Source organism: Lucilia sericata, unplaced genomic scaffold, assembly GCF_015586225.1.
Source record: "Lucilia sericata isolate MDLA Ls3-8-SP2 unplaced genomic scaffold, ASM1558622v1 Contig000692F_arrow, whole genome shotgun sequence".
Taxonomy (NCBI): domain Eukaryota; kingdom Metazoa; phylum Arthropoda; class Insecta; order Diptera; family Calliphoridae; genus Lucilia; species Lucilia sericata.
In genome coordinates this window covers 895-145,073 of record NW_023994695.1, presented here as the reverse complement: position 1 = coordinate 145,073, position 144,179 = coordinate 895, and the positions used below count along the sequence as shown (strand labels likewise).

At 32.4% G+C, this 144,179-nt stretch overlaps 4 protein-coding genes across 4 annotated transcripts in view; 2 read left to right on the top strand and 2 right to left on the bottom strand.

Annotated features, from left to right (window-relative positions):
- Positions 1–6,991, bottom strand: part of LOC119607407 (pyruvate carboxylase, mitochondrial) — an 88,864-nt gene extending 81,873 nt beyond the window's left edge. The window contains exon 1 of the mRNA XM_037961294.1: positions 6,973–6,991. The gene's annotated coding sequence lies outside the window, so the exon portion shown is untranslated. The remainder of the gene's footprint in view (positions 1–6,972) is intronic.
- Positions 6,039–7,322, top strand: LOC119607416 (superoxide dismutase [Mn], mitochondrial). The gene is made up of 4 exons (XM_037961308.1): positions 6,039–6,190; positions 6,250–6,339; positions 6,477–6,940; positions 7,014–7,322. Exons 2-4 carry the CDS (start codon positions 6,302–6,304, stop codon positions 7,157–7,159), a joined length of 648 nt encoding a protein of 215 aa, XP_037817236.1. The 5' UTR covers positions 6,039–6,190; positions 6,250–6,301; the 3' UTR covers positions 7,160–7,322.
- Positions 7,323–48,552: 41,230 nt separating this feature from the next.
- LOC119607421 (kinesin-like protein unc-104) lies at positions 48,553–108,118 on the top strand. Its single transcript, XM_037961313.1, is given in 34 exon segments — positions 48,553–48,568; positions 52,683–52,859; positions 56,980–57,145; positions 59,866–59,915; positions 59,917–59,949; positions 60,017–60,122; positions 60,125–60,234; positions 60,236–60,256; positions 60,320–60,451; positions 60,453–60,596; positions 60,598–60,759; positions 63,897–64,060; positions 64,135–64,274; positions 71,760–71,924; positions 71,996–72,334; positions 72,337–72,656; positions 72,815–72,926; positions 72,986–73,343; positions 76,925–77,347; positions 82,681–82,936; positions 83,011–83,164; positions 83,529–83,706; positions 83,770–83,857; positions 83,930–84,226; positions 84,295–84,654; positions 84,720–84,909; positions 86,751–86,945; positions 86,948–87,142; positions 88,640–88,751; positions 89,211–89,216; positions 89,537–89,726; positions 91,484–91,620; positions 107,735–107,836; positions 107,904–108,118. Coding segments are annotated over 32 exon segments (5,439 nt in total). The 5' UTR covers positions 48,553–48,568; positions 52,683–52,859; positions 56,980–57,042; the 3' UTR covers positions 108,001–108,118.
- A 14,374-nt stretch (positions 108,119–122,492) lies between these two features.
- LOC119607420 (dynactin subunit 2) lies at positions 122,493–124,196 on the bottom strand. The gene is made up of 3 exons (XM_037961312.1): positions 123,970–124,196; positions 122,921–123,845; positions 122,493–122,779 (listed from the first exon to the last, which is right to left on the bottom strand). The coding sequence occupies exons 1-3, from the start codon at positions 124,003–124,005 to the stop codon at positions 122,592–122,594; spliced, it is 1,149 nt and encodes a 382-aa protein (XP_037817240.1). The 5' UTR covers positions 124,006–124,196; the 3' UTR covers positions 122,493–122,591.
- Positions 124,197–144,179: the final 19,983 nt, after the last annotated feature.

Here is a 144,179-nt window from a genome sequence, read left to right as displayed (position 1 = left end):
TGCAACATCAAATGCTAAATACATGCACGTTTTATTTAATTTAAAAAAATGAACTGCAAACAAATATTATTATTTTTATAAAAGAAACAATTAAAAACTATACATATATATTGCATTTGTTCTGTACATTCATTATTCATCATACATACAATAAATATGGATGAGCTACAAATCATTTGCAAAATTTATAACCATCACATACACAAGTTTGCCATTACGCAATTCTGCAAACGTATTAAACTGCCGATCGTTACATTTACATTGTATTCGACAAAAGTACTTAAAATTACTTATACTGCCTGTCGAATTAAACAATAACAAAAACAAAAACAAAAAATTAATTTATTTTAGTTAAAGAAAAATCTTAATTTAGTTGTAGTTGTAAAAACATAACTAAGAATTCAAAGTGCACGTGATAAATCAAGTTGCACTGCAGTCAAATAATTAGACAGACAGACGGAAAGTTATAATAATTTTGCAAATATGTTGTACACTCATGTCATTCGTATTCAAAATCTACTTTATATTCTCATGTGTCAATATGTAGATAATAGAGTGGCAAGATAATCGGACTTAAACAAGGTCGGCACTAGATTACTCTATGTTAGCTTTAGTGGTTTTTAAAGAAAATGTATAAAACTTCCGATTACTGCATTAATAACTCCATTACAGATATATATAAAACTTCGCAAAATTCGCATTAAGACATTGAACAATTTGTCATGGGTATTGAGAAGAAGCGGAATTAACGTTAGTTTTTCCTTCGTATAGAGGATGAGTAGAGCTAGATCTATCTATCTATCTATCTATCTATCTATCTATCTATCTATCTATCTATCTACCTATCTATCTATCTATCTATCTATCTATCTACTATCTATCTATCTATCTATCTAGCTCTATCTATCTATCTATCTATCTATCTATCTATCTATCTATCTATCTATCTATCTTCTATCTACTACTATCTATCTATCTATCTATCTATCTATCTATCTATCTATCTATCTATCTATCTATCTATCTATCTATCTATCTATCTATCTATCTATCTATCTATCTATCTATCTATCTATCTATCTATCTATCTATCTATCTATCTATCTATCTATCTATCTATCTATCTATCTATCTATCTATCTATCTATCTATCTATCTATCTATCTATCTATCTATCTATCTATCTATCTATCTATCTATCTATCTATCTATCTATCTATCTATCTATCTATCTATCTATCTATCTATCTATCTATCTATCTATCTATCTATCTATCTATCTATCTATCTATCTATCTATCTATCTATCTATCTATCTATCTATCTATCTATCTATCTATCTATCTATCTATCTATCTATCTATCTATCTATCTATCTATCTATCTATCTATCTATCTACTATCTATCTATCTATCTATCTATCTATCTATCTATCTATCTATCTATCTATCTATCTATCTATCTATCTATCTATCTATCTATCTATCTATCTATCTATCTATCTATCTATCTATCTATCTATCTATCTATCTATCTATCTATCTATCTATCTATCTATCTATCTATCTATCTATCTATCTATCTATCTATCTATCTATCTACTATCTATCTATCTATCTATCTACTATCTATCTATCTATCTATCTATCTATCTATCTATCTATCTATCTATCTATCTATCTATCTATCTATCTATCTATCTATCTTCTATCTATCTATCTATCTATCTATCTATTATCTATCTATCTATCTATCTATCTATCTATCTATCTATCTATCTATCTATCTATCTATCTATCTATCTATCTATCTATCTATCTATCTATCTTCTATCTACTATCTATCTATCTATCTATCTATCTATCTATCTATCTATCTATCTATCTATCTATCTATCTATCTATCTATCTATCTATCTATCTACTATCTACCTAGCTTCTATCTATCTTCTAACCTATCTATCTATCTATGCTATCTATCTATCTATCTATCTATCATCTATCTATCTTATCTATCTATCTATCTATCTATCTATCTATCTATCTATCTATCTATCTATCTATCTATCTATCTATCTATCTATCTATCTAAATATCTTATCATATCTATCTTATCTATCATCTATCTAGCTATCTATCTATTACTATCCTTATCATCTATCTATTATCTATCTATCTATCTATCTATCTATCATCTATCTATCTATCTATCTATCTATCTATCTATCTATCTATGACTGCTAGGCGATAGTCTTCCCTCTGCACACAGGATAACTAGAGCTTGCGATTGTCTTTCCTAAGTTGAGCTAGCGAATCGATATAGATTATTTTGCTCAGCGTAGGAAAAGTTTCTCTTTTGAAATGGAGTTTGCGAAAGACTTTAGAAATTTCTATCTAGAAAGGATGGGTAGAGATGGCATTATTCGACTTGCACTAATATTCGCCTCTACACTGTATAGAGGAAAATATATAGCGTACTAATATACTTCAAACATCTTCACATTATTATGTCCTTCATTAATTTTATTCCATCAATAACCACCTGAGAAGAGCACTATAAAATACAATCTTATTAAAACACATCAACTGCGTGAGTGTTATGGCAATTATCATTTGATATTTCATTTTTTTCAAAAGGAATTTTTGTCATTTACTATGTTTGTAAAACGATCGTATAAGGTGGCCAATATTTATTTACACGATTGTAACGCGACGCTTGATGAAGCTTCATATCATTCCATTTAATTTTGTTCCACAGTTAGATTGAGCGTGCGTGCATTTTGTCATTGACATTAAACGTTGTATGATTAGGCTCGTGTTTATTATTGACCATTCACATTAACTATTCCTTTTGGACGATCAACGACGATCAATGGCGTTTTGTTTTTATGTGTTTTATTTTATACAATATTAATTCTTAACTCTGGCTTATTTGATCAATGCCAGTGATTTACGATCTTGCAAATAAACACACATTGTTGTATTTGTTGTTGCTGTTGTGAATGTGATGTGCATTTGAAATATGATTTTCTTCTCTTTGATGAATTTTTCTTTAACAGTAAACGGAAAATATTTGTGAGCAATTAGTTTAATTATGCGTTTTAAATTAGGATTTTTTTTGTAGTTGACAACTGGTTTCCAATTATTTTAATAAATTGGAGAATAGATTGTTTAGTTTGAATGGGTGATTGGTCAAAGTTGAAATGTAATATATGTAATTTGATAAGAAGAACTTTTTAAATGTGACATTTATAAACTGTCATCGGAGATATTTAAATCTTGCGAACAGCGACTTTTAAATGCTAAGGTTAGGAAGACGAAGTGATAAAAATAATCTTTCTCTATTAGGAGAAATGACTGAGGCTGAAGCTACTCTTTCTTAATATAGAAGAAAGCATAACGTACCGCCACGTATCTTCTAAAGAGTTTTTCTTCTGAAGAAGATACTAAAGACTAGGCTAGACTAGACTATAGACTAAACTACAGACTAGACTATAGATTAGACTATAGACTAGACTATAGACTAGACTATAGACTAGACTATAGACTAGACTATTGACTAGACTATAGACTAGACTATAGACTAGACTATAGACTAGACTATAGACTAGACTATAGATTATACTATAGATTAGACTATAGACTAGACTATAGATTAGACTATAGGTTAGACTATAGATTAGACTATAGACTAGACTATAGACTAGACTATAGACTAGACTATAGACTAGACTATAGACTAGACTATAGACTAGACTATAGACTATACTATAGACTAGACTATAGACTAGACTATAGACTAGACTATAGACTAGACTATAGTCTAGACTATAGTCTAGACTATAGACTAGACTATAGACTAGACTGTAGACTAGACTATAGACTAGACTATAGACTAGACTATGGACTAAACTACAGATTAGACTATAGACTAGACTATAGACTAGACTATAGACTAGACTATAGACTAGACTATAGACTAGACTGTAGACTAGACTATAGACTAGAATATAGACTAGACTATAGACTAGACTATAGACTAGACTATAGACTAGACTGTAGACTAGACTATAGACTAGACTATAGACTAGACTATAGACTAGACTATAGACTAGACTATAGACTAGACTATAGACTAGACTATAGACTAGACTATAGACTAGACTCTAGACTAGACTATAGACTAGACTATAGACTAGACTATAGACTAGACTATAGACTAGACTATAGACTAGACTCTAGACTAGACTATAGACTAGACTATAGACTAGACTATAGACTAGACTATAGACTACACTCTAGACTAGACTATAGACTAGACTATAGACTAGACTATAGACTAGACTATAGACTAGACTATAGACTAGACTATAGACTAGACTATAGACTAGACTATAGACTAGACTATAGACTAGACTATAGACTAGACTATAGACTAGACTATAGACTAGACTATAGACTATAGACTAGACTATGACTAGACTATAGACTAGACTATAGACTATAGACTATAGACTAGACTATAGACTAGACTATAGACTAGACTATAGACTAGACTATAGACTAGACTATAGACTAAACTATAGACTAGACTATAGACTAGACTACTAAGATAGACTATAGACTAGACTATAGATTAGACTATAGACTAGACTATAGACTAGACTATAGACTAGACTATAGACTAGACTATAGACTAGACTATAGACTAGACTATAGACTAGACTATAGACTAGACTATAGACTAGACTATAGACTGACTATAGACTAGACTATAGACTAGACTATAGACTAGACTATAGACTAGACTATAGACTAGACTATAGACCAGACTATAGACTAGACTATAGACTAGACTATAGACTAGACTATAGACTAGACTATAGACTATAGACTAGACTATAGACTATACTATAGACTAGACTATAGAGTAGACTATAGACTAGACTATAGACTAGACTATAGACTAGACTATAGACTAGACTATAGACTAGACTATAGACTAGACCATAGACTAGACTATAGACTAGACTATAAACTAGACTATAAACTAGACTATAGACTAGACTATAGACTAGACTATAGACTGGACTATAGACTAGACTATAGACTAGACTATAGACTAGACTATAGACTAGACTATAGACTAGACTATAGATTAGACTATAGACTAGACTATAGACTAGACTATAGACTAGACTATAGACTAGACTATAGATTAGACTAAAGACTAGACTATAGACTAGACTATAGACTAGACTATAGACAAGACTATAGACTAGACTATAGACTAGACTATAGACTAGACTATAGACTAGACTATAGACTAGACTATAGACTAGACTATAGACTAGACTATAGACTAGACTATAGACTAAACTATAGACTAGACCATAAACTAGACTATAGACTAGACGATATAGACTAGACTATAGACTAGACTATAGACTAGACTATAAACTAGACTATAGACTAGACTATAGACTAGACTATAGACTAGACTATAGATTAGACTATAGATTAGACTATAGACTAGACTATAGACTAGACTATAGATTAGACTATAGACTAGACTATAGACTAGACTATAGACTAGACTATAGACTAGACTATAGACTAGACTATAGACTAGACTATAGACTAGACCATAGAATATAAATTTTCAATAAAATTACGATTACGCATTAAAAAACGTAATAATTTCTAAAAGTCCACTTTTCCAAAGTCTCTTCTATAAGGAAACTCAATCACGTCTATATTAAAAGTAAATGGTATCTATATAGAGACTAAATTTTTCTCTTTATAGAGATTAATTTGATTTTCTTTATAAAAAAGATTTGCAGTAAAAACATGCGCATTTTCATTATTTAACAAAACTCTTTTAAAAAATTTAATAAATAAATAAGTTTTTCACAAAACACAAAAGTTTATTTTAAAACTTGATTAATTTAAATTTTTGTTAAAAAAAATCTAAATTGTCATCAAAATTTTATATATTTATAAACATTGTGAACTTCCATACTCCCTTCCCCGTTTCTTACTGTTAATTTTAAATATCAACTGGATATGGCAACCTTAAATAAATGACTACCGTGTAAAAACGCCATTTAGCTACAATTGTTTTTGTTTTTATTTTGACATTTTCTTTTGAGCTCCGGCACAAACGATTTTTGCATTTCGCACCGAAAAGGTAAGTGAAAAAGAAAGAAATTTGCAATCAATTGCGTTTAACGATTTAATTGATTTTAGATTTTTGCAAGAAATTGTTGAAGATTAACGGTATTAACTAAACAACATCATAATGTTTGCTCTCAGCCGTAATGTCAGCAATGTAGCCAAGTAAGTAAACGAAACAAAGGGAATCAAATTAAATTAGTACAATAAATATACTAAATAAGATGTGATTACATAAATTATATAAAGCAGCCCTAAAGCAACATATGTATGTATAAAAATCTATTCCATGACTTTTCTAGAACTGCCGTACGCGGTAAACATACATTACCCTCATTGCCCTATGACTATGCTGCCTTGGAACCCATTGTCTGCCGTGAGATTATGGAATTGCATCACACCAAACATCACCAGACCTATGTTAACAATTTAAATGCTGCCGAAGAACAATTGGCCGAAGCTCAAAGCAAAAATGATGTCACCAAAATTGTTAGCTTAGCACCTGCTTTGCGTTTCAATGGTGGCGGCCATATTAATCACTCAATTTTCTGGCAAAATCTTACACCCGAAAAAACCCAACCCTCTGCTGAGTTAAAGAAGGCCATTGAGGAACAATTTAAGGGTTTCGATCAATTCAAAAAAGAAATGACTGCCTTAACTGTGGCTGTCCAGGGTTCCGGCTGGGGTTGGTTGGGTTATAATAAGAAAACCCAAAAGTTGCAAATTGTTGCCATGCCCAACCAAGATCCCTTGGAGGCTAGCACTGGTATTAACTAAAAAAAAAATGCAAAAACTTACCCGTTTTTCTTTTATACACTGCTTTCCTTTCTTTGTTTCAGGTTTAATTCCCCTCTTTGGCATTGATGTTTGGGAACATGCCTATTACTTGCAATACAAAAATTTGCGTCCCTCTTACGTAGAAGCCGTTTGGGATATTGCCAATTGGAATGATATCTCTAAACGTTTCGCCGATGCTCGCAAGTAAATTCTAACAGCGCAGGCGTTGTTTACGTGTTTTGAAACAAAGCAACAATCCAAACACTCTTTATAACAACATCTTATTGTTAATTAATATATTCTTTAAATAATTAAGTATGTAATCACTAGATCTTTGTAAAAGATTTTAAATAAAACTTAATACGAGTAGATTTTTAATGTTTTTTTCTATTTCACTGCACTTTTTTACGCGCCCGTTTGTAGAGTTCTTTTCTAATTGTTTTTTTAGGAGTTTTTAAGCAAAGCAACAATCGAAACACACTTTATAACAACATTTTATTGTTAACTAATATATTATTTAAATAATTGAGATATTTAAAATTAAACTTAAAACGCGCAGATTTTTTAATGCTTTTTCTACTCCAAGGCACTTTTTTTTACGCGCCCGTTTGTAGAGTTCTTTTCTACTAGTTTCTTTTAAGAGTTTTTTAAACAAAGCAACAATCTAAACACACTTTATAACAACATCTTATTGTTTACTTATATATTATTTAAATAAATAATCAAAAGATTTTAAATAAAACTTATTACCAGTAGACTTTTCTATTGGACTGGACTTTTTACGCGTCCCTCTGTAGAGTTTTCTGTTTTTTACGAGTTTTTAAGCAAAGCAACAATCTAAACACACTTTATAACAACATCTTATTGTTAATTATTATATTATTTAGATAATTAAGATTTCTTGGTAAAAGATTAAAAATAAAACTTAATACGCGTCGATTTTTAGTAATTTTATCTATTGCAAGCACTTTTTAAGCGTCCCTCTGTAGAGTTCCTTTTTTACGAGTTTTTAAGCAAAGCAACAATCTAAACACACTTTATAACAACATCTTATTGTTAATTAATATATTCTTTAGATAATTAAGATATATTGGTAAAAGATTCAAAATAAAACTTAATACGCGTCGAATTTTAATAATTTTATCTATTGCACTGCACTTTTTACGCGCCCGTTTGAAGAGTTTCTTTTCTAACTGTTTTTTTTTTCGTGACAAGTGCTGTTAATTTAGCGTTTATAGGATTATATTTAGCGATGTAAAAAACAGTTAAATGGGGAAATAGGGAGTTTTAAGCGTTTTCTTTTTATATTGGAGAAAATTGAAAGTGATTAAATAAAGTGACTAATGTTTGATATATAGCGGAAAAAATATCGTCTGTTGAACCCTTGTCTATGGAGAGACCCTAACGTCATTTATATAGAGACTATACTGTTGTCTATAGTGAGATTATAGGATCGTCTATGTAAGACAAACGTTGTCTATTAGAGAGATCTAGATTTAGTTAGTTAGTTAGTTAGTTAGTTAGTTAGTTAGTTAGTTAGTTAGTTAGTAGTAGTTAGTTAGTTAGTTAGTTAGTTAGTTAGTTAGTTAGTTAGTTAGTTAGTTAGTTAGTTAGTTAGTTAGAGTTAGTAGTTAGTTAGGTAGTTAGTTAGTAGTTAGTTAGTTAGTTAGTTAGTTAGTTTAGTTAGTTAGTTAGTTAGTTAGTTAGTTAGTTAGTTAGAGTTAGTTAGTTAGTTAGTAGTAGTTAGTAGTTAGTTAGTTAGTTAGTTAGTTAGTTAAGGTAGTTAGTTAGTTAGTTAGTTAGTTAGTTAGTTAGTTAGTTAGTTAGGTAGTTAGTAGTTAGTTAGTTAGTTAGTTAGTTAGTTAGTTAGTTAGTTAGTTAGTAGTTAGTTAGTAGTAGTTAGTTAGGTAGTTAGTTAGTTAGTTAGTTAGTAGTTAGTTAGTTAGTTAGTTAGTTAGTTAGTTAGTTAGTTAGTTAGTTGTTAGTTAGTTAGTTAGTTAGTTAGTAGTTAGTTAGTTAGTTAGTAGTTAGTTAGTAGTTAGTTAGTTAGTTAGTAGTTAGGTTAGTTAGTTTAGTTAGTTAGTTAGTTAGTTAGTTAGTTAGTTAGTTAGTTTAGTTAGTTAGTTAGTTAGTTAGTTAGTAGTTAGTTAGTTAGTTAGTTAGGTAGTTAGTTAGTTAGTTAGTTAGTTAGTTAGTTAGTTAGTTAGTAGTTAGTTAGTTAGTTAGTTAGTTAGTTAGTTAGTTAGTTAGTTAGTTAGTTAGTTAGTTAGTTAGTTAGTTCTAGGTTAGTTAGTTAGTTTAGTTAGTTAGTTAGTTAGTTAGTTAGTTTAGTAGTTAGTTAGTTAGTTAGTTAGTTAGTTTAGTTAGTTAGTTAGTTAGTTAGTAGTCGTAGTTAGTTAGTTTAGTTAGTTAGTTAGTTAGTTAGTTAGTTAGTTAGTTAGTTAGTTAGTTAGTTAGTTAGTAGTTAGTTAGTAGTTAGTTAGTTAGTTAGTTAGTTAGTTAGTTAGTTAGTTAGTTAGTTAGTTAGTAGTTAGTTAGTTAGTTAGTTAGTAGTTAGTTAGTTAGTTAGTTAGTTAGTTAGTAGTTAGTTAGTTAGTTAGTTAGTTAGTTAGTTAGTAGTTAGTTAGTTAGTTAGTTAGTTAGTTAGTTAGTTAGTTAGTTAGTTAGTTAGTTAGTTAGTTAGTTAGTAGTAGTTAGTTAGTTAGTTAGTTAGTTAGTTAGTTAGTTAGTTAGTTAGTTAGTTAGTTAGTTAGTTAGTTAGTTAGTTAGTTAGTTAGTAGTTAGTTAGTTAGTTAGTTAGTTAGTTAGTTAGTTAGTTAGTTAGTTAGTTAGTTAGTTAGTTAGTTAGTTAGTTAGTTAGTTAGTTAGTTAGTTAGTTAGTTAGTTAGTTAGTTAGTTAGTTAGTTAGTTAGTAGTTAGTTAGTTAGTTAGTTAGTTAGTTAGTTAGTTAGTTAGTTAGTTAGTTAGTTAGTTAGTTAGTTAGTTAGTTAGTTAGTTAGTTAGTTAGTTAGTTAGTTAGTTAGTTAGTTAGTTAGTTAGTAGTTAGTTAGTTAGTTAGTTAGTTAGTTAGTTAGTTAGTTAGTTAGTTAGTTAGTTAGTTAGTTAGTTAGTTAGTTAGTTAGTTAGTTAGTTAGTTAGTTAGTTAGTTAGTTAGTTAGTTAGTTAGTTAGTTAGTTAGTTAGTTAGTAGTAGTTAGTTAGTTAGTAGTTAGTTAGTTAGTTAGTTAGTTAGTTAGTTAGTTAGTTAGTTAGTTAGTTAGTTAGTTAGTAGTTAGTTAGTTAGTTAGTTAGTTAGTTAGTAGTTAGTAGTTAGTTAGTTAGTTAGTTAGTTAGTTAGTTAGTTAGTTAGTTAGTAGTTAGTTAGTAGTTAGTTAGTAGTTAGTTAGTTAGTAGTTAGTTAGTTAGTTAGTTAGTTAGTTAGTTAGTTAGTTAGTTAGTTAGTTAGTTAGTTAGTTAGTTAGTTAGTTAGTTAGTTAGTTAGTTAGTTAGTTAGTTAGTTAGTTAGTTAGTTAGTTAGTTAGTTAGTTAGTTAGTTAGTTAGTTAGTTAGTTAGTTAGTTAGTTAGTTAGTTAGTTAGTTAGTTAGTAGTTAGTTAGTTAGTTAGTTAGTTAGTTAGTTAGTTAGTAGTTAGTTAGTTAGTTGTTAGTTAGTTAGTTCGTTAGTTAGTAGTTAGTTAGTTAGTTAGTTAGTTAGTTAGTTAGTAGTTAGTTAGTTAGTTAGTTAGTTAGTTAGTTAGTTAGTTAGTTAGTTAGTTAGTAGTTAGTTAGTTAGTTAGTAGTTAGTTAGTTAGTTAGTTAGTTAGTAGTTAGTTAGTTAGTTAGTTAGTTAGTTAGTTAGTTAGTTAGTTAGTTAGTTAGTTAGTTAGTTAGTTAGTTAGTTAGTTAGTTAGTTAGTTAGTTAGTTAGTTAGTTAGTTAGTTAGTTAGTTAGTTAGTTAGTTAGTTAGTTAGTAGTTAGTTAGTTAGTTAGTAGTTAGTTAGTTAGTTAGTTAGTTAGTTAGTTAGTTAGTAGTAGTTAGTTAGTAGTTAGTTAGTTAGTTAGTTAGTTAGTTAGTTAGTTAGTTAGTAGTTAGTTAGTTAGTTAGTTAGTTAGTTAGTTAGTTAGTTAGTTAGTTAGTTAGTTAGTTAGTAGTTAGTTAGTAGTAGTTAGTTAGTAGTTAGTAGTAGTTAGTTAGTTAGTTAGTAGTTAGTAGTTAGTTAGTTAGTTAGTTAGTTAGTTAGTTAGTTAGTTAGTTAGTTAGTTAGTTAGTTAGTAGTTAGTTAGTAGTAGTTAGTTCGTAGTTAGTTAGTTAGTCGTAGTTAGTTAGTTAGTTAGTTAGTTAGTTAGTTAGTTGTTTAGTAGTTAGTTAGTTAGTTAGTTAGTTAGTTTGCATAATTTCTTTCCACTGGCATCTCTACATACTACCTGCTATCGCAGCACATACACCATCTGGCAACATTTTATGTCTCTCTGGGCAATCGTCAAAAAAAGAGCATAAAGAATAACAAAAACAAAATCAAAACAAAACAAAAATAACAAATAACAGCTGTTTAGCACCGACGCTGTTTGGTTTTTTTTTTCCAACAATTTTCACACAAAACGGGGGAAATTTCCAAAAAGGAATAACAAATATTTTCTAATTCTCAATAACAAGGACTTGCGCATTTTCACAAAAGAATGGATTATAGTGGAAGTTTTAAAACACTAACCAACAAACGCACTTGTTACTAACAAATCCTCTTGGATTAAGTGGAAAAAAAGTGTACGTAATGGAAGTCATGGTTACAAATAAAGAAAATGCGCAAATTACATGAGTTTTCATGAATTCCACAAGAAAGAAAAGCTGAACTCAAAACGAAAGGATACGAATTCCAATTAGACAATGCGTTGGCAGAACTACGTTGCTCGTCTGTGAAAACGGTTTACGGTCACAACATACACGGTTCTTAAACGAATAAAAATTAAATCTAAACGAATTAAATAATTTTTTATTCCAAAACGAATTAACAAGAAAAGAAACCCCATTGAAAAAAAGCAAATAAATCAATAGTTAAAATAACAGAGTAAAGAAAAGAAAGTGTTTTTGAAGAAAAGGTTTAGTGAAACTTGTAAGAATTTAAAGAAAAAACCTCTTACAACTATCTTTTAAAAGTGTTCCAAATATTTCTCAAGAAAAACAGTTTGTTTGTTAAACACAAAGGATTTTTGCAGCTAAAGTTAACAATAAGTTAAACTTATTAATCTATATCGATTTCCTGCTACAAGGTAAGTTTAAATTAAAATAAAAAGTACAATTATTAAAAGTGAAAAAAAATTTTCCTATTCATTGTTGAAAAATCAATTTTCCTTTAGGCCAACAGATGTAATCCACATTCCACTGCAAGTGGTTTGTATTTTCTCTTGTTATTTAATGTGATACATAGTTCCCTACTAGGGGATGTGTTGTCTGTCTTTATTTTTCAAAGGACTATATTTCTCTTCTATATGGAATTTGTTTTTATATTCTAAACATATTCCAAAAGATTTTTACCATAATGTCTTTGTTTTTCATATTTTTCATTTTATTTTTTCTTTTAATTTATTGTAATTTACTTTTTAACAAACAACAAACTTCGTCATTTTCTAAACTTACTAATGATGTTTATATTCAGTTTTAGCTAATATATGATAGTGTATTATTTATTATCATTATTAACATCTGAGTCGCCATCATCATCATCATCGTTATAAAAAGATGACTAATAAACAGAAATATGAACTAAATTTTTGATTTTCGTTGTTTGCAGTTTGTTTTGCCATTTTGTATCATTGAACTTGAAATTAAATAATCTTTTGAAAAAGTTACATTTTTGTAAATGAAGTAATAACTATATATTACTTTTTCACCATTCATAGGTAAACAAAGGGGGTAAATATGAAGACTGTATATATTGAGATTACAGTCTAGAAAAGTGTAATGTTTTGTCTATATAAACTCTTTAGTTGAGTCCATTTTGAGAATATAGCTCTGTCTAAATAATGAATATAATATAGCCAATATAGGAATTTTAAAAAACATTTTATAGACACTTGTTTTCATTTTTATAGATACTATAGACACATATATTTATATAGAAGTCTCGTCTATAGAGAAATATTGTGTAGGGACTATAGTATCCTCAACATAAAGACTAGCAATCTTGTCTCAAAGAGTATTTAATCTCGTCTATATAAATACAATAGTCTCATCATTGTCTGGTCTATATGAAGACTATAGTGTCGTTGATATAGAGGCTATGATATATACCACAGTCTCGTCAATATAGAAGTACTATAAAAACTAGTCATTCGTCTAAATAGACACAGTTTCATCTAAATATGCGATACTATAGGTCGACTCTGAAATTTTCTCTGTAGGCTTGTCTATATATTGACTAACGTTTTATTTATATAGAGACTACAGCTTTCCCTACTTAGATACTATAATTCTAGATATGTTCCTGTTTCAGTTATCTTCTAGTTCGTTCTAGTTTCTGTTCTAGTTCTGTTCTAGTTCTGTTCTAGTTCTGGTTTCTAGTTCTGTTCTAGTTTCTGTTCTAGTTCTGTTCTAGTTCTGTTCTAGTTCTGTCTAGTTCTGTTCTAGTTCTGTTCTAGTTCTTTCTAGTTCTGTTCTAGTTCTGTTCTAGTTCTGTTCTAGTTCTGTTCTAGTTCTGTTCTAGTTCTGTTCTAGTTCTGTTCTAGTCTGTTCTAGTTCTGTTCTAGTCTGTTCTAGTTCTGTTCTAGTTCGTTCTAGTTTCTGTTCTAGTTCTGTTCTAGTTCTGTTCTAGTTCTGTTCTAGTTCTGTTCTAGTTCTGTTCTAGTTCTGTTCTAGTTGTTCTAGTTGTTCTAGTTCTGTTCTAGTTCTGTTCTAGTTCTGTCTAGTGTTCTAGTTCTTTCTGTTCTAGTTCTGTTCTGTTCTTTCTGTTCTAGTTCTGTTCTAGTTCTGTTCTAGTTCTGTTCTAGTTCTGTTCTAGTTCTGTTCTAGTTCTGTTCTAGTTCTGTTCTAGTTCTGTTCTAGTTCTGTTCTAGTTCTGTTCTAGTTCTGTTCTAGTTCTGTTCTAGTTCTGTTCTAGTTTTTCTAGTTCTGTTCTAGTTCTGTTCTAGTTCTGTTCTAGTTCTGTTCTAGTTCTGTTCTAGTTCTGTTCTAGTTCTGTTCTAGTTCTGTTCTAGTTCTGTTCTAGTTCTGTTCTAGTTCTGTTCTAGTTCTGTTCTAGTTCTGTTCTAGTTCTGTTCTGTTCTAGTTTGTTCTGTTCTAGTTCTGTTCTAGTTCTGTTCTAGTTCTGTTCTAGATCTGCTCTAGTTCTGTTCTAGTTATATTCTAGTTCTGTTCTAGTTCTGTTTCGTTCTGTTCTAGTTCTGTTCTAGTTCTGTTCTAGTTCTGTTCTAGTTCTGTTCTAGTTCTGTTCTAGTTCTGTTCTAGTTCTGTTCTAGTTCTGTTCTAGTTCTGTTCTAGTTCTGTTCTAGTTCTGTTCTAGTTCTGTTCTAGTTCTGTTCTAGTTCTGTTCTAGTTCTGTTCTAGTTCTGTTCTAGTTCTGTTCTAGTTCTGTTCTTCTGTAGTTCTGTTCTAGTTCTGTTCTAGTTCTGTTCTAGTTCTGTTCTAGTTCTGTTCTGTTCTAGTTCTGTTCTAGTTCTGTTCTAGTTCTGTTCTAGTTCTGTTCTAGTTCTGTTCTAGTTCTGTTCTAGTTCTGTTCTAGTTCGTTCTAGTCTGTTCTAGTTCTGTTCTAGTTCTGTTCTAGTTCTGTTCTAGTTCTGTTCTAGTTCTAGTTCTGTTCTAGTTCTGTTCTAGTTCTGTTCTAGTTCTGTTCTAGTTCTGTTCTAGTTCTGTTCTAGTTCTGTTCTAGTTCTGTTCTAGTTCTAGTTCTGTTCTAGTTCTGTTCTAGTTCTGTTCTAGTTCTGTTCTAGTTCTAGTTCTGTTCTAGTTCTGTTCTAGTTCTGTTCTGTTCTATTGTTCTAGTTCTGTTCTAGTTCTGTTTTAGTTCTGTTCTAGTTCTGTTCTAGTTCTGTTCTAGTTCTTTCTAGTTCTGTTCTAGATCTGCTCTAGTTCTGTTCTAGTTATATTCTAGTTCTGTTCTAGTTCTGTTCTAGTTCTGTTCTAGTTCTGTTCTAGTTCTGTTCTAGTTCTGTTCTAGTTCTGTTCTAGTTCTGTTCTAGTTCTGTTCTAGTTCTGTTCTAGTTCTGTTCTAGTTCTGTTCTAGTTCTGTTCTAGTGTTCTAGTTCTGTTCTAGTTCTGTTCTAGTTCTGTTCTAGTTCTGTTCTAGTTCTGTTCTAGTTCTGTTCTAGTTCTGTTCTAGTTGTTCTAGTTCTGTTCTAATTCTGTTCTAGTTCTGTTCTAGTTCTGTTCTAGTTCTGTTCTAGTTCTGTTCTAGTTCTGTTCTATTCTTCTAGTTCTGTTCTAGTTCTGTTCTAGTTCTGTTCTAGTTCTGTTCTAGTTCTGTTCTAGTTCTGTTCTAGTTCTGTTCTAGTTCTGTTCTAGTTCTGTTCTAGTTCTGTTCTAGTTCTGTTCTAGTTCTGTTCTAGTTCTGTTTCTAGTTCTGTTCTAGTTCTGTTCTAGTTCTGTTCTAGTTCTGTTCTAGTTCTGTTCTAGTTCTGTTCTAGTTCTGTTCTAGTTCTGTTCTAGTTCTGTTCTAGTTCTGTTCTAGTTCTGTTCTAGTTCTGTTCTAGTTCTGTTCTAGTTCTGTTCTAGTTCTGTTCTAGTTCTGTTCTAGTTCTGTTCTAGTGTTCTGTTCTAGTTCTGTTCTAGTTCTGTTCTAGTTCTGTTCTAGTTCTGTTCTAGTTCTGTTCTAGTTCTGTTCTAGTTCTGTTCTAGTTCTGTTCTAGTTCTGTCTAGTTCTGTTCTAGTTCTGTTCTAGTTCGTTCTAGTTCTGTTCTAGTTCTGTTCTAGTTCTGTTCTAGTTCTGTTCTAGTTCTGTTCTAGTTCTGTTCTAGTTCTGTTATAGTTCTGTTCTAGTTCTGTTCTAGTTCTGTTCTAGTTCTGTTCTAGTTCTGTTCTAGTTCTGTTCTAGTTCTGTTCTAGTTCTGTTCTAGTTCTGTTCTAGTTCTGTTCTAGTTCTGTTCTAGTTCTGTTCTAGTTCTGTTCTAGTTCTGTTCTAGTTCTGTTCTAGTTCTGTTCTAGTTCTGTTCTAGTTCTGTTCTAGTTCTGTTCTAGTTCTGTTCTAGTTCTGTTCTAGTTCTGTTCTAGTTCTGTTCTAGTTCTGTTCTAGTTCTGTTCTAGTTCTGTTCTAGTTCTGTTCTAGTTCTGTTCTAGTTCTGTAGTTCTGTTTAGTTCTGTTCTAGTTCTGTTCTAGTTCTGTTCTAGTTCTGTTCTAGTTCTGTTGTAGTTCTAGTTCTAGTTCTGTTCTAGTTCTGTAGTTCTGTTCTAGTTCTGTTCTAGTTCTGTTCTAGTTCTGTTCTAGTTCTGTTCTAGTTCTGTTCTAGTTCTGTTCTAGTTCTGTTCTAGTTCTGTTCTAGTTCTGTTCTAGTTCTGTTCTAGTTCTGTTCTAGTTCTGTTCTAGTTCTGTTCTAGTTCTGTTCTAGTTCTGTTCTAGTTCTGTTCTAGTTCTGTTCTAGTTCTGTTCTAGTTCTGTTCTAGTTCTGTTCTAGTTCTGTTCTAGTTCTGTTCTAGTTCTGTTCTAGTTCTGTTCTAGTTCTGTTCTAGTTCTAGTTCTGTTCTATTTTCGATCTAATTCTATTCTAATTCTGTTAATACCCTAAACTTTCCATAAAACCCTCGTCTTTAATTTGATCAACGTGACAGGATTATAACACAAAATGCTTATGTGTGTGCTCAGCAACTTTTGGAAGTTTAAAGTGCCTTCAAATTAAATAAAAAATAAATAATTTCAAAAACAAATTTACTAAAAAGTTTGAGAAATTTTAACACTTTAAAATTAAAGAAATTAAAGTACAAACTTAAGATTTTCTTGTTAAACTGCTGGGTATTGTATACACTAACATATGTGTTTCCTCAAACATAAACACACAATCTCTCTTTCCGCAACATCCCTTCAAACATTAATAAGTTTAATTACAACATTTTGTACAAGATTTGTTTTTATGTAGGTAGTTGTAGTTGTTCTCAATGATAAATAAGATTAAACATTAATTCATGATTTCATACGAATGAGAATCGTAATGAAATCATCTCGACTAAGCAATAAATTCACATAAAACAAATATAATGAAAATAATCCTTAAACATTGTTTTGCGTAAGTGTGTTTGTGTGTCTGCATGTGTTTTCGCATACATAAACAAACTGAAATCGTATACTTGTGCAAATATAAAGGAAAACTTGTATGCACCCACATATTCCTCTATTTCCTAGTTGTTTTATAGGGCGACAATGGTTCCCTGGTTTGAGTGATATGTATGAAGGATGATCTAAATGAGTGAGTTGCCACATTTGTATACCCAAGTAATTTAAAGGGAAGACAATAAATAGCTTGAAACCGTTACTTTTGTACAGTATAATAGAGGTAATTTTTTTCACACTAATTCAAGGCTTTCCCCCAACCTGCAGGGTTCCAGCTTTCTCGCACACAGCCACTTGCAAATTTAGAAACTTAAGGAAAATGAGCAAAAACATGGGGGAACAAAATACAACAAAAAAATAAAACTATTTAAAGTTGTTCTCTTCTTAATCAGAACACAAAATAAATTTATTGGTTCATAACAATGTATACACTGTAAGAAATAGTTCCCTAAAATTTACTATATTACAATTCAAACAATAGGAATTTTTGTTGCATTTAGGGTACTATAACTCAAACATGATGGATTGCGTGGGTATAAATTTACTATTTAAAAGGGACATGTTATTGCGACCATAGAATAAAAAGGACAAAGTGTCCTTTTACATATTGTGATTTTATTATTTCATATTGTGATATTAAGAAGCAACCACCTCTGATTTGCAGTCTATTTACCACTGATTTCTATTCTTTCAGTTCAGTTCTAGTTCAGTTCTAGTCAGTTCTAGTTCAGTTCTAGTTCAGTTCTAGTTCAGTTCTAGTTCAGTTCTAGTTCAGTTCTAGTTCAGTTTTAGTTTCAGTTCTAGTCAGTTCTAGTTCAGTTCTAGTTCAGTTCTAGTTCAGTTCTAGTTCAGTTCTAGTTCAGTTCTAGTTCAGTTCTAGTTCTAGTCAGTTCTAGTTCAGTTCTAGTTCAGTTCTAGTTCAGTTCTAGTTCAGTTCCAGTTCAGTTCTAGTTCAGTTCTAGTCTAGTCAGTTCTAGTTCAGTTCTAGTTCAGTTCTAGTTCAGTTCTAGTAGTTCTAGTTCAGTTCTAGTTCAGTTCTAGTTCAGTTCTAGTTCAGTTCTAGTTCAGTTCTAGTTCAGTTTAGTTCAGTTCTAGTCAGTTCTAGTTCAGTTCTAGTCAGTTCTAGTTCAGTCTAGTTCAGTTCTAGTTCAGTTCTGTTCAGTTCTAGTTCAGTTTAGTTCAGTTCTAGTTCAGTTACTAGTTCAGTTCTAGTTCAGTTCTAGTTCAGTTCTAGTTCAGTTTTAGTTCAGTTCTAGTTCAGTTCTAGTTCAGTTCTAGTTCAGTTCTAGTTTCAGTTCTAGTTCAGTTCTAGTTCAGTTCTAGTCGTTCTGTCAGTTCTAGTTCAGTTCTAGCTTTCAGTTCTAGTTCAGTTCTAGTTCAGTATCTAGTTCAGTTCTAGTTCAGCTTCTAGTTCAGTTCTAGTTCAGTTCTAGTCAGTTCTAGTTCAGTTTAGTCAGTTCTAGTTCAGTTCTAGTTCAGTTCTAGTTCAGTTCTAGTTCAGTTCTAGTTCAGTTCTAGTTCAGTTCTAGTTCAGTTCTAGTTCAGTTCTAGTTCAGTTCTAGTTCAGTTCTAGTTCAGTTCTAGTTCAGTTCTAGTTCAGTTCTAGTTCAGTTCTAGTTCAGTTCTAGTTCAGTTCTAGTTCAGTTCTAGTTCAGTTCTAGTTCAGTTCTAGTTCAGTTCTAGTTCAGTTCTAGTTCAGTTCTAGTTCAGTTCTAGTTCAGTTCTAGTTCAGTTCTAGTTCAGTTCTAGTTCAGTTCTAGTTCAGTTCTAGTTCAGTTCTAGTTCAGTTCTAGTTCAGTTCTAGTTCAGTTCTAGTTCAGTTCTAGTTCAGTTCTAGTTCAGTTCTAGTTCAGTTCTAGTTCAGTTCTAGTTCAGTTCTAGTTCAGTTCTAGTTCAGTTCTAGTTCAGTTCTAGTTCAGTTCTAGTTCAGTTCTAGTTCAGTTCTAGTTCAGTTCTAGTTCAGTTCTAGTTCAGTTCTAGTTCAGTTCTAGTTCAGTTCTAGTTCAGTTCTAGTTCAGTTCTAGTTCAGTTCTAGTTCAGTTCTAGTAGTTCAGTTGTAGTTCAGTTGCAGTTCAGTTCTAGTTTAGTTCTAGTTCAGTTCTAGTTCAGTTCTAGTTCAGTTCTAGTTCAGTTCTAGTTCAGTTCTAGTTCAGCTCTAGTTCAGTTCTAGTTCAGTTCTAGTTCAGTTCTAGTTCACAATAAAATCTTAATTTCGAAAGAAATTTTAAGATTTTTTCAGACTTATTTAAACTTAAATTTTAATTTAAAATACTCTTGAATGGAAATGAATAATGTTCCTTTTTCCTTTCAAATGTCAATTTAGAAACAAATTGAAAAAACCCCACAAATTATCAGCCTCCCCTTTTTATTCCAAACACAAGTTACCACTGCAAGTGGCAGTCAGTGTGTAATTAAAGAGTGTGTGTCTATATGAGACTTTTTATATTTATTGCTACTCGTGCCACATTATAAAAGTGCGTGTTGTATGCGAATGAGTCATCATGCAATTTAAAGCAACAATAAAAACAACAACGACATAAACTACAAGTTTCAGTTGTATGTATATAACTGTAACTGGCAAAAACATATATTAAGAAGAAGAAAAATTGATTCGGTTACCGACAACAACGATAACAACCGTTCATGCAGAATAAAATATACAAAATTATCCAACAATAACAACACGAAAGGAATAAATAGAATAAAACCGAACGAATGGAATAAACGACGGCTACTCGCTCTCTCTATTTTCGCAAAGGAATCGAAATATATAAAAAACAATAACAACACAAGAAAACCCCCAAAAGACAAGAGACTCCAACGTCATTTTATTACATTACGAATATGTATGAGTACTGAGCACAACTACCAAGGCAAATAACGAGCAACAGGGATGGACAAGTAGCTAAAGTTTTCCACTATTTTTTGACATCCCAAGGGATAGTTCTAAACTTCCTTGGTCGAATATAACCACGATAACAAGTGAAATTTGAAAAATTAAGGCTTTGATATGATTGATCTTAAAACATTTATATTTTTAACACAAATCATAACACAACAACTACTATTATTAATTTTCAAAATTTCAATTTCCCACACCTGAGAAGCAATATGTATTTGTATGAACGAGTCTGAACTAAAAGAAATATGGAATACCTACATTTATCCCTACAATATCCTTCGTCAAGTAAACTTTAAAGGATTTGTTTTTTTTTTAAAACTTGTTCCCTATGGAAACATATTTTTTAGAATTGCAAAAAGAAATTTATGGAAAGTTTTTAAATAATTTTTGCAAAAGCTTTAACGAAGCAAAATGGAGTAAAATTAATGCAGAATTGTTTAATAAATTGGGATTTTAAATTAGAAAAAAAAAACAGAAAATATGGGATGCAGTATCTTAGATGTTGAAACGAATTTCAAAATTTTTGATAATACTAAGGAAGACCATATGGATTTAATGTCGGAGGCTTCGTTTGGACAGGCTTTCAGTTCTAGTACAGTTGTAGTTCAGTTTTAGTTCAGTTCTAGTTCAGTTCTAGTTCAGTTCTAGTTCAGTTCTAGTCAGTTCTAGTTCAGTTTTAGTTCAGTTCTAGTTCAGTTCTAGTTCAGTTCTAGTTCAGTTCTAGTTCAGTTCTAATTCAGTTCTAGTTCAGTTCTAGTTCAGTTCTAGTTCAGTTCTAGTTCAGTTCTAGTTCAGTTCTAGTTCAGTTCTAGTTCAGTTCTAGTTCAGTTCTAGTTCAGTTCTAGTTCAGTTCTAGTTCAGTTCTAGTTCAGTTCTAGTTCAGTTCTAGTTCAGTTCTAGTTCAGTTCTAGTTCAGTTTCTAGTTCAGTTCTAGTTCAGTTCTAGTTCAGTCTAGTTCAGTTCTAGTTCAGTTCTAGTTCAGTTCTAGTTCAGTTCCAGTTCAGTTCTAGTTCAGTTCTAGTTCAGTTCTAGTTCAGTTCTAGTTCAGTTCTAGTTCAGTTCTAGTTCAGTTCTAGTTCAGTTCTAGTTCAGTTCTAGTTCAGTTCTAGTTCAGTTCTAGTTCAGTTCTAGTTCAGTTCTAGTTCAGTTCTAGTTCAGTTCTAGTTCAGTTCTAGTTCAGTTCTAGTTCAGTTTCTAGTTCAGTTCTAGTTCCAGTTCTAGTTCAGTTCTAGTTCAGTTCTAGTTCAGTTCTAGTTCAGTTCTAGTTCAGTTCTAGTTCAGTTCTAGTTCAGTTCTAGTTCAGTTCTAGTTCAGTTCTAGTTCAGTTCTAGTTCAGTTCTAGTCAGTTCTAGTTCAGTTCTAGTCAGTTCTAGTTCAGTTCTAGTTCAGTTTCTAGTTCAGTTCTAGTTCAGTTCTTAGTTCTAGTTCAGTTCTAGTTCAGTTCTAGTTCAGTTCTAGTACAGTTCTAGTTCAGTTCTAGTTCAGTTTCTAGTTCAGTTCTAGTTCAGTTCTAATTTCAGTTTTAGTTCAGTTCTAGTTCAGTTCTAGTTCAGTCTAGTTCAGTTCTAGTTCAGTTCTAGTTCTAGTTCAGTTCTAGTTCAGTTCTAGTTTCTAGTTCAGTTCTAGTTCAGTTCTAGTTCAGTTCTAGTTCAGTTCTAGTTCAGTCTAGTTCAGCTCTAGTTCAGCTCTAGTTCAGTTCTAGTTCAGTTCTAGTTCAGTTCTAGTTCAGTTCTAGTTCAGTTCTAGTTCAGTTCTAGTTCAGTTCTAGTTCAGTTCTAGTTTAGTTCTAGTTCATTTCTAGTTCAGTTCTAGTTCAGTTCTAGTTCAGTTCTAGTTTAGTTCTACACCCTTTCATTCCAGGTTGATTTTGTCGACCTTAAATGCTACAATATTTTTATAGGAATTCCCTTTTCTTAGAGTAATTTAATTCTTTCATTTTCCTATGGTAATAACATCTATTTATAGTTTTTCCAAGTGATTTAATATGTCTATCACTTAAAGCTCATTCGAAAAAAAAACTAATCAATCTTTGCTTCCCTCCCATCTTTCGAGGAAAAGAAAAAAACCCGAACCTGAAACTTGTAAAAAAAATATTTGCAGAATGTGGCAAGAAAGTAAATAAAACAAAACAAAACCATATGCAACTCATATGTTTTAGAGTGGACTCCTATTTGAATTACGAATAGAAACACCATCGACAATAGCAGCAACAAAGTAATAAAACGGATGACTGGCGCTTTGCCTACACGGCATCCACTAAATACAGTGAATACCAGTGTCGCCACTTGTCTCCGTCAACTACCACAACATTTGAAACAAGAACATAAAAATAAACCTACGCTGCTCCCTCTTTAGTTTAGTTGGAGCAGTCAGTACTAGTAGTTAACCCTCTTTGAAAAGCTTACGTTAGCTTTTTGTTGTTATAATTGTTGTTTATATATAATTTGCTACCCCTGGTTAGAGTAGCGTTCTATTTGATTTTTATGCCGTCAAATGAAAAAAGAGAGAGAGAATCCTATTTGCTGGAGAGCCAACGAGGGAAAAAGAACGAAGGATTGACTATAAATAAAGGGAAGAAGGATTGTTGTAGACTTCAATGAAATGGCAAAATCCATACAGTAGCTAAATGTAAAGGGAATGAGGAAAATAGTTTTTCTAGGGACCTAGGGGAAAATATAAATATGGGGAATGGGAATGGGTATATGTATGATGATTCATACTTTTGTTATATTAGTGTTTGGTTGATGTATATAATTTGTTTCTTCTGCCAAATAGGAAATTCTGTGCCTGCCATTTTTAAAAAACATTTGAGCCAAGAAGTAGAAATAAAAATAAAAGAAATTATTATTATTATTATTATTGTCATAAGTATGAGGGTCTAGTTTAAAACAAAAATCAAATATAAAAAAATAAATTAAAATATATGTATAAAGGATAATGAAAGGAAGAGAAACATGCAGTGATGTCCAGCATTAAAGAGATTTGTTGGAAAGGATTTAATACTCCAAGTTCTAGTTCAGTTCTAGTTTAGTTCTAGTTCAGTTCTAGTTTAGTTCTAGTTTAGTTCCAGTTCAGTTCTAGTTCAGTTCTAGTTCAGTTCTAGTTCAGTTCTAGTTCAGTTCTAGTTCAGTTCTAGTTCAGTTCTAGTTCAGTTCTAGTTCAGTTCTAGTTCAGTTCTAGTTCAGTTCTAGTTCAGTTCTAGTTCAGTTCTAGTTCAGTTCTAGTTCAGTTCTAGTTCAGTTCTAGTTCAGTTCTAGTTCAGTTCTAGTTCAGTTCTAGTCAGTTCTAGTTCAGTTCTAGTTCAGTTCTAGTTCAGTTCTAGTTCAGTTCTAGTTCAGTTCTAGTTCAGTTCTAGTTCAGTTCTAGTTCAGTTCTAGTTCAGTTCTAGTTCAGTTCTAGTTCAGTTCTAGTTCAGTTCTAGTTCAGTTCTAGTTCAGTTCTAGTTCAGTTCTAGTTCAGTTCTAGTTCAGTTCTAGTTCAGTTCTAGTTCAGTTCTAGTTCAGTTCTAGTTCAGTTCTAGTTCAGTTCTAGTTCAGTTCTAGTTCAGTTCTAGTTCAGTTCTAGTTCAGTTCTAGTTCAGTTCTAGTTCAGTTCTAGTTCAGTTCTAGTTCAGTTCTAGTTCAGTTCTAGTTCAGTTCTAGTTCAGTTCTAGTTCAGTTCTAGTTCAGTTCTAGTTCAGTTCTAGTTCAGTTCTAGTTCAGTTCTAGTTCAGTTCTAGTTCAGTTCTAGTTTCAGTTCTAGTTCAGTTCTAGTTCAGTTCTAGTTCAGTTCTAGTTCAGTTCTAGTTCAGTTTAAGTTCAGTTCTAAGTTCAGTTCTAGTTCAGTTCTAGTTCTGTTCAGTTCTAGTTCAGTTCTAGTTCAGTTCTAGTTCTAGTTCAGTTCTAATTCAGTTCTAGTTCAGTTCTAGTTCTGTTCAGTTCTAGTTCAGTTCTAGTTCAGTTCTAGTTCAGTTCTAGTTCAAGTTCTAGTTCAGTTCTAGTTCAGTTCTAGTTCAGTTCTAGTTCAGTTCTAGTTCAGTTCTAGTTCAGTTCTAGTTCAGTTCTAGTCAGTTCTAGTTCAGTTCTAGTTTCAGTTCTAGTTCAGTTCTAGTTCAGTTCTAGTTCTGTTCTAGTTCTGTTCTAGTTCTGTTCTAGTTCTGTTCTAGTTCTGTTCTAGTTATGTTCTAGTTCTGTTCTAGTTATGTTCTAGTTCTGTTCTAGTTCTGTTCTAGATCTGTTCTAGTTCTGTTCTAGTTCTGTTTAAGTTTTGTTCTAGTTTTGTTCTAGTTCTGTTCTAGTTCTATTCTAGTTCAGTTCTAGTTCAGTTCTAGTTCAGTTCTAGTTCAGTTCTAGTTCAGTTCTAGTTCAGTTCTAGTTCAGTTCTAGTTCAGTTCAGTTCTAGTTCAGTTCTAGTTCAGTTCTGGTTCAGTTCTAGTTCAGTTCTAGTTCAGTTCTAGTTCAGTTCTAGTTCAGTTCTAGTTCAGTTTTAGTTCCGTTCTAGTTCAGTTCTAGTTCAGTTCTAGTTCAGTTCAGTTCTAGTTCAGTTCTAGTTCTGTTCTAGTTCTGTTCTGTTCTAGTTCTGTTCTAGTTCTGTTATAGTTCGTATTTAGAGAAAATCTGTCACGTTGCTGTCAGTTTTCCTCTTGATTTCGGGTGCCTAATTTTGGCCACATCTGCTTTAATATACTTATGTCTATTTAGGTCTAGTATTTTGATTTATTTTAGTGCTTTCGAATAAAATATTATGTACACCTGAATAAGAACTCAAATAAAATACAAGTTACTTGCAGAGATTGTGAACAGAGGCGTAGATTGTAAAATGGAAATTTTATTATATAATTGTATAATAAATGAAGATTCACTGTACGGGGTGGGATACTGATGAAAAAAGAGATGAATGGGTTAGCATTCTAGTCCTTTCAGTTGACTGATTATTAAGTTGCAACGATAATTAAAAAGAGGATAGACCTAATGAAAAGCTCATAATTCGACGAAGCTTTAAAGTAGGATATACTCAGAAAATCCATCTTTACCTATGTCTCCTTGATATGATGGACTTGGTATTCCAAATTTATTCTATTAATATCCCCCAGACGTAACCATCGATAGGCGCAACGTAGTAAATGAATTCCTCAGCTACTGTCTAGTGAAGAATTCCACTTAAATGGTGTCTTTTTTGACAAGTTTAGATGAACAATAATGAATTTCACAACTGATGCAAAGAGTAAGTGCTTTGTCTTCCATAATATGACTGATTTATCCAATATGTACCATCCCTATATATTTACTTTTATTTTATAAATTATATTTACTTCATTTGTTTTTTCAACTCGCAAGTATTTTTCAAAGCATACAAGTTTGCTCCGTTTTGTTATTACTGCGAGTTGTAATAGTTGTAATGATTTCTGAGAATATACATACATATATATCTTTTATTACGCTCATATTTGGTGCCAAGAAGTCGTAAAAAAAAATAATTCGTCTCCGCCCCTTCAGCAATCCCTTGGCTAAAACCACAAAAACGTGGAGGAAATAAAATGGGGTGTCATAAAGTTGCAGCAATTATTTTGCTGATGTTTGTTTGCCTTATTACCACCAAACTGTATCCAAGAGCTAGTGAAGGTATCTAGATACAATATCGATATTTGTAACTAGCATAAGCCAACACTGACTAACTATGCATTGCTCGCACCCAACTCGTTTGCTCATTATTGCAAAAGGCACGAGTATAATTTTTCTTTTTGCCATTCAAATCCTTATAATTATGAGATACTTTGCTTGCTGCTGTTGTTTTTTATTTAACACAAATTTTTGTATCCATATTCATTTGTGTATGAGTATCTAGATATATACTTAGTATCTATTTGTTTGTTTATTTGTCCCTCAGTCTGTCTGTCTGTCTGTCTGTCTGTCTTTCAGGCTGTTTGTTGCTTGTTGTGTCAGTAGAAATAATGAAAAAGTTATGCCTCAGAGAAATGCATGCATATTTGCATTAAAGCTTTTGTTTTTCTCTATGCGAACCATATTACGACAACCCATATTTGTTATTTCTGTATAAATAACTACATATTTTTCTTTTCCAATTTGTTGCTTTTAACAATGTTATTTCAGTTTTTATTTGCTGTAGTACACAACTTTGTAAAATTTTTTGCTGAAGTGCTTTTATGCTTTTGGGGGAATTCTTCTTCATTTGCCAGTAGTTTCATAGATTTCAGAGGTTTCTTTTTTTTGCGAATACTAGGGAAAATAATGATAGGTTGGTATTAGTTTATGGTTTCATTATTTATTATTTTTAAATTAAAATAATAAAACGTTTAATAGAATAAACTAGAACTTAACTGGAAATGAACTAGAACAGAACTTGAACTGAACTAAAACATAACTAGAACAGTACTAGAATAGAACTAGAACAGAACTAAAACATAACTAGAACAGTACTAGAATAGAACTAGAACAGAACTAGAACAGAACTAGAACAGAACTAGAACAGAACTAGAACAGAACTAGAACAGAACTAGAACAGAACTAGAACAGAACTAGAACAGAACTAGAACAGAACTAGAACTAGAACAGAACTAGAACAGAACTAGAACAGAACTATAACAGAACTAGAACAGAACTAGAACAGAACTAGAACAGAACTAAAACAGAACTAAAACAGAACTAGAACAGAACTAGAACAGAACTAGAAACAGAACTAGAACAGAACTAGAACAGAACTAGAACCGAACTAGAACCGAACTAGAACCGAACTAGAACAGAACTAGAACAGAACTAGAACAGAACTAGAACAGAACTAGAACAGAACTAGAACAGAACTAGAACAGAACTAGAACAGAACTAGAACAGAACTAGAACCGAACTAGAACAGAACTAGAACAGAACTAGAACAGAATTAGAACTAGAGCAGACTAGACAGAACTAGAACAGAACTAGAACAGAACTAGAACAGAACTAGAACAGAACTAGAACAGAACTAGAACAGAACTAGAACAGAACTAGAAAAGAACTAAAAAGAACTAGAACAGAACTAGAACAGAACTAGAACAGAACTAGAACAGAACTAGAACAGAACTAGAACAGAACTAGAACAGAACTAGACAGAACAGAATATAACAGAATAGAACTAGAACAGAACTAGAACAGAACTAGAACAGAACTAGAATAGAACTATACTAGAACAGAACTAGAACAGAACTAGAACAGAACTAGAACAGAACTAGAACAGAACTAGAACAGAACTAGAACCGACTAGAACTAGAACAGAACTAGAACAGAACTAGAACAGAACTAGAACAGAACTAGACAGAACTAGAACAGAACTAGAACAGAACTAGAACAGAACTAGACACTAGAACTAGAACATGAAACTAGAACTAGAACTAGAACAGAACTAGAACATAACTAGAACCGAACTAGACAGAACTAGAACAGAACTAGAACAGAACTAGAATAGAACTAGAACATGAACTAGAACTAGAACTAGAACAGAAACTAGAAACTGACTAGAACCTGAATCTAGAACCAGAACTAGAAACAGAACTGAACATGAACTAGAGACAGAATCTAGAAACAGAACTAGAAACAGAACTAGAACAGAACTAGAACAGAACTATAACAGAACTAGAACAGACCTAGAATCCGAACTAGAACAGAAACTAGAACAGAACTAGAACAGAACTAGAACAGAACTAGAACAGACTAGACAGAACTAGAACAGAACTAGAACAGAACTAGAACAGAACTAGAACAGAACTAGAACAGAACTAGAAACAGAACTAGAACAGAACTAGAACAGAACTAGAACAGAACTAGAACAGAACTAGAACAGAACTAGAACAGAACTAGAACAGAACTAGAACAGAACTAGAACAGAACTAGAACCAGAACTAGAACAGAACTAGAACAGAACTAGAACAGAACTAGAACAGAACTAGAACAGAACTAGAACAGAACTAGAACAGAACTAGAACAGAACTAGAACAGAACTAGAACAGAACTAGAACAGAACTAGAACAGAACTAGAACAGAACTAGAACAGAACTAGAACAGAACTAGAACAGAACTAGATCAGAGCTATATCAGAACTAGAACAGAACTAGAACAGAACTAGAATAGAACTAGAACTGAACTAGAACAGAACTTGAACAGAACTAGAACAGAACTAGAACAGAACTAGAACAGAACTAGAACAGAACTAGAACAGAACTAGAACAGAACTAGAACAGAACTAGAACAGAACTAGAAACTGAACTAGAACTGAACTAGAACTGAAACTAGAACAGAACTAGAACAGAACTAGAACAGAACTAGAACAGAACTAGAACAGAACTAGAACAGAACTAGAACAGAACTAGAACAGAACTAGAACAGAACTAGAACAGAACTAGAACAGAACTAGATCAGAGCTATATCAGAGCTATATCAGAACTAGAACAGAACTAGAACAGAAATAGAATAGAACTAGAACTGAACTAGAACAGAACTTGAACAGAACTAGAACAGAACTAGAACAGAACTAGAACTGAACTAGAACAGAACTAGAACAGAACTAGAACTGAACTAGAACTGAACTAGAACTGAACTAGAACTGAACTAGAACTGAACTAGAACTGAACTAGAACTGAACTAGAACTGAACTAGAACAGAACTACTTAATATTTTAAAAGTTTACTACATCTTTGAAGTTTCCTTCCTTTGTCTATTTGTGATTAACATTTCCCATGCTAAACATTTCTTTTCAAATGGTTTTCTATATGAATTTAAAAAAAGTTTTCGCTTTTGTTTGCATTGTTGACAAAAGCGTCAATAGCAGTAACTTTACTAAATTTTTAAATTGAAGAAGAAAACCATTAAATAAATTACATTAGAAGGGAATAAAATTTCAAGTGAAGAAGTTCCTTAGCTCTTGCAGTTGCTTGGTCATGATGAAATTACTTTCATATAAGTAAGTATAAACGTTATTGTTTTGAGTACATGTGTTGATGATATTACATGTTCTCATGATTCGAATAGATGACCAATAGGTTTTTAATATTTAGAGCATATTGAAGTTCTTTAAATTTCATTAAAACTATTTAGAAATTCTCTACTTTTTAACCACAACAATAATCCTTATTTTAAACCAAAACTAAATACCATTCAATACTCCTTCTATTGCCAATTGAATAGTTTTCTCTATTTTTGGGATAAATTGGAAAACATATTATATATATAGGAAACCAGGAACCACAAAGGAACACTTAAAAGTGTTCAATAATGTTCTGTTGTGTGGGTGGGAGTCTTTTGTGCAATATGTACATAGTTTTTCGAGTTTAATAAATAAATAATTTACAATGAAAACCACAAAAAACATGTGTGTAACATTAGTGTGTTGCCAATAAACCTAGACAGGCTCATTAAAATGGCGAATTAAGTGCACTTGTTACACATTTGCAGTTTAAATATTTAATGATGAAAATAATTTCAATACATTGTAAAATTTTACAAATTAAATTGTAAATTAAATTCTTCTATTCAGTTTCTTAATATTTCCTAGAAAATCGCTTTATTACAGTAACAGTTAACCGATGTCTATTACCCACAGATAAATCTAAAATCCCTTCTTTTCTCACCCCTTTTCTTCTATCACACATCCCTTGAGCAATTTTTCCATTTAAAACTAAATTATAAATGTCATAATCAACTCAATTCCAGTAAATTATTTTTACAAGTTTCTCGTTTTATCACAAAAATAGAAAAAAAAATAAATTTGTTTTACGTATTTGGTAACAATTTCATTTAAATTTAAAGTAAATTTGTTAAAATCCATTTATCTAAATAAACAGCGACACAAAATTGAAATTAAATGAAGCTTAAATAAATTGCAATGAACGTCAACTTCATTATCATCATTGTCATAATCATTATTATTGTCGTTTTGTTCTCCTCATAGTCAACGTAGTCAATTGTAATATGTAAAAAGCAAATTGTATGAGTATTAACAGTTTTTATAAAGTGATAAAATAGGGTGTTTTAATGGCAGGTTGATTTCTAAGGATTGCTTCACTTCAAAACTGGATCCTTTAAAACTGAACACTAGAGTCATTAACAATCTTAAGTTTTCGCATAACCTCAAGATGACTCCGCTTCTCCATTCTAGTTCTGTTCTAGTTCTGTTCTAGTTGTGTTCTAGTTGTGTTCTAGTTGTGTTCTAGTTGTGTTCTAGTTGTGTTCAAGTTGTGTTCTAGTTGTGTTCTAGTTGTGTTCTAGTTGTGTTCTAGTTGTGTTCTAGTTGTGTTCTAGTTGTGTTCAAGTTGTGTTCTAGTTGTGTTCTAGTTGTGTTCTAGTTCTGTTCTAGTTCTGTTCTAGTTCTGTTCTAGTTCTGTTCTAGTTCTGTTCTAGTTCTGTTCTAGTTCTGTTCTAGTTCTGTTCTAGTTCTATTCTAGTTCTGTTCTAGTTCTGTTCTAGTTCTGTTCTAGTTCTGTTCTAGTTCTGTTCTAGTTCTGTTCTAGTTCTGTTCTAGTTCTGTTCTAATTCTGTTCTAGTTCTGTTCTAATTCTGTTCTAGTTCTGTTCTAGTTCTGTTCTAGTTCTGTTCTAGTTCTGTTCTAGTTCTGTTCTAGTTCTGTTCTAGTTCTGCTCTAGTTCTGTTCTAGTTCTGTTCTAGTTCTGTTCTAGTTCTGTTCTAGTTCTGTTCTAGTTCTGTTCTAGTTCTGTTCTAGTTCTGTTCTAGTTCTGTTCTAGTTCTGTTCCTAGTTCTGTTCTAGTTCTGTTCTAGTTCTGTTCTAGTTCTGTTCTAGTTCTGTTCTAGTTCTGTTCTAGTTCTGTTCTAGTCTGTCTAGTTGTCTAGTTCTGTTCTAGTTCTGTTCTAGTTCTGTTCTAGTTCAGTTCTACTTCTGTCTGTTCTAGTTCTGTTCTAGTTCTGTTCTAGTTCTGTTCTAGTTCTGTTCTAGTTCTGTTCTAGTTCTGTTCTAGTTCAGTTCTACTTCTGTTCTGTTCTAGTTCTGTTCTAGTTCTGTTCTAGTTCTGTTCTAGTTCTATTCTAGTTCTGTTCTAGTTCTGTTCTAGTTCTGTTCTAGTTCTGTTCTAGTTCTGCTCTAGTTCTGTTCTAGTTTTGTTCTAGTTTTGTTCTAGTTCTGTTCTAGTTCTGTTCTAGTTCTGTTGTAGGTTCTGTTGTAGTTCTGTTCTAGTTCTGTTCTAGTTCTGTTCTAGTTCTGTTCTAGTTCTAGTTCTGTTCTAGTTCTTTCTAGTTCTATCTTGTTCTGTTCTATTTTGTTCTAGTTTTGTTCTAGTTCTTTTCTAGTTGTGTTCTTGTTCTGTTCTAGTTCTAGTTCTGTTCCTGTTCTGTTCTAGTTTTATTCTAGATCTATTCTAGTTCTTTTCTAGTTCTGTTCTAGTTCTGTTCTAATTATTTTCCAATTCTGTTTTAGTTCTGTTCTAGTTCTGTTATAGTTTTGTTATAGTTTTGTTCTAGTTTTATTCTTGTAAGAATATATTGATTTAGTTCGCTATGGATGAAATCTCAGTGTACTTTGGAACTCTTTTTGTAAAACCCGTTATATTCATATATTCAAATTTATATAGACATAAAAGTGTAACTTGAGGCGATATGACAAAAAAAGAGACGAGAATTCAAAATTTTTTTCTTTTAGAATTTACATATCAATAGACACACACTTACCACGACAACATTTAAGCCTATATTCTCATACCTGTCAATGGAACAGGTATGAATATATACATAAAAAAAGATTGTCTAAGTGCAGGAAAAAACACTTGAAAAAAGGACAACAAAAAGAAAAGGGAACATTAACACTTTAAAAAGTGGAATCCATGACAGAAATGGCAGTAGCAGCATTAGTCGTCGTAGTACTAGCAACAATATTAAGGGCAACAGAGGTGAAAGAGTTGGCTAACAACCAACACACACACACAGTATTAACACATAATACTAAAAGTCCTTCTATATAGAGGAACTTTTTTTCAACAACTCTCTAGCCCCTCTCTTCCCCGCAACCGCAAGGAAATATTAAACTATAAATGAGTCATAGATTTCAATAGCAAAAATCAACAAGGAACGATGACAACACTGAGTTGGAGTAAATAAAAACTGAAAATATTTCATTGATGGCAAATGGAGGTTTAGTTTTACTCTATACGTATGGTTGCTTATGCTGAAGGTTGGTTGGTGGATAGGTTGTATGGTTTTTTTAGTTGTTTGCTCGCTTGTTTGACTGACAACTTAGCTGATTGAACGCTAGGTTTGATATTTGTCTACATAGTTAAGTTATAATGGGGTTTTACTCGTCTCCTCATATATTCCTTCGTATTATTCCCTGTAATTTGAGGGAATAATGTTGTTTTCCGTTGTAGCTGCTGCTGCTGCTGTCCTGTGGTGTGTTGCACATAAAATTCAAATTTTAAATGTTCATTTCATTTAGAATTTTTACGACAGCGTACAACACTTTTATGAAACTCTTAACAATGGCAGCGTAAGCTGTGAGAACTAGAAAAATATGAATTACCATAACGTTGATGCTATTGGGTGAACGAAAAGGGAGGCGAAACATTCATTTGATTACTACATACATACATATACGTCAATAATGTCTGCTGTGCTATGAGTGGAAAATGACTTTATTTAAAAGTTTCATTCATTCTTTATTAATATTTATATTAATAATTTTATAAATGCAGTTTTCTTTCGGAGGACAAAATTACTTTTGTTTTTGTGTTTAAATTAAGGAAGTATTAGATTCTAATGTTAAATGATTCTACTGTTAAAAAAATAATCGAATTACGACTTCTGAAATTTCATCGATTGATGGCAACTCCCTGTTCAGTTCTAGTTCAGTTATAATTCAGTTCAGTCCAGTTCAGCTCTAGTTCAGTTCAAGTTCAAGTTCAGTTCTAGTTCAGTTCTAGATCAATACTAGTTCAGTTCTAATTCAGTTCTAGTTCTGTTCTAGTTCTGTTCTGGTTCTGTTCTAGTTCTGTTCTAGTTCTGTTCTAGTTCTGTTCTAGTTCTGTTCTAGTTCTGTTCTAGTTCTGTTCTAGTTCTGTTCTAGTTCTGTTCTAGTTCTGTTCTAGTTCTGTTCTAGTTCTGTTCTAGTTCTGTTCTAGTTCTAGTTCTGTTCTAGTTCTGTTCTAGTTCTGTTCTAGTTCTGTTCTAGTTCTGTTCTAGTTCTAGTTCTGTTCTAGTTCTGTTCTAGTTCTGTTCTAGTTCTGTTCTAGTTCTGTTCTAGTTCTGTTCTAGTTCTGTTCTAGTTCTGTTCTAGTTCTGTTCTGTTCTAGTTCAGTTCTAGTTCAGTTCTAGTTCAGTTCTAGTTCAGTTCTAGTTCAGTTCTAGTTCTGTTCTAGTTCAGTTCTAGTTCAGTTCTAGTTCAGTTCTAGTTCAGTTCTAGTTCAGTTCTAATTCAGTTCTAGTTCAGTTCTTGTTCTGTTCTAGTTCTGTTCTAGTTCTGTTCTAGTTCTGTTCTAGTTCTGTTCTAGTTGTGTTCTAGTTCTGTTCTAGTTCTGTTCTAATTCTGTTCTAGTTCTGTTCTAGTTCTGTTCTAGTTCTGTTCTAGTTCTGTTCTAGTTCTGTTCTAGTTCTGTTCTAGTTCTGTTCTAGTTCTGTTCTAGTTCTGTTCTAGTTCTGTTCTAGTTCTGTTCTAGTTCTGGTCTAGTTCTGTTCTAGTTCTGTTCTAGTTCTGTTTTAGTTCTGTTTAGTTCTGTTCTAGTCTTTTCTAGTTCTGTTCTAGTTCTGTTCTAGTTTTGTTCTAGTTTTGCTCTAGTTTTGTTCTAGTTCTGTTCTAGTTCTTTTCTAGTTCTTTTCTAGTTCTTTTAGTTCTTTTCTAGTTCTTTTCTAGTTCTTTCTAGTTCTGTTCTAGTTTTGTTCTAGTTCTGTTCTAATTTTGTTCTAGTTCTGTTCTAGTTCTGTTCTAGTTCTGTTCTGGTTCTGTTCTGGTTCTGTTCTAGTTCTGTTCTAGTTCTGTTCTAGTTCTGTTCTGTTCTAGTTCTAGTTCTAGTTCTGTTCTGTTCTGTTCTGTTCTGTTCTGTTCTGTTCTAGTTCTAGTTCTGTTCTAGTTCTGTTCTGTTCTAATTAAGTTCTAGTTCTGTTCTAGTTCTGTTCTAGTTCTGTTCTAGTTCTGTTCTAGTTCTGTTCTAGTTCTGTTCTAGTTCTGTTCTAGTTCTGTTCTAGTTCTGTTCTAGTTCTGTTCTAGTTCTGTTCTAGTTCTGTTCTAGTTCTGTTCTAGTTCTGTTCTAGTTCTGTTCTAGTTCTGTTCTAGTTCTGTTCTAGTTCTGTTCTAGTTCTGTTCTAGTTCTGTTCTAGTTCTGTTCTGTTCTAGTTCTGTTCTAGTTCTGTTCTAGTTCTGTTCTAGTTCTGTTCTAGTTCTGTTCTAGTTCTGTTCTGTCTGTTCTGTTCTAGTTCAGTTCTAGTTCAGTTCTAGTTCAGTTCTAGTTCAGTTCTAGTTCTGTTCTAGTTCTGTTCTAGTTCTGTTCTAGTTCTGTTCTAGTTCTGTTCTAGTTCTGTTCTAGTTCTGTTCTAGTTCTGTTCTAGTTCTGTTCTAGTTCTGTTCTAGTTCTGTTCTAGTTCTGTTCTAGTTCTGTTCTAGTTCTGTTCTAGTTCTGTTCTAGTTCTAGTTCTGTTCTAGTTCTGTTCTAGTTCTGTTCTAGTTCTGTTCTAGTTCTGTTCTAGTTCTGTTCTAGTTCTAGTTCTGTTCTGTTCTAGTTCAGTTCTAGTTCAGTTCTAGTTCAGTTCTAGTTCAGTTCTAGTTCTGTTCTAGTTCAGTTCTAGTTCAGTTCTAGTTCAGTTCTAGTTCAGTTCTAGTTCAGTTTTAAATTCAGTTCTAGTTCAGTTCTTGTTCTGTTCTAGTTCTGTTCTAGTTCTGTTCTAGTTCTGTTCTAGTTGTGTTCTAGTTCTGTTCTAGTTCTGTTCTAATTCTGTTCTAGTTCTGTTCTAGTTCTGTTCTAGTTCTGTTCTAGTTCTGTTCTAGTTCTGTTCTAGTTCTGTTCTAGTTCTGTTCTAGTTCTGTTCTAGTTCTGTTCTAGTTCTGTTCTAGTTCTGTTCTAGTTCTGTTCTAGTTCTGTTCTAGTTCTGGTCTAGTTCTGTTCTAGTTCTGTTCTAGTTCTGTTTTAGTTCTGTTTTAGTTCTGTTCTAGTTCTTTTCTAGTTCTGTTCTAGTTCTGTTCTAGTTTTGTTCTAGTTTTGCTCTAGTTTTGTTCTAGTTCTGTTCTAGTTCTTTTCTAGTTCTTTTCTAGTTCTTTTCTAGTTCTGTTCTAGTTTTTGTTCTAGTTCTGTTCTAATTTTGTTCTAGTTCTGTTCTAGTTCTGTTCTAGTTCTGTTCTAGTTCTAGTTCTAGTTCTAGTTCTGTTCTGTTCTGTTCTGTTCTGTTCTGTTCTGTTCTAGTTCTAGTTCTGTTCTAGTTCTGTTCTGTTCTAATTAAGTTCTAGTTCTGTTCTAGTTCTGTTCTAGTTCTGTTCTAGTTCTGTTCTAGTTCTGTTCTAGTTCTGTTCTAGTTCTGTTCTAGTTCTGTTCTAGTTCTGTTCTAGTTCTGTTCTAGTTCTGTTCTAGTTCTGTTCTAGTTCTGTTCTAGTTCTGTTCTAGTTCTGTTCTAGTTCTGTTCTAGTTCTGTTCTAGTTCTGTTCTAGTTCTGTTCTAGTTCTGTTCTAGTTCTGTTCTAGTTCTGTTCTAGTTCTGTTCTAGTTCTGTTCTAGTTCTGTTCTGTTCTAGTTCTGTTCTAGTTCTGTTCTAGTTCTGTTCTAGTTCTGTTCTAGTTCTGTTCTGTTCTAGTTCAGTTCTAGTTCAGTTCTAGTTCAGTTCTAGTTCAGTTCTAGTTCAGTTCTAGTTCAGTCTAGTTCTGTTCTAGTTCAGTTCTAGTTCAGTTCTAATTCAGTTCTAGTTCAGTTCTAGTTCTGTTCCAGTTCTGTTCTAGTTCTGTTCTAGTTCTGTTCTAGTTCTGTTCTAGTTGTGTTCTAGTTCTGTTCTAGTTCTGTTCTAGTTCTGTTCTAGTTCTAGTTCTAGTTCTGTTCTGTTCTGTTCTGTCTGTTCTGTTCTGTTCTGTTCTAGTTCTAGTTCTAGTTCTGTTCTAGTTCTGTTCTGTTCTAATTTTGTTCTAGTTCTGTTCTAGTTCTGTTCTAGTTCTGTTCTAGTTCTATTCTGGTTCTGTTCTAGTTCTGTTCTAGTTCTGTTCTAGTTCTGTTCTAGTTCTGTTCTAGTTCTGTTCTAGTTCTGTTCTAGTTCTGTTCTAGTTCTGTTCTAGTTCTGTTCTAGTTCTAGTTCTAGTTCTAGTTCTGTTCTGTTCTGTTCTAGTTCTGTTCTAGTTCTGTTCTGTTCTAATTAAGTTCTAGTTCTGTTCTAGTTTTGTTCTAGTTCTGTTCTAATTTTGTTCTAGTTCTGTTCTAGTTCTAGTTCTGTTCTAGTTCTGTTCTAGTTCTGTTCTAGTTCTGTTCTAGTTCTGTTCTGGTTCTGTTCTAGTTCTGTTCTAGTTCTGTTCTAGTTCTGTTCTAGTTCTGTTCTAGTTCTGTTCTAGTTCTGTTCTAGTTCTGTTCTAGTTCTGTTCTAGTTCTGTTCTAGTTCTGTTCTGTTCTAGTTGTGTTCTAGTTCTGTTCTAGTTCTGTTCTAGTTCTGTTCTAGTTCTGTTCTAGTTCTGTTCTAGTTCTGTTCTGTTCTAATTAAGTTCTAGTTCTGCTCTAGTTCTGTTCTAGTTCTGTTCTAGTTCGTTCTAGTTCTGTTCTAGTTCTGTTCTAGTTCTGTTCTAGTTCTGTTCTAGTTCTGTTCTAGTTCTGTTCTAGTTCTGTTCTAGTTTGTTCTAGTTCTGTTCTAGTTCTGTTCTAGTTCTGTTCTAGTTCTGTTCTAGTTCTGTTTCTAGTTCTGTTCTAGTTCTGTTCTAGTTCTGTTCTAGTTCTGTTCTAGTTCTGTTCTAGTTCTGTTCTAGTTCTGTTCTAGTTCTGTTCTAGTTCTGTTCTAGTTCTGTTCTAGTTCTGTTCTAGTTCTGTTTCTAGTTCTGTTCTAGTTCTGTTCTAGTTCTGTTCTAGTTCTGTTCTAGTTCTGTTCTAGTTCTGTTCTAGTTCTGTTCTAGTTCTGTTCTAGTTCTGTTCTAGTTCTGTTCTAGTTCTGTTCTAGTTCTGTCTAGTTCTGTTCTAGTTCTGTTCTAGTTCTGTTCTAGTTCTGTTTCTAGTTCTGTTCTAGTTCTGTTCTAGTTCTGTTCTAAGTTCTGTTCTAGTTCTGTTCTAGTTCTGTTCTAGTTCTGTTCTAGTTCTGTTCTAGTTCTGTTCTAGTTCGTTCTAGTGCTGTTCTAGTTCTGGTTCTAGTTCGGTTCTAGTTCTGTTCTAGTTCTGTTCTAGTTCTGTTCTAGTTCTGTTCTGTTCTAGTTCTGTCTAGTTCGTTCTAGTTCTGTTCTGTTCTAGTTCTAGTTCTAGTTCTGTTCTAGTTCTGTTCTGTTCTGTTCTGTTCTAGTTCTGTTCTAGTTCTGTTCTAGTTCTGTTCTAGTTCTGTTCTAGTTCTGTTCTAGTTCTGTTCTAGTTCTGTTCTAGTTCTGTTCTAGTTCTGTTCTAGTTCTGTTCTAGTTCTGTTCTAGTTCTGTTCTGTTCTAGTTCTGTTCTGTTCTGTTCTAGTTCTGTTCTAGTTCTGTTCTAGTTCTGTTCTAGTTCTGTTCTAGTTCTGTTCTAGTTCTGTTCTAGTTCTGTCTAGTTCTGTTCTAGTTCTGTTCTAGTTCTGTTCTAGTTCTGTTCTAGTTCTGTTCTAGTTCTGTTCTAGTTCTGTTCTAGTTCTGTTCTAGTTCTGTTCTAGTTCTGTTCTAGTTTCTGTTCTAGTTCTGTTCTAGTTCTGTTCTGTTCTGTTCTAGTTCTGTTCTAGTTCTGTTCTAGTTCTGTTCTAGTTCTGTTCTAGTTCTGTTCTAGTTCTGTTCTGAGTTCTGTTCTTAGTCTGTTCTAGTTCTGTTCTAGTTCATGTTCTAGTCAGGTTCTAGTTCGGTTCTAAGTTCTGTTCAGTTCTTGGTCTTCTAGTACTGTTCTAGTTCTGTTCTAGTTGTCGTTCTAATTCTGTTCTAGTTCTGTTCTAGTTTCTGTCCTAGTTCTTTTCTAGTTCTGTACACAGTTCTGTTCTAGTTCTGTTTAGTTTTAGTTCACCATAAGAGGAATCTGTACATTGAAACAAGACTGAAAGAAGTCACTTTTTTTCTCTTTGTTCATCATAATGAAAATCAATAAAAGTTCTCATCCCTTCATAACCTCTTCTATATCTCATTGTGTCTGATTTCAGACAAAGAATCATCAAAAATTTTTCACATACCACAACCTCATGTGAAAAACACCTTATTATCAGTTTAGTCATAATTTTGGAAAAAAACATATTATTTAAAATATTTTACTGCTCTCAATAAAACATTTATCAATATGGAAATTTTATCTGAAAAATACACATTATAGAAATTATGATAAATTATGGCAATTGGCAAATATTTGTTTAATATTTTAAACACAAAATCTAAAAGGTAGTGTGTGGGTAGTAGGAGTAGGACAATATTGGCAATAAATGGAAATTAATGCACATGTAAAAACGTTTATTAAACACTTGTTTATTTTGTTGTAAAACATTAAATTGCAAATGGAAAAATATATACAAAATACACACGAATAAATACATTATGATGACTACTACATATGCATACATACTACATACTACTGTGCTAATATTCACCCTTGACCTTTTTTGCCATAAGAACAAATCTTCTTGTCGTTTTATTATTTTCTTTCTTCTACTTTCTGTGTATAATGTAAAACGCATTTACAAATGTGTAAAAACATTGGTGTTCACTTTTTTATAAAAAGTTTTTATTTTATTTTATATGTATGTAATTTTTGTTGTTGCATTTTTGCTACCTGTAGTTTTGCTGACGATACAATTTTCCAAACATTTTATAATGAAATGGACGTGAAGGGCGGAAAATTGAAACCGGATGAATCTTGAAATTAAAGTTTTTTTTTGTACATTTTTCTTTGTTTTGCTAACATTTTATATATATTTCATTTACAATACAGTTGAGTATTGGGAATTTTATGTAAAACCCAACACATATTGTTAGTATTTACAATAAAATATTTACAATAGAAAAATACTGCATTATATGCATGTGTAAGTTAAAGAGGAGTGTTGGCGAATTGTTTGTTTAAGAAACGGAGATTTGTTTGTAAAATTTAAAAATATTATTGAATTTGAACTAGAATTTAATGCATTTAATAGTTCAGTTCAATTCTAGTTGAGTTTTAGTTCTGTTTAGTTTAGTTCAGTTCAGTTCTAGATCAGTTCTAGTACAGTTCTAGTTCAGTTCTCCAGCAGTTATAATTCTAGTTCAATTCTAGTTAAATTCTTATAATGTTCTAATTGAGTTCTAAATCAGTTCTAACTGAGAGCTAATTCAGTTCTAATTAAGTTGTAATTTAGTTCTAATTGAGTTCTAATTGCGTTCTAATTTAATTCTAATTGAGTTGTAATTGAATTCTAATTGAGTTCTAATTGAATTCTAATTGAATTCTACTTGAGTTCTACTTGCGTTCAAAATCAGTTCTAGTTCAGTTCCAGTTCAGTTCTAATTCAGTTCTAGTTCTGTTCTAGTTCAGTTCTAGTTCAGTTGTAGTTCAGTTCTAGTTCAGTTCTAGTTCAGTTCTAGTTCAGTTCTAGTTCAGTTCTAGTTCAGTTCTAGTTCAGTTCTAAGTTCAGTTCTAGTTCAGTTCTAGTTCAGTTCTAGTTCAGTTCTAGTTCAGTTCTAGTTCAGTTCTAGTTCAGTTCTAGTTCAGTTCTAGTTCAGTTCTAGTTCAGTTCTAGTCTGTTCTAGTTCAGTTCTAGTTCAGTTCTAGTTCAGTTCAAGTTCAGTTCTAGTTCTAGTTCAGTTCTAGTTCAGTTCTAGTTCAGTTCTATTTCAGTTCTAGTTCAGTTCTAGTTCAGTTCTAGTTCAGTTCTAGTTCAGTTCTAGTTCAGTTCTAGTTCAGTTCTAGTTCAGTTCTAGTTCAGTTCTAGTTCAGTTCTAGTTCAGTTCTAGTTCAGTTCTAGTTCAGTTCAGTTGTAGTTATTATGTTCTAATTAAGTTCTAAATCAGTTCTAACTGAGAGCTAATTCAGTTCTAATTAAGTTGTAATTTAGTTCTAATTAAGTTCTAATTGAGTTCTAATTGAGTTCTAATTGAGTTCTAATTGAGTTCTAATTAAGTTCTAATTGAGTTCTAATTGAATTCTAATTGAATTATAATGGAGTTCTAATTGAATTCTAATTGAGTTCTAATTGAATTATAATTGAGTTCTTGTTCAGTTCTAGTTAACTTCTAGTTCCGTTCTAGTTCAGTTCTACTTCAGTACAGTTCAGTTCTAGTTCAGTTCTAGTTCAGTTCTAGTTCGGTTCTAGTTCAGAGTTCAGGTCTAGTTCAGTTCTAGTTCAGTTCTAGTTCAGGTTCTAGTTCACAGTTCTAGTTCAGTTCCCTAGTTCTTCTGTCAGTTCTAGTTCAGTTCTAGTTCAGTTCTAGTTCAGTTCTAGTTCAGTTCTAGTTCGCGGTTGCTAGTTCAGTGTCTAGTTCAAGTTCTAGTTCACGGTTCTAGTTCAGTTCTTAGTTCCGTGCTAGTTCAGTGCTAGTTACAGTTCTAGTTCAGTTCTAGTTCAAGTTCTAGTTCAGTTCGAGTTCAGTCTAGTTCAGTTTCTAGTTCAGTTCTAGTTCAAGTTCTAGTGCAGTTCTAGTTCTAGTTCAGTTCTAGTTCAGTTGCTAGTTCAGTTCTAGTTCAGTTCTAGTTCAGTTCTAGTTCAGTTCTAGTTCAGTTCTAGTTTCAGTTCTAGTTCAGTTCTAGTTCAGTTCTAGTTCAGTTCTAGTTCAGTTCTAGTTCAGTTCTAGTTCAGTTCTAGTTCAGTTCTAGTTCAGTTCTAGTTCAGTTCTAGTTCAGTTCTAGTTCAGTTCTAGTTCAGTTCTAGTTCAGTTTCTAGTTCAGTTCTAGTTCAGTTTCTAGTTCAGTTCTAGTTCAGTTCTAGTTCAGTCTAGTTCAGTTCTAGTTCAGTTCTAGTTCAGTTCTAGTTCAGTTCTAGTTCAGTTTCTAGTTCAGTTCTAGTTCAGTTCTAGTTCAGTTCTAGTTCAGTCTAGTTCAGTTCTAGTTCAGTTCTAGTTCAGTTCTAGTTCAGTTCTAGTTCAGTTCTAGTTTCTGTTCAAGTGCAGTTCTAGTTCAGTTCTTGTTCAGTTCTAGTTCAGTTCTAGTTCAGTTCTAGAACTGAACTAGTTTGTTCTAAAGAACTTACTAATATTTGATCTATTTTTAACCCTTTTGTTTTACCTTTAAGAATGCAGACGGAATTTTAAGAATTAGTAATTTTCCTTTAGTTCTCATATAATTTTACTTAAATTCTTTATATCTACAATGAAAATAAAAGAATCAAGTGTGTCTCCTTATGTGTCTCCTTGATAAATAATTCTGTTAAATAACAAAAAAGTTATAATTGACTATAAAAAATACTACTATATGTGTTTTATATGGAAAATTTGTGTAAATTAGGGTTGTCAATAATATTATTTTTACTTTAAAATTTTCAGACTGATCTATAATCAAGAATATTCACTGGTGTATATAGATCAGGCTATATTCATGACTATAGTTGGGTATATAGTCAAGACTATAGACCGGTCTATAGTCTGACATATAGACAGAAGTAACACTATTTAGTTACCTTTCAGAATTAGCTGCACCCTAATGCACACACAAACATACCTATAGTTACTAATACTACTACGTCATAAAGTACATCATTATCAGTATTAATTACTATCCAGTAATTGACAACATCTAATTGGTGTTTGCGAGCATTAAAGAGCTTTTGTGTGCCAGCAGAACGAACTCTACCATACTTATACAGGGAAATTAACTGACATGAAAAACTTATTACAAACAAAGATTAATGGATCTAATTATAATCCTTGTAGTTTACCACACACACACACACACACAATAGAAGTTATAAATTATAATAATGAAATTTTAAGGGAATTTAGTTATTAAAATTGCAGAAATTTATAGAATTTATTTACTTTCAATCGTTATTTCTCATAAAACCAGTTGCCTTTGATTAGTTTTTTTTGTTTGAATATTTAAATATTTGCAAATTCTTTGTTATCGGTTATATTACTTTCGTTACGAAGACTTTTCTCCACACCCCTTGATAAATTAAAAATATTTCTATTTTTAGACTTGTCAGTTCTTTTCCATTGCTATTTTTATGAATGATAGCACAGGTGCGTAGTTAATAGTAGGTTAATGTAGGTAGATTAAACTGCTCTATAGATTCTATTAAGGACAAATCTGTATTGGAGACTATAGAATTTTGGTTCTACTTCAGTTCTAGTTCAGTTTTAGTTTAGATCTAGTTCAGTTCTAGTTCTGTTCTAGTTCTGTTCTAGTTCTGTTCTAGTTCTGTTCTAGTTCTGTTCAAGTTCTGTTCTAGTTCTGTTCTAGTTCTGTTCTGTTCTAGTTCTAGTTCTGTTCTAGTTCTGTTCTGTTCTAGTTCTGTTCTAGTTCAGTTCTTGTTCAGTTCTAGTTCAGTTCTAGTTCAGTTCTAGTTCAGTTCTAGTTCAGTTCTAGTTCAGTTCTAGTTCAGTTCTAGTTCAGTTCTAGTTCAGTTCTAGTTCAGTTCTAGTTCAGTTCTAGTTCAGTTCTAGTTCAGTTCTAGTTCAGTTCTAGTTCAGTTCTAGTTCAGTTCTAGTTCAGTTCTAGTTCAGTTCTAGTTCAGTTCTAGTTCTGTTCTAGTTCTGTTCTAGTTCTGTTCTAGTTCTGTTCTAGTTCTGTTCTAGTTCTGTTCTAGTTCTGTTCTAGTCTGTTCTAGTTCTGTTCTGTTCTAGTTCTGTTCTAGTTCTGTTCTAGTTCTGTTCTAGTTCTGTTCTAGTTCTGTTCTAGTTCTGTTCTAGTTCTGTTCTAGTTCTGTTCTAGTTCTGTTCTAGTTCAGTTCTAGTTCAGTTCTAGTTCAGTTCTAGTTCAGTTCTAGTTCAGTTCTAGTTCAGTTCTAGTTCAGTTCTAGTTCAGTTCTAGTTCAGTTCTAGTTCAGTTCTAGTTCAGTTCTAGTTCAGTTCTAGTTCAGTTCTAGTTCAGTTCTAGTTCAGTTCTAGTTCAGTTCTAGTTCAGTTCTAGTTCAGTTCTAGTTCAGTTCTAGTTCAGTTCTAGTTCAGTTCTAGTTCAGTTCTAGTTCAGTTCTAGTTCAGTTCTAGTTCAGTTCTAGTTCAGTTCTAGTTCAGTTCTAGTTCAGTTCTAGTTCAGTTCTAGTTCAGTTCTAGTTCAGTTCTAGTTCAGTTCTAGTTCAGTTCTAGTTCAGTTCTAGTTCAGTTCTAGTTCAGTTCTAGTTCAGTTAGTTCAGTTCTAGTTCAGTTCTAGTTCAGTTCTAGTTCAGTTCTAATTCAGTTCTAGTTCAGTTCTAGTTCAGTTCTAGTTCAGTTCTAGTTCAGTTCTAGTTCAGTTCTAGTTCAGTTCTAGTTCATTCTAGTTCAGTTCTAGTTCAGTTCTAGTTCAGTTCTAGTTCAGTTCTAGTTCAGTTCTAGTTCAGATCTAGTTCAGTTCTACTTCAGGTATGGTTCGGTTTTAGTTCGAGTTCAGTTCTAGTTTAGACTATAAAACAGCCTGTAGTCGAGACTATAACCGTCTATAGCCGAGACTACAGAACAGTCTATAGTCGAGTCTTTAGAACGTTCTATAGTCGTCACTATACGTTTTATTGTCGTTCTAGTTCAGTTCTAGTTCGGTTCTAGTTCGGTTCTAGTTCAGTTCTAGTTCAGTTCTAGTTCAGTTTTAGTTCAGTTCTAGTACAGTTCTAGTTTAGTTCTAGTTCTAGTTCAGTTCTAGTTCTGTTCTAGTTCAGATCTAGTTCAGTTCTACTTCAGTTCTACTTCAGGTCTGGTTCGGTTTTAGTTCGAGTTCAGTTCTAGTTTAGACTATAAAACAGTCTGTAGTGGAGACTAGAACAGTCTATAGTCGAGACTATAGAACTGTCTATAGTCGAGTACAGAACATTCTATATGCGAGACTACAGTACAATCTATAGTCAAGGCTATAGAATCTATAGTCGAGGCTATAGAATAGTCCGGACTTTAGGGATGCGATATCGGTCAGTAAATTTTCTCTTCTTCAATAACGAAACACCCTCGTTAATGCTACGTCTATTTTCATTTTTCTCGAATAGTCATTTCTGTTTGTTGTGTGTGCCATTTGAAAGTTTTCCTACTTAACCGTTACGGCTTTCATTGTTGCTGTTGGTTGGACTCTTATTATTGTCCTTATGATGTGTAGGCGTCTGTCTGTATATGTATAACAACATTTTTCATTTGTGCACTTTATGAAAAACATTAAATGATACATACAATTATTTTTTTTTTGTATTTTACATTAAAAATATGTTAAGAAAAGTGGAGATAAAGAACAAAATTCAACAATCAAGGTTTTTTTGAAGGGTCTTAAATTAAAACTTGTCTTCTATTTTATGGTTTGTGGGTTGTGTAAAAGGGTTTGTTTTGTGAATTTTTTTAAATTAATGATTAAATTATTGTTATTTTAGTTTAGTCGAATATTATTATCAAACTTTTCTCTTAGAAAACTTACATGTTGGAAATGAAATGTCAAAAAGTAATACACCGTATGTCGCGAATTACCACCACTCAACTGCGATGAAGAATTCTTAGTGACGCAAAATGTCATCAAATTTAATTTGTCATTAGTGTGAACAGAGTGGGTGTTTTGAATGGAATGAAATTTTTGATTAAATAAAGAAAAATAAAAATTAAGGTTTACTTTTTAATTTAGGACTTAAAGTTATTTGAATGGAGTTAATTAAAGAATTTGTTCTCGAACTGCTAAAAGTTAACTCTTGAAAAAATGTATAAATCTTCACTCATTGTTCACACAATGAAGGAAATCTGTTCCTATCTGCCTACAACTCAGATTTATTTATAACACCTAGAGATAGGCAGCTCCTCCATAACGTTCCAAATTGTCTGATTATTGTCTCTGATAAAAAAAAACAACATTTACACGTTGTACATCCGTTTTTCATCGATTACGATTGTTAATTTAACCTTTTTATCTTTCGGTTCCACTATGACGTAAAATCATTTATGTAGATGTTATTCCTTTGTTGATATTGATTTTTATTTTGCGTTGTATAGATACAATTAACCCTCTAAGGGTCAGCCACAAGCTTATTTCTTAAAATCTATAAAAATATTACAAAATTTTAAAAACTGTCAATTAATCTTAAATTTTTTATAAGAAAATCTTTTTATTTTTTTGTAAAGATTATGGTTACTCCCCCTCCCCTTCAAGGGTTAATTACTCTTACTGTTTACCATTAACTAAATATGTTTTTGTTTTCATGCAGTGGCTGGATGATGTTGACGCTATTGAATGTGTTGTACTTGTACTATTAAAATATAAATAATTACTTTACTTGCATATATTTATTGATAATATTGCTCCATTGACATTTTAGTCAATTTTGACATTTAATAGATGTTGTTGTGTTATCTTAAATTATATATATATTTTTTTCTTATTATTACAAAATTTATTAAATTGCAATTTTTAAACTGCATTACAAACAGACAAAAAATAACGAAATAGAAAATCCATATTCTAGACAATCTAGAGTCCAGACTATAAGACAACCTAAAGTCAAGACTATAGACAACCTATAGTCCAGACTATAGACAATCTACAGTCCAGACTATAGACAACCTACATATATTCAGACTATAGACAATCTATGGTCCAGACTATAGACAACCTATAGTTCAGATTATAGACAATCTATAGTCCAGACTATAGAGAATCTATAGTCCAGACTATAGACACTCTATAGTCCAGACTATAGACACTCTATAGTCCAGACTATAGACAATCTATAGTCCAGACTATAGACAATCTCTGATCCAGACTATAGACAATCTATGATCCAGATTATAGCCAACCTATAGTCCTGACTATAGCCAACCTATAGTCCTGACTATAGACAATCTATAGTCCAGACTATAGACAATCTATAGTCCAGACTATAGACAATCTATAGTCCAGACTATAGACAATCTATAGTCCAGACTATAGACAATCTATAGTCCAGACTATAGACAATCTATAGTCCAGACTATAGACAATCTATAGTCCAGACTATAGACAATCTATAGTCCAGACTATAGACAATCTATAGTCCAGACTATAGACAATCTATAGTCCAGACTATAGACAATCTATAGTCCAGACTATAGACAATCTATAGTCCAGACTATAGACAATCTATAGTCCAGACTATAGACAATCTATAGTCCAGACTATAGACAATCTATGGTATAGGTATAGCCAACCTATAGTCCAGATTATAGGCAATCTATGGCCTACCTATAATCCAGACTATAGACAATCTATAGGCCAGACTATAGACAATCTATAGTCCAGACTATAGACAATCTATAGTCCAGACTATAGACAATCTATAGTCCAGACTATAGACAATCTATATTCCAGACTATAGACAATCTATATTCCAGACTATAGACAATCTATAGTCCAGACTATAGACAATCTATAGTCCAGACTATAGACAATCTATATTCCAGACTATAGCCAACCTATATTCCAGACTATAGACAATCTATAGGCCAGACTATAGACAATCTATAGTCCAGACTATAGACAATCTATAGTCCACATTATAGACTATCTATAGTCAAGCCTAGATAGTTCTGTATTAGTTCTGTTCTAGTTCTGTATTAGTTCTGTTCTAGTTCTGTTCTAGTTCTGTTCTAGTTCTGTTCTAGTTCTGTTCTAGTTCTGTTCTAGTTCTGTTCTAGTTCTGTTCTAGTTTCTAGTTCTGTTCTAGTTCTGTTCTAGTTCTGTTCTAGTTCTGTTCTAGTTCTGTTCTAGTTCTGTTCTAGTTCTGTTCTAGTTCTGTTCTAGTTCTGTTCTAGTTCTGTTCTAGTTCTGTTCAGTTCTAGTTCTGTATTAGTTCTGTTCTAGTTCTGTATTAGTTCTGTTCTAGTTCTGTTCTAGTTCTGTTCTAGTTCTGTTCTAGTTCTGTTCTAGTTCTGTTCTAGTTCTGTTCTAGTTCTGTTCTAGTTCTGTTCTAGTTCTGTTCTAGTTCTGTTCTAGTTCTGTTCTAGTTCTGTTCTAGTTCTGTTCTAGTTCTGTTCTAGTTCTGTTCTAGTTCTGTTCTAGTTCTGTTCTAGTTCTGTTCTAGTTCTGTTCTAGTTCTGTTCTAGTTCTGTTCTAGTTCTGTTCTAGTTCTGTTCTAGTTCTGTTCTAGTTCTGTTCTAGTTCTGTTCTAGTTCTGTTCTAGTTCTGTTCTGTTCTAGTTCTAGTTGTGTTCTAGTTTTGTTCTAGTTCTGTCTGTGGTTCCTAGTATTTAGCTTAAAATTTTTTCTCCCAGTGTCTTTGTTTCTATTTGGGGGTAGAATTTATTTTCTGGAGTTGCCATATGTTTTTGCTTTCTTTTCTACTCTAAAATTTGATTTGGACATTTAACTAGTTTTGTCAAATTCCCCAATGGTTCAAGATAAATAAAATATATTTTAATAGTTATATTAGTTTCAATACATGTTTTTCTATATTGTAGTTTAAGTCGTTGTTGTTGTTGCTGGAATACTCATCGTGTTCTCCAATAAATTGTGTGGTTTAACGCCTGCGCCTTAAAAGGGTGTAAATTTTACCCTCATTTTGAAATGGTAGCAAAAGTAACAAAAGTATTTTCACTGCTCAAAACGAAATCTACCCTTATTGGGTACACACAACGGTCGTGGGTTACTAAAAGAATAAAAATATTTGAAAAAAAAAAAAATTAAATAAAAAATAGTGAATCATAAAACGAAAACGGCTTTTAATCGATTTTAAACCGAGAAAAAATTATAAAAAAATCATATTTCTAAAGAAAAAGTAAAGTTTTTAATAAAATTTATGAAAAAATTAAACCTAAAAAAGAAAAATATAATATTTGTTTAATAAAAATAAAGAAAATTGTTTAAAAATTTCGACAAAAAAGGAAATTTTTTCTCTATGAAAAAATAAATTTTCTGTATAATAAAGTAGAAAAATAGTTCTTTTCTAGACACAAAGTGCCAGTGCTTGAGTGTGTGTGTTTAAATGAAAATTTTGCAAAAGTTTTAAGCAATTTAAAAAAAGTATAAAAAATTTGTAAAAAATAAATTTAAAAACTAAAACCAGTATATTTCTTTAATTAATTTGTTTTTGTTAATTGTAATGTGCTTCTTTGGATATTTTTTAATATTTTCACTAATTTTAACAACAATTATAATTTTATTACTTATTTGTGCAACAACACAAAAAACTTTAATACAATTATTGGATGATTTTCAATTAACAGCGAATTTTGTTAATTTTACTAATATTTTAACAGATAATTCTGTACAACAACAACAACAAAATCAAGAACAACAACAACATCAGCAACAACAACAAAATATTATTATACTTAAAAAACAACCAATATTTATGCCAACTTATTAAACAAAAAAATAATTCTTTAAATAATTTAAATAATTGGTAACAAAATTTTCAAAAGAAAAATCAAAATCATTTCAAATCATCGCAAAATTCATACAAAATTTTTTGTTTTAATTTCGTTATAATTAAACATATTTTAATTACTTTTTGTAAAAACAAGTTTTTTAAGAATTTTTTTTTCATTACTTTTTATGTATTTATTATATATCGTATATAGTGATTCAGGGTTTTAGAGTTTTACATATATTTTATATCTTTTACGCTCTTAAACAGAGAATATCGTTGAAAATTTCTATAAAATTAAAGAGAAATATATAAATTAAATGAAAACATTTGTGCAATTCACAACCTGAGTTGTATTGTCTTATAAGTTTTATAGTTTTTAATTAATCAACAGAAAACAACTAGAACAGAACTAGAACAGAACTAGAACAGAACTAGAACAGAACTAGAACAGAACAGAACTAGAACTAGAACTGGAACAGAACTAGAACAGAACTAGAACATAACTAGAACAGAACTAGAACAGAACTAGAACATAACTAGAACAACTAGAACAGAACTAGAACAGAACTAGAACAAACTAGAACAGAACTAGAACAGAACTAGAACAGAACTAGACAGAACTAGAACAGAACTAGAACTAGAACAGAAAGAACTAGAACAGAGAACAGAACTAGAACAGAACTAGAACAGAACTAGAACTAGAACAAGAACAGAACTAGAACTAGAACAGAACTAGAACAGAACTAGAACAGAACTAGAACAGAACTAGAACAGAACTAGAACAGAACTAGAACAGAACTAGAATAGAACTAGAACAGAACTAGAACAGAACTAGAACAGAACTAGAACAGAACTAGAACAGAACTAGAACTAGAACCAGAACCAGAACAGAACTAGAACAGAACTAGAACAGAACTAGAACTAGAACAGAACTAGAACAGAACTAGAACAGAACTAGAACAGAACTGAACGAACTAGAACAGAACAAACAGAACTAGAACAGAACTAGAACAGAACTAGAACAGAACTAGAACAGCACTAGAACAGAACTAGAACAGAACTAGAAACAGAACTAGAACAGAACTAGAACAGAACTAGAACAGAACTAGAACAGGAACTAGACATAACTAGAACAGAACTAGAACAGAACTAGAACAGAACTAGAACAGAACTAGAACAGAACTAGAACATAACTAGAACAGAACTAGAACAGAACTAGAACAGAACTAGAACAGAACTAGAACAGAACTAGAACAGAACTAGAACAGAACTGAACAGAACTAGAACAGAACTAGAACAGAACTAGAACAGAACTAGAACAGAACTAGAACAGAACTAGAACAGAACTAGAACAGAACTAGAACAGAACTAGAACAGAACTAGAACAGAACTAGAACAGAACTAGACTAGAACAGAACTAGAACAGAACTAGAACAGAACTAGAACAGAACTAGAATAGAACTAGAACAGAACAGAACTAGAACAGACTAGAACAGAACTAGAACAGAACTAGAACAGAACTAGAACAGAACTAGAACAGAACTAGAACAGAACTAGAACAGAACTAGAACAGAACTAGAACAGAACTAGAACAGAACTAGAACAGAACTAGATCAGAACTAGAACTAGAACTAGAACAGAACTAGAACTAGAACTAGAACAGAACTAGAACTAGAACAGAACTAGAACTAGAACAGAACTAGAACAGAACTAGATCAGAACTAGAACAGAATTAGAACAGAACTAGAACAGAACTAGAACAGAACTAGAACAGAACTAGAACAGAACTGGAACAGAACTAGAACAGAACTAGAACAGAACTAGAACAGAACTAGAACAGAACTAGAACAGAACTAGAACAGAACTAGAACAGAACTAGAACAGAACTAGAACAGAACTGGAACAGAACTAGAATAGAACTAGAACAGAACTAGAATAGAACTAGAACAGAACTAGAACAGAACTAGAACAGAACTAGAACAGAACTAGAACAGAACTAGAACAGAACTAGAACAAAACTAGAACAGAACTAGAACAGAACTAGAACAGAACTAAAACAGAACTAGAACAGAACTAGAACAGAACTAGAACAGAACAGAAACAGTACTAGAACAGAATTAGAACAGAACTAGAACAGAACTGGAACAGAACTAGAACAGAACTAGAACAGAACTAGAACAGAACTAGAACAGAACTAGAACAGAACTAGAACAGAACTAAAACAGAACTAGAACAGAACTAGAACAGAACTAGAACGGAACTAGAACAGAACTAGAACTAGAACAGAACTAGAACAGAACTAGAACAGAACTAGAACAGAACTAGAACAGAACTAGAACAGAACTAGAACAGAACTAGACAGAAAGAACAGAACTAGAACAGAACTAGAACAGAACTAGAACAAACTAGAACAGAACTAGAACAGAACTAGAACAGAACTAGAACAGAACTAGAACAGAACTAGAACAGAACTAGAACAGAACTAGAACAGAACTAGAACAGAACTAGAACAGAACTAGAACAGAACTAGAACAGAACTAGAACAGAACTAGAACAGAACTAGAACAGAACTAGAACAGAACTAGAACAGAACTAGAACAGAACTAGAAACAGAACTAGAACAGAACTAGAACAGAACTAGAACAGAACTAGAACAGAACTAGAACAGAACTAGAACAGAACTAGAACAGAACTAGAACTAGAACTGAACTAGAACTGAACTAGAACTGAACTAGAACTGAACTAGAACTGAACTAGAACTGAACTAGAACTGAACTAGAACTGAACTAGAACTGAACTAGAACTGAACTAGAACTGAACTAGAACTGAACTAAACTGAACTAGAACTGAACTAGAACTGAACTAGAACTGAACTAGAACTGAACTAGAACTGAACTAGACTGAACTAGACTGAACTGAACTAAACTAGAACTGAACTAGAGTTAAACTAGAACTGAACTAAAATGTTGAACTTGAGTAGTAATCGAATTTTTAATTGTAATTGTCTATAGGTAAATGCGTTTTGAGTGTCAAAAGTATTTTGACAATGATGCTTTATAATTACAAACTTATACTGACTTATCTCGCATTGAAAATATGCAAATATGTCAAGAAAATTTTCTCTTGACACCAAACTTCTGAAAACTTCTTAGCAACTTTTTTTTCCATTTCTTTCTTTTTTAGCAATTGGAAATTTTCAAGTGTAGGAGTGTTATAAAAATTTTCTTCTATAAACTTATTTGTGTAGAATTATTTTCATAAAAATTTGCATATAAATACGAAGCAAATAACCAAGGGTAGAGTAGAAAAGTGTAGACTTTATTTGACATAAATATAAACTAAAGAGAGAGAGATAAAAATTGAGTGATAAAGAGAGTGATAACAAAGAGAGAAAGAGTGAGTTCAGTATTTAGTATAGATAACAAGAAAATTTATTAATAAAGGTCAAGATAATAGAAAATGAAGGATGTTGAAATGGTAGTTGGTGAAAGAAGGGGGAGTTACGAAAATATACAAACAATATGGCATCCATCCATAAAAATCACAACAAAGAAAAACGCCAACGAAAAAAAAAATGAAAACACAACAATAACAATATAATACGTCAAATTAAAAGCAAAAAAAAAAAAAAACAATAACAATGAAGGATAATCTAATATTTTTGTACACTCTCTTTTGTTAGAGCTTTTCTATTCTCTTGTTCTTGTTCTTCTACTAAGCTATGACTAACGCAAATCATTTCCAACCAAATCATATGGTTAGAAAGAGGTATTTTTCCATTATATCCTTTATTCTCAAGAAATTTTATAATCAAGGGCCTGTAATTAGTTTAATAAAAGACGATATTTTTCGGATAAATAAATAATAATTATTAAATTTGTAAAAACAAGTAATTTTTCTTTAATTTTATAGAAATTTTATTAAAAAATTATAGATTTTGTAATAAAATTTTACCCATATAAAGTTGTTTTTGCTTTATTCTATTAATGACTTTTGAAAATTTTTCTAAAATTTTGTAATTAATTAATTAATTTTTTTTTAAATCATTACCTGTGCATGTTTTCTAAATATTTTTTAAAAAGCATATACCATTTTATGAAATTTTAAAAACATGTGTGTTATTTTATTAAAAGTTATAAAATTACAGCCAAATTTTCATTAAAAAAGCTGAAAAGTTTAAAATACTATAAAAAAAAGTGCAACGTGTTTAAAATTTAAAAAATAACTAAAAAATTTACTATTTGAAAAAAGTGAAAATCAATGACTCGCCTATAAAAGTGTTAATCCTAAGGATTACTCTCTACAAATCATTACTAAACCGAAAGGTAAATTTTAAATCGAAACAAATGGATTTTTTAATTTGCTTTAAGAATTTCAAAATAGATTTTTATCTAGAAATGTAGACTTCTTTGAAGAAATATTGAAGGAAATCTAATGTAAAATAGAATTTTAACTATATATTTTCCCATAGTCTAATCTATATTAACTCCAATAGTCTGGTCCATAGTGTTGTCTATTGTCTTAGCTATAAACTGTTCTATTGACCGGAATATAATCTGCTCTCTTGCCCGGTGTATTATATGGTCTATAGTCTGGACTGTAGTCTGTACTATTGTCTAGTCTAGTCTATAATCTGGAGTCTCGAATACAATTTGATCTATAGTCTGAATTGTAGTCAGGTCTACATTCTAGAATATTTTTTTCTATAGTCTGGACTACAGTACGGTTTATAATATGTATTATTGTCTAGAATATAGTCTATTCTATACGTTGGGCTATAGTCTGTTTTATAGACTGATTCTCTATCGGGTCCATAATCTTTTTAATAGTACTGATTAAAGTCTGGTCTATTGTCTGGACTATTGTCTGATATATTTTATTGTTTTGTGTTTACTGTCTGGACTAAAGTTTGGTCTTAGGCCTAGACTATAATGAATCTATAGTTTGTACTATTCTCTAGTTTATAATATGAACTACTACTATATACTAAAGTCTCGATTATTGTCTGATTTATAGCTTGGAATATATTCTGGACTATTGCCTGGTCTACAATTTATATATAATTTGTTCTGTCATCTGGTGTATAGTCTAGTCTATAGTCTAGTCTATAGTCTAGTCTATAGTCTAGTCTATAGTCTAGTCTATAGTCTAGTCTATAGTCTGTCTATAGTCTAGTCTATAGTCTAGTCTACAGTCTAGTCTATAGTCTAGTCTATAGTCTAGTCTATAGTCTAGTCTATAGTCTAGTCTATAGTCTAGTCTATAGTCTAGTCTATAGTCTAGTCTATAGTCTAGTCTATAGTCTAGTCTATAGTCTAGTCTATAGTCTAGTCTATAGTCTAGTCTATATCTAGTCTATAGTCTAGTCTATAGTCTAGTCTATAGTCTAGTCTATAGTCTAGTCTATAGTCTAGTCTATAGTCTAGTCTATAGTCTAGTCTATAGTCTAGTCTATAGTCTAGTCTATAGTCTAGTCTATAGTCTAGTCTATAGTCTAGTCTATAGTCTAGTCTATAGTCTAGTCTATAGTCTAGTCTATAGTCTAGTCTATAGTCTAGTCTATAGTCTAGTCTATAGTCTAGTCTATAGTCTAGTCTATAGTCTAGTCTATAGTCTAGTCTATAGTCTAGTCTATAGTCTAGTCTATAGTCTAGTCTATAGTCGTCATAGTCTAGTCTATAGTCTAGTCTATAGTCTAGTCTATAGTCTAGTCTATAGTCTAGTCTATAGTCTAGTCTATAGTCTAGTCTATAGTCTATCTATAGTCTAGTCTAGAGTCTAGTCTATAGTCTAGTCTATAGTCTAGTCTATAGTCTAGTCTATAGTCTAGTCTATAGTCTAGTCTATAGTCTAGTCTATAGTCTAGTCTATAGTCTAGTCTATAGTCTAGTCTATAGTCTAGTCTATAGTCTAGTCTATAGTCTAGTCTATAGTCTAGTCTATAGTCTAGTCTATAGTCTAGTCTATAGTCTAGTCTATAGTCTAGTCTATAGTCTAGTCTATAGTCTAGTCTATAGTATAGTCTATAGTCTAGTCTATAGTCTAGTCTATAGTCTAGTCTATAGTCTAGTCTATAGTCTAGTCTATAGTCTAGTCTATAGTCTAGTCTATAGTCTAGTCTATAGTCTAGTCTATAGTCTAGTCTATAGTCTAGTCTATAGTCTAGTCTATAGTCTAGTCTAGTCTAGTCTATAGTCTAGTCTATAGTCTAGTCTATAGTCTAGTCTATAGTCTAGTCTATAGTCTAGTCTATAGTCTAGTCTATAGTCTAGTCTATAGTCTAGTCTATAGTCTAGTCTATAGTCTAGTCTATAGTCTAGTCTATAGTCTAGTCTATAGTCTAGTCTATAGTCTAGTCTATAGTCTAGTCTATAGTCTAGTCTATAGTCTAGTCTATAGTCTAGTCTATAGTCTAGTCTATAGTCTAGTCTATAGTCTAGTCTATAGTCTAGTCTATAGTCTAGTCTATAGTCTAGGTCTATGTCTAGTCTATAGTCTAGTCTATAGTCTAGTCTATAGTCTAGTCTATAGTCTAGTCTATAGTCTAGTCTATAGTCTAGTCTATAGTCTAGTCTATAGTCTAGTCTATAGTCTAGTCTATAGTCTAGTCTATAGTCTAGTCTATAGTCTAGTCTATAGTCTAGTCTATAGTCTAGTCTATAGTCTAGTCTATAGTCTAGTCTATAGTCTAGTCTATAGTCTAGTCTAAGTCTAGTCTAGGTCTAGTCTTTAGTCTAGTCTATAGTAGTCTATAGTCTAGTATAGTCTAGTCTATAGTCTAGTCTATAGTCTAGTCTATAGTCTAGTCTATAGTCTAGTCTATAGTCTAGTCTATAGTCTAGTCTATAGTCTAGTCTATAGTCTAGTCTATAGTCTAGTCTATAGTCTAGTCTATAGTCTAGTCTATAGTCTAGTCTATAGTCTAGTCTATAGTCTCGTCTATAGTCTAGTCTATAGTCTAGTCTAGTCTAGTCTATTAGTCCATTCTATAGTCTAGTCTATAGTCTAACCTCTCTATGGTCTAGTCTAGTCTATAGTATAGTCTGTAGTCCAGTCTATAGTCTATATTATAGTGTATAGTCTAGTCTATATTCAAGTATATAGTCTAGTCTGTAGTCAAGTCTATAGTCTTGTCTATATTCAAGTCTATAGTCTAGTCTGTAGTCTAGTCTATAGTATAGTCCATAGTTCAGTCAATGGACTTTTTGCTACAGGGAAAGTATTTAATTTAAATCTAATTTTTTAAGGATCTAGTATTTAATTCAAGTCCTTACATTTTTTTTGTATTGAAAATGTCTGTCCGTCAACAAGCAAAATGCTATATAGTCTAGATGTAGGGACTTAGAAAGCTTGTATCCTATTAATATCAAGACTATAAAAAGTAGAAATAGTTGGTAATTATAGTAATATTTTCGAAACTTAAATTTTGTTGAAGTCTTACTAAATAACAATTTCAATTGTAATAAACATAATTATAACTAATATTTATAATATTAGTTAAATAACTAATAGAAAAGCAAATATTGATTAAGGTGGGGTCCCACCTAATTATTGTTAGTGTTGCCATAACTTCCTGGCACGAAGATGTGATAACATTTGGAAACTAAACTAGGAAGAAAAGAATCAAAATAATGCATAATAATCAAAATAGTTTTAAATTAAACTTTATATATTGTTAATATTTTAGCATTTAATTAAAACTTTTTTGAAAAATTTAAAAATTTTTCATTCTTTTCAAAATAGTAGTAAAACTTAAAAGGGTGTTTGATAGCGGGGTTTGGGGGTTACTTTTTTATGGAATCCTTTTGTTACGATGACTCATGCAACAAATTTTGGAATTTCATATGTTTTTTATTGTTGTATTTGTACTTCTGCTGCTGCTTCTTCTTCTTTACATATATACGTATTGGACTGTTTGTATGTGGATTTTATGTGCGCATTGGAAATGTTATGGTTTTTGCTTTCTTTCTTCTATTGTATTAGAAATTTATTGTGTGGATCATATGCTGCTCCTGTCTACTAATAAAATTGTTGTGATTTATTTTATTTTAGTATTTCGGGAATTAGGAAATTTGTGTGTAAAAGTAATAAATATTTTGATATTATGACTACTTAAGTCTTTATTTTATGGCAAAATTAACAGGGGGTAGTTTATTTGCTACAGTTTGTTAAAGCAATAATTTTACAAGGAGACAAGTATTGGAAGTTATTTATGAATAAATAAAATTTGCCTTGTATATGAAAAGTTCCAATTGTTATTGTTAGTTATTTTTAGTCAAGTTAATACGTTAAAGGTGATTTACGATTAAAGGAATTAAATATTAAAGGATTTTTATACAAATTGTTGGAAAAAGTGGGGAAATTTTGTTAGTTTAAAAAAGGGAAACTATTAGAAACTATTTGAATATTTACTAAATTTTCTTCTTTTTCTTTACTTTTATTTTAGGTCCATAAATTCTTTTCACATAAATTAAGGCCAAATTTTATTTGGCCCACTCACCGCCAACATGTCGTCCGTTAAAGTGGCGGTTCGAGTGCGACCCTTTAACTCAAGGGAAATCAGTCGAGAATCAAAATGTATTATAGAAATGTTCGATGGCACCACCACCGGTAAGTGATGAAATAAAAAATCATATTTTAATTCTTAACTAAACTATAGCCTATAGTACAGGTTTGGACTTTAGATTGAGGTCTTTAGACTAGACAATAGCATGCATCTTGCTACAAGACTTAGCTGGGGCTATAAACTAAAATATAATTTGGACTGTAGACTATACCAAACAGACAATAATCCAGACTATAAGCTAAATTCTAATCTTAACTATAGACTAGATTATAATCTGGACCATTGTCTTGGCTAGAATATACTATAGTCTGTATTATAGACAAGACTATAGTCTGGTCTGCGGACAAGATCATACTCGGGACTATAGACATTTTTTGGCCATAAATCTGGAATATAGAATAAACTATAGTCTAGTTCAGTCCTAGTTCAGTTCTAGTTCAGTTCTAGTTCAGTTCTAGTTCAGTTCTAGTTCAGTTCTAGTTCAGTTCTAGTTCAGTTCTAGTTCAGTTCTAGTTCAGTTCTAGTTCAGTTCTAGTTCAGTTCTAGTTCAGTTCTAGTTCAGTTCTAGTTCAGTTCTAGTTCAGTTCTAGTTCAGTTCTAGTTCAGTTCTAGTTCAGTTCTAGTTCAGTTCTAGTTCAGTTCTAGTTCAGTTCTAGTTCAGTTCTAGTTCAGTTCTAGTTCAGTTCTAGTTCAGTTCTAGTTCAGTTCTAGTTCAGTTCTAGTTCAGTTCTAGTTCAGTTCTAGTTCAGTTCTAGTTCAGTTCTAGTTCAGTTCTAGTTCAGTTCTAGTTCAGTTCTAGTTCAGTTCTAGTTCAGTTTAGTTCAGTTCTAGTTCAGTTCAGTTCAGTTCAGTTCTAGTTCAGTTCTAGTTCAGTTCTAGTTCAGTTCTAGTTCAGTTCTAGTTCAGTTCTAGTTCAGTTCTAGTTCAGTTCTAGTTCAGTTCTAGTTCAGTTCTAGTTCAGTTCTAGTTCAGTTCTAGTTCAGTTCTAGTTCAGTTCTAGTTCAGTTCTAGTTCAGTTCTAGTTCAGTTCTAGTTCAGTTCTAGTTCAGTTCTAGTTCAGTTCTAGTTCAGTTTCTAGTTCATTCAGTTCTAGTTCAGTTCTAGTTCAGTTCTAGTTCAGTTCTAGTTCAGTTCTAGTTCAGTTCTAGTTCAGTTCTAGTTCAGTTCTAGTTCAGTTCTAGTTCAGTTCTAGTTCAGTTCTAGTTCAGTTCTAGTTCAGTTCTAGTTCAGTTCTAGTTCAGTTCTAGTTCAGTTCTAGTTCAGTTCTAGTTCAGTTCTAGTTCAGTTCTAGTTCAGTTCTAGTTCAGTTCTAGTTCAGTTCTAGTTCAGTTCTAGTTCAGTTTAGTTCAGTTCTAGTTCAGTTCTAGTTCAGTTCTAGTTCAGTTCTAGTTCAGTATTAGTTCAGTTCTAGTTCAGTTCTAGTTCAGTTCTAGTTCAGTTCTAGTTCAGTTCTAGTTCAGTTCTAGTTCAGTTCTAGTTCAGTTCTAGTTCTAGTTCAGTTCTAGTTCAGTTCTAGTTCAGTTCTAGTTCAGTTCTAGTTCAGTTCTAGTTCAGTTCTAGTTCAGTTCTAGTTCAGTTCTAGTTCAGTTCTAGTTCAGTTCTAGTTCAGTTCTAGTTCAGTTCTAGTTCAGTTCTAGTTCAGTTCTAGTTCAGTTCTAGTTCTGTTCTAGTTCAGTTCAGTTCTAGTTCAGTTCTAGTTCAGTTCTAGTTCAGTTCTAGTTCAGTTCTAGTTCAGTTCTAGTTCAGTTCTAGTTCAGTTCTAGTTCAGTTCTAGTTCTGTTCTAGTTCAGTTCTAGTTCAGTTCTAGTTCAGTTCTAGTTCAGTTCTAGTTCAGTTCTAGTTCAGTTCTAGTTCAGTTCTAGTTCAGTTCTAGTTCAGTTCTAGTTCAGTTCTAGTTCAGTTCTAGTTCAGTTCTAGTTCAGTTCTAGTTCAGTTCTAGTTCAGTTCTAGTTCAGTTCTAGTTCAGTTCTAGTCAGTTCTAGTTCAGTTCTAGTTCTCGTTCCTAGTTCGTTCTAGTTCAGTTCTAGTTCAGTTCTAGTTCAGTTCTAGTTCAGTTCTAGTTCCGTTCTAGTCAGTTCTAGTTCAGTTCTAGTCAGTTCTAGTTCAGTTCTAGTTCAGTTCTAGTTCAGTTCTAGTTCAGTTCTAGTTCAGTTCAAGTTCTAGTCTAGTTCTTCTTAGTTCAGTTCTAGTTCAGTTCTAGTTCAGTTCTAGTTCAGTTCTAGTTCAGTTCTAGTCAGTTCTAGTTCAGTTCTAGTTCCGTTCTAGTTCAAGTTCTAGTTCTGTTCTAGTTCCAGTTCTAGTTCAGTTCTAGTTCAGTTCTAGTTCAGTTCTAGTTCAGTTCTGTTCAGTTCTAGTTCCGTTCTAGTTCAGTTCTAGTTCAGTTCTAGTTCAGTTCTAGTTCAGCTCTAGTTCAGTTCTAGTTCAAGATCAGTCTCCAGTCTGGCCTATGGATAAGACTCTAGTCTGTTACTACCCTCTAGACGATAGTCTGGACTATAGACTTGACTGTAGTTCGAACAATAGGACTATAGTCCGGATTATAGAGTATAGTGTGTGAACTTTAGGCTAGACTATAGTCTGGGCTATAGACTAGAATATGTCCAGACTATAGACCTGACTATAGTCAAATCTATAGTCCAAACCAAAGACTGTTATCTATGCTATTGACTGTAGCGTGGACTAGAGTATATTTGGGGGACCAAATTTAAAATTATTCAACTTATTCAAACTTTAATTAAAAATGATTTGATTCATATGTTTGCAGCCATAACAAATCCAAAAGTTCCACCCAATTCCAGTGAAGCTATAAAACGTTTTCAATTTTGATTATTCCTATTGGTCACATAATGTAAGTGGTTTCTCTCTATCTCTGTTTCTTAAATAACAAATAATGACACAATTTTTTTAAATTTCAGCCCAAAGATCCTGACTTTTCCACACAGGCTATGGTCTATAAAGATATAGGCGAAGAAATGTTACAGCATTCCTTTGATGGCTATAATGTGTGTATATTTGCCTATGGCAGACAGGAGCTGGTAAATCTTATACCATGATGGGTAAACAGGAAGAACATCAAGAGGGTATAATACCCATGATCTGTAAAGATCTATTCAATCGTATACGTTCCACAGAAAACGGGAGAATTAAAATATTCGGTGAGTTTTTTAAAAACTTGATTTTTTTTTTTTGCTTCTTAACAAACTTTCATTGTTTTGCAGGTCGAGGTCTCTTATATGGAAATCTATTGCGAACGAGTGCGTGATTTGTTAAATCCCAAAAATAAGGGTAATTTACGTGTAACGTGAACATCCTTTATGGGTCCCTATGTAGAGGATCTCTCCAAACTGGCTTGTAACCAGTTACGAAGATATACACGATCTCATAGATGAGGGTAATAAGGCCCGTACAGTGGCCGCCACTAACATGAATGAGACCAGTTCTCGTTCTCATGCTGTCTTCACTATATTCTTTACCCAAGACGTCATGACACCATGACGATTTGATTACCGAAAAGGTGTCGAAAATCAGTTTAGTCGATTTGGCCGGTTCCGAAAGAGCCGATTCGACTGGAGCCAAGGGTACACGTCTTAAGGAGGGTGCTAACATCAATAAATCCCTGACAACATTGGGCAAAGTTATTTCTGCTCTAGCTGAAATTGTAAGTTTTTAAATAATTTAAAAAAAGATCTAAAACTGTTTTTGTAGAACTTAGAAAGAATTTGTCCAGAATTATAAATGAGAAATATCTCTCATTTGTAATTCTTTATAAACGTTTCTTAGTTTTACAGAAACAGTGATTTAATACTAATCAAAACACAGTTATCATTTTTAACTAGTTATCACTTAACATTATTATTTTAATTTTTTTGGTTATTTATATCGTTGTATATATATATTGTTACAATTGGTTGTACGATTCTTGTTTTTTGAAAATTATTTATTGAAAACAAATATGTATGTTTTAATATCACAACAATTTTCTAAAAACCCAAAAATTTCACTTTATTTTCTTTCATCGATAATTTGTGGTTCTTAATTTTGAAACGTTTTAATGTGTGTCTGTATAATTAAAACAGTCTGTAAGTATGAAAGTTAAGCGAATTTTAAAAGTATTAAAGAATTTATTTAAAATAACAAGAAGAAAAAAAAGAAATGTTAATTTTGAAATTTTTGTTAAAAAAAGTTTTTTAAATTTAAATTATTTTTGTTTCAATCATAATTCATCCAAATATCATTTTATGCATGTTGACGAAAACAACACAAAATACATGGAGACCTAAAGACATGTACGATAATTTTCGAAATTAACGGGAATAATGTTTAATTTTAGTTCATTTCTAGTTCTAATTCAGTTCTAGTACTAGTACTAATTTCAAGGTTCAGTTCTGTTCTAGTTCAGTTCTAGTTCAGTTCTAGTTAGTTCTAGCTAGTTCTAGTTCAGTTCTAGTTCAGTTCTAGTTCAGTTTCTAATTCAGTTCTAGTTCAGTTCTAGTTCAGTTCTAGTTCAGTTCTAGTTAAGTTCTAGTTCAGTTCTAGTTCAGTTCTAGTTCAGTTCTAGTTCAGTTCTAGTTCAGTTCTAGTTCAGTTCTAGTTCAGTTCTAGTTTCGTTCAGTTCTAGTCAGTTCAGTTCAGTTCTAGTTCAATTCAGTCTAGTTCAGTTCTAGTTCAGTTCTAGTTCAGTTCTAGTTCAGTTCTAGTTCAGTTCTAGTTCAGTTCTAGTTCAGTTCTAGTTCAGTTCTAGTTCAGTTCTAGTTCAGTTCAGTTCAGTTCTAGTTCAGTTCTAGTTCAGTTCTAGTTCAGTTCTAGTTCAGTTCTAGTTCAGTTCTAGTTCAGTTCTAGTTCAGTTCTAGTTCATTCTAGTTCAGTTCTAGTTCAGTTCTAGTTCAGTTCTAGTTCAGTTCTAGTTCAGTTCTAGTTCAGTTCTAGTTCAGTTCTAGTTCAGTTCTAGTTCAGTTCTAGTTCAGTTCTAGTTCAGTTCTAGTTCAGTTCTAGTTCAGTTCTAGTTCAGTTCTAGTTCAGTTCTAGTTCAGTTCTAGTTCAGTTCTAGTTCAGTTCTAGTTCAGTTCTAGTTCAGTTCTAGTTCAGTTCTAGTTCAGTTCTAGTTCAGTTCTAGTTTCAGTTCTAGTTCAGTTCTAGTTCAGTTCTAGTTCAGTTCTAGTTAGTTCTGTTCAGTTCTAGTTCAGTTCTAGTTCAGTTCTAGTTCAGTTCTAGTTCAGTTCTAGTTCAGTTCTAGTTCAGTTCTAGTTCAGTTCTAGTTCAGTCCTAGTTCAGTTCTAATTCAGTTCTAGTTTAGTTCTAGTTCAGTTCTAGTTCAGTTCTAGTTCAGTTCTAGTTCAGTTTCTAGTTCAGTTCTAGTTCAGTTCAAGTTCAGTTCTAGTTCAGTTCTAGTTCAGTTCTAGTTCAATTCTAGTTCAGTTCTAGTTCAGTTCTAGTTCAGTTCTAGTTCAGTTCTAGTTCAGTTCTAGTTCATTGTTCAAGTTCAGTTCTAGTTCAGTTCTAGTTCAGTTCTAGTTCATTCTAGTTCAGTTCTAGTTCAGTTCTAGTTCAGTTCTAGTTCAGTTTCTTGTTCAGTTCTAGTTCAGTTCTAGTTCATTTCTAGTTCAGTTCTAGTTCAGTTCTAGTTCAGTTCTAGTTCAGTTTCTAGTTCAGTTCTAGTTCAGTTCTAGTTCAGTTCTGGTTCAGTTCTAGTTCAGTTCTAGTTCAGTTCAATTTCAGTTCTAGTTTAGTTCTAGTTCAGTTCTAGTTCAGTTCTAGTTCAGTTTCTAGTTCAGTTCTAGTTCAGTTCTAGTTCAGTTCTAGTTCAGTTCTAGTTCAGTTCTAGTTCAGTTCTAGTTCAGTTCTAGTTCAGTTCTAGTTCAGTTCTAGTTCAGTTCTAGTTCAGTTCTAGTTCAGTTCTAGTTCAGTTCTAGTTCGTTCTAGTTCAGTTCTAGTTCAGTTCTAGTTCAGTTCTAGTTCAGTTCTAGTTCAGTTCTAGTTCAGTTCTAGTTCAGTTCTAGTTCAGTTCTAGTTCAGTTCTAGTTCAGTTCTAGTTCAGTTCTAGTTCAGTTCTAGTTCTACTTCAGTTCTAGTTCAGTTCTAGTTCAGTTCTAGTTCAGTTCTAGTTCAGTTCTAGTTCAGTTCTAGTTCAGTTCTAGTTCAGTTCTAGTTCAGTTCTAGTTCAGTTCTAGTTCAGTTCTAGTTCAGTTCTAGTTCAGTTCTAGTTCAGTTCTAGTTCAGTTCTAGTTCAGTTCTAGTTCAGTTCTAGTTCAGTTCTAGTTCAATTCTAGTTCAGTTCTAGTTCAGTTGTAGTTCAGTTCTAGTTCAGTTCTAGTTCAATTCTAGTTCAGTTTCTAGTTCAGTACTAGTTCAGTTCTAGTTCACTTCTAGTTCAATTCTAGTTCAGTTCTAGTTCAGTTCTGGTTCAGTTCTAGTTCATTTCTAGTTCAGTTCTAGTTCAGTTCTAGTTCAGTTCTAGTTCAGTTCTAGTTCAGTTCTAGTTCAGTTCTAGTTCAGTTCTAGTTCAGTTCTAGTTCAGTTCTAGTTCAGTTCTATTTCAGTTCTAGTTCAGTTTTATTTCAGTTCTATTTCAGTTCTATTTCAATTCTAATATAGAACTATTCATTACACAAACACATTCTCTGGACTGTTCATAATTTTTAAGTTGTAGTAAGCATGTTTTAATTTTGTTTAAAACCTTTTTAGGTTATTTAACAAATAACAAATAACGTTATTTTGTTAAAACCTTTCTTTTCTTTAAAACCCAATAAATTTCTAATTGAACATTTTACTAACTTATAAAACTTCCTTTCGCGTTAGGCTTCCAAAAGTAAAAAATCTAAAAAAGCTGATTTTATACCTTATCGCGATTCGGTTTTAACCTGGTTGCTGCGCGAAAATTTAGGTGGTAATTCCAAAACTGCTATGATAGCAGCCATATCACCAGCAGATATTAATTATGATGAGACTTTAAGTACTTTGAGGTAAGTTTTTTTTAATAGTTCATTCTTTTTTGTTAATTTTAGTAATTTACTATGCATAATATTTTAACTTTCAGATATGCCGATCGTGCTAAACAAATTGTTTGCAAAGCTGTGGTCAATGAAGATGCCAATGCTAAACTTATACGCGAACTTAAGGAGGAAATTCAAAAATTACGCGATCTTTTGAAGGCCGAAGGCATTGAAGTACAAGAAGGTAATTTGTTATTATTAAGTTTATTTTCGAGTTTTTTATATATATATACCATGAAGGATAAATTTGTTTATTGAAAAATTATTTTAGTTTAAAGAGTTTCTTTTTGAAATTGTAAAGCACTTAATTAGTAATTTTTAAAAATTTAATTATTGTGTACATTTTCACATGTACAGTAAAAGAAACAATACATTGTGGAACGCACTTTTTCAAGGGTCTTTTTTAGCAAGCGTTTGAAAATTTTATATAAACAAATTCCTAAGATTTTAAATAATTTTTTAATGAATTAGACCTTTGACATTGAAACGAAGTTTTTATAACGATCTCTGGGGGAAGTTATTAGGAAACATGTCTAGTTTTAGTTCTGTTCTAGTTCAGTTCTAGTTCAGTTCTAGTTCAGTTTCTAGTTCAGTTCTAGTTCAGTTCTAGTTCAGTTCTAGTTCAGTTCTAGTTTAGTTCTAGTTTAGTTTTAGTTCAGTTCTAGTTCAGTTCTAGTTCAGTTCTAGTTCAGTTCTAGTTCAGTTCTAGTTCAGTTCTAGTTCAGTTCTAGTTCAGTTCTAGTTCAGTTCTAGTTCAGTTCTAGTTCAGTTTCTAGTTCAGTTCTAGTTCAGTTCTAGTTCAGTTCTAGTTCAGTTCTAGTTCAGTTCTAGTTCAGTTCTAGTTCAGTTCTAGTTCAGTTCTAGTTCAGTTCTAGTTCAGTTCTAGTTCAGTTCTAGTTCAGTTCTAGTTCAGTTCTAGTTCAGTTCTAGTTCAGTTCTAGTTCAGTTCTAGTTCAGTTCTAGTTCAGTTCTAGTTCAGTTCTAGTTCAGTTCTAGTTCAGTTCTAGTTTAGTTCAGTTCTAGTTTAGTTTAGTTCAGTTCTAGTTCAGTTCTAGTTCAGTTCTAGTTCAGTTCTAGTTTAGTTCTAGTTCAGTTCTAGTTCAGTTCTAGTTCAGTTCTAGTTCAGTTCTAGTTCAGTTCTAGTTCAGTTCTAGTTCAGTTCTAGTTCAGTTCTAGTTCAGTTCTAGTTCAGTTCTAGTTCAGTTCTAGTTCAGTTCTAGTTCAGTTCTAGTTCAGTTCTAGTTCAGTTCTAGTTCAGTTCTAGTTCAGTTCTAGTTCAGTTCTAGTTCAGTTCTAGTTCAGTTCTAGTTCAGTTTAGTTCAGTTCTAGTTCAGTTCTAGTTCAGTTCTAGTTCAGTTCTAGTTCAGTTCTAGTTCAGTTCTAGTTCAGTTCTAGTTCAGTTCTAGTTCAGTTCTAGTTCATTTCTAGTTCAGTTCTAGTTCAGTTCTAGTTCAGTTCTAGTTCAGTTCTAGTTCAGTTCTAGTTCAGTTTCTAGTTCAGTTCTAGTTCAGTTCTAGTTCAGTTCTAGTTCAGTTCTAGTTTCAGTTCTAGTTCAGTTCTAGTTCAGTTCTAGTTCAGTTCTAGTTCAGTTCTAGTTCAGTTCTAGTTTAGTTCTAGTTCAGTTCTAGTTCAGTTCTAGTTCAGTTCTAGTTCAGTTCTAGTTCAGTTCTAGTTCAGTTCTAGTTCAGTTTCTAGTTCAGTTCTAGTTCAGTTCTAGTTCAGTTCTAGATTCAGTTCTAGTTCAGTTCTAGTTCAGTTCTAGTTCAGTTCTAGTTCAGTTCTAGTTCAGTTCTAGTTCAGTTCTAGTTCAGTTCTAGTTCAGTTCTAGTTCAGTTCTAGTTCAGTTCTAGTTCAGTTCTAGTTCAGTTCTAGTTCAGTTCTAGTTCAGTTCTAGTTCAGTTCTAGTTCAGTTCTAGTTCAGTTCTAGTTCAGTTCTAGTTCAGTTCTAGTTCAGTTCTAGTTCAGTTCTAGTTCAGTTCTAGTTCAGTTCTAGTTCAGTTCTAGTTCAGTTCTAGTTCAGTTCTAGTTCAGTTCTAGTTCAGTTCTAGTTCAGTTCTAGTTCAGTTCTAGTTCAGTTCTAGTTCAGTTCTAGTTCAGTTCTAGTTCAGTTCTAGTTCAGTTCTAGTTCAGTTCTATTTCAGTTCTAGTTCAGTTCCAGTTCAGTTCTAGTTCAGTTCTAGTTCAGTTCTAGTTCTGTTCTAGTTCTGTTCTAGTTCTGTTCTAGATCTGTTCTAGTTCTGTTCTAGTTCTGTTCTAGTTCAGTTCTAGTTCTGTTCTAGTTCTGTTCTAGTTCTGTTCTAGTTCTGTTCTAGTTCTGTTCTAGTTCTGTTCTAGTTCTGTTCTAGTTCTGTTCTAGTTCTGTTCTAGTTCTGTTCTAGTTCTGTTCTAGTTCTGTTCTAGTTCTGTTCTAGTTCTGTTCTAGTTCTGTTCTAGTTCTGTTCTAGTTCTGTTCTAGTTCTGTTCTAGTTCTGTTCTAGTTCTGTTCTAGTTCTGTTCTAGTTCTGTTTCTAGTTCTGTTCTAGTTCTGTTCTAGTTCTGTTCTAGTTTGTTCTAGTTCTAGTTCTGTTCTGTTCTAGTTCTGTTCTAGTTTTCTAGTTCTGTTCTGTTCTAGTTCTGTTCTAGTTCTGTTCTAGTTCTGTTCTAGTTCTGTCTAGGTGCGTTCAGTTCTGTTCTAGTTCTGTTGTTCCTGTTGTTAGTTCTGCTCTAGTTTGGATCTAGTCTGTTCTAGTTCTAGTTTGTTTGTTGAATAAAATTCTCCCATTTTCATTTCTTTTTTATAACTTACATAAAACTGTTTCTATTTAAACACAATTTCCCCCCAGAAATCCAAAATATAAAAGTCAATATTTATCCTTGAAAAACTTGTCTCTAACACAGTGCGTTCTAAATGTATTGTTCGAATTTTATTCTATTAGAAAGTTTTTCATTAAATCACAAATTATATATAAATATAAACTAAATAGCTAAAATCAAAAAACAAAAACAAAAAAATCATAGTATGGTAATTATTTCATAATTATTATTTACAATATATATTTAGGGGCCTGATGGCAAAGTGGTTTGTGAAAACGAGATACAAATAGTAAGTAGTTTTATATACTCAAAAAAAAAAAAAAAATAGCATATCAAAAAAGTATATAATATCTAGATACAAACAAATACTATTTACATATATAGAGTATAATTTTGTCACGCTTTTTGCTATTACATATCAAAAAATATTACTTACTACGAAATATATTTAATTATATAAACTTGTATACTAAATACACTGCTTACTTTCTTCATTTGATATACATATATTTTTTACTTATATAAATTTTATATATACATAAATTATGGTATTTATAATAATATGTACGTGTGTGTGTGTCTGTGTATATGTGTATGTAAAAAAGTTTTATACATAATACTATATACAAAATGTCTACACATAGAAGTACCATTCCTGCTTTGGGCAAATGTTAAAAGTGTTACTAATTAGTTTTGAAAACTTTTGTTTGTATGTACAAATGTATGTCCAAAAAACTCAGCTAAATATGTATATGTGTACCTATTTGCAAGAGTAATTTTATAGCTGATTATTTAAGGATTTATAGAGTTAGTGGCCAATGGAGTATAACATCGAATAAGCAAAAGTTTGAGTATAGTCTTTATTACTGATCAGTATATAGTCTTAACTATAAATCGGTCTATAGTAATTGACTATAGATTAGTCTACAGTCTTGACTATAGATCGGTCTAAGAGCAGTATATTAAATTGACTATAGCCAAGTATATAATTTTATAGATCAGGCTATAGTGTTGACTACAGATCAGACTATAGTCTCGACTATAGATCAGTCATGACTAGAGATCAATCTATAGTCATGATTATAGATCCAAGTCTATTGGTCTTCAGTATAGACCTGTTTAAAACCCAGTCTTGAATATTCAGTTCAGTCCAATTCTAGATCAGTTCTAGTTCAGTTCTAGTTTAGTTCTAGTTAGTTCTAGTTCAGTCCAGTTCGGTCCTAGTTCAGTTCTGGTTCGGTTCTAGTTCAGTTCTAGTTCAGTGCAGTTCTAGTTCAGTTCTAGTTCAGTTCTAGTTCAGTTCTAGTTCAGTTCTAGTTCAGTTCTAGTTCAGTTCTAGTTCAGTTCTAGTTCAGTTCTAGTTCAGTTCTAGTTCAGTTCTAGTTCAGTTCTAGTTCAGTTCTAGTCCAGTTCTAGTTCAGTTCTAGTTCAGTTAATTTCTAGTTCAGTTTAGTTTAGTTCTAGTTCAGTTCTAGTTCAGTTAATTTCTAGTTCAGTTAATTTCTAGTTCAGTTCTAGTTCAGTTCTAGTTCAGTTCAGTTCTAGTTCAGTTCTAGTTCAGTTCTAGTTCAGTTCTAGTTCAGTTCTAGTTCAGTTCTAGTTCAGTTCTAGTTCAGTTCTAGTTCAGTTCTAGTTCAGTTCTAGTTCAGTTCTAGTTCAGTTCTAGTTCAGTTCTAGTTCAGTTCTAGTTCAGTTCTAGTTCAGTTCTAGTTCAGTTCTAGTTCAGTTCTAGTTCAGTTCTAGTTCAGTTCTAGTTTAGTTCTAGTTCAGTCCTACTTCGTTCTAGTTCAGTTCTGGTTCGGTTCTAGTTCAGTCTAGTTCAGTTCTAGTTCAGTTCTAGTTCAGTTCTAGTTCAGTTCTAGTTCAGTTCTAGTTCAGTTCTAGTTCAGTTCTAGTTCAGTTCTAGTTCAGTTCTAGTTCAGTTCTAGTTCAGTTTAGTTCAGTTCTAGTTCAGTTCTAGTTCAGTTCTAGTTCAGTTCTAGTTCAGTTCTAGTTCAGTTCTAGTTCAGTTCTAGTTCAGTTCTAGTTCAGTTCTAGTTCAGTTCTAGTTCAGTTCTAGTTCAGTTCTAGTTCAGTTCTAGTTCAGTTCTAGTTCAGTTCTAGTTCAGTTCTAGTTCAGTTCTAGTTCAGTTCTAGTTCAGTTCTAGTTCAGTTCTAGTTCAGTTCTAGTTCAGTTTCTAGTTCAGTTCTAGTTCAGTTCTAGTTCAGTTCTAGTTCAGTTCTAGTTCAGTTCTAGTTCAGTTCTAGTCAGTTCTAGTTCAGTTCTAGTTCAGTTCTAGTTCAGTTCTAGTTCAGTTCTAGTTCAGTTCTAGTTCAGTTCTAGTTCAGTTCTAGTTCAGTTCTAGTTCAGTTCTAGTTCAGTTCTAGTTCAGTTCTAGTTCAGTTTCTAGTTCAGTTCTAGTTCAGTTCTAGTTCAGTTCTAGTTCAGTTCTAGTTCAGTTCTAGTTCAGTTCTAGTTCAGTTCTAGTTCAGTTCTAGTTCAGTTCTAGTTCAGTTCTAGTTCAGTTCTAGTTCAGTCTAGTCAGTTCTAGTTCAGTCTAGTTCAGTTCTAGTTCAGTTCTAGTTCAGTTCTAGTTCAGTTCTAGTTCAGTTCTAGTTCAGTTCTAGTTCAGTTCTAGTCAGTTCTAGTTCAGTTCTAGTTCAGTTCTAGTTCAGTTCTAGTTCAGTTCTAGTTCAGTTCTAGTTCAGTTCTAGTTCAGTTCTAGTTCAGTTCTAGTTCAGTTCTAGTTCAGTTCTAGTTCAGTTCTAGTTCAGTTCTAGTTCAGGTTCTAGTTCAGGTTCTAGTTCAGTTCTAGTCAGTTCTAGTTCAGTTCTAGTTCAGTTCTAGTTCAGTTCTAGTTCAGTTCTAGTTCAGTTCTAGTTCAGTTCTAGTTCAGTTCTAGTTCAGTTCTAGTTCAGTTCTAGTTCAGTTCTAGTTCAGTTCTAGTTCAGTTCTAGTTCAGTTCTAGTTCAGTTCCAGTTTAGTCCCAGTTCAGTTCTAGTTCAGTTCTAGTTCAGTTCTAGTTCAGTGCTAGTTCAGTTCTAGTTCAGTTCTAGTTCAGTTCTAGTTCAGTTCTAGTTCTAGTTCAGTTCTAGTTCAGTTTTAGTTCAGTTCTAGTTCAGTTCTAGTTCAGTTCTAGTTCAGTTCTAGTTCAGTTCTAGTTCAGTTCTAGTTCAGTTCTAGTTCAGTTCTAGTTCAGTTCTAGTTCAGTTCTGGTCCAGTTCTAGTTCAGTTCTAGTTCAATTCTAGTTCAATTCTAGTTCAGTTCTAGTTCAGTTCTAGTTCTGTTCTAGTTCAGTTCTAGTTCAGTTCTAGTTCAGTTCTAGTTCAGTTCTAGTTCAGTTCTAGTTCAGTTCTAGTTCAGTTCTAGTTCAGTTCTAGTTCAGTTCTAGTTCAGTTCTTTAGTTCTGTTCTAGTTCTGTTCTGTTCTAGTTCAGTTTTAATTAAACACTAACCAATAACTTAGTTTCTAATTATGCTTATTTCCATCTTAAAACACCTTTCAATTGTTTAGTTAACCACCAATTTCTAGAACAGTTGTTCGAATTATGTAGAATCCATACAATACCAAATTTTCGCTAGTTATTGTAATAATAACTAATTGTAGGAATTTTTTTAATATTTTTAATAATATTATTCACTTAATTTTTTATTTTTCAGCTATTTATGTTGCTTTTAGGTATAATTAATTATTTTATTATTGCTTATAAAAAGGTTCACTAATAAGGTTTAAAATTATTAAAACACATTGTTGGCTCACGAATGAAACTAGAGCCATCATTTGGTTTGTGAATATGTTATAATCGTAGCTATATAATAGAATGAGTAACCTTTTGACCTATAATGTAAAACGGCTTATAAATTTCTGTGTGCTCAAAAAGAAGTTATCGATACAGATGCAGGCATGAACTTTTGAAGCTTAAAAGCTGTCAAACTGAATCTCAATATGATCATTGCAGTTCCTAGGAAAATATCAGTTCTTAGGGTTTGGTTTTAGCGCTAAAATGCCTAAACCGCATTTTGTTTAGTCCCTTTCTTCTGTTTTTCTGCAATTACCAATCTTCTAGTAAGTTGAACAATTAGTAGGTTGTTGGTGTTGTGGGAATTGTCAACCAATTTCGCTACTTCAATACCTGAGGACTTCGAGAGGTCATTGAAGGAGTTTATAGCATGATTTATACTATTTTGGTTTTTCGAAAAACCCCCATATAATGGTGGTGGGATCATCCTTCCGAAAGATGAAGTTAGACTCGAAAATATGGTCCTGCAACTCAACAGGATAGTAGACGTATGGAGAATACGCTTCTGACGAAACTAATATAGTATATATATAGCTGTAACTCTTCTAAAACAAGAAAAACTATTTGGTATATTTATTTCTGTGTTACTCCTTCCACCAACTAAACACCTTATGAATCAAAGTTGTTTCCCAATTTCTTTTTGCTGAGATCTTTTAAAGTTATTCCATGGTTTCTATCCCATAAAAAAGTGTTCCTATGCTGTCCAACCAATTCCCATTGTAATAGAATATCAATATCTGTTGAAAGTTTTAATAAGTGTTTTCTTTCCCGGCCCTTCTTAAGCGTCTTGGCCATACTTCCAAGGCCCCTTAAAAAGCTTTTCATAGAAAACGTGTGTTTTTTTCTTCAAATATTCAATGAAAATCGATTTTAATAAACATTTTTAAAACTTTTTAAATGTTGTATTTTGTCCTTTTTATACAAATTGTGTATTGTCTTTATATTAAAGTTTTATTAATTGGTAACGCTTTTTTTTCAGTGTATATATTAAGTGCCTTTTTTCTAGTACAATAATCCACCAAAAAACGCAATTAAAACTATTATTTATAGAAACCTTTATTTTGACGGTTGTATAACTTTTGTAATATTTTTGCAGAAGATGAAATTAAAAATGGCGGTGGTGGAGGAGGCGGTGTTGTGGTGGGCAGTGTAGGAGGCGGGGCGAATAATATGAAATCGCCCACTAATGGCCGTAATCGTAATGGTTCTACCACTGAAATGGCCGTAGATCAATTGCAGGCTAGTGAGAAATTGATAGCGGGTAAGTTAGGGTGTAAAAAGTGCCAAGGGGCGGCAGAAACCGAGTTCAATTGTTATTACATTTTTTTTTAGAATTAAACGAAACCTGGGAAGAAAAACTTAAGCGTACCGAAGAAATACGCTTACAACGTGAAGCGGTCTTTGCCGAAATGGGCGTGGCTGTTAAAGAAGATGGCATAACTGTGGGTGTTTTCTCTCCCAAGAAAACTCCTCATTTAGTTAATTTGAATGAAGATCCCAATCTATCTGAATGTCTACTCTACTATATAAAAGATGGCATTACTCGCTTGGGCACCCATGAGGCTAATGTTCCCCAAGACATACAACTCTCCGGTTCACATATTTTAAAAGAGCACTGCACCTTTGAAAATCGTAATAATGCGGTAACTCTAATACCCCATAAAGATGCTTTGGTTATTTAAACGGACGCAAATTAGTGGAACCGGAAATTTTACGTACTGGTTCTCGTGTTATTTTGGGCAAGAATCATGTATTCCGTTTTACTAATCCCGAGCAGGCTCGTGAAATACGTGAGAAAATCACCGAGAATGCAGAGAATGAAAATGAGAAATGTGATACCCAGGAAGTAGATTGGAATTTCGCTCAGTGTGAGTTATTAGAGAAGCAGGGTATTGATTTGAAGGCCGAAATGCAAAAGCGTTTGGATGTTTTGGAAGAGCAGTATAAAAGGGAAAAATTGCAGGCCGATCAAGAGTTTGAGGAGCAACGTAAAGTAAGTTTTAACTAAAGATTTTGCAAACAAACCCAAAAACTATATTAGGTTAGGTTAGGTTGATAGGAGGATGTATACTACATCAAATCCGAAGAAATACACCTAGGCCACTATCGGGCCTGTTGTGCGCTCCAATATTAACATTAATATCTTTTCAGTCCTATGAGGCCCGCATTGATGCTTTGCAAAAGCAGGTAGAAGAACAGTCCATGACCATGTCCATGTACAGCAGCTATACTCCTGAGGACTTGCAGGATGAGGAAGTTTATTGTAAGTTTCTTTTTTTACTTTTTTCCAATGTTTATATCTCTATTACTCTTCTCTTTTAGCCAATCCTCCCTATGAATCTTGCTGGACTGCCCGTGAGGCTGGCTTGGCTGCCTGGGCCTTCCGCAAATGGCGTTATCATCAATTCACCTCTTTGCGTGATGATCTCTGGGGCAATGCCATCTTCCTTAAAGAGGCTAATGCCATTTCTGTGGAATTGAAAAAGAAAGTTCAATTCCAGTTTACTCTACTAACCGATACTCTCTACTCTCCTTTGCCGCCTGAGTTGGCCTCGGCCGTTTCACCTTTGCAAACTGAGGATGAGTTTGGTTCACCTCCCGTGTCCAAGACTTTGGTGGCCGTAGAGGTAACTGATACCAAAAATGGCGCCACTCACTATTGGTCTTTGGAGAAATTGCGGTAAGTTTTCTTTTAAAGCTTTTATTAAAGTTAACCCCCCCCCCCCCCAAAAACTTTTCTTTTAATTTTGTTTTAATAGTTTTGGTTTTTCTTCACTCACCCATTGTTTTTTGTTTAGAAAAGTGCAAAAAGTTTTTGTTAAGTTCTTTTTTTGTTTTTTAAATTTTATTAAAAATTTTCCAAAAATCATTAAATTTTTAAAAAAACCTCAAAGGCTTTTTAATTTTTAATTCTTTAAAGCTTTTGTTTTTGTATAGCCATTACAAACTAACTTTGAACGTGCATGGTGGTTAACTTTTATAGTTTCTATATATTTTTTAGTTTTATTTAAAATTTAACTCTTAATTAAAAATTTAGTACTACGTGTCTAGTTCCCCATTAGATGTATAACCCCTCTCCCTTAATAAACGTTGTATATTTTAAGTTTTTAAGTGGTTTAAGGTTTCAGAATTTTATTAATTTCAGTTAAAAGTTTCTTAAGTTTGGCATGTAATAGTCCGATAGTTTCAATCGATTAGTTTTGATTTGATTACCGTTAGATGTTATAGTTTTCTTTAAATTTGATCTCTACAAAAGGTCCTTAATACTAAGGACTAACGCAAACTAGATCGAGGATTGTTAAAAAAGAATCTCCTGTTGCCAAAGTGCTGTCATACAGACTGTAATGGGATGCGTGCAAATAACCTCTGAGCACCATCTACACGCGGAAGTGAAAGTCCTTCCAGTCAAGAAAACATAATGTCAAGCTGACTTAACAGTTTATACCGGAATGTCACCGGACGTTTTCCGCCTATTGTAGAAGAAATCCAGGCGCAGAAAACAAAAGTTGCTCTTTTACAACTAATATCGGGATAGAGCAATAGATCTAACATCTACTAGTTCAGCATAGACTGTGACGTCCCTAATATATGTCGAACATGAGGTCAGAATCTTCATAATACACCTCCCCCTAATATACTCAACTAAACCGCTCGCTCTACTTCACCAACACCAATGGATTAAGGGACTACTTCAGTATAAGTAGCGCGATTTCTTCATAATACACCTCCCCCTTAATATACTCAACTAAACCGCTTGCTCTACTTCACCAACACCAATGGATTTAAGGACTACTTCAGTAGAAGTAGCGCGATTTCTAGTGTTGGACCTCAACGCATTAAAATTGTATAATCGGATCCGTTTAAATGACCACTAGGACATTTGTGCTGTTTGTTCGAACTAAAGATATCGCTAGATATTTCTTTTATGAGTAAATGTATATCAAGTCTTCAAGTTCCACTTACTTCATACAGATTTTAGCATTAGATCCAACACTTTTCAGATATGTACATCTCTTCCATTATATGTTCTGCGATATTAAGTTTGAAGTTCCACCTTTAACGTTCTGATTTTAGCATCATGTTCAAATCCCCTCCGGGACAGTCTTTTGTAAGTAAATGGCTATTGTTGGCTTCTTTGTTGAAGCCGTAATATCCAACCTGATATAGCCAGATAATGTCAAGACAATAAATATATAGACTCAATTGCAAATAGTCTAGGTTAGAGAGGAAGTCATGTATTCTCCTTTCTCATTCCCACAAAGATACCAAGTTACGTTTTTGAGAAACTGCTTTCACAAAAATCCCACGGATTAACCGCTCAAGATGAGAAAAGAAAGTAAAAACGTAGAAGTCTATTGAGTATCTTTTTAATTTTCTTCTTAAAATTTGTTGAGTTTAAACTACTGTTTCTAAACCTTACGAAATAGAAAACGAAGTATAAATTGCTTCTCGATACCAGTTAAGGAATTCGCAATAAAAGTCCGTGTATGGGGTGAGAAGCGAAAAAGAACTATCTGGAGAGCAATACATTATAATATGGGACCCAGAGCAGAACGTTTTCTGATCGTGTTATTCTAAATACGTCCTCTAGACGCATTACTTTGAAATCCAGAGCTCATTTTTCTGAACCACTTATAATTCCCATCATTGGGAGTCTCCGAGAAAGGAGGATATGAAGGCATATGTAAGGCTTGGAGTGACAAACGCAATTACTGAGCAATCTACAATAACCGGAAGTGAATTGGGCAATATCAGATCATATAGCTGTTAATTGATTCGGGTATTATTGGTGCTACACTCTTTGAGCTTGGGCAACTGAAGATCGGCTTATGTTCATTGATATGTCGTCCTGGAGTCTTTATAATAGCGTGGAAAGTTCATCCAAATTATAATGGATAAACTTTGCCATCTATTAGCTTGGGCAATAAGGACAATAATACAGTAAGATGTAGTTGCCCTAGTTATCTCATAATAATGATCCCCGTTCGTTATCTAGACAATCTCTCCTTATCATACAGGGTCAAACCATCAAATTTAGGACAGTTGTATCAACCACCATAATGCCTTGAGTATCGCGAAAAGTTCAACTCATTACATCGGAAATCCTGCATCTAAATCTTTCCATTAGAGGGAAAAAGGGAATTGTACAGAAATATCACAAGCGAACGGAAACCATCTGGACAAATACGCAATAGAATATCGGACATATAACGGAATGAAATCTTATGATAATGATCTACATTCGACATTTTGACTCAATCGGCTGCAATGAGAAGTGTATTATTCTGGGCCATCTGAAAAAGGAGAATAAGGAGGCAGGAATGGCATCATTTTAAAGTTATTGAAAACTGTTTCTTACTATTCCAAATCTCTGTGATATAACTATCCAAGATATGTATGGCAATAACGCTACAATCGACCAGCATTTGTCATTATGATAGGTTCAAAACTTCATTCAGATTCTATATTAGAATCATTTGATTTGTCAGTGCAATGGTGGGTTTTTGATATAAAGATTCGCTGTAGAGATCAATGGTCTTTTCACGATGATTATGATCTGCAATCCTTACGACCCGAAACTCTAACTCTGGGAAGTCTGTCATGGTCTCCATGAGACTTTAGGTGAAAAAGAAAGTTTAAATACATTGTGTAGTTTCTAAGGAAGGTTGTAGATGGGTAGAACTACAGTTTTCGAATTTTTCACCGATGCCATAAGAAGAACATCGAGTTTGAGTTTTCAAGGCCTAAAAATCCGTTACTTTGACAAGAAATTGCGTAGATTTTAGATATATTTTAAGTATAAAGATCTGTGAAGAGCACTTTTTAGGTTATTTAGACTCTATTTCAGTTCCTCTTTTTTTGAAACGGCGTTTACATGAAAAGTTTTTCAACGGTATATAAATTGACTTGAATATCATTTTCCCGGACTCTATGTCGCATTAGAACACATCAGAACAAAATTGGATCGTAAAACTTTTAAACCAAATAGTACAAATTGAAACCCCCCCCCCCTTCAACATTTCAAAAAGCATTTAACAAATCCGTTTCCAAAACTCTAAAAACCACCATAACACGCTCCATTATTTTCTTTTGATCTTTTGTTTCTCAATCATTCTAAACATTAACTTTCATTTTATAAATTTTTTTTATTTCTTTTTCAACATTTCCTTCTATTAATTTTTATTTATTTGAAAAAAACAAACCAACAAAGTTGAATATATTTTTCTTAACATTTCACAAATTCACACACTTAATTAATAGTTATCGTTTGGAAATGATGCGACAAATTTATAATGTGGAATCACCACCATCATCAATGCTCTATGATACGTCAGCTTTAAATGATGTACAATTACAAAATTCTTCTTGTATTTCTCTGAATCCTTCCAATACTTTCAACACCGCCTCAACTTCAACTAATACAACTCCGACTACGACAAATTCTAATGCTACTAATACTAATAATAATACAGCTGCTATTTTATCCTCAGCTACTGCTAATTTATATGAAAGTGGTCTTTATAATTTACAAGAATTAACTAGAAATTGTCATTTGGGACAACAAAATGTTGTTGTAGTGCCAACGAAACAATCAACCGTTAATGCGACAACAAAATCCATATTATCGAAATCAAACAACAGTTCACCATCCCGTTTGTCATTGGCAAATCTTATGCCTTCTAGGTTTGCTTTCATTTTTTCGAGGTTTCTTTAAATTCTATATACAATATTCTATATATAACATCTATATTTTATATATCTATAAAAATATAATTATCTTTATATATAATTTTGAATCACATTTGTATATATATATATTTGAATGTGTATATGAATGTCTTAATAGCATCTGAAGGTGTTTATCTAAAAGAGAGAAAAAAAGGAAATTTCAAAAAAGAATGAGAAAAAGAAGTTCAGAATAAAAATTGATCAAGCATTTTGAAGTAAATTTTGATTCCTAGGAACAAAACTAAAGTTTGTCTGATCGTCCGATCTAGAAATCAGAAGTAATCATAAAGAATATTATCTAAAGGAGGTTGCCTCTGGAAGGCTGTTGAAAGTTTGTTAGTCTGTCAGTTCGGAGGTTCCGAGTTCGATTCCAAATAGGGACGCTGGTTACAAAACATGTCCGATAAAGGCTTATGTGAACTTCTTTGGTCTAATGTAACTACATCCTAACTAACTAACTAGTTCGGTTCTTTTTCAGTTCTAGTTCAGTTTTAGTTCAGTTCTAGTTCAGTTCTAGTTCAGTTCTAGTTCAGTTCTAGTTCAGTTCTAGTTTCAGTTCTAGTTCAGTTCTAGTTCAGTTCTAGTTCAGTTCTAGTTCATTCAGTTTCTCGTTCAGTTCTAGTTCAGTTCTAGTTCAGTTCTAGTTCAGTTCTAGTTCAGTTCTAGTTCAGTTCTAGTTCAGTTCTAGTTCAGTTCTAGTTCAGTTCTAGTCAGTTCTAGTTCAGTTCTAGTTCAGTTCTAGTTCAGTTCTAGTTCAGTTCTAGTTCAGTTTCTAGTTCAGTTTCAGTTCTAGTTCAGTTCTAGTTCAGTTCTAGTTCAGTTCTAGTTCAGTTCTAGTTCAGTTCTAGTTCAGTTCTAGTTCAGTTCTAGTTCAGTTCTAGTTCAGTTCTAGTTCAGTTCTAGTTCAGTTCTAGTTCAGTTCTAGTTCAGTTCTAGTTCAGTTCTAGTTCATTTCTAGTTCATTTCAAGTTCAGTTCTAGTTGAGTTCTAGGTCAGTTCTAGTTTCGTTCTAGTTCAGTTCTAGTTCCACTTCAGTTCTAGTTCAGTTCTAGTTTAGTTCTAGCTTAGTTCTAGTTCAGTTTTAGTTCAGTTCTAGTTTAGTTCTAGTTTAGTTCTAGTTCAGTTCTAGTTTAGTTCTGTCCTAGGTTAGTTCAGTTCTAGTTCAGTTCTAATTCAGTTCTAGTACAGTTCTAGTTCAGTTCTAGTTCAGTTCTAGTTCAGTTCTAGTGCAGTTCTAGTTCAGTTCTAGTTCAGTTCTAGTTCTAGTTCAGTACTAGTTCAGTTCTAGTTCAGTTCTAGTTCAGTTCTAGTTCAGTTCTAGTTCAGTTCTAGTTCAGTTCTAGTTCAGTTCTAGTTCAGTTCTAGTTCAGTTCTAGTTCAGTTCTAGTTCCGTTCTAGTTCAGTTCTAGTTCAGATCTAGTTCAGTTCTAGTTCAGTTCTAGTTCAGTTCTAGTTCTAGTTCAGTTCTAGTTCAGTTCTAGTTCAGTTCTAGTTCAGTTCTAGTTCAGTTCTAGTTCAGTTCTAGTTCAGTTCTAGTTCAGTTCTAGTTCAGTTCTAGTTCAGTTCTAGTTCAGTTCTAGTTCAGTTCTAGTTCAGTTCTAGTTCAGTTCTAGTTCAGTTCTAGTTCAGTTCTAGTTCAGTTCTAGTTCAGTTCTAGTTCAGTTCTAGTTCATTTCTAGTTCATTTCAAGTTCAGTTCTAGTTGAGTTCTAGGTCAGTTCTAGTTTCGTTCTAGTTCAGTTCTAGTTCCACTTCAGTTCTAGTTCAGTTCTAGTTTAGTTCTAGTTTAGTTCTAGTTCAGTTTAGTTCAGTTCTAGTTTAGTTCTAGTTCAGTTCTAGTTTAGTTCTGTCCTAGGTTAGTTCAGTTCTAGTTCAGTTCTAATTCAGTTCTAGTACAGTTCTAGTTCAGTTCTAGTTCAGTTCTAGTTCAGTTCTAGTTCAGTTCTAGTTCAGTTCTAGTTCAGTTCTAGTTCAGTTCTAGTTCAGTTCTAGTTCAGTTCTAGTTCAGTTCTAGTTCAGTTTTAGTTCAGTTCTAGTTCAGTTCTATTTCAGTTCTAGTTCAGTTCTAGTTCAGTTCTAGTTCAGTTCTAGTTCAGTTCTAGTTCTAGTTCAGTTCTAGTTCAGTTCTAGTTCAGTTCTAGTTCAGTTCTAGTTCAGTTCTAGTTCAGTTCTAGTTCAGTTCTAGTTCAGTTCTAGTTCAGTTCTAGTTCAGTTCTAGTTCAGTTCTAGTTCAGTTCTAGTTCAGTTCTAGTTCAGTTCTAGTTCAGTTCTAGTTCAGTTCTAGTTCAGTTCTAGTACAGTTCTACATCAGTTCTAGTTCAGTTCTAGTTCATTTCTAGTTCAGTTCTTGTTCAGTTCTAGTTCACTTCTAGTTCAGTTCTAGTTCAGTTCTAGTTCAGTTCTAGTTCAGTTCTATTTCAGTTCTAGTTCAGTTCTAGTTCAGTTCTAGTTCAGTTCTAGTTCAGTTCTAGTTCAGTTCTAGTTCAGTTCTAGTTCAGTTCTAGTTCAGTTCTAGTTCAGTTCTAGTTCATTTCCAGTTCAGTTCTAGTTCAGTTCTAGTTCAGTTCTAGTTCAGTTCTAGTTCAGTTCTAGTTCAGTTCTAGTTCAGTTCTAGTTCAGTTCTAGTACAATTCTACATCAGTTCTAGTTCAGTTCTAGTTTAGTTCGTATGTTAATTCTTGAGAAAATTCGGTTGTCACCTTAAAAGCTTGAAAATTCTTACAAAAATTTCTTCAACATTTCCGATCATGAGACACAATAGTCTTTTAAATGAATCTACTAATCTGTCAATGTCCATTTTCATTTAAATTTCTTTTAACCTATTGAAATATTTTGAAATTTCCTTTTTTTTTTCTAACATTTCACAATTGCATGATTTATTTCTTTTAATTTTGTATTTTATTAATATTTGCTATTTTTTTTATTTATATTTATATGAATATAATTATTATCGTTGCCTTTGAGGATTAATCTAATTTGTAGAGTATTTTTATAAACACTTATATTTTGCTTATTTTCGCTAAAACTTTTTCTTTGCTTAAGTTGAAATTGTCATATCAAATCATATTTAATATCAACTTTACTATAATGTTCAAATTCACTTGTTTACTACGGTATAGGTTCTATTACGAAACCTTGATTTTCGAGATTATTGACACATTATTCTCTACCAAACTAAAGCCATTTGGACTCTGAGCAATTTTGCTGCATTTCCACTCTAAAAACTCAATGATCCTGACAGCTTCTTGAGGAATCTTGGAAAGTATTTTAGAACTAAACAAGCATTTCTTCTTTCATCACTGACATTCAGAATCACAAAGTGATCAATATTGAGATCACCTAATTCTCGATCAAACCAAAGCCAAAGCTTGAAACATTGAACATTAGGACAATTTTGGAAATGACATTCTATCCTAAACTTAGGTTATGTTGCAAGGAGAATAGTTACTACATTAGATCCGCAGAAAAACTTCTATCGATGCTGTTGTGCGCTGCTTGAAATGGAAAATATTCGGAAATTCTTATGTAATGTATTACTATCTATGTTCTAAAATTCAGTTTCCTGGGTGTAGTTCCTTAGAATTTTCTCAACAGTGTTCTTGAGAGATCTAGTATCTGGAATAACATATTTGGATTTAATTTTGACAAATGTCTGGCAATGATAAAGAAAGTGTTCCAGGGTTTCATTGTCCTATTCGCATGCTTTACAGTGGTCAAATTTTCTATAGTTGTGGGCCTATAGGATTCTTTCGATTATGTTTTTAATTCATTCCTAGTTGCGTCGAACGGTTTCGCATTCATAAGGTTAACTTCCTTGCCTTAATGGCGAAAACATTTGCTCTTTTGTTTCCGAGTGACATGGTACCCATATGAAGAAGGATACCCATCATCTGATACCGTCCTAATAACCTTCTGGCAAATGATTTGCAATCCTTTCCGTGATATCTGGGACTTCCTACTGAAAGCTATTGTTGTAATTAGTAGTCGGTAGTTGTTGTTGTTGTTGCAAAAGTTTTGCTTCTTGAAAGTTCCTCCCTGTGGTAAAAAAAACTTCCGATTGATAAAGCTGTGGTACAGTTGTTAATATTTATCCGATTGGGTCATACCAGAACGGAGATCCAATTGCCGTGGGAATATAGGATGGCAGTGGTATATTTCAGTATCTGAGATTTCTATATAGACCCCATATCCTATTGGTATTTGCTTTAATGTTGCAAATGACCATTTGAAAGCCTAAGTGTTTTCCCTCCCTGCAATTTCGCTTAATGACACACATCCTAGAGGTCAAAATTTCAACTACTGTAACACATAGTTGCGATTGAATCCAGCGATTATCAAGATTATGTTGACATCACTACTTTCGGAAAATGTAGCGGACCACGCGATTTATGTTTGAAATATTACATTGTATGCTAGTTGACAATCATCGGAGAGGTCTTATTTTCAACTACTGTCACATATTGTTGCTTTGGAATCGAGGGTTTATCAATATTATGTTGATATTTTCAATATAATTCACGACACTTCTACGAATCCATATCAGTTCGACAGAGTGTCAACTAAATTGGGATAGAACGTGCTTTCACACGTTCGAGGTGTGTTGAGGAATGCTCGACGGTCTAAGGATGCGAGTTGTAGTTTGGAAAGCTATTCATTTATACAATCTTGACGATATCTGATCTGTTATGTAGCAGCTGTGATCTAGCAGCTTTATAAATTTCAATTCAAAACTTTTATTCCTTTAGTAGATTTCTAATCATGGGCCAACTTTCATGAATGTTTTAGACTGATCAATCCTTCAAAGTGTTACTTTACATTCGGCTAGTTGAGATGCTTAAGTTGCGAACAGTACTGTAGTTTTCACTTAACATTCAAATTCAGAACGTTTATGCCTTAAAAAGATTCCTAATCAAAGACAATCGTGGATTCGTCTAGTTAAAATGCTAACCTTGCGAACAATACTGTAGTTTTAAGTTTTATGCCCATAAAGCTGTCGTTTTCAAAGGTTTTCATTAGGGAACTAAACGAGTTCCACAACTCGAACTTATAAGTTTTTATCTATAGCTTTTGCTGATATAATTTAGCTTTTTTCAGATTTAATTTGTTTACAAAAATTTTATAATTTTTTAAATAATTTCTAAATCACGCGTACATTTACTTTTGTTTATTCTTATAAAGCTTTATATGTCTGTCCAAATATATTACCTAGATATTGAAATTATATAGAGATTTGAACCCAAACCTAAAATCAAATATATAATATGTCCATATTTTCTTTCGCACTTATAGACAACGTCTTGAATTGATGCGTGAAATGTATCACAATGAAGCTGAACTTAGTCCCACTTCACCCGATTATAATGTTGAGTCTTTAACTGGTGGTGATCCCTTCTATGATCGTTTCCCCTGGTTCCGTATGGTGGGCAGATCATTTGTTTATCTCAGTAATCTATTGTATCCCGTACCATTGGTCCATAAAGTGGCCATTGTTAATGAGAGAGGTGATGTACGGGGTTATTTGCGTATAGCTGTACAACCGGTTTTGGTGAGTAGATTTTCGGAAAATGGGTTTTGAAAGATCAATTTTCTATTTCTATTTTGATTTTTATCTTTTTTAAGGATGAGGAGTCTTTGGACTTTAATAATGGTGTTAAACAATCGGCTCGTTTGATTTTCAATGAGGATGATGCTAAACCCAAATATCGGGCTTTGAATGAGAAAGATGATGTTCAACGTTATATTGACAATGGTGGCATGGATTCGAAATTAGAAGGTAAGTGACGTTTGAAAGATATCTGTTATGTACATATGAACGTTATATTAAAGGGTGTGGAAAAGAATTAAGAAAGAAAACTGAGATTATTAATCGGAAAAAGTCCAAATCGGAAACCTTTACTTTGTGATGAAGTCAAGTAATCACAAGAAGTCTACATTTGAAAATTCTTTTGTGTAAATTTGGTAATGATAGTTCCAAAGTTTCATCTGGAACTGTAAGTTCCGAATAGCAATACACACCCTGTTCACTTTTATGAATCCCTTTTTAAATCCAACCTTATTAAACATGTTTCTTCCAACATGTTGTTTCCCCTTTCAATTTTATTCGTCTGTCTATTATTTCAAAAATTATTAATAATCAGAACTTGGAGATGCAGATTCTGGACGTGGTATTGATTCTAATTCAGCCTCTGAATGCCAGGAAACACAAGATGAACCAGGCGAACATTTGCAAGTGGGCAAAGAGTTTACATTCCGTGTTACGGTTCTACAGGCCACTGGTATTGGTGCCGAATATGCCGATATATTCTGTCAGTTTAAGTAAGTTGTCATCAGGAAATATATATAAAAAAATTAGACTTTAGTAACCTAAGAAATCTTTAGTTTCTTACATCGCCATGAGGAGGCTTTCTCTACTGAACCGGTAAAGAATTCGGCTGGTGATCGTTTGGGTTTCTATCATGTACAAAATGTAAGTTTCTTTTGAATTTTGCAGCACTACAATAACTTCTTAATATATTTCTCTTTTGGTCTAACTCCCCAGATAACTGTACCCGTTACGAAATCTTTCATTGAGTATTTGAAAACTCAACCGATTATGTTTAAAGTATTCGGTCATTATCAAACACATCCTTTGCATAAGGATGCTAAACAAGAGTTTGTTTCCAGACCACCACCAAGACGCATGTTACCACCAAGTATACCGATATCGCAACCAGTACGTAGTCCCAAATTTGGTCCACTACCTTGTCCTCCATCCTCTACGGTATTGGCGAAACATGATGTTTTGGTATGGTTTGAAATATGTGAATTAGCACCCAATGGTGAATATGTGCCAGCGGTAAGTTTATCCGCCATCAGCATTATTTTTCGGATTTTTCCATTTTTTTTTTTCACTTTTATCCAAAGGTTGTTGAACATAGCGATGATCTTCCTTGCCGTGGTCTATTCCTTTTGCATCAAGGCATTCAAAGACGTATACGCATAACCATTGTCCATGAGCCTACACCTGAGGTTAAGTGGAAAGATATTCGTGAATTGGTGGTGGGACGTATACGCAATACTCCTGAGTCATCGGAAGATGATGAAGACTCTTGTGTTTTGTCTTTGGGTCTATTTCCGGGTGAGGTTTTGGAAGTACCCGGTGATGATCGTTCATTCTTTAGATTTGAGGCTGCCTGGGATTCTAGTCTTCATAATTCAGCTCTTTTGAATCGTGTATCTCAGGGTGGAGAAACTGTTTACATTACTTTGAGCGCCTATTTGGAGGTAAGTCGGCTCTTTGGAAACCATTTTTTTTTTAAATTCTTTAATATTCTTTTATGTTATTACAGTTGGAGAATTGTGCTCGTCCTGCTATCATAACCAAAGATTTAAGCATGATTATTTATGGTCGTGATGCTCGTACTGGTCCACGCTCCTTGAAACATCTCTTCTCTGGTCAATATCGTAATCCAGAGGCAAATCGTTTGTCTGGAGTTTATGAATTATCCTTGAGAAGAGCATCAGATGCAGGTAGTCCAGGTAGAAATTTTTAAAATGTAGTGTTTGAAATTATAGTTATTTATGATTTATTCTTATTGTTGGTTTAATTGTTATTTTTTGATTTTAATATTGTCGTTGTTGTTGCTTTTTTAAAGCTTATAAATAAGCAATTTTAGAAGGCGTTACTAAATATTTACATTGTCATGAAGCTGAAAGTTTGTTTTGAGGTTTGATGAACTCTAAATTCCGAAATCATAGTCATAGTATAGATCTTTGTTATTGAAATCATATAAAATCTTCTAGAAGATCTTGTATTTGTGCTTCCAGTTCTTTTATTTTGCTTCTTTATCTATCAGATTTTCATTTTGATCGTTTTCGGAATACAGAATGATCCTGCAAGAAACACTATATAGTTCACTTTACATATCTTCAGATTGATAGTATGGATAGTCTATAAAAGTGGTAAATGTCGAATGTCTATAATGTGACTGTACTAGGGGGAAGCTAGATGCTGTTAACGGGGCGATACCAACTTCCTACATCCGGTATCCTATTGGTCAGCTAAAGTTATAGAGCGAAATCTTTCTCAAAAGGTTTCAAGTCGTTTGATAATGAAAATATCTCTGAAGGCGCGATTAGTTATGAATCTGATGACTTAATTTTTGAACTTTTTATTGATCTAGACTGTTAGGTTAGGTTTTAGACGGTGTTAGCATGAAACCGACGCATTTGTTTCAAGAAAGGCTCTCGTTGTCATGCCCGGATGAATTAAAACCTCGACCTACCGAGTTGTCATCTATGTGTCTGCGATAGTTAACGTGTCAAACCAACTTGTGGGGCATGAATGAAGGAATCTATTGTTCGAACACCAAGGTCAAAGAGATTCCCCAAATTATGCCAATAAGCACGCCCTATGGTCGCTATTCTAAGGTCAGATAAAGTAGGATACAGACAAAGTACCAGTTTGACTCCTCATACTCATTACTGCAACTTCTGCAGAAGTCATTAAACGAAAGATTCCATCTCATAGCAAGAGCAGCTGTAAACCAGTGTGGGGCATGAATGAAGGAATCTATCGTTCGAATACCAAGGTCAAAGAGATTCCCCAAATTATGCCAATAAGCACGCCCTATGGTCGCTATTCTAAGGTCAGATAAAGTAGGATATTTGTCTATATACGAGTTTGACTCCTCATACTCATTACTGAAACTTCTGCAGAAGTCATTAAACGAAAGATTCCATCTCTTAGCAAGAGCAGCTGTAAACCAGTGTGGGGCATGAATGAAGGAATATATCGTTCGAACACCAAGCTCAAAGAGATTCCCCAAATTATGCTAATAAGCACGCCCTATGGTCGCTATTCTAAGGTCAGATAAAGTAGGATATAGACAAAGTACCAGTTTGACTTCTCATACTCATTATTGCAACTTCTGCAGAAGTCATTAAACGAAAGATTCCATTTCTTAGCAAGAGCACGTGCAAACCAGTGACCGGTCATCAGGTCTAAAAGTAGCCTTAGTCCCATCATTGACAATGATCTAGGGTTATTACTAAGAGGCCAAGTTAGCCTGGCTGTCGAACAGTTGGTGGTGGTTAAGCATCGAATCTGAGCAGATTTATATAGTTCCTGCTGACAGCAGGAAAGTGGGACTCCCACTAGCGTGTCAATGTCCCTTTAATTTCATTAGAGAAATCTTTAAAACAAAATAGCTTAGAGTAAAGTAAACTTAAAGCTTTAATAGTTGGAAGAACTTATCAGCTGCGTTAATTACACATATTTAGACATTTTGCTTTTAATTGAAATGTGGAAAAATGTATTAAATTTGCCTAAAACAAAATCTTATCATTGTTCTCTTCCCCCCCTGTGCCTTCCCCTCCAGGTGTTCAACGTCGTCAACGACGTGTACTCGACACCAGCTCAACTTATGTACGCGGTGAGGAAAATCTTCACGGCTGGCGTCCACGCGGCGATTCCTTAATCTTTGATCATCAATGGGAATTAGAGAAATTGACACGCCTCGAAGAAGTAGGACGTGTACGTCATTTATTGTTATTACGCGAACGTTTGGGTATGGATACAATCCAAATCCTACAACAAAAACCGAAAAAGATGTTTGTAATTTGGCAGCCAAGGCGGCTACATCACCAGTACACATGGTTATACCACCATCACCACAGACACCCGTTAAGGATCCACAACAGATAATGCCCGAACGTGAATATAATGAACGTGAAAAGGAACTAATGATGAAATGTTTGAAATTGGTGCAAGGTGAGTTGATAACATAAGGAAATTTGTAATTTTTATTTAAACACTAGCTATACCCAGTGTGCTTTGCTACCCCAAAAGCAATATAAATAAAAAATCTTCTTAATAATTTTGAAGATTCTAACTGTAATGTTTTCCAGAGATACATTTTTTCCGAACGTTAATTACGATTTTAATGTAATCGATGACAAATTAAAAAAAATATCTAATATTTTTCCGGATATACGAAATTTTGTATTTAATTCATATATGCCAAGACCCCATTCAAAGTCCGCCCGTTATTCTCTAAATGTTCACATTAATGTCAAAGATCTTCATGTAGAATTTGAAGATTCTAGCTCTAATAGTTTCTCAGATATACGAATTTTTCTATTTAATTCATATGGGAACTCACAGCCCCCAGATGAAAGTCCGCCCTTTTTTCTCCAAAATGTTCATATGTATAATAAAGTTCTTCTTGCAATATTTGAAGAATCTTGTTCTATTAGTTTCCCAGATAAGCGAAATTTGGTATTTAATTCATATGTGAGGTGCCAAACCCCCCATTGAAAGTCCGCCCGTTATTCTCTGAATGTTCACATGAATGTCAAAGTTCTTCAATTAAAATTTGAAGATTCTAGCTCTAATAGTTTCTCAGATATAATAATTTTCCTATTTAATTTATATGGGAGCTCCAAGCCCCCCATGACGAAAGTCCGATCTTTTTTCTCCAAAATGTTCAGATGAATATTTAAGTTCTTAGTGCAAAATTTGAAGAATTTAGTTCTATTAGTTTCCCAGATAAACCAATTTTTGTATTTTATTAATATGGGAGGTGCTGCTCCCCTCATGGGTAGTCCGCCAATTTATTTCCTAAAATGTTTACATGTATATTAAAGTTACCCGTGCAAATTTTAATATTCTAATTGTAATAGTTTCCAAGATAAACGAATTTTTGTAATTAATTTATATGGGAGGTGCCACGCCCCCTAATGCTAATCCGCCTACTTTTTGTCTTAAATAATTATATTGATACTAAAGTTGCTCCGACAAAATTTGAAGACTCTAACTATTATATTATCTCAGATATACTAATATAATATTTTCTTAATATGGGCGTGGCACGTCGCCCACATGAAATTTCAACATAAAAAGTAGCCTATAGTTCCTTCCAGACATACAGGAAGAAACTGTGAAAATTTCAGGAAAATCGGTCCAGCCGTTTAGCAGTCTATAAAGCACAAACAAACAAACAAACATACATACATACATACATACATACATACATACATACATACATACATACATACATACATACATACATACATACATACATACATACATACATACATACATACATACATACATACATACATACATACATACATACATACATACATACATACATACATACATACATACATACATACATACATACATACATACATACATACATACATACATACAAACACACTTTCATTTTTATATATATAGATTTTAATTGGTTTTGGTTTTCTTTAGGACGTTATCAAAAATCTGAAAATTCCGATAATCAAACTCAATCGGATGTTTCACCCAGTGATGAGGGCTGTGCTGATATGACAGTCAGTTGCATATCCAGCAATTCCATGGAGTAAGTATTGCTTATATTAAGATAAAAAGAGAAAATTTAGTTAATGAAAATCTGTAGTGTTTTTTAAAAACGTTTAAACAATTAAATGTTTTTAAAAAAGGTTTAGAAAGGGCTGAACTAATTCTATCGCCTAAACATCACCTATCAACACTTTTGTTTGCAATAGTAATTAAATAAGATCTCTTTTAGATCTTTAAACTTTTAGCTCAGCCTTTTCTCTCACTCTCTTCTCTATAGAAACCAAAACTTGCCTGTCAACTTATTATTTATCTTTTAATTTCTTTAGTACAAACAAAACAAAAACACCACAACAATATCTGATTAAACAAATTTCTCTTTTCAAAAATATACTGAATGGTTTTGTCTTTGATTTTAACTTTTGTAAAATTTTTTTCTTTTATTTCATATTTGTATTGTATTTTTAAATAAAAAAACTCTTATTTGGTTACTACGTATTAGAAGAAGGTAAAATTTTTGTCTTAATTTGAAATTGTTTTTCTTTTATTAGTTTTTTTAACACTTTTTTAACTTGTTAAATTCTTAACTTACTATCAGCTTTAGTTGTTGTTGTTTTTTATCTATTATTATGATTTTCATTTTAAGTTAAAATTTTTGTAATATTTGAAAACTATAAAAACTGCTTTTATTAAAATAATTGTTCTTACACTAATTACTACTACTACTCTACTAATTGTAGTTTAATACTTTGTTAATAACTTTTTATGTCAAATACATTCTTATCTCTTATTATTACTAAAATCTTTATATATCTTATTTGTATTTAGGTTATGCTCTCCAGATCGTGCTGATGCTCCCAATGGCTGGGAAGCTCCTGCTCCCGCCACACAACCAGCTCTCCCTCTTCGCTTGTATGTACCCGAATTGGAAGAAATTCGCGTTAGTCCTGTGGTGGCACGCAAGGGTCTTTTGAACGTTTTGGAACATGGCGGCTCTGGCTGGAAGAAACGTTGGGTGGTAAGTACAAAAACTGAATTAAAACTGAACTAGAACAGAACTAGCACTGAAATAGAATTGAACAAGAACAGAACTAGAACATAACTAGAACATAACCAGAACAGAACTAGAACAGGACTAGAACAGAACTAGAATAGAACTAGAACAGCACTAGAACAGAACTAGAACAGAACTAGAACAGAACTAGAACAGAACTAGACCAGAACTAGAACAGAACTAGAACAGAACAAGAGCAGAACTAGAACCGAACTAGAACAGAACTAGAACTGAACTAGAACAGAACTAGAACAGAACTAGAACAGAACTAGAACAGAACTAGAACAGAACTAGAATAGAACTAGAACAGCACTAGAACAGAACTAGAACAGAACTAGAACAGAACTAGAACAGAACTAGAACAGAACTAGAACAGAATTAGAACAGAATTAGAACAGAATTAGAACAGAACTAGAACATAACTAGAACAGAACTAGAACAGAACTAGAACAGAACTAGAACAGAACTAGAACAAAACTAGAACAGAACTAGAACAGAATTAGAACAGAACTAGAACAGAACTAGCACACAACTAGCACAGAACTAGAACAGAACTAGAACAGAACTAGAACAGAACTTGAACAGAACTAGAACAGAACTAGAACAGAACTAGAACAGAACTAGAACAGAACTAGAACAGAACTAGAACAGAACTAGAACAGAACTAGAACAGAACTAGAACAGAATTAGAACAGAACTAGAACAGAACTAGAACAGAACTAGAACAGAACTAGAACCGAACTAGAACAGAACTAGAACAGAACTAGAACAGAACTAGAAAAGAACTAGAAAAGAACTAGAACAGAACTAGAACAGAACTAGAACAGAACTAGAAAAGAACTAGAACAGAACTAGAACAGAACTAGAACATACTAGAACAGAACTAGAACAGAACTAGAACAGAACTAGAACAGAACTAGAACAGAACTAGAACAGAACTAGAACAGAACTAGAACAGAACTAGAACAGAACTAGAATAGAACTAGAACAGAACTAGAAACTAGAACAGAACTAGAACAGAACTAGAACAGAACTAGAACAGAACTAGAACAGAACTAGAACAGAACTAGAACAGAACTAGAACAGAACTAGAACAGAACTAGAACAGAACTAGAACAGAACTAGAACAGAACTAGAACAGAACTAGAACAGAACTAGAACAGAACTAGCACTGACATCGATAATGAACTAGAACAGAACTAGAACATAACTAGAACAGAACTAGAACAGAACTAGAACAGAACTAGAACAGAACTAGAACAGAGCTAGAACAGAACTAGAACAGAAGGAGAATAGAACGAAACAGAACTAGGAGAGATCTAGAACAGAACTAGAACAGAGCTAGAACAGAACTAGAACAGAACTAGAACAGAACTAGAACAGAACTAGAACAGAACTAGAACAGAACTTGAACAGAACTAGAACAGAACTAGAACAGAACTAGAACAGAACTAGAACAGAACTAGAACAGAACTAGAACAGAACTAGAACAGACTAGAACAGAACTAGAACTAGAACAGAACTAGAACAGAACTAGAACAGAACTAGAACAGAACTAGAACAGAACTAGAACAGAACTAGAACAGAACTAGAACAGAACTAGAACAGAACTAGAACAGAACTAGAACAGAACTAGAACAGACCTAGAACAGATCTAGAACTGAACTCAACAAGAGCTAAAATCACAAATATTTAATAATTGTTTGTTTTTTCTTCCCCAGATTGTACGTCGTCCTTATGTTTTCATTTACAAATCCGAAAAGGATCCTGTGGAACGAGCTGTCTTAAATTTGGGCACAGCTCAAGTTGAATGCAGTGAAGATCAAGCAGCTATGGTTAAAATACCAAACACATTCAGGTAAAATAAACATAAAGAAAAACTGGACTATAGACTAGACTAAACTATAGACTAGACTGTAGACTAAACTATAAACCAGACTATAAAATAAACTGAAAAAACTAGACTAGACTATACACTATAGACTAGACAATAGACTAGACCATAGACTAGACTATAGACTAGACTAAACCATACACTAACATGTAGACTAGACTATAGACAAGACTATAGACTAGACTATAGACTAGACTATAGACTAGACTATAGACTAGACTATAGACTAGACTATAGACTAGACTATAGACTAGACTATAGACTAGACTATAGACTAAACTATAGACTAGACTATAGACTAGACTATAGACTAGACTATAGACTAAACTATAGACAAGACTATAGACTAGACTATAGACTAGACTATATACTAGACTATAGACTAGACTATAGACTAGACTATAGTCTAGACTATAGACTAGACTATAGACTAGACTATAGACTAGACTATAGACAGACTATAGACTAGACTATAGACTAGACATACTAGACTAGACTATCTATAGACTAGACTATAGACTAGACTATAGACTAGACTATAGACTAGACTATAGACTAGACTATAGACTAGACTATAGACTAGACTATAGACTAGACTATAGACTAGACTATAGACTAGACTATAGACTAGACTATAGACTAGACTATAGACTAGACTATAGACTAGACTATAGACTAGACTATAGACTAGACTATAGACTAGACTATAGACTAGACTATAGACTAGACTATAGACTAGACTATATGGAAACTATGGAAACTGTAGAACATTTGCTGTTCCAATGTCCAAAATGGAATCAAAAACGACTACTTTTAAACAATAGAATAGGAGAATCTATAGACTAGACTATAGACTAGACTATAGACTAGACTATAGACTAGATTATAGACTAGACTATAGACTAGACTATAGACTAGACTATACACTAGACTATAGACTAGACTATAGACTAGACTATAGACTAGACTATAGACTAGACTATAGACTAGACTATAGACCAGACTATAGACCAGACTATAGACTACACTATAGACTAGACTATCGACTAGACTATAGAATAGACTATAGACGAGACTATAAACTACACTATAGACTAGACTATAGACTAGACTATAGACTAGGCTATAGACTAGACTATAGACTAGACTATAGACTACGCTATAGACTAGACTATAGACTAGGCTATAGACTAGACTATAGACTAGACTATAGACTACGCTATAGACTAGACTATAGACTACGCTATAGACTAGACTATAGGCTAGACTATGGGCTAGACTATAGACTAGACTATAGACTAGACTATAGACTAGACTATAGACTAGACTATAGACTAGACTATAGACTAGACTATATACTAGACTATAGACTAGACTATAGTCTAGACTATAGACTAGACTATAGACTAGACTATAGACTAGACTATAGACTAGACTATAGACTAGACTATAGACTAGACTATAGACTAGACTATAGACTAGACTATAGACTAGACTATAGACTAGATTATAGACTAGACTATAGACTAGACTATAGACTAGACTATAGACTAGACTATAGACTAGACTATCGACTAGACTATAGAATAGACTATAGACGAGACTATAAACTACACTATAGACTAGACTATAGACTAGACTATAGACTAGGCTATAGACTAGACTATAGACTAGACTATAGACTACGCTATAGACTAGACTATAGACTACGCTATAGACTAGACTATAGGCTAGACTATGGACTAGACTATAGACTAGACTATAGACTAGACTATAGACTAGACTATAGACTAGACTATAGACTAGACTATAGACTAGACTATAGACTAGACTATAGACTAGACTATAACTAGACTATAGACTAGACTATAGACTAGACTATAGACTAGACTATAGACTAGAGTATACTATAGACTAGACTAGACTATAGACTAGACTATAGACTAGACTATAGACTAGACTATAGACTAGACTATAGACTAGACTATAGACTATAGACTAGACTATAGACTATAGACTACGCTATAGACTAGACTATAGGCTAGACTATGGACTAGACTATAGACTAGACTATGACTAGACTATAGACTAGACTATAGACTAGACTATAGACTAGACTATAGACTAGACTATAGACTAGACTATAGACTAGACTATAACTAGACTATAGACTAGACTATAGACTAGACTATAGACTAGACTATAGACTAGAGTATACTATAGACTAGACTAGACTATAGACTAGACGATAGACTAGACTATAGACTAGACTATAGACTAGACTATAGACTAGACTATAGACTATAGACTAGACTATAGACTAGACTATAGACTAGACTATAGACTAGACTATAGACTAGACTATAGACTAGACTATAGACTAGACTATAGACTAGACTATAGACTAGACTATAGACTAGACTATAGACTAGACTAGACTATAGACTAGACTAGAGACTAGAACTATAGACTAGACTATAGACTAGACTATAGACTAGACTATAGACTAGACTATAGACTAGACTATGGACTAGAATTAGACTAGACATAGACTGGACTAGACTATAGACTAGACTATAGACTAGACTATAGACTAGACAATAGACTAGACTATAGACTAGACTATAGACTAGACTATAGACTAGACTATAGACTAGACTATAGACTAGACTATAGACTAGACTATAGACTAGACTATAGACTAGACTATAGACTAGACTATAGACTAGACTATAGACTAGACTATAGACTAGACTATAGACTAGACTATAGACTAGACTATAGACTAGACTATAGACTAGACTATAGACTAGACTATAGACTAGACTATAGACTAGACTATAGACTAGACTATAGACTAGACTATAGACTAGACTATAGACTAGACTATAGACTAGACTATAGACTAGACTATAGACTAGACTATAGACGAGACTATAGACTAGACTATAGACTAGACTATAGACTAGACTATAGACTAGACTATAGACTAGACTATAGACTAGACTATAGACTAGACTATAGACTAGACTATAGACTATAGACTAGACTATAGACTAGACTATAGACTAGACTATGGACTAGAATATAGACTAGACAATAGACTGGACTAGACTATAGACTAGACTATAGACTAGACTATAGACTAGACTATAGACTAGACAATAGACTAGACTATAGACTAGACTATAGACTAGACTATAGACGAGACTATAGACTAGACTATAGACTAGACTATAGACTAGACTATAGACTAGACATAGACTAGACTATAGACTAGACTATAGACTAGACTATAGACTAGACATAGACTAGACTATAGACTAGACTATAGACTAGACTATAGACCAGACTATAGACTATAGACTAGACTATAGACTAGACTATAGACTACACTATAGACTAGACTAGACTATAGACTAGACTATAGACTAGACTATAGAGTAGACTATAGACTAGACTATAGACTAGACTATAGACTAGACTATAGACTACACTATGGACTAGACTGTAGACGAGACTATAGACTAGACTAGACTATAGACTAGACTATAGACTAGAAACGATAGACTAGACTATAGACTAGACTATAGACTAGACAATAGACTAGACTATAGACTAGACTATAGACTAGACTATAGACTAGACTATAGACTAGACTATAGGCTAGACTATAGGCTAGAACTACAGACTAGACTATATACTAACTATAGACTAGACTAGACTATAGACTAGACTATAGACTAGACTATAGGCTAGACTATAGACTAGACTAGACTAGACTAAACTATAGACTGACTAGACTATAGACTAGACTATAGACTAGACTAGACTAACTATAGACTAGACTATAGACTGGACTATAGACTAGACTATAGACTAGATTATAGACTAGACTATAGACTGAGACTATAGACTAGACTATAGACTAACTATAGACTAGACTATAGACAGACAGACTATAGACTAGACTATAGACTAACTATAGACTAGACTATAGACTAGACTATAGACTAGACTATAGACTAGACTATAGACTATACTATAGACTAGACTATAGACTAGACTATAGACTAGACTATAGACTAGACTATAGACTAGACTATAGACCAGACTATAGACTACACTATAGACTAGACTATCGACTAGACTATAGAATAGACTATAGACGAGACTATAGACTACACTATAGACTAGACTATAGACTAGACTATAGACTAGACTATAGACTAACTATAGACTAGACTATAGACGAGACTATAGACTAGACTATAGACTAGACTATAGACTAGACTATAGACTAGACTATAGAATAGACTATAGACTAGACTATAGACTAGACTATAGACTAGACTATAGACTAGACTATAGACTAGACTATAGACTAGACTATAGACTAGACTATAGACTACGCTATAGACTAGACTATAGACTACGCTATAGACTAAGACTATAGGCTAGACTATGGGCTAGACTATAGACTAGACTATAGACTAGACTATAGACTAGACTATAGACTAGACTATATACTAGACTATAGACTAGACTATAGACTAGACTATAGACTAGACTATAGACTAGACTATAGACTAGACTATAGGCTAGACTATAGACTAGACTATAGACTAGATTATAGACTAGATTATAGACTAGACTATAGACTAGACTTTATACTAGACTATAGACTAGACTATAGACTGGACTATAGACTAGACTAGACTGTAGACTAGACTAGACTATAGACTAGCCTAGACTAGACTATAGACTAGACTAGACTATAGACTTGACTAGACTGTGACTAGACTAGACTAGACTATAGACTAGACTATAGACTACACTATAGACGAGACGATAGACTAGACTATAGACTACACTATAGACTAAACTATAGACTAGACTATAGACTAGACTATAGACTAGACTATAGACTAGACTATAGACTAGACTATAGACTAGACTATAGACTAGACTATAGACTAGACTATAGACCAGACTATAGACTAGACTATAGACTAGACTATAGACCAGACTATAGACTAGACTACTACTATAGACTAGACTATAGACTAGACTATAGACTAGACTATAGACTAGACTATAGACTAGACTATAGACTAGACTATAGACTAGACTATAGACTAGACTATAGACTAGACTATAGACTAGACTATAGACTAGACTATAGACTAGACTATAGACTAGACTATAGACTACTATAGACTAGACTATAGACTAGACTATAGACTAAACTATAGACTAGACTATAGACTAGACTATAGACTAGACTATAGACTAGACTATAGACTAGACTATAGACTAGACTATAGACTAGACTATAGACTAGACTATAGACTAGACTGTAGACTAGACTATAGACTAGACTATAGACTAGACTATAGACTAGACTATAGACTAGACTATAGACTAGACTATAGACTAGACTATAGACTAGACTATAGACTAGACTATAGACTAGACTATAGTCTAGACTATAGACTAGACTATAGACTAGACTATAGACTGAACTATAGACTAGACTATAGACTGAACTATAGACTAGACTATAGACTAGACTATAGACTAGACTATAGACTAGACTATAGACTAGACTATAGACTAGACTATAGACTAGACTATAGACTGGACTATAGACTAGACTATAGGCTGGACTATAGACTAGACTTTAGACTAGACTATAGACTAGACTATAGACTAGACTATAGACTAGACTATAGACTAGACTATAGACTATACTATAGACTAGACTATAGACTATAGACTAGACTAGACTATAGACTAGACTAGACTATAGACTAGACTAGACTATAGACTAGACTATAGACTAGACTATAGACTAGACTATAGACTAGACTATAGACTAGACTATAGACTAGACTATAGACTAGACTATAGACTAGACTATAGACTAGACTATAGACTAGACTATAGACTAGACTATAGACTAGACTATAGACTAGACTATAGACTAGACTATAGACTAGACTATAGGCTGGACTATAGACTAGACTTTAGACTAGACTTTAGACTAGACTATAGACTAGACTATAGACTAGACTATAGACTAGACTATAGACTAGACTATAGACTAGACTATAGACTAGACTATAGCTAGACTATAGACTAGACTATAGATAGACTATAGACTAGACTATAGACTAGACTATAGACTAGACTATAGACTAGACGATAGACTAGACTATAGACTAGACTATAGACGAGACTATAGACTAGACTATAGACTAGACTATAGCCTAGACTATAGACTAGACTATAGACTAGACTATAGACTAGACATAGACTAGACTATGACTAGACTATAGACTAGACTATGACTAGACTATAGACTAGATATAGACTAGACTATAGACTAGACTATAGACTAGACTATAGACTAGACTATAGACTGGAATATAGATAGACTATAGGCTGGACTATAGACTAGACTTAGACTAGACTATAGACTAGACTATAGACTAGACTATAGACTAGACTATAGACTAGACTATAGACTAGACTATAGACTAGACTCTAGACTAGACTATGACTAGACTATAGACTAGACTATAGACTAGATATGACTAGACTATAGACTAGACTATAGACTAGACTATAGACTAGACTATAGACTAGACTATAGACTAGACTATAGACTAGACTATAGACTAGACTATAGACTAGACTATAGACTAGACTATAGACTAGATATAGACTATAGACTAGACTATAGACTAGACTATAACTAGACTATAGACTAGGCTAGACTAGACATAGACTAGACTATAGACTAGACTATAGACTAGACTATAGACTAGACTATAGACTAGCTATAGACTAGACTATAGACTAGACTATGATAGACTATAGACTAGACTATAGACTAGACTATAGACTAGACTATAGCTAGATATAGACTAGACTATAGACTAGACTATAGACTAGACTATAGACTAGACTATAGACTAGACTATAGACTAGACTATAGACTAGGACTATAGACTAGACTATAGACTAGACTAGACTAGACTATAGACTAGACTATAGACTAGACTATAGAAGACTATAGACTAGACTATAGACTAGACTATAGACTAGACTATCGACTAGACTATAGACTAGACTATAGACTAGACTATAGACTGACTATAGACTAGACTATAGACTAGACTATAGACGGACTATAGACTAGACTAGCTAGACTATAGACTAGCTAGACTTACTATAGACTAGACTAGACTATAGACTAATAGATAGACTAGACTAGTCTAGTCTAGACTATAGACTAGACTAGTTTATAGACTAGACTAGACTATAGACTAGACTATAGACTATAGAGACATAGACTAGACTAGACTAGACTATAGACTAGACTATAGACTAGACTATAGACCAGACTATAGACTAGACTATAGACCAGACTATAGACTAGACTATGACTAGACTATAGACTAGATATAGACTAGACTATAGACTAGACTATAGACTAGACTATAGACTTGACTATAGACTAGACTATAGACTAGACTATAGACTTGACTATAGACTAGATATAGACTAGACTAGACTAGACTATCGACTAGACTATAGACTACGTAGACTAGACTAGACTAGAATAGAACTACTATAGACTAGACTATAGACTAGACTATAGACTAGACTATAGACTAGAGATAGACTAGAACTATAGACTAGACTATAGACTAGACTATAGACTAGACTATAGACTAGACTATAGACTAGACTATAGACTAGACTATAGACTAGACTATAGACTAGACTATAGACTAGACTATGACTAGACTATAGACTAGACTATAGACTAGGACTATAGACTAGACTATAGACTAGACTATAGACTAGACTATAGACTAGACTATCGACTAGACTATCGACTAGACTATAGACTAGACATAGACTAGACTATAGACTAGGACTATAGACTAGACTATAGACTAGATATAGACTAGACTATAGACTAGACTATAGACTAGACTATAGACTAGACTATGACTAGACTATAGACTAGACTATAGACTAGACTATAGACTAGACTAGACTAGATATAGACTAGAATAGAGACTAGACTATAGACTAGACTATAAACTAGACTATAGACTAGACTATAGACTAGACTATAGACTAGACTATAGACTAGACTATAGACTAGCCTATAGACTAGACTATAGACTAGACTATAGACTAGCCTATAGACCAGACTATAGAATAGACAATAGACTAGACTAGACTAGACTATAGAACTACACTATAGACTAGACTATAGACTAGACTATAGACTAGACTATAGACTAGACTATAGACTAGACTATAGACTAGACTATAGACTAACTATGACTAGACTATAGACTAGACTATCGACTAGACTATAGACTAGACTATAGACTAGACTATAGACTAGACTATAGACTAGACTATAGACTAGACTATAGACTAGACTATAGACTAGACTATAGACTAGACTATAGACTAGACTATAGACTAGACTATAGACTAGACTATAGACTAGACTATAGACTAGACTATAGACTAGACTATAGACTAGACTATAGACTAGACTATAGACTAGACTATAGACTAGACTATAGACTAGACTATAGACTAGACTATGGACTACGCTATAGACTAGACTATAGACTAGACTCTAGACTAGACTATACACTAGACTACAGGCTAGACTATAGGCTACATATAGACTAGACTATAGACTAGACTCTAGACTGACTATACACTAGACTACAGGCTAGACTATAGGCTACATTAGACTAGGCTATAGACTAGACTATAGACTAGACTATAGACTAGACTATAGACTAGACTATATACTAGACTATAGACTAGATTATAGACTAGACTATAGACTAGACTATAGACTAGACTATAGACTAGACTATAGACTAGACTATTGACTAGACTATAGACTAGACTATAGACTAGACTATAGACTAGACTATAGACTAGACTATAGACTAGACTATAGACTAGACTATAGACTAGACTATAGACGACTATAGACTAGACTATAGACTAGACTATAGACTAGACTAGACTAGACTATAGACTAGACTATACTAGACTATAGACTAGACTATAGACTAGACTATAGACTAGACTGTAGACTAGACTATAGACTAGACTATAGACTAGACTATAGACTAGACTATAGACTAGACTATAGACTAGAATATAGACTAGACTATAGACTGGACTATAGACTAGACTATAGACTAGAGTATATACTAGACTATAGACGACTATAGACTAGATTATAGACTAGACTATAGACTAGACTATAGACTAGACTATAGACTAGACTACAGACTAGACTATAGACTAGACTACAGACTAGACCATAGACTAGACTATAGACTAGACCATAGACTAGACTATAGACTAGACTTTAGACTAGACTAGACTATAGACTAGACTAGACTAGACTATAGACTAGACTATAGACTAGACTATAGACTAGACTATAGACTAGACTATAGACTAGACTATAGACTAGACTATAGACTAGACTATAGACTAGACTATAGACTAGACTATAGACTAGACTATAGACTAGACTATAGACTAGACTATAGACTAGACTATAGACTAGACTATAGACTAGACTATAGACTAGACTATAGACTAGACTATAGACTAGACTATAGACTAGACTATAGACTAGACTATAGACTAGACTATAGACTAGACTATAGGCTAGACTATAGACTAGACTATAGGCTAGACTATAGACTAGACAATAGAGTGGACTATAGACTAGACTATAGGCTGGACTATAGACTAGACTTTATACTAGACTATAGACTAGACTATAGACTAGACTATAGTCTAGACTATAGACTAGACTAAAGACTAGACTATAGACTAGACTAGACTAGACTATAGACTAGACTAGGCTATAGACTAGACTATAGACTAGACTATAGACTAGACTATAGACTAGACTATAGACTAGACTATAGACTAGACTATAGACTAGACTATAGACTAGACTATAGTCTATACTATAGACTAGACTATAGACTAGACTGGACTATATACTAGACTAGACTATAGACTAGACTAGGCTATAGACTAGACTAGACTATAGACTAGACTATAGAAGACTAGACTATAGACTAGACTATAGACTAGACTATAGACTAGACTATAGACTAGACTAGACTAGACTATAGACTAGACTATAGACTAGACTATAGACTAGACTATAAACTAGACTATAGACTAGACTATAGACTAGACTATAGAACTAGACTATAGACTAGACTTATAGACTAGCCTATAGACTAGACTATAGACTAGACTATAGACTAGCCTATAGACCAGACTATAGAATAGACAATAGACTAGACTATAGACTAGACTATAGACTACACTATAGACTAGACTATAGACTAGACGATAGACTAGACTATAGACTAGACTATAAGACTAGACTATAAGACTAGACTATAGACTAGACTATAGCACTAGACTATAGACTAGACTATTCGAGGACTATGGACTATAGACTAGACTATAGACTAGACTATAGACTAGACTATAGACTAGACTATAGACTAGACTATAGACTAGACTATAGACTAGACTATAGACTAGACTATAGACTAGACTATAGACTAGACTAGACTAGACTAGACTAGACTATAGACTAGACTATAGACTAGACTATAGACTAGACTATAGACTAGACTATAGACTAGACTATAGACTAGACTATAGACTAGACTATAGACTAGACTATAGACTAGACTATAGACTAGACTATAGACTAGACTATAGACTAGACTATAGGACTACGCTATAGACTAGACTATAGACTAGACTCTAGACTAGACTATACACTAGACTACAGGCTAGACTATAGGCTACACTATAGACTAGACTATAGACTAGACTCTAGACTAGACTATACACTAGACTACAGGCTAGACTATAGGCTACATTATAGACTAGGCTATAGACTAGACTATAGACTAGACTATAGACTAGACTATAGACTAGACTAGACTAGATATAGACTAGACTATAGACTAGACTATAGACTAGACTATAGACTAGACTACTAGACTATTGACTAGACTATAGACTAGACTATAGACTAGACTATAGACTAGACTATAGACTAGACTATAGACTAGACTATAGACTAGACTATAGACTAGACTATAGACTAGACTATAGACTAGACTATAGACTAGACTATAGACTAGACTATAGACTAGACTATAGACTAGACTATAGACTAGACTATAGACTAGACTATAGACTAGACTATAGACTAGACTGTAGACTAGACTATAGACTAGACTATAGACTAGACTATAGACTAGACTATAGACTAGACTATAGACTAGAATATAGACTAGACTATAGACTGGACTATAGACTAGACTATAGACTAGAGTATATACTAGACTATAGACTAGACTATAGACTAGATTATAGACTAGACTATAGACTAGACTATAGACTAGACTATAGACTAGACTACAGACTAGACTATAGACTAGACTACAGACTAGACATAGACTAGACTATAGACTAGACCATAGACTAGACTATAGACTAGACTTAGACTAGACTAGACTATAGACTAGACTATAGACTAGACTATAGACTAGACTATAGACTAGACTATAGACTAGACTATAGACTAGACTATAGACTAGACTATAGACTAGACTATAGACTAGACTATAGACTAGACTATAGACTAGACTATAGACTAGACTATAGACTAGACTATAGACTAGACTATAGACTAGACTATAGACTAGACTATAGACTAGACTATAGACTAGACTATAGACTAGACTATAGACTAGACTATAGACTAGACTATAGACTAGACTATAGGCTAGACTATAGACTAGACTATAGGCTAGACTATAGACTAGACAATAGAGTGGACTATAGACTAGACTATAGGCTGGACTATAGACTAGACTTTATACTAGACTATAGACTAGACTATAGACTAGACTATAGTCTAGACTATAGACTAGACTAAAGACTAGACTATAGACTAGACTAGACTAGACTATAGACTAGACTAGGCTATAGACTAGACTATAGACTAGACTATAGACTAGACTATAGACTAGACTATAGACTAGACTATAGACTAGACTATAGACTAGACTATAGTCTATACTATAGACTAGACTATAGACTAGACTGGACTATATACTAGACTAGACTATAGACTAGACTAGGCTATAGACTAGACTAGACTATAGACTAGACTATAGAAGACTAGACTATAGACTAGACTATAGACTAGACTATAGACTAGACTATATACTAGACTATAGACTAGACTATAGACTAGACTATAGACTAGACTATAGACTAGACTATAGACTAGACTATAGACTAGACTATAGACTAGACTATAGACTAGACTATAGACTAGACTATAGACTAGACTATAGACTAGACCTATAGACTAGACTATAGACTAGACTATAGACTAGACTATAGGCTACACTAGACTATTGACTAGACTATAGACTAGACTAGACTATAGACTAGACTATAGACTAGACTATAGACTAAACTATAGACTAGACTATAGACGACTATAGACTAGACGATAGGCTAGACTATAGAACTAGACCTATAGAATAGACTATAGACTAGACTATAGACTAGACTATAGACTAGACTATAGAACTAGACTATAGACTAGACTATAGACTAGACTATAGACTAGACTATAGACTAGACTATAACTAGACTATAGACTAGACTAGACTAGACTGACTATAGACTAGACTATAGACTAGACTATAGACTAGACTATAGACTAGATATAGACTAGACTATAGACTAGACATATAGACTAGACTATAGACTAGACTATAGACTAGACTATAGACTAGACTATAGACTAGACTATAGACTAGACTATAGACTAGACTATAGACTAACTATAGACTAGACTATAGACTAGACTATAGACGAGACTATAGACTAGACTATAGACTAGACCTATAGACTAGACTATAGACTAGACTATAGACTAGACTATAGACTATACTATAGACTAGACTATAGACTAGACTAAGACTAGACTATAGACTAGACTATAGACTAGACTATAGACTAGACTATAGACTAGACTATAGACTAGACTATAGACTAGACTATAGACTAGACTATAGACTAGACTATAGACTAGACTATAGACTAGACTAGACTAGACTATAGACTAGACTATAGACTAGACTATAGACTAGACTATAGACTAGACTATAGACTAGACTATAGACTAGACTATAGACTAGTCTAGACTATAGACTAGACTATACTATAGACTAGACTATAGACTAGACTATAGACTAGACTATAGACTAGACTATAGACTAGACTATAGACTAGACTATAGACTAGACTATAGACTAGACTAGACTATAGACTAGACTATAGACTAGACTATAGACTAGACTATAGACTAGACTATAGACTAGACTATAGACTAGACTATAGACTAGACTATAGACTAGACTATAGACTAGACTATAGACTAGACTATAGACTAGACTATAGACTAGACTATAGACTAGACTATAGACTAGACTATAGACTAGACTATAGATAGACTATAGACTAGACTATAGACTAGACTATAGACTAGACTATAGACTAGACTATAGACTAGACTATAGACTAGACTATAGACTAGACTATAGACTAGACTATAGACTAGACTATAGACTAGTCTAGACTATAGACTAGACTATAGACTAGACTATAGACTAGAGACATAGACTAGACTAGACTATAGACGACTATAGACTAGACTATAGACTAGACTATAGACTAGACTATAGACTAGACTATAGACTAGACTATAGACTAGACTATAGACTAGACTATAGACTAGACTATAGACTAGACTATAGACTAGACTATAGACTAGACTATAGACTAGACTATAGACTAGACTTTAGACTAGACTATAGACTAGACTATAGACTAGACTATAGACTAGACTATAGACTAGACTATAGACTAGACTATAGACTAGACTATAGACTAGACTATAGACTAGACTATAGACTAGACTATAGACTAGACTATAGACTAGACTATAGACTAGACTATAGACTAGACTATAGACTAGACTATAGACTAGACTATAGACTAGACTATAGACGAGACTATAGACTAGACTATAGACTAGACTGGACTATAGACTAGACTATAGACTAGACTATAGACTAGACTAGACTATAGACTAGACTATAGACTAGACTAGACTATAGACTAGACTATAGACTAGACTAGACTATAGACTAGACTAGACTATAGACTAGACTATAGACTAGACTATAGACTAGACTATGACTAGACTATAGACTAGACTATAGACTAGACTATAGACTAGACTATAGACTAGACTAGACTATAGACTTAACTATAGACTAGACTATAGACTAGACTATAGACTAGATTATAGACTTAACTATAGACTAGACGACTAGACTATAGACTAGACTATAGACTAGACTATAGACTAGACTATAGACTAGACTATAGACTAGACTATAGACTAGACTATAGACTAGACTATAGACTAGACTATAGACTAGACTATAGACTAGACTATAGACTAGACTATATAGACTAGACTATAGACTAGACTATAGACTAGACTATAGACTAGACTAAGATAGACTATAGACTAGACTATAGAACTAGACTATAGAATAGATTATAGACTAGACTATAGACTAGATATAGACTAGACTATAGACTTGACTATAGACTAGACTATAGATTAGACTATAGACTAGATTATAGACTAGACTATAGACTAGACTAGACTAGACTATAGACTAGACTATAGACTAGACTATAGACTAGACTATGACTAGACTATCAGACTAGACTATAGACTAGACTATAGACTAGACTATAGACTAGACTATAGACTAGATATAGACTAGACTATAGACTAGACTATAGACTAGACTATAGACTAGACTATAGACTAGACTATAGACAGACTATAGACTATACTATAGACTAGACTATAGACTAGACTATAGCTAGACTATAGACTAGACTATAGACTAGGACTATAGACTAGACTATAGACTAGACTATAGACTAGACTATAGACTAGACTAGACTAGCGTAGACTAGACTATAGACTAGACTATAGACTAGACTATAGACTAGACTATAGACTAGACTATAGACTAGACTATAGACTAGACTATAGACTAGACTATAGACTAGACTATAGACTAGACTGTAGACTAGACTATAGACTAGACTATAGACTAGACTATAGACTAGACTATAGACTAGACTATAGACTATAGACTAGACTATAGACTAGACTATAGACTAGACTATAGACTAGACTATAGACTAGACTATAGACTAGACTATGGACTAAACTGTAGACTACACTATAGACTACACTATAGACTAAACTATAGACTAAACTATAGACTAGACTATAGACTAGACTATAGTCTAGACTATAGACTAGACTATAGTCTAGACTATAGACTAGACTATAGTCTAGACTATAGACTAGACTATAGGGTAGCCTGGACTATAGACTAGACTATAGACCAGACTATAGATTAAACTATAGACTAGAGTATAGATAGACTAGACTATAAGCTACACTATAGACAAGACTATGGACTAGACTGTAGACTACACTATAGACTAAACTATAGGCTAGACTATAGACTAGACTATAGTCTAGACTATAGACTAGACTATAGACTAGACTATAGACTAGACTATAGACTAGACTATAGACTAGACTATAGACTAGACTATAGACTAGACTATAGGCTAGACTATAGACTAGACTATAGGCTGGACTATAGACTAGACTATAGGCTAGACTATAGACTAGACTATAGGCTAGACTATAGACTAGACTATAGGTCAGACTATAGACTAGAATCTAATCAAAACGATAGACTGTAAAATATATTATTTCTGATATACATAAATATGTATAAAGATTTTCACTTAACAATTCCTTTCTTTACAGTGTGGTCACCAAACATCGTGGTTATCTGTTACAAACCTTGGGCGATAAGGAAGTACATGATTGGTTATATGCCATTAATCCATTATTAGCTGGACAAATAAGGTATGACCAGCATTTGCAGTTAAAAATTTAGAATATTTTTTTTTAAATATATTTACATTCTTTACAGATCTCGTTTAGCTAGACGCACACAAGAGTCGGCTTCACAAACAGCCTCTCAAATACAAGCAACAACTGCTACAAATACAGGTTCGAATAATAAATGAGATACAATAACGATGGAATCCGTTTTAGTATATTAATAACATTTAATAAAAGATTAAAGCTAAAATAATTAAAGATATGAAACTGAATATTAAAAATCAACAAATTTAAACCGATTATTAAAAGAAATTGGTTGACAGAAGCAGAATTTAATTAAAAAACAGTGCAATATTTTTTTCCAATAAAAGAAATGTTTGAAAGAAAAAGAAATGGTTTGAATTTGAAAACAAAAAACAACGGATTCCATCGATAAATTTAAAACAAAAAAATAAAGTTAAAAGAAGACGAATGCAGGCATTACATTTAAAGAAAAATTACATTTATATATGAAAAAAGAAGAACAAGAAAATATAAGTATATAAATAATGAAATTATATATTAAATAAAATTTATTAAAAATAAGCAAAAAGAAAAATCACAACAGATAAAAACAAGATTATAAAGCAACTTACTTTTAAAACCAAAAGTAAGTTATTGGAAAGTAAAAAAAAAAAATAAAACACAAAAAACAACAATCCCTCCCTTATACTCCTCCCCTTAAGATTTCAAACTCTATATAAATGTTTCCATATACAAACATAGCAAAAGATGAAAAAAAAAAAAAAATTAACAAATTAAAATAATATTGATGTATAACTTTTTAAATTCATTTCATTTAATTTATATTTATCAAGCGAAATGAAAAGAAAAAAAAAAAAAAAACAAAATAATTTTTGCAATTTATTATTATGATTAAAACTTATTATATATAAATCATATATTTAAACTTATAACTCAAGAAAACAAAAAAACAAAAAACACATAAAATTTACAGGCTTTATTGTTGATTATCTATTTAAAAGAAAAACTAAAATTTAAAACCAAATTGAAAGAAAAGTAATACTTTTTGTGGTATAAAAGAAAAGAAATTTAAATTATATTTTATAATTGATATTATAATTATATTAAAAAAAAAGAATTAAAACTAAATTTTAAACAGTTGTGGATAGAGTTTTAAGTTAAGTTTCTTTGTAAAGAAAGAAATTGTTAAAATTTTGAATAGATTCCCAGAAAATTTGTTGTAAATTGTATTTATTAAGCCTTCGAGGTCAATTTTTAGAAATTTTCTAAACTTAGCTTTAAGTTATTCGTATTTTAAAACATTTTTAAAACTTTTGTGGTCGTTTAAACCAAATTTCAAAAGTTTTACTCATTAAAGGCATTTCAAAAGTTTTACTCATTAAAGGCATTTGCACGACTTTTTCATAAAATTTTATGGTCCTGCGAGCCCTTAATTCCTTAATTTAATCAAATTTAAACAAATCTTTACAAATAATTCGAGAAAAATCATCAGGTCTTATTCAAATAAAACAGTGTTATACATTTCCAGCTATTTTTCAAAGATTCGATGGTCCTTCGAGCCCTTATTTCCACAATATTATTCAATTAAAGCAGTTTTTTACATTTCAACCACTTTTTCATAAATTCGTTGGTCCTTCGAGCCCATATTTCCATAATCTATTAAAACTCAATCAAATTCATACAAATAAAGTGTAAAAACTCTCGTTAAACAACAAAATGGTTTAAAATTTTTAATAAATTATGTTAATAAAGCTTTAGCGGGCAATTTCTAAAAGAATTTGTAAATTTGCTTTAAGACAATCGTATTTTAAAACATTTTCAAAACGTTTATACTCGTTAAAACCAAATTTATTTAAAGGTTAAAAATTTTTACTCAATTAAAGCATTTGCACGATTTTTTCATAAATTTCATGGTCCTACGAGCCCTTATTTCTCCACTTTATTAAAATTTAAACAAATCTACACAAATGAACTGTAAAAACTCTCGTTAAACACCAAAATGGTTTAAAATTTTCTGAAAATTTGTATTAAATTATATTAATAAAGCTTTAGCGTTCAATTTATAGAAATTTTCTAAAAGAATTTGTAAATTATCTGAAAGACATTTGTATTTCAAAACTTTAATAGTAGTTTGAACCGTATTTTAAGAAATATTTATATATTTTATACAATTAAAGCTCTTTTTCATAAGGTTTATGGTCCTTCGAGTGCAAATTTGAACCTAGAGTAAAGCTTTAAGCTCTTAAAAAAGCTTGCTTGGAAACAATGTCTTGAATCCTGTATATAAGAGCTTTACGTATGTGATTTCAATTTTCTTTAAAGATTCCTTTAAAATTAGTTTTAAAGTTAAGATTTTCAAATCGTTTTAACCCTATTCCAAAGATATTCCCTAAAAAGCTTTTCAAAAAAGCTTTACCTAAAGTAACCTAGAGTTTTAATTGAGTTTTAGTTTACTTAAGAAAATCAATGTACTTACTTTATAAAGTCACAAGTTTAACATTAAGCTTTTTCCCTAAATATTTTGTTTAGTAGTAAAAAAAATGTTCATAAGAAAGCTTTTAAAAGCTTTAGCTTAAATTTATACTACAATTTTAATACAAAATATTGAAAATAATAGTCCCTAATCTAAAATTTAAGGTTTAGATTAGAGGTACTAATAATAGGGTAAACTTGAAGCAGGATGAGTAAGGTCTTTGAGTTCTCTGAGTTCTTTGTTATTTTACCCAATATAAAAAACATGAGCATAAGTGTTAAAGCTTGTCTGTAAAAAGCTATAATGCAACAAGATAGAAGAAAAATAGAAACATTTTGAAAATGTTTAGGTTTTTTTTAAATATCTTTCTTTTTAAGAAACTTCTTTAAATGAGTAAAACTTTTAATAGTTATAAAGCTTATTAAATTAATTTTAGCAAAAAAGCTTTTAAATAAAACTTAAAATAAAAGCCATTTACATAGTAAGGCAATCACTTGCTCTATGAGAAAAAATTAAAAAAAAGCTTTTTAGGAAAGTTTCAAATAAAAGCTTTTGTAACTTAAAGTTCATGTCTAAAGCAATTTCTATAAAATAAAGCTTTTTTAACAAAGTTTATTATAAGATCTTTAGGAGTTTGAAAACTATTTATTAAAGCTGTTGTAACTTAAAGTAAATTTCTTAAGCTAAGTTTAACAATTAAAGCTATTTCTATAAAAGAAACCTTTTTTAACAAAGTTCAAAGTAAAAACTGTTGGGTATCAAAGAAAATCTGGCAATTTAAGTTTCAGAGGTTCCATTACTGCCTTAAGAAAGCTTTAAATAAAAGCTGTTGTAATTTAAAGTTAATTTATAAAGCTATTTCCCTAAAACAAAGCTTTTTTTTCACAAAGTTCAAAGTAAAAGCTGTTGGATTTCAAAGAAAATCTGACAATTAAGGTTTTAGACATTACTGCCTTAAGAAAGCTTTATATAATATAAGCTGTTGTAACTTAATTTATAAAGCTAAGTTTCAAAATTAAAGCTTTTTTAACAAAGTTCAAAGTAAAAGTTGTTGGATTTTGAAAAAAATCTAATAATTTAAGTTTTAGATGCTCCGTTACTGCCTTAAGAAAGCTTTAAATAAATGCTATTGTAACTTAAAGTTCATGTAGAGCAATTTCTATAAAACAAAGCTTTTTAATAAAATTTTAAAGAATATCCCACAGTCTACAGTTTAGAGCTTCGATTCCAACCTTAAGAAAGCTTTAAATAAAAGCTATTTTAATTTAAAGTTCATTTCATAAGTTATGTTCTATAAGTTAAGCAATTTCTATTAAACAAAGCTCCAAGTAAAATCGTTTGAAGTGTGAGAAAAAAAGTTACAATTACTGCCTTAAGAAAGCTTAAAATGAATGCTGTGGTAACTTAAACTTCATTTCTTAAGCTAAGTTTTACATTTAAGGCAATTTGTCTAAAACAAAGGTTTTATAACAGAGATTAAAATAAAATCGTTTGGAATTTAAAAGAAAATTTAACAATTTAAGTTTTAGAGGTTCGTTTCCTGCCTTAAGAAAGCTTTAAATAAAAGCTGATGTAACTTAAAGTTCATTTCTTAAGCTATATACCACAAACAAAGCTTTTAAACAAAGTTCAAAATGAAATAATTTGCCGTTCATGCAAGTTCATGCTATATTCATTGTTTAGAGATTCGTTTCCTGCCTTAAGAAAGCTTTAAATAAAAGCTGTTGTAACTTAATGTTCATGCCTTCAACTAAGACACACACGAGAAGCAATTTCTATAAAACAAAGCATTTAAACAAAGCTCCAAGTAAAATCGGTTGGAGTATGATAAAAAAAGCTTCATTTACTGCCTTAAGAAAGCTTAAAATGAAAGCTGTGGTAACTTAAACTTAATTGCTTAAGCTAAGCTTTACATTTAAGGCAATTTGTGTAAAACAAAGCTTTTTTAACAAAATTTCAAAGACAATTTTTTGGAGTTTGAAGAAATTTGAAGATTTTAGTTGTCAGAAGTTTGATTCCTACCTGAAGTCTAAAAATATTTAATGCCACTTTCTAATTTTACTTAAAAAACTTTGAAACTTTTTTTTATGAAATAAAACTTTTAAGCATTTCTTAGAATTCCATCTACAACTGTTTTAAAATTTTTCCTTCAAATATTATTATTATTTTTAAAAAATAATTTGTTAAATAAATATTTTAATTGTACATAGTTTTAACTTTTCCATTTTAACTTAATATAAATATTATATTTGTTTTTAATTTATAATTATAAATGAAACATTCTAATTATGATTTCAAACTCAAGGATTTTTTTTAAAACTAATTTTTTTTTGTTTTGCTTGTTATATAGAATATAATTTAAAAACTAAAAAAAATCTAAATATAAATATTATAATTTTGCATATAAAAATCTTAAGTTTCTTATATTAACAAAAAAAGAAAGAAAATAAATAGTATTATTAAACATAAACATTTAACAAATGAAAACAACAACAATTCAAATAAAAGTAAAAAAAACTCAACATTATACTATTTACATACTTAAATATATAATAAATTATATATATTAAAAAAAACTATATATAAATTAAAAAACAATAATTATTTAAAAAACTAAATGTTTATTTCAACCAACAAACACTTGCAAAAAAAAAATATATTTAATATTAAATAAAAAACTCTAATGTGTAGTATTAGTAAAATGAAAAAAAAAAAAATAAAAAAACAAAATGGCAAACAAAAGAAATAAATTAATTCGAATATTAACTATAGACCAGTGAATAAATAAATAAAATATTAAAATTGTATAATCATATTATAATTAAATAAATGAATAAATAAATAAATTGAGAAAATATACACAAAATAAATAAATAAATAAATAAATAAAAGAAAAACTTGAACAGTAAAACCTTAAAATAAACACTTTAATTATGTATTTGACTTTATTCAAACATGGATGTTTAAAATTCTCTCTATATAAACAAACCGATAATAATAATGATATTGATTTATGGTTTATTTAAAAAAAAAGAAGATAAAAATAAAACTTTTGGAATTTGTTTTAAGCAAAATTTGTAAGTTATTTCTTATTAGGAAAATTGCAAACTTTTCAGTTGATTTTAAAATCAAAAGCTTTCTTAAAACATCTAAATTTCTAAATTGTTTCTTTAAGAATTGTATTACAGATTAACGACAACTCTGGATACTTATTAGTAACTGTTATCCCTGGACTGTTGTATTGTTATATGTATGTAATGCTATATAACACTTTACAGAGCTTTAATCGGAAAAGTGCTTTTCAATATTGGTTTTAAAAAACCAATATTGAAAAGAAAGAAAAAAATTAGAAAACTTTACACCAACTTTCAGTTAAAAAATACAAAATATTGTCCTTCATACTAGTTTGACTGTCGGCCAAATAACAAAAGATCCTCTCTCTTTTCCGCTCTATCATAATAAGATTTCTAAATTAGTTTGCTGTCAAACAATTGTAATAATCTGAACAACTCTAGTTTATGGATAAGTCTACTCAATACTCTATGGACTAGATATAGACAAGTACATTAATTAGTGCAGTAGGCTAGTCAGTGCACTAATTAATTGATTATTTTATGGTTTAGTGTCTACTAAATAGTCATAGATTAGACTATTGACTTGTATTTGGTCTTGTCTACTGACTAGTCTAAGGATTAATCAATTGACTAGTCTACAAACTAGTTTAAGGAAAAGCCTACTGACTCGCCTTGTCTTTGAATTAGTCTATTGACTAGTATAGGAAATAGTCTTATGGACTAGTCTACCCACCAGTCTATGGAGTAGACAAGGGACTGGTCTATTGACAATAATGACTATTCTATAGAATAATCTGTACTATAGACTAGTCAATGGAAGAGGCTACTGACTAGTCTATGGACTATACTACGGAGTAGTTCATGAACTAGTTTACTGACTAGTCTACGGACTAGTCTATGGATCAGTCTGCCAATCAAATCATTCTACGGACTAGTCTACTGATAAATCTATGGAGTAGTCTACTGACAAGTCTATGGACTAGTCTATATGCCAATTCATTTTTCGACTAGTTTCGCTGACTAATATATGGCCTTATCTACTGACTATTCTATGGACTAGTTTACTGATTAGACAATTGACTGATCAGTCTACTGACTATTCTATGGACTAGTCTACCGATCATTCTATAAACTAGTCTACTGATCATTTTGTACTAGTCTATGTATTAGACTATTGACTAGTTAATGAGCTAGTCTAAAGATTAGCTAGTAAAGACTAGTCTATGGTCTATAATCTACTGATAAGATAATAGACTAGATTAGTAACTAGTCTCTGGACTAGATTAGTAAATAGTATATGGACTAGACTAGTAAATAATCTATGAACTAGACTAGTAACTAGTATATGGACTAGACTTTTAACTAGTCTATGGACTAGACTAGTAGCAAGTATATGGACTAGACTAGTAACTAGTATATGGAATAGTAACTAGGCTAGTCTATGGACTAGACTATTATCTAGTCTATGGACTAGACTAGTAAATAATCTATGGACTAGACTAGTAACTAATATATGGACTAGAGTAGTAACTAGTGTATGGACTAGAGTAGTAACTAGTCTATGGACTAGACTAGTGTAACTAGTCCATAGACTAGAGTAACTAGTCTATGGACTAGAGTAGTAACTAGTCTATGAATTGGACTAGTAACTAGTCTGTGGACTAGACTAGTAACTAGTCTATGGACTAGACTAGTAACTAGTCTATGGACTAGACTAGTAACTAGTCTATGGACTAGACTAGTCAAAAGTCTATGGACTAGACTAGTAACTAGTCTATGGACTAGACTAGTAACTAGTCTATGGACTAGACTAGTAACTAGTCTATGGACTAGACTAGTAACTAGTTTATGGACTAGACTAGTAACTAGTTTATGGTCTATGAACTAGACTAGTAACTAGTGTATGAAATAGACTAGTAACTAGTCTATGAACTAGACTAGTAACTAGTCTATGAACTAGACTAGTAACTAGTCTATGAACTAGACTAGTAACTAGTCTATGAACTAGACTAGTAACTAGTCTATGAACTAGACTAGTAACTAGTCTATGGAGTAGACTAGTAACTAGTCTATGGACTGGACTAGTAACTAGTCTATGGACTAGACTAGTAAATTGTCTATGGACTAAAATATTAACTAGTCTTTGGACTAGACTAGTAATTTATCTATGGACTAGACTATTAACTAGTCTAGGGACTAGACTTGTAACTAGTCTGTGGACTAGACTAATAACTAGTCTATGATTAGACTAATTGTTTATTGACTAGACTTTGGAGTCGTTTTTCGACTAGACCAATCTACATATTATTCAACAGATCAGTCTACTGACAAGGTTATAGGCTAGTTCACTGACTAGACGACTGAGTGGCTTATGAATTAGTTCATTAAGTCTTAATTTATTGACTGTCAATTGCCAATCAATTAATATAATTGTGCACAAAGTAGGCAGCGGATGGAGGTTGGGACAAAAACACCATAGTCACTCTGGACAGAGAAAACAGATGATACTTAATACAGGTCACAATAGAGTAATAAAAAACAGGGTCATATACCACGCATCGCAGTTCGTAGTTAGGTAAGTTCAAGTTGCGTGAGTATGATCTTTTATAAAATCCCAGAAAAACTTATAGATTTTGTTCTGATCTAGTTTGAGGAGTTAAAAAATACAAAAATAATGTGAGTATCGACTGAACCACTGGAGACTAATTCCTGCTTAGATTAGATTATAACCAATTGTGCAAATGCCTCAGTTTAAGAATAATTCTTATATTAAATCATAGAGGAGTACATACAGTGGAAACTCATAAACTTATTAGTGATCGTGTCAACTTGATCAAAATATAACTTGGCATTCGATATCGAAGAATAAAACTTTTATATTTGAACATTTGTGTTCCCAAACGAAAGCTCTTTCGATAACAAAGACTTTTCTCAGTCAGTTACTATAAACGGTTAACGAATCGGGCTTTTTCAAAATGGCAAAAAGTTTAATTAGAAGTTCTACATCTAATTACTCAAAAAACTTTTATAAAAGCTTTTTTAAACGAAGTGTCTTGAATACTTATTTAAGCATCAATAATAACTAGGGATGACATAACTGTTTGGTAACTTTTGTGACTGAATTTTTTTACGAAAATTAAAAGTTTTTTTAGAGCTTTTAAACTTTAAAGGTTTAATAGGATTTGTATTAATATTCAATCGAATATGCTTGCTTTTTATAGCGCTTGGCGAAAAGCTTTTATTTCGAAAACTTAGCGCTTAATAAGTCTTTAATATTTCTCAATATAAAAGCTTTTATATCTACATATATTTATATATAAATGTATATAACACACTCGATTCTCTTTGCGAGAATCATACAAAATTTAAACTCGCTAATTTTTACGGCTACCGTCCTTAACCAAAAAGAATATAACGTTTCATTAAACTTAATTAATTAAAAAGACAATAAATTTACCAAACAAAATACATATTTAATTATAAATAGCAAAACTTTTAGCAAACTTTTTAAAGCGTTTTTTCCCCTAATACAAATTTACAAATTTTGCTTAGACAAATTTTGAGAAAAAGCTATCTATATATTTATAAAGAAATATACAATATTTAATGGAAATTATATTTATGTATGTGTGTGTATTTATGTTTGTCTTTTTTGTGTAAAAATAAACTTTTAATAAACTTAAATGCGCTTACAATGCAAATTGGTTTAAAAAGCTCAATTTTTAAAGCAACATTTTATGTATAGTTTTTAAAGAGCTTTTTTTTTCGTTTGAAATTAATTTGTTTAAAATTGAATTAAGTTTGAAAGGAGTTTAAAATAAAGTATAGTTTTAGTTTGTATGGCATTTTTTAAGTTTAAGTTAAAGCTTTTAAATGTTAAATTGAAAATGTTTTTAAATAGAAAACTCATAAGCTAAGTTTAGCAAGCTTTTAAGAAATGTGTTTTCGAAAAAGCTTTTTTCTTATTTTATATTTCTCAGAAAGAAAAGTTAAAAACTACATTGAACTTTTTAGAAGCTTTCTTCATTAAAACTTGAAAAGCTTTTAAAAAGCTTTTTTTCATTAAATTAAAAAAGCTTTTGTTAACTGTTAAAAGGCTTTCTTTTTAAGGGCCATTTGAAAACTAATTTTTTTTAAATTTTCGAAAGCTTTTATCCTAAAAGCTCATTCTTCATTATAATTTTAAAAAGCTTTTTTTAATTAAATTTCAAAAAGCTTTTATTAACTGTTTAAACGTTTTGTTTTTCTTTAAGGGCCGTTTAAAAACTCAAATTTTTGGACATTTTCGAAAGCTTTTTGAAGCATTATTAATAAAGCTTTCTTCATTAAAATTTAAAAAAGCTTTTAGTATACTTTCTTCATTAATATTAAAACAACTGCAGAAAAAGGCTGTTTCTGAAGCTTAGGAAAGCTTTCTTTATTTTAATTGAAAATTTTGGAAAGAAGCTTTTAGAGCTTTTGTAAAGCTTTTATCTTTAAAATTAATTTATTTAAAAAAATTTAAATTTTCTTATGCTGTAAGAGGTTTAAAGCTTTTTTAAATAAAATGAAAAATATTATTAAATCTTTCTTTCTCGATGCTAACTTTGATTAATTTAGCTTTAGTTTTCTTGTTAGCAGGAAGTAGCAACATTGACGAGCTTAAAATTTAGTAAAGCTTAAAAAAGCTTTAATAAAAAGTAGCTTTTAAAAGCTATTTTTAGGTTTTTGCAAGTAAAAAACTAAAGGATAAAATGAATTCTTTCATTTGTATTTGAAAAAATAATACAAAATGTTAAGAATTCTAGGGAAAAGTGTACAAAACAATGTTAAACGAGAGAAGAGAAAAACAAAAGCTTTTTTAAGTTTAAGCTTGATAAACATAAAGAAAATTAGTGAAATTTTTTTTTTAAAGTTTTAATTAATTTAAGTTAAAATTTTAAACAAATATAACAACAATAAACTGTAAATTAAGGGAAAAATGTATAAACAATTATTTAATTTTTCTTAAATGAAAAAAAAAAACTAAAATATAAATGTTTGGAAATTTCTTTTTAAATGAAAAAAAATCACACTTCTAAACGATCAAGGCAAATTTTTAAATAAACAACCATTTAATTAAATAAAATAAATGTAAAATGTTTAAACTAAAAATATATGGAAAATATATAACTAATTTAAATCGCAACTAAATAAATATTTATTTGCATATAAAATAACTTTTAAATTAAACTTTTTGATTTAAAAGAATTTAAAATTTATTATTATATGTATTTGTCATCTTCTAAACTTAAAAAAAACAAAATTAAAATTATACATGTATTAAAAAAACCCATTTAAACTTAAGTGAAAAAGAAAACAAAAAGAATCTCAATCCTCCTAACACAAATCGTAAGAATTAGATACGAATTCAAAACCAACTGAAACAAATTTGAATTTCTATCATAAATTAACAACAGAAAAATCTCAAAACGCAAAACAAATTTAAACCCAAAATATATACAGGTGGGCCGTATCACTATTTCAATAAATGAAAACCAATATTCCCCATGGAAAATTTACTTAAATATAAAAATAATTATATATATAAAAAAGAGTAAAACAATAAAATAATGAAAAGGTAAATGAAAAATATTTCAAAATGGATAAAACAAAGAGAAATTATTAAAGAAAAAAGGCTTTAAATAAAAATTGTAAAACAAATAAAAAAACGGAAACTGATGTTTTAATTTGAGAGTGAACTATTTTGAAAAAATAGGTTTGTATCTTAATATTTCAATATTTAAGAATTTGCAATAGATATCGCCAAATTTTTATTACTTGAGATCATCAATTTTCTACAATATATACAGGTGGGCCGTATCACTATTTCAATAAATGAAAACCAATATTCCCCATGGAAAATTTACTTAAATATAAAAATAATTATATATATAAAAAAGAGTAAAACAATAAAATAATGAAAAGGTAAATGAAAAATATTTCAAAATGGATAAAACAAAGAGAAATTATTAAAGAAAAAAGGCTTTAAATAAAAATTGTAAAACAAATAAAAAAACGGAAACTGATGTTTTAATTTGAGAGTGAACTATTTTGAAAAAATAGGTTTGTATCTTAATATTTCAATATTTAAGAATTTGCAATAGATATCGCCAAATTTTTATTACTTGAGATCATCAATTTTCTACAAATATTGGTGGGTCACACACAATTTGGAATCTTCAAATTATAGTTTTAGTAAGTTATTCAGTTCAGTTCTAACTTAGACTTAGCTCTAGTTCAGTTCTAGTTTAGTTCTAGTTCAGTTCTAGTTCAGTCTAGTTCAGTTCTAGTTCAGTTCTAGTTCAGTTCTAGTTCAGTTCTAGTTCTGTTCTAGTTCTGTTCTAGTTCAGTTCTAGTTCAGTTCTAGTTCAGTTCTAGTTCAGTTCTAGTTCAGTTCTAGTACAGTTCTAGTTCTGTTCTAGTTCAGTTCTAGTTCAGTTCTAGTTCAGTTCTAGTTCAGTTCTAGTTCAGTTCTAGGTCAGTTCTAGGTCAGTTCTAGTTCAGTTCTAGTTCAGTTCTAGTTCAGTTCTAGTTCAGTTCTAGTTCAGTTCTAGTTCAGTTCTAGTTCAGTTCTATGTTCAGTTCTAGTTCAGTTCTAGTTCAGTTCTAGTTCAGTTCTAGTTCAGTTCTAGTTCAGTTCTAGTTCAGTTCTAGTTCAGTTCTAGTTCAGTTCTAGTTCAGTTCTAGTTCAGTTCTAGTTCAGTTCTAGTTCTAGTTCTAGTTCAGTTCTAGTTCAGTTCTAGTTCAGTTCTAGTTCAGTTCTAGTTCAGTTCTAGTTCAGTTCTAGTTCAGTTCTAGTTCAGTTCTAGTTCAGTTCTAGTTCAGTTCTAGTTCAGTTCTAGTTCAGTTCTAGTTCAGTTCTAGTTCAGTTCTAGTTCAGTTCTAGTTCAGTTCTAGTTCAGTTCTAGTTCAGTTCTAGTTCAGTTCTAGTTCAGTTCTAGTTCAGTTCTAGTTCAGTTCTAGTTCAGTTCTAGTTCAGTTTAGTTAGTTTAGTTTAGTTCTAGTTTTAGTTCAGTTCTAGTTCAGTTCTAGTTCAGTTCTAGTTCAGTTCTAGTTCAGTTCTAGTTCAGTTCTAGTTCAGTTCTAGTTCAGTTCTAGTTCAGTTCTAGTTCAGTTCTAGTTCAGTTCTAGTTCAGTTCTAGTTCAGTTCTAGTTCAGTTCTAGTTCAGTTCTAGTTCAGTTCTAGTTCAGTTCTAGTTCAGTTCTAGTTCAGTTCTAGTTCAGTTCTAGTTCAGTTCTAGTTCAGTTCTAGTTCAGTTCTAGTTCAGTTCTAGTTCAGTTCTAGTTCAGTTCTAGTTCAGTTCTAGTTCAGTTCTAGTTCAGTTCTAGTTCAGTTCTAGTTCAGTTCTAGTTCAGTTCTAGTTCAGTTCTAGTTCAGTTCTAGTTCAGTTCTAGTTCAGTTCTAGTTCAGTTCTAGTTCAGTTCTAGTTCAGTTCTAGTTCAGTTCTAGTTCAGTTCTAGTTCAGTTCTGGTTCAGTTCTAGTTCAGTTCTAGTTCAGTTCTAGTTCAGTTCTAGTTCAGTTCTAGTTCAGTTCTAGTTCAGTTCTAGTTCAGTTCTAGTTCAGTTCTAGTTCAGTTCTAGTTCAGTTCTAGTTCAGTTCTAGTTCAGTTCTATTTTAGTTCTAGTTCAGTTCTAGTTCAGTTTTAGTTCAGTTCTATTTCAGTTCTAGTTCAGTTCTAGTTCACTTCTAGTTTAGTTCTAGTTTAGTTCTAGTTCTATTTCAGTTCTAGTTCTAGTTTAGTTTTAGTTCAGTTCTTTTTCAGTTCTAGTTCAGTTCCAAATCAGATCCAATTCACTTCCAATTCACTTCCAATTCAGTTCTAGTTCAGTTCCAATTCAGTTCCAATTCAGTTCCAATTCAGTTCTAGTTCAGTTCTAGTTCATAACTCTCTTTTAACAAGCTGGTGAATTTATCTACAACTTTATCCATGTCAAGAGATCGCAAAATATTTCTGCGAAATCCCTGACTGAACCCTGTTGAAGAATTTTAACCAGTCTGTGCTTTCCTACGAACCCTAAAGGCTTCCTGTTTAGATTTATTCAAATTCAATGTGAATGTGATTCGACTATAGTCAGAGAAGGAAAAGTCGGTATTCACTTTCCAACCTTTAATAAGAACTTTAACTTGGTTATTAAGGCCAATATCAAAAACTGCTGCCCTATCTTTATTATTAAACGTTGGCATAATGCCCCTGTTGCAGATAATAAGATAACATGCAGTAATGGAATTGAACACTAACTCACCTCGTTTATTAATATCAGCACTTCCCCGTTGACTGTGAAGCGCCCTACCGCATACGCCGTCAGCTCCAGCACTTCATTACCATGTTGCTTTATAGCTTAGTACGGCATATACACTGAAGCCTTCGAGAGCATTCGCTCTCCCTAGGCCTCTCTGTTTATAACGGTTAGATCACCGCTCCTGAAAGAATGAGATATTAGAAAATTTCGTTCATTCTTTGAAATTCTAGTTTACTTCTACTTCAGTTCTAACCTAACCTAGTGCAGTTCCAGTTCAGTTTTGGCTTAGTTCTAGTTTAGTTCAGTTCTAGTTCAGTTCTAGTTCAGTTTTAGTTCAGTTCTAGTTCAGTTCTAGTTCAGTTCTAGTTCAGTTCTAGTTCAGTTCTAGTTCAGTTCTAGTTCAGTTCTAGTTCAGTTCTAGTTCAGTTCTAGTTCAGTTATAGTTCAGTTATAGTTCAGTTATAGTTCAGTTCTAGTTGATTTCAAGTTCAGTTCAGTTCTAGTTCAGTTTTAGTGTAGTTCTAGTTCATTTCTAGTCCAGTTCTAGACCAGTACTAGTTCCGTTCTAGTTCAGTTCTAGTTCAGTTCTAGATCTGTTCTAGGTCAATTCTAGTTCACTTCTATTGGACAAAAGCCCAATCCTAGTTAATTTTTACTTCAATTTAAGTATTGTTTCAGTTCAAAATGTTATACCAGGAATACTTACACTGTGTTACAGCTTAGAATATCTGTTGATGGTGAATACACAAAAACAGCTTTTAAGTAACTACTTACAGGAATCAATATTTATCTTGATATTCGTTTTTAACTTATTTATTTCTCCGTCAGTAATTTTCACTTTTCTTGTTTTTATAAGTAGTTTATTAAATTAACTTTAAATGTTTTCTTTTTTAGTGGAAATTAATAAAGTAAAGTGAGTATGACTCAAAAATGTCTTATTTCTTATTTTTTACTACCAGCCACTGTATTAACACGTTCCTCTACCTTGGCCACTTCTTTATTAATGGTTTCGAGATTTTGTGCAAATGTTTCCTGAACCGAATGCAGGAGTTCTTTATTATTGACCAACGAAGTGGTTATGGTGCTTTGTTTTTCTTCGATTTCAGCAATTATTTTAGCGAAGTTCATTGCTGCAGGGATACATTTTTTTTAAATATTTTGAAAATTTAAAAACAAAAATTAAATTTTAATTAGAAATCAAAAGAATGTGCATTTCTAATTGTAAAAAGCTAATTATAGAGTTGAAAATATTAGGAATATTTTCCACTTACCATATTTATGTAGAGACTCCAGGGCCTGCATTCTTTCAATGATATCGGGTAAAATTTCGGCCACAGGTTCGGTTCTCTTAGCAATATCATACAAATCGGTAACTTTTTGATCACGTTTAGCCTCGTCCGCTGAACCACTAGATTTCTCGGCTATGGCATCCATTTTAGTGCCCAAAGAACCCAAACGCTCTTCAATGGCATCGATTTTTTCCGATTGCAAGAGAGCCGCTTTAGTACTCAATTGGCGTACAGCATCCATAACATTGGTGCTTTGTGTCAGAGTAGTTAAGCGACTTAACTTCTCCGGTTGAGCTCCCACAGCCTGTTCCAACTGATGCAGACGATGTTCTAGCTTGGCTATGCGAGCCGAGGCAGCCAAATCTGTGCCAGGAGTGGGTATAGCAGTTAAAACACCTGACTTCTTGTATTCCTCCACTTGATTGATAAGAGCCTTGACTTCCTTGTCGGTTTTACTGGGGGCCTGCTCCTTGCCCAATACTTGTTCTAACCTAAGAGAGTCCAGTACCTTTTTGGCTGTGGCAATAACAGTGGCCACTGCATCGTAAGATTCTTTTTCTTCCTGCAACAATTTGCGATCATTTTGCAAGGAAGAAACCTCTTCCAACAATTCATTCATTTCACACTGCAAACGTCGGCACTTTTGTACAGGTGTCTCACGTTCACCCATACCCACCAATTCAAATTCGCCCGAAGAAGCCTCATAACCGCGACACAGACGTCTTCCTATACGATCGGAAAAGTCTACGTTACCCTCCAGAGAAGCACCATGAAAACGTTTGTACGAATCTTTTGTGGAAATATGTAAACGTTCAATGGCCTCATTTTCCGGCTCCTCCTCGTAATAGTCAGAAGTTTCTTGTTCCGGATTGTCGGGTGTTTCATAAACATCGGGTTGGTCATAAGCCTGTTAAAGGAAAAAATTTTAACTTTCTTGCAAAAATAGAGAAATTTAAGGCAGGTCTTTTTAACAGATGACTAATTGATTTGTGTTTTTTATGGTAACTGTTTTTTTTCTCCCATAAACTTACTATTCCTGGCAAATTTTCGAATTTTGGATCGGCCATTATGAGGGGCACTGTTTATGATTACTTTAAACACAATTTTTAATAAATACTGTTAGGATTTTTTACAAAATAACTGCGTTAAACAAGTTAGCCGCAATTATAAGAAAAAATTAGTTTGTTTTTTGTTTGACGTTTGCGAAAAAATTGGTACAACAATAACAAAATTATATGATGTCACATACAGAACTCTATGCCGACAAACATTTTTGACGGCGTCAGCTGGATATTAAAATAACAACGATGGCTGGATTAAACTGTGTTTTTTCAATGATAATTAAATACGAACACATTGGCTGTATTGAAATATTAAATACGATAAAACGCTTAAATAAATTACGGTAACGGGTTCAATTATTAACATTAGTATAGTTGTTAATGTATTATGGCAATAACTATAAACATGTATTTTTATTTAAAAGTGACAGGGTGATTCACAAAATTATTTTACTTTGGTTCTTAGGTGCTAAAGTACCAACCGCTAGGGGAGCCCGTCAAAATAGCGAAGGCACAAACCTAATAACTTCAACTAACTAACTAACTAACTACTAACTAACTAACTAACTAACTAACTAACTAACTAACTAACTAACTAACTAACTAACTAACTACTAACTAACTACTAACTAACTAACTAACTAACTACTAACTACTAACTAACTAACTAACTAACTAACTAACTAACTAACTAACTAACTACTAACTAACTAACTAACTAACTAACTAACTAACTAACTAACTAACTAACTAACTAACTAACTAACTAACTAACTAACTACTAACTAACTAACTAACTAACTAACTAACTACTAACTAACTAACTAACTAACTAACTACACTAACTACTAACTAACTAACTAACTAACTAACTAACTAACTAACTAACTAACTACTACTAACTAACTAACTAACTAACTAACTAACTAACTAACTAACTAACTAACTAACTACTAACACTAACTAACTAACTAACTAACTAACTAACTAACTAACTAACTAACTAACTAACTAACTAACTACTACTAACTACTACTAACTCACTACTAACTAACTACTAACTAACTAACTACTAACTAACTAACTAACTAACTAACTAACTAACTAACTAACTAACTAACTAACTAACTAACTAACTACTAACTAACTAACTAACTACTAACTACTACTAACTAACTAACTAACTAACTAACTAACTAACTAACTAACTAACTAACTAACTAACTAACTAACTAACTAACTAACTAACGAACTAACTAACTAACTAACTAACTAACTAACTAACTACTAACTAACTAACTAACTAACTAACTAACTAACTAACTAACTAACTACTAACTAACTAACTAACTAACTACTAACTAACTAACTAACTAACTACTAACTAACTAACTAACTAACTAACTAATAACTAACTAACTACTAACTAACTAACTAACTAACTAACTAACTAACTACTAACGAACTAACTAACTAACTAACTAACTAACTAACTACTACTAACTAACTAACTAACTAACTAACTAACTAACTAACTAACTAACTACTAACTAACTAACTAACTAACTAACTAACTAACTACTAACTAACTAACTAACTAACTAACTACTAACTACTAACTAACTAACTAACTAACTAACTAACTAACTAACTAACTAACTAACTAACTAACTAACTAACTAACTAACTAACTAACTAACTAACTAACTAACTAACTTAACTAACTAACTAACTACTAACTAACTAACTACTAACTAACTAACTAACTAACTAACTAACTAACTAACTAACTAACTAACTAACTAACTAACTAACTAACTAACTAACTAACTAACTAACTAACTAACTAACTAACTACTAACTAACTACTAACTAACTAACTACTAACTAACTAACTAACTAACTAACTAACTAACTAACTAACTAACTAACTAACTAACTAACTAACTAACTAACTAACTAACTAACTAACTACTACTAACTAACTAACTAACTAACTAACTAACTAACTAACTAACTAACTACTAACTAACTACTAACTAACTAACTAACTAACTAAACTACTAACTAACTAACTAACTAACTAACTAACTAACTACTAACTAACTAACTAACTACTAACTAACTAACTACTAACTAACTACCTAACTAACTAACTAACTAACTAACTAACTAACTAACTAACTAACTAACTAACGAACTAACTAACTAACTAACTAACTAACTAACTAACTAACTAACTACTAACTAACTAACTACTAACTACTAACTAACTAACTAACTAACTAACTAACTACTAACTACTAACTAACTACTACTAACTAACTAACTAACTAACTAACTAACTAACTAACATACTACTACTACTAACTACTACGAACTAACCTAACTAACTAACTAACTAACTAACTAACTAACTAACTAACTAACTAGACTAACTAACTAACTAACTAACTAACTAACTAACTAACTAACTAACTAACTAACTAACTAACTAACTAACTAACTACTAACTAACTAACTAACTAACTAACTAACTAACTAACTACTAACTAACTAACTAACTAACTAACTACTAACTAACTAACTAACTAACTAACTAACTAACTAACTACTAACTAACTAACTAACTAACTAACTAACTAACCAACTTGTCATTAATATGTATATATGTTTTGGCATTGTAAAGTATATTTTCCATAGTGTACTGTAAGTTTACTACACTATGCACTGTATGTTTAGTACAGCGAATACTTATTACGATTGATTCACATTATTCATACGCTCCTAGGAATAGTATTATTTTCATATCCTAAGGTTTTAACTTTAAATTCATTGAATTTTTAACATCACTCAAATAAACCTAAAACTTAAAGAAATAAAGAAGAGAGAGAGGTATGTATAAGTATTTTATAAATGAAAAAATCTTTAACTAATAATATTACCTAATTAATTCTTCAACCGTTTACTACGTTCTTCTTTAATTAGATCTACGTTTCTTATAAAATTAAAAAGAGAACTCCTACTAAATTACCTTTTCTTTACACTCCATCAGCCTCCAACAACCTCATCATTATCATGAACAACAACAGCAGAAACCATCATTCATCATTAGTATTCATGAGACAAAAATGATTATTTTTTTTTTTTCATATTTATGTTTTCTTTTCCTTCCTTATTTTACTTTTTTCTCTCCTTGTTGCTTTATTAATTCACAATTAATTATATTTTTTCCTGATCATCTTTCATTTGCAATTATCAAACTTTTGTTTTTTATTTTTGTTTGTTACTTTCCTCTTCTTGTTGAACTTTGTGGTGGGTGCCGGTATGTGGGAGGGTCCATAACTTTTCTTTATCTTGGCCTGCTGCCCAGATTTCACTTTAGTATTTACAAAAGTATCTTTTTTGTTTAATATCTTAACTATGAACGAGTGTACTCTACTTAATTCAGTTGAAAACAATTTTGGACATTGTCTTGTTAAGAAATTTAAGCCAACTAACTACTCGTAAGTGTAATGGCTATAAGGGGAGTAATACGTAAGTAAGTGGTATAATTTCTTATAAAGGGGCTTAAACAGCGAATGTGAAAGAACCCTTCTGCTACTACTACTTGGGGAAGTTTTCTGTTTATTTTTTGTTGTTACTTTTTCTGTCAGTGTTATGATTGATAAGTATTAAATCCCTATTCAGCAATACAAAATATTCCCAGAATTGTATCTTTAGCACTAAAAATAACTGTTATATATAAAAGCCGCTACAAGCACAGTTCATACCTATATTTTCTATAGGATGTACTGCTGATACTGCAAGTTTGGTTTATGATAAAGTTACACACAGCAAAAGTTAAGTTTCTGTACATATGATAGTTATCCTCTACAGTGGGTATTAAATATTATAAAAATTACTATGAAACTTTAGATATTTGAAAGGCACTATTAAATAACAAACTCAACCAATTTGCCACAGACTCATATACAAATTCGACCATGGACAAGGTTTTATAGTTCAATATTTTGTTTTGCTAACTTTTTTGCTTAAGACCACAGTGCATTTATTAACATTCACTTAAATGTTACTGACATTTTATCAGAACTTTGTTTATATCTTTAGATGCAAAAGTTTTTTTTTTATATTTTCTATTTTGTTTCTTTTTTTGTATACTCTTCTTTCTGTAAACTTTCTTTGAGTGTGTGAGTATGTCCTCTATTGATCAAAAAGTTACAAAGAAAAATAAAAAAAAACAATTCTAAACGGACAAAGCCGACTACATGATATTTTACAATAGCGGTACAGAAATAGAACAGAACCTTAACAGACTATAACAGAACTAGAACATAACTAGAACAGAACTAGAACAGAACTAGAACAGAACTAGAACAGAACTAGAACAGAACTAGAACAGAACTAGAACAGAACTAGAACAGAACTAGAACAACTAGAACAGAACTAGAACAGAACTAGACAAAACTAGAACAGAACTAGAACAGAACTAGAACAGAACTAGAACAGAACTAGAACAGAACTAGAACAGAACTAGAACAGAACTAGAACAGAACTAGAACAGTACTAGGACAAGACTAGAACAGAACTAGGAACTAGAACAGAACTAGAACTAGAACAGAACTAGAACAGAACTAGAACAGAACTAGAACAGAACTAGAACAGAAACTAGAACAGAACTAGAACAGAACAGAACTACAACAGAACTAGAACAGAACTAGAACCAGAACTAGAACAGACTAGAACAGAATAGAACAGAACTAGAAACAGAACTAGAACAGAACTAGCAAATAACTAGAACAGAACTAGAAACAGAACTAAGAAACAGAACTAGAACAGAACTAGAACAGACACTAGAACTAGAACAACTAGAACAGAACTAGAACAGAACTAGACAGAACTAGAACAGAAACTAGAACAGAACTAGAACAGAACTTAGACAGAACTAGACAGAACTATAACAGAACTAGAACAGACTAGAACAGAAACTAGACGAACTAGAACAGACTAGAACAGAACTAGAACAGAACTAGAACAGAACTAGAACAGAACTAGAACAGAACTAGAACAGAACTAGAACAGAACTAGAACATAACTAGAACAGAACAGAACTAGAACACTAGAACAGAACTAGAACAGAACTAGAACAGAACTAGAACAGAACTAGAACAGAACTAGAACAGAACTAGAACTAGAACAGAACTAGAACAGAACTAGAACTAGAACAGAACTAGAACAGAACTAGAACAGAACTAGAACAGAACTAGAACAGAACTAGAACAGAACTAGAACAGAACTAGAACTAGAACAGAACTAGAACAGAACTAGAACAGAACTAGAACAGAACTAGAACAGAACTAGAACAGAACTAGAACAGAACTAGAACAGAACTAGAACAGAACTAGAACAGAACTAGAACAGAACTAGAACAGAACTAGAACAGAACTAGAACAGAACTAGAACAGAAGAACTAGAACAGAACTAGAACAGAACTAGAACAGAACTAGAACAGAACTAGAACAGAACTAGAACAGAACTAGAACAGAACTAGAACAGAACTAGAACAGAACTAGAACAGAACTAGAACAGAACTAGAACAGAACTAGAACAGAACTAGAACAGAACTAGAACAGAACTACACAGAACTAGAACAGAACTAGAACAGAACTAGAACAGAACTAGAACAGAACTAGAACAGAACTAGAACAGAACTAGAACAGAACTAGAACAGAACTAGAACAGAACTAGAACAGAACTAGAACAGAACTAGAACAGAACTAGAACAGAACTAGAACTGAACTAGAACAGAACTTGAAGAGAATTAGAACAGAACTTGAACAGAACTAGAACAGAACTAGAACAGAACTAAAACAGAACTAGAACAGAACTAGAACAGAACTAGAACAGAACTAAAACAGAACTAAAAGAACTAAAACAGAACTAAACAGAAAAACTAGAACAGAACTAGAACAGAACTAGAACAGAACTAGAACAGAACTAGAACAGAACTAGAACAGAACTAGAACAGAACTAGAACAGAACTAGAACAGAACTAGAACAGAACTAGAACAGAACTAGAACAGAACTAGAACTGAACTAGAACTGAACTAGAACTGAACTTGAACTGAACTAGAACTGAACTAGAACTGAACTAGAACTGAACTAGAACTAGAACTGAACTAGAACTGAACTAGAACTGAACTAGAACTGAACTAGAACTGAACTTGAACTGAACTAGAACTGAACTAGAACTGAACTAGAACTGAACTAGAACTGAACTAGAACTGAACTAGAACTGAACTAGAACTGAACTAGAACTGAACTAGAACTGAACTAGAACTGAACTAGAACTGAACTAGAACTGAACTAGAACTGAACTAGAACTGAACTAGAACTGAACTAGAACTGAACTAAAACTGAACTAGAACTGAATTCGAACTAAACTAGAAGTGGACTAGAACTAAATTAGGACTTAAATTGAACATGAAATTAATGTTTAATGGAATAAGAATGGTTAGGAGCATTATTTTCAATATTTAGCACTGTAGGGTATGTAAACTTCTTGAGTTTACAGTTTAAGTTCAATTCTTTTAAAATTTACTGTCCATTTAAAAGGTATGGTTTGTGGTGCTTCAGGAGTTCATATTCAAGCTCTCAACTTCTGAATATAGAAGTTACAACATGAAGTGCTGAAATACATGAGATATTTTCGTTGTTGTTTTTTCCTGCTTCCTCTTAGTTTGACTTTGTATTTAAATAAATAATGGAGTGACAGAAAGTTAAACTTTTTCAAATTTATTGCAAGTAAATATTGAAAGAGACTATTTGTTCCAAATAGGGGGAGAAAATTAAATTGTTTGTAATAAATTTAAAATATTTAAATATTAAATAGTTTAGGGGATAACTTGTATTTTATTTTAAAAAAAGTTTTTAAATAAATTTATTTTTTATTTTGAATTAAAACTTCAAGGAACTTGTAACAAATTTTCTAAAACAGGATACATTGACTCATTAGAAAACTAATGGGAATAATTTTGTCAAATGTCACAGTTAATTTAGTGCCAGTGACGACAGAGTGTGTGCCTGTCACTCGCAAATTAATGCTAATTACAAAATCAATTAAGGGGTCATTAAAAATATCTAGTTTGGCAAAGGAATTCTGTCTATCCATAAATGTTTCGGATGTTTATGTTGTTTCACATAAAATTATTATTTCGAATGATTTATGTGCAAACTGTTTCCAAATAAGTCCCATAAATAATAACAATTTGTAACACAGTGTTACTAAAAAAATATTATTTATAGAACTAAAATCTCCACAACATTTTACAGCATTTCTGCCCATAATAATAAAACTTAAAAAAAATCGTAGATTAAAATATTTTCACATGATAAGTATGAAACGCACCCTTTTGTCCCTAATCACAAATAGTCTCACGTTCATCATATTTAATCGGTAAGTTGAACGGATTCATACTTAAACAATTGCACATTCATACAAACACATACATACCTTTTAAGATTCATTCATTTATTTAATCGTCAACTTAGTAAAACCCACTAAGAATAAAAAAAATTCAACTGACAACCTACTATTTAAAATCAACATGTCAAAAAATTTATCATGCTGATGATGAGGATGATGAGAATTATGAAACTGTTGCTTCTTATATACACTCTATACGACTATAGCGGTGCCCTATAATGCGCTTATGCTCATATATTGTATATGTATGTAGGTCGTGTTTCGACCATAGAGTACGAACTTTGGCGGGTCTATAAATCAAACATAATTCACAATTTTGAAGATACATAGTTCAGTTCTGTTCTAGTTCTGCTTTAGTTCTGTTCTAGTTGTGTTCTAGTTGTTTTCTAGTTCTGTTCTAGTTCTGTTCTAGTTCTAGTTCTGTTCTAGTTCTGTTCTAGTTCTGTTCTAGTTCTGTTCTAGTTCTAGTTCTGTTCTAGTTCTGTTCTAGTTCTGTTCTAGTTCTGTTCTGGTTCTGTTCTAGTTCTGTTCCAGTTCTGTTCTAGTTCTGTTCCAGTTCTGTTCTAGTTTTGTTCTAGTTCTGTTCTAGTTCTGTTCTAGTTCTGTTCTAGTTCTGTCTAGTTCTGTTCTAGTTCTGTTCTAGTTCTGTTCTAGTTCTGTTCTAGTTCTGTTCTAGTTCTGTTCTAGTTCTGTTCTAGTTCTAGTTCTGTTCTAGTTCTGTTCTAGTTCTGTTCTAGTTTCTGTTCTATTTCTGTTCAAGTTCTGTTCTAGTTCTGTTCCAGTTCTGTTCCAGTTCTGTTCTAGTTCTGTTCTAGTTCTGTTCTGGTTCTGTTCTAGTTCTGTTCTAGTTCTGCTCTAGTTCTGTTCTAGTTCTGTTCTAGTTCTGTTCTAGTTCTGTTCTAGTTCTGCTCTAGTTCTGTTCTGTTCTAGTTCTGTTCTAGTTCTGTTCTAGTTCTGTTCTAGTTCTGTTCTAGTTCTGTTCTAGTTCTGTTCTAGTTCTGTTCTAGTTCGTTCTAGTTCTGTTCTAGTTCTGTCTAGTTCTGTTCTAGTTCTGTTCTAGTTCTGTTCTAGTTCTGTTCTAGTTCTTTTCTAGTTCTGTTCTAGTTCTGTTCTAGTTCTGTTCTAGTTCTGTTCTAGTTCTGTTCTAGTTCTGTTCTAGTTCTGTTCTAGTTCTGTTCTAGTTCTGTTCTAGTTCTGTTCTAGTTCTGTTCTAGTTCTGTTCTAGTTCTGTTCTAGTTCTGTTCTAGTTCTGTTCTAGTTCTGTTCTAGTTCTGTTCTAGTTCTGTTCTAGTTCTGTTCTAGTTCTGTTCTAGTTCTGTTCTAGTTCTGTTCTAGTTCTGTTCTAGTTCTGTTCTAGTTCTGTTCTAGTTCTGTTCTAGTTCTGTTCTAGTTCTGTTCTAGTTCTGTTCTAGTTCTGTTCTAGTTCTGTTCTAGTTCTGTTCTAGTTCTGTTCTAGTTCTGTTCTAGTTCTGTTCTGTTCTGTTCTGTTCTAGTTCTGTTCTAGTTCTGTTCTAGTTCTGTTCTAGTTCTGTTCTAGTTCTGTTCTAGTTCTGTTCTAGTTCTGTTCTAGTTCTGTTCTAGTTCTGTTCTAGTTCTGTTCTAGTTCTGTTCTAGTTCTGTTCTAGTTCTGTTCTAGTTCTGTTCCAGTTCTGTTCTAGTTCTGTTCTAGTTCTGTTCTGTTCTGTTCTAGTTCTGTTCTAGTTCTGTTCTAGTTCTGTTCTGTTCTAGTTCTGTTCTGTTCTAGTTCTGTTCTAGTTCTGTTCTAGTTCTGTTCTAGTTCTGTTCTAGTTCTTTTCTAGTTCTGTTCTAGTTCTGTTCTAGTTCTGTTCTAGTTCTGTTCTAGTTCTGTTCTAGTTCTGTTCTAGTTCTGTTCTAGTTCTGTTCTAGTTCTGTTCTAGTTCTGTTCTAGTTCTGTTCTAGTTCTGTTCTAGTTCTGTTCTAGTTCTGTTTCTGTTCTAGTTCTGTTCTAGTTCTGTTCTAGTTCTGTTCTAGTTCTGTTCTAGTTTTGTTCTAGTTTTGTTCTAGTTCTGTTCTAGTTCTGTTCTAGTTCTGTTCTAGTTCTGTTCTAGTTCTGTTCTAGTTCTGTTCTAGTTCTGTTCTAGTTCTGTTCTAGTTCTGTTCTAGTTCTGTTCTAGTTCTGTTCTAGTTCTGTTCTAGTTCTGTTCTAGTTCTGTTCTAGTTCTGTTCTAGTTCTGTTCTAGTTCTGTTCTAGTTCTGTTCTAGTTCTGTTCTAGTTCTGTTCTAGTTCTGTTCTAGTTCTGTTCTAGTTCTGTTCTAGTTCTGTTCTAGTTCTGTTCTAGTTCTGTTCTAGTTCTGTTCTAGTTCTGTTCTAGTTCTGTTCTAGTTCTGTTCTAGTTCTGTTCTAGTTCTGTTCTAGTTCTGTTCTAGTTCTGTTCTAGTTCTGTTCTAGTTCTGTTCTAGTTCTGTTCTAGTTCTGTTCTAGTTCTGTTCTAGTTCTGTTCTAGTTCTGTTCTAGTTCTGTTCTAGTTCTGTTCTAGTTCTGTTCTAGTTCTGTTCTAGTTCTGTTCTGTTTCTAGTTCTGTTCTAGTTCTGTTCTAGTTCTGTTCTAGTTCTGTTCTAGTTCTGTTCTAGTTCTGTTCTAGTTCTGTTCTAGTTCTGTTCTAGTTCTGTTCTGTTCTGTTCTAGTTCTGTTCTAGTTCTGTTCTAGTTCTGTTCTGTTTAGTTCTGTTCTGTTCTAGTTCTGTTCTAGTTCTGTTCTAGTTCTGTTCTAGTTCTGTTCTAGTTCTGTTTCTAGTTCTGTTCTAGTTCTGTTCTAGTTCTGTTCTAGTTCTGTTCTAGTTCTGTTCTAGTTCTGTTCTAGTTCTGTTCTAGTTCTGTTCTAGTTCTGTTCTAGTTCTGTTCTAGTTCTGTTCTAGTTCTGTTCTAGTTCTGTTCTAGTTCTGTTCTAGTTCTGTTCTAGTTCTGTTCTAGTTCTGTTCTAGTTCTGTTCTAGTTCTGTTCTAGTTCTGTTCTAGTTCTGTTCTAGTTCTGTTCTAGTTCTGTTCTAGTTCTGTTCTAGTTCTGTTCTAGTTCTGTTCTAGTTCTGTTCTAGTTCTGTTCTAGTTCTGTTCTAGTTCTGTTCTAGTTCTGTTCTAGTTCTGTTCTAGTTCTGTTCTAGTTCTGTTCTAGTTCTGTTCTAGTTCTGTTCTAGTTCTGTTCTAGTTCTGTTCTAGTTCTGTTCTAGTTCTGTTCTAGTTCTGTTCTAGTTCTGTTCTAGTTCTGTTCTAGTTCTGTTCTAGTTCTGTTCTAGTTCTGTTCTAGTTCTGTTCTAGTTCTGTTCTAGTTCTGTTCTAGTTCTGTTCTAGTTCTGTTCTAGTTCTGTTCTAGTTCTGTTCTAGTTCTGTTCTAGTTCTGTTCTAGTTCTGTTCTAGTTCTGTTCTAGTTCTGTTCTAGTTCTGTTCTAGTTCTGTTCTAGTTCTGTTCTAGTTCTGTTTAGTTTGTTCTAGTTCTGTTCTAGTTCTGTTCTAGTTCTGTTCTAGTTCTGTTCTAGTTCTGTTCTAGTTCTGTTCTAGTTCTGTTCTAGTTCTGTTCTAGTTCTGTTCTAGTTCTGTTCTAGTTCTGTTCTAGTTCTGTTCTAGTTCTGTTCTAGTTCTGTTCTAGTTCTGTTCTAGTTTGTTCTAGTTCTGTTCTAGTTCTGTTCTAGTTCTGTTCTAGTTCTGTTCTGGTTCTGTTCTAGTTCTGTTCTAGTTCTGTTCGTTTCTGTTCTAGTTCTGTTCTAGTTCTGTTCTAGTTCTGTTCTAGTTCTGTTCTAGTTCTGTTCTAGTTCTGTTCTAGTTCTGTTCTATTATAGTGCTGTTCTATTACAGTTCTGTTCTATTTCAGTTCTATATTGCTGTAAGTATTATATAATCGGTCTTGACCGTCTATTATTTGGTCCTGGTTTGTTGCGTATCCTTTAGATGCTTTAGAAAAGAAGTATCCATGTACATTAATGTATGGAGGAATATATGCAGCATAAAATGGAAATCAGATATGAATCCATGACATTTGACTAATATGACATCAGACAGTATTTTTTCGGATTTAAGTTTAAGGTCAGTCGTACTGTCACAAAACAAACAACGTGTGAGACCGCCGCCAATTTACTGAAGCAACAATTTCATTGAAATTCTTCGTATAAAAGACATTTTTATAGGATTTACATTGGATTTAAAACTGCACAATTATTTTATTTATTTACTAAATAGTTCGTGTTTCGGTTTAAATATATTTAAAAATATATACAGCGCAATCTATCTTTTCATCTTCATGAATTTTGTTTGTGATGTTTGCGGATAGTTGTAGGGTTTTTTTATTCGAATCCGTCTTAATTCCTTGTCTTGTTAATTAAACGTTTCGTGTTTTTTCTTTGATTCCTTTTGGTCTTCCTAATGAGTTGTATTTGTTGCTGTTAATACTTTTTTTAAATACACAGACTGGTTGTGTAAAGATTACAATAAAGGATAAGTTTACAATAATATGTTTTTTTTTTAAAAAAAGGGTAACGCAAAATTCACGAAAGCGAAACAGACACTGGGTGTCTATAATCATTCATTAATCCATAAAGGTAGTTTCATAAAGGGTGCTATTTGTCCCTTGTTTTCTACTTAGTTCAAGTTGTGTTTTGGAACACCCTTTATATACTCTTTTGTATCTCCGAATATATCCTTCTATAAATGTATGTATGTATGTATCTACTATGTACTTATATTAACATCTACTATATGTTTTTAAACAAACAACTGCAACAATAACATCACGATTTTAAGTCGGTATAAACAAAATGTTACAACTATGTATCATCATCATCATCAAAGGAATAGCTCAAGTGTAAGTTGGTTTGTTTGTACGTTAAGATACAAACATTTATCTCATCATACATACTAGTACATACATACATTATACATTTATTCATACACTCATTCATCCATACATATATTCATCCATTCATAGTCGTTGGAATACGAAATAATATAACGAATGTAGGAGGACGACTATATGTAGGTCCCCGTATTGTATGCATGCTTAACGGGTGTCACTGCTAAAGTTCTGTTCTAGTTCTGTTCAGTTCTAGTTCAGTTCTAGTTTAGTTCTAGTTCAGTTCTAGTTCAGTTCTAGTTAAGTTCTAGTTCAGTTCTAGTTCAGTTCTAGTTCAGTTCTAGTTCAGTTCTAGTTCAGTTCTAGTTCAGTTCTAGTTCTAGTTCAGTTCTAGTTCAGTTCTAGTTCAGTTCTAGTTCAGTTCTAGTTCAGTTCTAGTTCAGTTCTAGTTCAGTTCTAGTTCAGTTCTAGTTCAGTTCTAGTTCAGTTCTAGTTCAATCTAGTTCAGTCCTAGTTCAGTTCTAGTTCAGTTCTAGTTCAGTTCTAGTTCAGTTCTAGTTCAGTTCTAGTTCAGTTCTAGTTCAGTCCTAGTTCAGTCTAGTTCAGTCCTAGTTCAGTTCTAGTTCAGTTCTAGTTCAGTTCTAGTTCAGTTCTAGTTCAGTTCTAGTTCAGTTCTAGTTCAGTTCTAGTTCAGTTCTAGTTCAGTTCTAGTTCAGTTCTAGTTCAGTTCTAGTTCAGTTCTAGTTCAGTTCTAGTTCAGTTCTAGTTCAGTTCTAGTTCAGTTCTAGTTCAGTTCTAGTTCAGTTCTAGTTCAATCCTAGTTCAGTCCTAGTTCAGTTCTAGTTCAGTTCTAGTTCAGTTCTAGTTCAGTTCTAGTTCAGTTCTAGTTCAGTTCTAGTTCAGTTCTAGTTCAGTCCTAGTTCAGTCCTAGTTCAGTCCTAGTTCAGTTCTAGTTCAGTTCTAGTTCAGTTCTAGTTCAGTTCTAGTTCAGTTCTAGTTCAGTTCTAGTTCAGTTCTAGTTCAGTTCTAGTTCAGTTCTAGTTCAGTTCTAGTTCAGTTCTAGTTCAGTTCTAGTTCAGTTCTAGTTCAGTTCTAGTTCAGTTCTAGTTCAGTTCTAGTTCAGTTCTAGTTCAGTTCTAGTTCAGTTCTAGTTCAGTTCTAGTTCAGTTCTAGTTCAGTTCTAGTTCAATCCTAGTTCAGTCCTAGTTCAGTTCTAGTTCAGTTCTAGTTCAGTTCTAGTTCAGTTCAAGTTCAGTTCTAGTTCAGTTCTAGTTCAGTTCTAGTTCAGTCCTAGTTCAGTCCTAGTTCAGTCCTAGTTCAGTTCTAGTTCAGTTCAGTTCTAGTTCAGTTCTTTCAGTTCTAGTTCAGTTCTAGTTCAGTTCTAGTTCAGTTCTAGTTCAGTTCTAGTTCAGTTCTAGTTCAGTTCTAGTTCAGTTCTAGTTCAGTTCTAGTTCAGTTCTAGTTCAGTTCTAGTTCAGTTCTAGTTCAGTTCTAGTTCAGTTCTAGTTCAGTTCTAGTTCAGTTCTAGTTCAGTTCTAGTTCAGTTCTAGTTCAGTTCTAGTTCAGTTCTAGTTCAGTCCTAGTTCAGTTCTAGTTCAGTTCTAGTTCAGTTCTAGTTCAGTTCTAGTTCAGTTCTAGTTCAGTTCTAGTTCAGTTCTAGTTCAGTTCTAGTTCAGTTCTAGTTCAGTTCTAGTTCAGTTCTAGTTCAGTTCTAGTTCAGTTCTAGTTCAGTTCTAGTTCAGTTCTAGTTCAGTTCTAGTTCAGTTCTAGTTCAGTTCTAGTTCAGTTCTAGTTCAGTTCTAGTTCAGTTCTAGTTCAGTCTAGTTAGTTCTAGTTTAGTTCTAGTTCAGTTCTAGTTCAGTTCTAGTTCAGTTCTAGTTCAGTTCTAGTTCAGTTCTAGTTCAGTTCTAGTTCAGTTCTAGTTCAGTTCTAGTTCAGTTCTAGTTCAGTTCTAGTTCAGTTCTAGTTCAGTTCTAGTTCAGTTCTAGTTCAGTTCTAGTTCAGTTCTAGTTCAGTTCTAGTTCAGTTCTAGTTCAGTTCTAGTTCAGTTCTAGTTCAGTTCTAGTTCAGTTCTAGTTCAGTTCTAGTTCAGTTCTAGTTCAGTTCTAGTTCAGTTCTAGTTCAGTTCTAGTTCAGTTCTAGTTCAGTTCTAGTTCAGTTCTAGTTCAGTTCTAGTTCAGTTCTAGTTCAGTTCTAGTTCAGTTCTAGTTCAGTTCTAGTTCAGTTCTAGTTCAGTTCTAGTTCAGTTCTAGTTCAGTTTCTAGTCAGTTCTAGTTTAGTTCTAGTTCAGTCCTAGTTCAATATTTAATACTTTGTATCACTTGCTTGGCTACAGAATTTTAATTTCTTAATCTCTAAAAAATACACCCTTTCACATACCTTTGGTAAGAGCATTTTGTATAAGACCAATCAGCTATTGTAACATGTTTTCGCTAGGTCATATCAAAAGCATTCAGACGTTTGCAATAGTAACTTCCTTCTATTGCGTGCAACGTTATACATTAGGTGGGTGCATAATTTCTCAGTTCAAAAATCTTTCAAAATTTAATTTAATAAAGATTTTGTATACTTTAATCGTATTTCAGACAACGTGTGCTGTTAATAAATGTATTTTTTTAAATGTTTTTATACAATTAAATAAACGCCCCTTAATGTTTCCTTTGGCAATAGTTGAAAATGTCTGTTATACATGCGTGTATGTTTTTGAAGTGAACAAAACATACACGCATCAGAAGAAGATCTTCCTTTAAAAACAAAACAAAATACAAACAGCAACCACAAAGGGAGAAATGTATTGTGTTTTTGGGGTAGAGCAATTCCATGTAACGTTGCAGGTCATAGGTGCAACCATGTTTTTACTTTAATTTAAATTTTTAGCGAATTTAGCTGCGGTAACTTTAATTGCGTAGCACTTAAGTGAAAATTCTCTTAGAGTATCTATTACTTATTCGTTCCATTCTAGATCAGTTCTAGTTCAGTTCTAGTTCAGTTCTAGTTCAGTTCTAGTTCTAGTTCAGTTCTAGTTCAGTTCTAGTTCAGTTCTAGTTCAGTTCTAGTTCAGTTCTAGTTCAGTTCTTGTTAAGTTCTAGTTCAGTTCTTGTTCAGTTCTAGTTCAGTTCTAGTTCAGTTCTAGTTCAGTTCTAGTTCAGTTCTAGTTCAGTTCTAGTTCAGTTCTAGTTCAGTTCTAGTTCAGTTCTAGTTCAGTTCTAGTTCAGTTCTAGTTCAGTTCTAGTTCAGTTCTAGTTCAGTTCTAGTTCAGTTCTAGTTCAGTTCTAGTTCAGTTCTAGTTCAGTTCTAGTTCAGTTCTAGTTCAGTTCTAGTTCAGTTCTAGTTCAGTTCTAGTTCAGTTCTAGTTCAGTTCTAGTTCAGTTCAGTTCAGTTCTAGTTCAGTTCTAGTTCAGTTCTAGTTCAGTTCTAGTTCAGTTCTAGTTCAGTTCTAGTTCAGTTCTAGTTCAGTTCTAGTTCAGTTCTAGTTCAGTTCTAGTTCAGTTCTAGTTCAGTTCTAGTTCAGTTCTAGTTCAGTTCTAGTTCAGTTCTAGTTCAGTTCTAGTTCAGTTCTAGTTCAGTTTCTAGTTCAGTTCTAGTTCAGTTCTAGTTCAGTTCTAGTTCAGTTCTAGTTCAGTTCTAGTTCAGTTCTAGTTCAGTTCTTGTTCAGTTCTAGTTCAGTTCTAGTTCAGTTCTAGTTCAGTTCTAGTTCAGTTCTAGTTCAGTTCTAGTTCAGTTCTAGTTCAGTTCTAGTTCAGTTCTAGTTCAGTTCTTGTTCAGTTCTAGATCAGTTCTAGTTCAGTTCTAGTTCAGTTCTAGTTCAGTTCTAGTTCAGTTCTAGTTCAGTTCTAGTTCAGTTCTAGTTCAGTTCTAGTTCAGTTCTAGTTCAGTTCTAGTTCAGTTTCTAGTTCAGTTCTAGTTCAGTTCTAGTTCAGTTCTAGTTCAGTTCTAGTTCAGTTCTAGTTCAGTTAGTTCAGTTCTAGTTCAGTTCTAGTTCAGTTCTAGTTCAGTTCTAGTTCAGTTCTAGTTCAGTTCTAGTTCAGTTCTTGTTAAGTTCTAGTTCAGTTCTTGTTCAGTTCTAGTTCAGTTCTAGTTCAGTTCTAGTTCAGTTCTAGTTCAGTTCTAGTTCAGTTCTAGTTCAGTTCTAGTTCAGTTCTAGTTCAGTTCTAGTTCAGTTCTAGTTCAGTTCTAGTTCAGTTCTAGTTCAGCTCTAGTTCAGTTCTATTTCAGTTCTAGCTCAGTTCTAGTTCAGTTCTAGTTCAGTTCTAGTTCAGTTCTAGTTCAGTTCTAGTTCAGTTCTAGTTCAGTTCTAGTTCAGTTCTAGTTCAGTTCTAGTTCAGTTCTAGTTCAGTTCTAGTTCAGTTCTAGTTCAGTTCTAGTTCAGTTCTAGTTCAGTTCTAATTCAGTTCTAGTTCAGTTCTAGTTCAGTTCTAGTTCAGTTCTAGTTCAGTTCTAGTTAAGTTCTAGTTCAGTTCTAGTTCAGTTCTAGTTCAGTTCTAGTTCAGTTCTAGTTCAGTTCTAGTTCAGTTCTAGTTCAGTTCTAGTTCAGTTCTAGTTCAGTTCTAGTTCAGTTCTAGTTCAGTTCTAGTTCAGTTCTAGTTCAGTTCTAGTTCAGTTCTAGTTCAGTTCTAGTTCAGTTCTAGTTCAGTTCTAGTTCAGTTCTAGTTCAGTTCTAGTTCAGTTCTAGTTCAGTTCTAGTTCAGTTCTAGTTCAGTTCTAGTTCAGTTCTAGTTCAGTTCTGTTCTAGTTTTGTTCTAATTCAGTTCTAGTTCAGTTTCAGTTCAGTTCTAGTTCAGTTCTAGTTCAGTTCTAGTTCAGTTCTAGTTCAGTTCTAGTTCAGTTCTAGTTCAGTTCTAGTTCAGTTCTAGTTCAGTTCTAGTTCAGTTCTAGTTCAGTTCTAGTTCAGTTCTAGTTCAGTTCTAGTTCAATTCTAGTTCAGTTCTAGTTCAGTTTCTAGTTCAGTTCTAGTTCAAGTTCTAGTTCAGTTCTAGTTCAGTTCTGCTCAGTTCTAGTTCAGTTCTAGTTCAGTTCTGTTTCTAGTTTTGTTCTAATTCAGTTCTAGTTCAGTTCTAGTTCAGTTCTAGTTTCAGTTCTAGTCAGTCTAGTTCAGTTCTAGTTCAGTTCTGTTCAGTTTCTAGTTCAGCTCCTAGTTCAGTTCTAGTTCAGTTCTAGTTCAGTTCTAGTTCAGTTCTAGTACAGTTCTAGTTCAGTTCTAGTTCAGTTCTAGTTCAGTTCTAGTTCAAGTTCTAGCTCCATTTAGTTCAGTTTTAGTTCAGTTCTAGTTCTGTTCTAGTGAACTTTTAGTTCAGCATATGTTCGAAAGTGAATAAGTCCTGAATGATTACAATTTATAAGAAGCCCCTGTTTCTTAAAATACCAATTATATCTTTTGAATTTCTGTGCCATTTAATCAGCAAATTAACAAAGTTTCCTCTAAATAGTTATAGTTGTGCTAAATAATGATGACTATGATAAGTAATTCGTGTATGTCACCTAAAAATGTTCAACCAGGAGAAGAAGTTTAACTAAGTAAAATGTTAAATAACGTCTTAATGAGCGAAAACGACCTTTACGTTTAAAGTTTTATTTTATTTTCCTAAAAACTATGAATTAAATGGAACCAAAAAGAAAAAAAAAAAAAACATTAACGTTTTCAAGTTTTGATGGCCTGTTAAAGACCATATTTTTCTTTTTAAAATCAAGAAAAATTTCCTGTTAAATGTTAACGATGGTTGGTGGAAAGAAAAAGCGCCGAAAACAAAACCCATTAAATAACCACTAAAATGATCTTGACAACAGCCCCATCACGTACACACTCAATCGTACATTTTGTCTTCTTGTAGACTCTTCCTTAATGACATCATTGATGAGCCAAAAGCAGAAAACAATAAAAAATTGTTTAATAATGATGGCCATTTAAAATATGACAGGAATATAAAAATATGAAAATATTTAAAGGTTTTTAAGAAACCTGCGAAAAAGCATCCATACAGCAACTTTTAAGTGGCTATTTTGTTTTTGTTTATTCATTTAAAATGTCATAATTTTTAACTATAAAAAATTGTTGCCACTTAAATATGTATTTACAAACCCAGAGACGCAAAAATTTCGAAAATATGTAGACCTGACATATCTAAGTTAATTGTGAAGTGTTTTATTTATTTGTTAAGTAGAGCATCTTTTAAGTGTTTTGGTACAGGTGTAGAAAATTAAGAGATTTGTAAAGTAATCGGTTACTTTTCATAACAGAACTAGAACAGAACTAGAACAGAACAAGAACAGAACAAGAACAGAACTAGAACAGAACTAGAACAGAACTAGAACAGAACTAGAACAGAACTAGAACAGAACAAGAACAGAACAAGAACAGTACTAGAACAGAACTAGAACAGAACTAGAACAGAACTAGAACAGAACTAGAACAGAAATAGAACAGAACTAGAACAGAACTAGAACAGAACTAGAACAGAACTAGAACAGAACTAGAACAGAACTGGAACAGAACTAGAACAGAACTAGAACAGAACTAGAACAGAACTAGAACAGAACTAGAACAGAACTAGAACAGAACTAGAACAGAACTAGAACAGAACTAGAACAGAACTAGAACAGAACTAGAACAGAACTAGAACAGAACTAGAACAGAACTAGAACAGAACTAGAACAGAACTAGAACAGAACTAGAACAGAACCAGAACAGAACTAGAACAGAACTAGAACTAGAACTGAACTAGAACTGAACTAGAATGAACTAGAACAGAACTAGAACAGAACTAGAACAGAACTAGAACAGAACTAGAACAGAACTAGAACAGAACTAGAACAGAACTAGAACAGAACTAGAACAGAACTAGAACAGAACTAGAACAGAACTAGAACAGAACTAGAACAGAACTAGAACAGAACTAGAACAGAACTAGAACAGAACTAGAACAGAACTAGAACAGAACTAGAACAGAACTAGAACAGAACTAGAACAGAACTAGAACAGAACTAGAACAGAACTAGAACAGAACTAGAACAGAACTAGAACAGAACTAGAACAGAACTAGAACAGAACTAGAACAGAACTAGAACAGAACTAGAACAGAACTAGAACAGAACTAGAACAGAACTAGAACAGAACTAGAACAGAACTTAGAACAGAACTAGAACAGAACTAGAACAGAACTAGAACAGAACTAGAACAGAACTAGAACAGAACTAGAACAGAACTAGAACAGAACTAGAACTGAACTAGAACTGAACTAGAACTGAACTAGAACTGAACTAGAACTGAACTAGAACTGAACTAGAACTGAACTAGAATGAACTAGAACTGAACTAGAACTGAACTAGAACTGAACTAGAACTGACACTAGAACTGAACTAGAACTGAACTAGAACTGAACTAGAACTGAACTAGAACTAAACTAGAACCGAACTGGAACTGAACTAGAACTAAACTAGAACTGAACCAGAACTGAACTACATCTAAACTAGCACTGATTACGAATAATCGAATATTCTGTTAAATGCAACACATACATTCTTTGGCTAATTTAAGTGAATTAAAAGATTTAAGCCTGTAATCTTGTTGTGTTTAATTTGGTTTTTTCATGACTTTTTTACAATTTGTTTTACGCTAGGAGCAGCAGCAAGTAGTCCACTTGTGAACAAGCAAATAAGACTTTTTAAAAGCCCTACAGGATCGAAAATATTGAGCAACATTTGAACATATTGAGGTATTAAACCAAACTAATCCCACAACGTTATAGGGTACATGAAGTATAAACTTCTTAAAATATTTGCACGTAAGTAGCTAAACTTCAAGTAGCCATTTCAGCCACTTTACCCATAGATACAGCTATTTATGCAACCAGCCAGCCAGCATAGAGGAACCTGAGCACTTGTACCAAATACGAAAAAGGAG

Coding starts and splice junctions, on each gene's coding strand:
- LOC119607420 (XM_037961312.1), bottom strand. CDS start 124,005: ATGGCCGATCCAAAATTCGAAAATTTGCCAGGAATA. Junction 123,846..123,969: donor TCGAAAATTTGCCAGGAATA/GTAAGTTTATGG, acceptor TTCCTTTAACAG/GCTTATGACCAACCCGATGT. Junction 122,780..122,920: donor GGAGTCTCTACATAAATATG/GTAAGTGGAAAA, acceptor GTATCCCTGCAG/CAATGAACTTCGCTAAAATA.
- LOC119607416 (XM_037961308.1), top strand. CDS start 6,302: ATGTTTGCTCTCAGCCGTAATGTCAGCAATGTAGCCAA. Junction 6,340..6,476: donor AATGTCAGCAATGTAGCCAA/GTAAGTAAACGA, acceptor TGACTTTTCTAG/AACTGCCGTACGCGGTAAAC. Junction 6,941..7,013: donor TCCCTTGGAGGCTAGCACTG/GTATTAACTAAA, acceptor TCTTTGTTTCAG/GTTTAATTCCCCTCTTTGGC.